Source organism: Hyperoodon ampullatus, assembly GCF_949752795.1.
Source record: "Hyperoodon ampullatus genome assembly, chromosome: 9".
In the NCBI taxonomy this organism is placed as follows: domain Eukaryota; kingdom Metazoa; phylum Chordata; class Mammalia; order Artiodactyla; family Ziphiidae; genus Hyperoodon; species Hyperoodon ampullatus.
Window position 1 is genome coordinate 48289158 of NC_136922.1, and position 144179 is coordinate 48433336.

At 38.2% G+C, this 144179-nt stretch overlaps 1 protein-coding gene across 1 annotated transcript; it reads right to left on the reverse strand.

Moving 5' to 3' along the window:
* Positions 1-20369: 20369 nt before the first annotated feature.
* SDHAF3 (succinate dehydrogenase complex assembly factor 3) lies at positions 20370-119663 on the reverse strand (the record flags this gene model as incomplete). The annotated part of the gene is made up of 2 exons (XM_079712006.1): positions 119454-119663; positions 20370-20573 (listed from the first exon to the last, which is right to left on the reverse strand). Exons 1-2 carry the CDS (start codon positions 119625-119627, stop codon positions 20370-20372), a joined length of 378 nt encoding a protein of 125 aa, XP_079568132.1. The 5' UTR covers positions 119628-119663.
* Between the last annotated feature and the right edge of the window lie 24516 nt (positions 119664-144179).

A 144179-nucleotide genomic window follows, 5' to 3' on the forward strand; every position in this document is an offset into this window, starting at 1 on the left:
CTTTATGACTCCAGCCAGGTAGGATACCCGCGACAGAGGAGGACGGGACACTTCAGGATTGCAGGAGACCTAGCATGTTCCCAGGGCACCCAATTCTGGCCTCTTGCCCCGTTCCAGATGCTGCTACCCTCTGCTCCCCGCCGAAAATGGTCCCACAATGTCAGTTTCCTCCCTCTCGGTGCATTCTCACGTCCATGCTCTCCTAGGGACTGTCTGGGGTTCCTTTGCAATGAAAGGATGCCCAGTTAAATTTGAATTGAGTATATTCATTGGACTAATCATTTAGTGTGTCCATTGGGACTGACAAAAAATACTACACACACACGGAATTTTTTTTCTCTGAAATTCATATTTAACTGAGTGTCCTGTTTTTGTTTCATTTTGTATGTGTTTCATTTTGTATGTGTTGTCATGTGTACGTGTTTGTTTCATTTTGCTATTGAATCTGGCAGTGCTACCTCTAAGCTATCTTCCCACCTGCTCAAGTCTCCTCCCAGAGACTGTGTTTCATCTTTCGCTCCCAAATGAACCCACTCTCTTGAGGTACCGTCCCTATTTTCACTGTAACTTCAGAGCTGAAAAATGAAATGTCCTGTCACATCTTTCGGACATAATGGTAAGAGTAGACCTCTCTAACAATTTTCAGTCCTCTCTGTCTTTCCCCTGTCACCAAGGCAAACATGAGGACAATCCAGAAACAGAAATAAATTGGTAAAGGAACGTTCTTCCTATGAATTCTTCCTTGGCAACACCATCTTCCCAGGAACAACCTCATATTTTCAGGCTGCACTTTAAAGTCTTTTCCCAACTTTATTTATCTGGCATGTTTATGTGCTGCTGCTCACCCCCCTCTTTTTATTTGATCCAATTTTGAAATGCCCCCTTTCAGTTCTTTAATTCAGGAGGGACAAGACACTCTGCGATGACAAACTTGCCATCTTTTGTGTATCAGGATTATTTTGTGATAACGACATTTTTAGAGACAAAGATATAAAATATGAAATATTTGCTCAACTCTAGATTTAATGAAGCCATCACAGTTGGATCTCTTAGCATTTTCTGAGTGTAAAAGGGATAGATGTGTGGACCTCAGGAAGGTCTGGTGATTTGTTTTTATGTCACAGAGGTAGACAAATGAAGGGACTTGTTTTGTAGTTATTTCCCTCAGAGGTTGCTAAGCTTTCCAGTTGCTCTCCTGGGCTGCTCACACTGTCTCCATTCCCCAGTCACTAAAGGCTTTCAGACCTTTTCAGGTAAAAGCACATTCTGGTCTCATCCATCATAGCCTTGCTCTAAAACTAAGAGGAAAAAGCCAAAAGAGCTGGAGGTCATTTTGAGAACTAAATAATTCAAGACCTATAACCTAGTCTATTAGTTTAAAAACTGAGAGGGTTGGGAATTAGGGAGGCACGTGAAGAACTGTGAAAGCAAATGTCAGAACACAAAATCCTCCATGTATGAGCTTTATCAGCTGTGTGTCCAACTCCTCAACAGAACTGGTTTTCACCTGCACAGGAAATCAGCCTATCTATCATAACATTTCGTATGATAAGCCTTGTGTACTGTCAGATGAATCATCCACTGTATTTACTACACTTGACTATTTCCCAAAATCAATCGCACCCACAAAGGCAGAAGACAAACTGCCCCTGAGAAATACTCAAAAGAATTTGACGAGATATGTTAATGTTTTTAATCTCTTCTTAGTATCCCTATCATCTGGACTAAATAACTTGACACAATTAGGTTTCAGTCCATTAAACTTGTAAAAATAACCAACTTGAAGAGCGGGGTGGTTCGGTGACCATTGCTGTCAGGTGAATATCACTTTCAGTGAGAGGATTTTTCATTTCTAAATTAATTTATTCATAGCATCTCTCTCAGTTCTGCCTCTGTAATCATTATGCCCTTTCAATGTCTTTCTGAAGTTTATATCACTCTAAAAAGATAATGAGATAAATAGAGCTTGACCATCCCTATGGCAAGGACTTAAGAAGCAAATTTGTGAGGAAAGCTAAGCCAGAGAGAAAGATCCCAGGGTAGTAAAGAAATGGTTACGTGTAGACATCATCAGTATTCAACCATTGATTGTTTTGTTTTGTGTTTGTATACAGAAGTGCCTGTAGGGATTTCAGCTTAGAAGGTAACTATCTGACACTTCTCTTTGCTATGAATTTAGGTTCCATTGAGGTAGTTTTACTTTTGCCGCAAGAGTTGATGCCACCTGACAATATTTTTATGTGGTGCTATTTTGTTTATTAAAAAATGATTACTTTTCCAAGAGCTAGAAAATGCCCACCTGCCACAGAGCCTGTAAGTAACCCTTGCTCCAAACCTACCTGGCAAATACAGCCATTGACCCACCCCAGCCCCTGCATGGTGGTGGTCCTGCACAGAAAAGATGCCAGTTCAACAAAAAAATGTCATTTTGACAGAGATGGAAACTGGATTACCCACCTGGACTCTCCCGGGGCCACACAGCCATTCAATCTGTGATATAGTCAACAAATGGGCATTAAAGTTACAGTGTGTCTCCCTATGTGCTGGGGACATGGTGGAGAACAAAAGACTCTCCTGGGTCTCCAGGAGCCCACTAATCTAGAGCCGAGACAGACGAGTCACGGGCAAGTTCAACGCGGTGTGATAAGCCCCACGGGGTGGGGGTGGGGGGCGGGGTAAGGAGCAGCCTCCTGCGGCACCTGGAAGGCGCATCTAACTGGGTCTTGAGGGGTCAGGGAAGGCTGTGCAGGGAAACTATCCCTCTCTGAGCCTACAGTGCTTCCCGTACCAATGCGGAAGTACATGTAAAGGCGACCTTCCCCAGCAGTCAGCAAGAAGATGCTCCAGTTCTGCCATCCTCCAAGAATAGCAACAAAAAGGCCTGAAGAGCATGCTGCAAGTTAAAAATAATAATAATTATTATTATATATATATATATATATATATATAGTACTTTCCAGAAATTAAATGTCCAAAATAATTTAAAATATTCTTAGAGATTTTAAGCTTGTAAAATGGAATATTATGGACATGAATTAAAGCCAACTGAGTTTTATACAAGTCCCACTACACAAGAGCAAGAAAATTATTTCACATATCTGAAAATAGCAGGACAATACATAAGAGCTAAAGTTCTGATATGGGATGGATTTTTGATTTAAAGGCATCAATTACACACAGCCTGCCTATTTATGTGTCCTCTGTGGGGCTGAAGCTCAGTGAATTTGCAATAGAGTTGCCCCAAATTATGGAATTATACAGTGTTACAGCTAGCCTAATCGCTAAAGCGGTACAGTCCAAATCTCTCTTGTGGCAAATGAGGAAGTTGAAAACCAGAGTATGTGATTTGTCCAAAGTTACAACTTAGGGTAAATGGTTTCAGAGGCCTGTTGCCAGACTCCTGGACTAGGGATTTTTAGCCTTTAGCCAATTAGAAGGTGTGGTACTTCTGTGTTCTGGTCCACACAACATCTGTTCCAACTTTCTTCTTGTTTGGCTTCCTGGACCATAGATGCTGGAAAAGCTGCAAACTGCATTACCCAGACTTTCAGCCAGGATTATACAAGTGACCTGCTAAAAAGAAAGAATTAATAGCTGGACTGTAAATCTTACTGATGCTTGAGCACAGTTTAATCTTTGGTCAAACTTCTTGAAGTATCCACTGTGGTTAATTGAGGAATCCAAAGATGTTGCTAAGTACGCTGTACCTAGTTGCCAGGATTGTTTATTGTATAACCTGTGATGTATGGACTGTGGCTGCAATAAAGAGTGGGAGCTCATCACAGTGACTTTGGGAAGCTAACATGATTAGGAAAGTGTTTAAGCTCAGGGATCCTAAACTCTGCGGTATCCCTTTGCTGATATGATCCACACTCACTTCAGTTTCTTTTCATTTCCTGTGACCAAAACATACCCAGTGCATGAGACTGGGGACATCAAAAGCTGCATCCAGGGACTCTGTGACGCTGTTGCTCTGGATGCTCTCTCTCCTGGATCCTTTCTTAAAGCTAAGTAACCATTGTGTTGCGCAAGGCTATTGTGCCTTGACGGTCTGAATAACCATCCAAACGGGAAATTCACTCTGGTGACCTGGCATTGAGGTTCTGTCAAGCGGATCCACCTGAGTGTGACTTGGAGGCAGAAGGGAGCACCAGGTGATGTGGCAAAGCCATCAAAGCTTTGAGCAGGTGCAAGGACAGAGTATCTTTTTTCTGGGGCATGCCAGTGTCTTTCCACTGTCCATACTCTAGCATCATAGGTGCAAGTAGCAGGGATTTTTCCCTTATAACTAATTCAGTTTTGGTGGGATGGATCTCCCGACTCTTTGCTCTTGGCTGTGTAGATGCCATGGGCCAACCAAACCCTTTCAATATGCATCTTTCCACCAGGTGGAGGGGATTCATTTTCTGCCACAAAGAACCCTGATCATTAGAGTTAGGGTTTTCTTTTCTCCTTTGCATTGAAAGGATTGTTCTGAGCATTTTTACTCTAGTTTGGCTATAACGTCTGTTTAAAACCCTGATCTGAGTTAAGCCATCCCACCTGCAGACCCTAAGGGGCAAGATCAGTTTCTGCTGGATTCTGCCTAAAGTTCAGAAGCGCCACACAGCTGCCTATGACTTGTTTTTGAACCGCTGACCCACCACTTAGCTTTTCTGGTCAGTCAGTCAAACAGACAGAAAACCACTTGAAGAGGAAGGGGAACTGGACCCGTGGTTAACTCTGCTTGGGTCTCCACGGCCAGGAGAGTTTGGGATAACTTGGGAGGCCTCTACGGCCTCGTGAACATTAAGACAAACAGCCAAGGAAAAGGAAGTTTGGGAACAAGATGCTTCACCAAGAGCCTGCTTTGCTCACACAACAGAGAAGGCAGGAAAACCAGTGCAGTGGGGTGGCCCCCACCCACCTTGCCAAGGCAGCAATACTTCACTTCAACTCTTGTCAACCACCCATCACAGCAGCGAGGCCCGGGCTTCAATTGCCAGTGGAACAATTAGCCAAAATATATGCATGGGGACTTCCTGGTGGTCCAGTGGCTAAGACTCCATGATCCCAATGCAGGGGGCCTGGGTTCAATCCCTGGTCAGGGAACTAGATCCCACATGCTGCAACCAAGAGTCTGCATGCCACAACTAAATATCCCACATGCCACAACTATGACCTGGCATAGCCAAATAAATACATAAATATTTTTTTAAAAATAGGTAGGTATTGAGACATTGTGAAAGCTGCAAAGAGAAAAAAAAATGAGAAAAACACAATTCTCTCTCACAGGGAGCTTATGTATTAGAAGAAATATCAGTCTCTTTTGATGCATTTAAACCATGTTGGAGGAATTCTGGGGAAGGAGAGAGAGACCAGTGTGGAACCAGAAAGAAGGGAGTAGGTTGGTCCAGGGAAGTTAGGGACCCTGAAGCTGGAGGTCTGTAAAAATGAAGAGGCAGCATTTGAGGGGAGAGGTGGAAGACAGAAGACTTTCTAAGCAGGAAAGAAATGGGTAGAACAAAGTAGAGAGGAGATAGGAGCAAAGAACTGCCAGTGAGTAGACTTACTTGCTTAAAGGGAGATGATTACATGGACAAAGCAAAAAGAGTATGTTCCTTTAGGACATAAAGAAAAGGGGCTTGAACAGTCTTGAATCTGAAGTTCCGCTATTGCCCCGCCTGTCCTCAAAAAGGAGAAAGGCAGTAAACCAGCAAGCTTAGGCTTCAGTCTGTTGTGCAGCTGCCTCCTGAATGTCTCAGAACTAGGACACACATTGTATGGCTACAGAAATATAAGCAGAAAGAAAACATGCCACGTTAATGGAACTGCATGAGGTTCATGAACTTCACCAGAAGGCTCAAGTTTGAAAGAGGAAAGTGTAAGATGAGGTTTTTACTCTTACCCCTTTATCTAGTAACTCATGTGACTGCCTTTTCTGAGTGGGATCCAAAGAAATAGAAGGCTCTACAGCAAGTCAAGAATACAGTGCAACTGCTCTTCCACTTGGGCCTTATGACAGGGGTTCCAATGAGACCCAAAATGTCTATAACAAATGGGGCTGATGTATGAGCCTCTGGTGAGCGACATAAGGAGAATCACAGCCTAGAGCTAAAGGGTTTCAAAGCAAACTCACACCCTCTTCTGCAGAAAACTGTCCTTTTGAGAAACAGCTTTTGGCTTGCTATGAGGTACTGATAAAGATTAAATGCCTAACCAAGAGATGTCAAGTGACTATGTGACCTGAGCTGCCTATAACAAACTGGGTGCTGACTCACTAAACCGTAAATTGTGTTTACAGCAGCAATCCATCCGCAAGTTCTATGATGAGATGGCTCAGACTTCTTGGACACCTACTTTGCTTGCTTTACCTCTTTTCCCTCAGTCCACATTTATGCCCCTGTGAGTTCCTTTGACCAATTGATTGAGAAGGAAAAAACTCAGTCCTGGTTTACAGATGTTTCTGCACAACGTGCTAGCACCAACCAGAATGGCTGCAGCATTGCAATCCTGCACAGAACTTCAAGCAGTTTATTTGATTGTTCACTTTGCACCAGAAGATGGACAAAAGTATGTTACCTACGTTGATTTAGGGGGAGTCGTTAACAGTTGAGCCAGATGATCAGGGACTTGGGAAAAACAATATTGGGAGACACCAGACAGGGAGGTCTGGGAAAGAAGTATGAAGATGAATCTCTCAGAAAGGGCACGGAGTGTGAAGATATTCGTATCCCATGTGACTGGTCATCAAAAAACATCCATTGCAGAGGAGGGTCTCAGTAATCAGAAGAACAAATTAACATGGTGTGTGGATGTCATTCGATCTCTCCCCAACTACCCCAGTGCTTACTCAGTGGGTCCATGTACAAAGTGGCCATGGTGGCCGGAATGGAAGACTTCCCTTCACCAAGGCTGACCTGGCTTCCACTCTTGTTGAGTGCCTGATCTGCCAACATCAGAGATTAATGCTGAGCCCCCTGATGAGCCAGTATTCCCCAGAGGGACCAGACAGTTACCTGGTACAGATTGATTACATTGGTCTCTTCCCTACATGGAGGAGGCATGGACTTATTCTCATGGAAATAAACTGTATCTGGACATGAATTGGCCTTTCCTATTTATAGTTCCCTGCCAGCACCCCAGTTTGTGAACCTCTGGAATGCTTTATTCATCATCATGGTATTACATAAATATTTCTCCTCATCAGGGACCTCATCTCAGAGCAAAAGTGCACAATGGCTCATCCCAGTGGACTTCATCAGTCTTCCACTACCCATCACCTAGAAGCAGCTGACCTAGTAAAGTGGTGGAACAGCCTACTGAAGACGAGTTATGATGCCAGTCGGGAGATAATATCCTGAATGGATGGGGTTCTATTTTACAGGATGCAGTTGACATTTTTTAATCAGTGACCAATATATGGTACTGTTTCTCCCATAGTCGGAATACATGGGTCTGTTATTGAATGGGAGCCCCACTGCTCACCACTTACAAAATCAGTTACGTACTCACAAATGTCGTTAGAATTAATCAGAATGTCAGCAACCTGGGGAGACGGTGGACTCAACATCCCCCAAAAATCACCTCCCCAGTTTCTGCTCGGCCATGAAACTTTTAAAGGGAAGGAGGGAAGTCATCTCAGTCGATCATTGAGATGGGGGTCAGAGTTCTCACCATCCCCCCCACTGCCTGCAGACTCATCAACTTCTTGTGATCTTCCTCTAGATGTTATCTTGTTCATACAGTTTGGTCACTGTTTGGGAGGTTACTGAATGGGAAGCTAAGGAAGAGATCTAGTCATCTGTTAATTACTTCTTCATTTCTACTTCTTTGATCTACGGAAAGAACTGACAAGTTAAGCAAGGTATTGTGTGATTAAAAGATTTGAAAGGTATGCTTGGGCTGGAGATGAGTAGAGCATGGGGGTGTCTGGTTTAAAAGTCAGTTTCAATAAAACTTTGCCAAAGTGACAAGAAAAGGGGCTTCTTGCTGAGGGCGATTTCTTGCAAAGAGCTGCTTACAGGTCCAGGAACCGACATATGGAATTCCAAGCGGTTCCCCTCACTATTAATAATCCAAGTGCAGAATTTTTGATTTCTGTTCCCACAACCTTGGACTTTGCCAGTTTAGAAAGGAGCAATGTTTCCATCACTGCACACAATGGTGGTTCTATTGAATTAGAAATTAAGACTGACACCTTGGTCCTCATGCTACTGATCTTATAGGTAAAGATGGGCTTAATCTACTGCTGAGATGACTGATCCTGATGACTAAAAGGAACTTGGATTGCTGTGCTACATTAGAGCAGGGAGGATTATGTGGAATGCAGGAATTTCTCCGCCCCCCCCCAAAAAAAAGCAGGTCCACTGAAGATTCTGACGCTTCAGGAATGAAGGTTTAGAACATCCCACCAGGCACAAAACCTTGACCTTCTGAAGTTATGGCTGAGAGGCAAGGAAACATGAGATGGGTAGTGGAAGAAGGAAGTTATAAACATATCCCTGTGACTAGTTGTAGAAACAATGACTAAATGGCTATATATTATTTCTTCTTTGCATTTTGTATGAATGGGTATATTTGTGTGTATTTGTAAATACAAATTTATTTTTCTTTCACATCCTTCCACGTACTATTTTATATATGTTTACCGTTTAGTCTCTAGGTGACCAAATATTCAGATAGAACTGTGACTGAATTGGGGGAATTATTATGGCCCAGAGGTACATAGCGTGACTGCTAATGAAGGTGGGTTCATTTACAGTTGAGACTTTGGGCCCCTCATTTTGAGAAAAGGGTGAGAGTATCTTTATTTGAACAAAGGATAGCTGCATTTCTGCATAAAAACAGAGTTGTTTTTGTCATTGTTTGGAAGACAAATAGGCATAGAAGTGATGTGTATGTGTGCTGAGCAGCCAAAGGGAGGAGTTTGTCAGTGATTAGGTTATGATCTCTCAGCTTCAAACCCACCCGTCTGCTTTGTGAGGTTGGGGCTGCCACTCTGCAAATCACATTTCTGCTCTGCCGCAAGGCTTTGTTAGGCTCTGCCAATAGGGGGCGCTAGAGAAAAACTACTGGACAGGCCGGGGAGGAAGAGGCTTGCTCCTTCCTGTTACTTACTGTGTGCTGCTTATTTGCTCTTCATTTCTATCAGGGTCAGCCCAGCCTCACTTCCCTTTAGAAGTGGCAGCTTATTCTCTGCCATTTGCAAACTGGCCTCATCAGACCGTCTCAGAGACGCGACCACTAGCTGTCCCCTGCGCTCTCCTCAGAGGTCTGAGCTTCAGCTGCTCAAATCACCATCTCGAAGCTTCTGAAGCTTAATAATTTCAACCTCTCCCTTTATTCTCCCAGCCCTAGAATTTATAGCTGCTTTCTGGAATCTCTCTCTTTGATATCTTAGTGTTCTCTCTTTATCAGTTCTTCAATAACTAGTTAACAATTCTTTATATTAAATTATCTCAGTGGAAGTGCCTGGTATGGTTTTTTTTTTTTTTTTTTTTTTTTTTTTTTTTTTTTTTTAGTTTCTGCTTTATAACAAAGTGAATCAGTCATACATATACATCTGTTCCCACATCCCTTCCCTCATGCATCTCCCTCCCTCCCACCCTCCCCATCCCACCCCTCCAGGCGGCCACAAAGCACCGAGCTGATCTCCCTGTGCTCTGCGGCTGCTTCCCACTATCTATCTACCTTACGTTTGGTAGTGTATATATGTCCATGCCTCTCTTTCGCTTTGTCACAGCTTACCCTTCCCCCTCCCCATATCCTCAAGTCCATTCTCAAGTAGGTCTGTGTCTTTATTCCCATTTTACCCCTAGGTTCTTCTTTTTAATTCCATACATATGTGTTAGCATACGGTATTTGTCTTTCTCTTTCTGACTTACTTCACTCTGTATGACAGACTCTAGGTCTATCCACCTCATTATAAATAGCTCAATTTCATTTCTTTTTATGGCTGAGTAATATTCCATTGTATATATGTGCCACATTTTCTTTATCCATTCATCCGATGATGGACACTTAGGTTGTAGCAAACACTTTATAGTGTTTATTTTCCAGGAACTGTTCTGAGCAGTTCATTTTCCAGGAACTGTTCTGAGCATTAACTCATTTAATCCTCACAAGGGCAAAAATTGATTCCTGGAGGCAGGGTAGGAGGACAAAATCTCACTCTTTTTATGTATAAAGTCATATGCTCGAGATCACAGAACTAGAAAGATGGGCTTCAAATCCATATAGTTGGCAGCAGAGTCTGTACTTAACTACCATATCATAATGTAATAGTATGTATAGGCTATAAACATCTTCAAATTTGTAAGAGAATGTTAAAATGTTTTCCAAAGAGGTTATACTAATTTATACTCCCACAAGTAGGATAAGAGAGTTTCCATTATTTCCTATCTTTTACAACACTTGTTATTCGTCATATTTTAATCTGGAGGTTGTGTAATACAATATCATTGTGATTTACATTTGCATTCCTCTATTACAGATGAGGCAAAGGGTATTTTTTATGTTTACTGATCATGTGGGTTTCCTAGTTGTGAATTTCTTGTTTTTTTGCCTATTTTCTATTGGATTTTACATCTTTCTCATTGATATGTAGGAATTCTTTAGATGTTCTGAATACTATTTATTTGGCCACTATACACGGTGCAACCATTTCTTCACACTCTGAGGCTTGCATTTGCACGCTTTACTCCTTTTAATGAAAAAAAGTAACATGTTAATATATTCAGATTTATTTACATTTTTCCTTTACAGTTAGAACTGGTTGTGTCTTATTTTAAAAATCCTCTACCACTCCAACATTTTGAAGATATGCTCTGTATTATATTCTTACAGTGTTGTAATTTTGCCTTTAATTAAGAACCTATAGTCAATTCTAGGCACCAAAAATTTTTTTTCCCCCCACAAAAATACTCAATTGTCCCAGAACCATTTATTGAAAGGGAGTCCTTTCTCCACCACCATTATGGCAATGGCAGTACCACCATCGCCATAAACCAAACCTCCATATAATTAAATGCTACACTGTCTTAATGACTATAGTTATGTTACTGACCAGAGTTCTTCGAATCTTTAATCAATAGAAATTAGTAAGAGGCCAGACAAATTTGGGCAAGGCTTTATTGGGACTCGTGCTGCAGCACAAGGGAGCGAAAGCAAGCAACAGTTTCCCTTGATAGCTCTCTGGGGTGTGGGTGAGCTGTCCCTTAAATGGGGTGAGGGTAGGGGCAGGCCCGGGGGTCGGACAGGAGGGGCGGCTTGGGTGGCCTGCCCACCCCTTTGGTGGTGCTGGGATCATGTGCAGTAGGCTGCTTTTGCTCCCAGCACCTCAGAAGTGGCTGTTGGGTTTTGGTCTTTTTTGTTTCTTGTTTTTCATAATTTGCCCCAAATGTAAATGCACGCAGTTACTTTTCAGTCCCTTGTAGTTTCTTTGTATTCTGCTGCTTGAGGAGACGTTTGTCCAGGTGCAAGCACTGCAGCGAAGGGTCCCAGGTCCCAGCCTGTCTCAGTTATGTTTGGATATCTCACAGGCAGGGTAAATCCTATTACATTGTTCTTCTTAGAGTGTGCCTTGGCTATTCTTGGTCTTTGCATATCCATATAAATTCTAAAATGTGCTTGTCAATTAGAAAAAGATCATCTGGAATTTTGATGAAAATCGCAATGAAACTACAAACCATTTGGCGATACTTAAGATACTTACAATATTCAATCTTTAAATCTTTGAGCATGGAGTACAACTTCATTTAAGTCTTCTTTTAGTGTCTTTAAGTGAAATTTCACAATTTTCTCCAGAGAGTTTTGAATATCTTTTGTGAAACTGCTAAGTATTTAATACTTGATATTATTTTAAGGATACTTTCATAAATTTTCATGTTGTTTGTTGCTATATAGGAATGCAATTGACTTTCATATAGAAATTTTTGCATCTAACAAACTTGCTAAATTCTCTTATTCATTCTAATGATTTATAGATTCCTTTAGATTTTCTACATATATGATATTATGAGACTAACAGTTTTGACTTGAAGAGCAGTGATGACAGACATTCTTGTCTTTTAAGCTCGGAATTATTTATTGAATACTTGGCAGTACTCATGAAAGAAGTTATTTAGGCCTAGAGTTTTCTTTCTAGGAATATTTATTAATTTAATAACTGTAAAACCATTCTTCTATTTTGGTAAGCTATATATTTCTAAAAATGTGTCCATTTCTTCTACATGATACAAATTTATTGGTTTTTAGTTGCTCATCTCATATTTTAAAATCACATAAATAGTTATGTCCTCTTATTCACTCCTGATATTATTTGTGCCTGCTTTTTTTCTTAACTTCACCAGAGACTTATCACTGTTGTCTTTTTTCAAAGAATGAACTAATGCTTTTTTAAAAAAATTTTCTGCCCTTATCTTGATTTTCTTCTTTACTTTGAGATTATTTTATGCTGTTTTTCTAATTTATTAAGTTAGATGCTTCTCTCATTAATATTCAGCCTTTTTCTTTTCTTTTCTTTCTTTCTGCTAGACACATTTAAGGCTATTAATTTCCTTCAACTACTACTTTAGCTACAACCCACATATTTTATTAAGTATTCCACTAGTGCTCAGTTTCACTTATATTCTAGGATCCATTAGGATTTCTTGATTAATTCATGGGTTATTTGGAACTGTTAGCTTCCTAGAATATGTGGTTGTTTAATCACTTACTTCCCAGGTAAATAACAATTTAAAATGATCCTCCTAGTAAACTGAACCTTTCATTTTATGAAGTTACTTTCTTTAGCAATCTCTCTGCCTTAATCAATTTTTTTTCAAATATGTATATAACTACATCAGCTTATTTCCGGTTGGTATAACTTTTACCATCATTTTACTTTCAAACGTTCTGTACTTTATGCTTTAGGTGTGGTCTCTTACCGTAGCATATAATGGTTTCATTTTTTAACCAGTTTAACAATCTGCCCTTAACTGGATAACATAGTCCATTTACATTTAAGATAATTACTGACATTTTGAGTTATATCTCTCAATTTTTATCTCTCTACTTATCTCCTCTTCTATGTTTTTTCTCTTTCCTTATTTTATAATTATTATTTTTTCCTATTTCATTTTTCCCCTCTACTAGCTTGGAAGTTATATTCTCATTTCTATGTAACAACCACTAACATGTTATACAGAAATGAGTTACACACTAGAAATCACATTTCCACTTAGTTAATCAGTACTTTTATTCTCTTCTCAGTCCATCCAAACTTAAGAGTACTTATTCCAATCACTACCATACCAACTTACATATTGTTTTCTAAATTCCTCATTTCTTAACCCCAGGAAACATCATTATTATTCCATATGGTAATGTTCCTTTAGATTAATCTATATTTACAACCATCTTGGTCCCTTATTCCTCTTTCCTCACCTTTCTACTATACAAAGCACATCCTTTAGAATTTCCTTTAGTAAGAACCTGCAGGTGGCAACTGTGCTCATGCTTCGTTGTCTGAAACTGTCTTTATTCCACCGTCATTCTTGAAATATATTTGCTAAGTATAGAATTTTAAGTTGAAAGTTATTTTTTGCTCACGCATTAGTTATCCAACTGGGTTCTGGCTTCCAAATCAGCTAAAGAAACGTCTAGCTGACGTAGCTCTGAAGGTTATCCGTGACTTCTGTTTTAGCTGCTTTTACAAGTTTTTGTCTTCAGCATTCCACTGTTTCACTGCAGTTTATCTAAGTGAGGATTTCATATTTATCCCACTTGGGATAAATCTGTGGACTGGTATTTTTCACTGATTTAAAAATTCTCAGCAATGATTTCTTCAAATATTGCTTGTTCCCCATCATCTATTTGAGACTATTATTAGCTATACATTAGACCCTGTTTTAGAACCTAGATAACTTGAATTTGGGGTGACTTCACTTTGCACAAACACTGGAGCAGGTTTGCTTCTGGCTCACTCTTACCCTGATGGTGTAGTCCTTAGTGGCTGGCTTTCTCCACCTCTGGAGGGCTGTATGCTTTGTCCTCTGCCTACTGTTCCAAAGGACTATCAAAACCAAAGCTGAAATTCACCCTCAGAGCCAAAGGGGCTTCAGCAGTTTCACTTAGATATTGGCCTTGTATTTACTTAATCTCTTAGAATACTGCCAACTCTAAATGCTTCTCAAAAATGCTTTTATATTCTACCTAAAAGTTTTCATTTTCACGAGGAGAAATGCTCAGATTAACAAAGTCTGCCACATTACTGAAAAGGAAATCTAACGTCTTTGTGAAATGTTGTCTATTTTGTAGCATCCTTTTTGTGCTGATCAGTGCCAAGTAATTTCCCATGTCGTTAAAAACCCTTTGTAAATCTAAATTTAAATTGTTTGACTATACATGTTATCACAACTCACTTAAACTTTCTGATGTTTGGGGAATTTCTGTTCTCAAATTTTGATGCTTTTAAACACCAATTCTAATAATACGTTTATATCGAAAACTTTGTCCACATTTCTAATTTTTCCCCCCTTAGGACAGAATTCTAGAAATAGAGTTAATGGGTCCAAGAGGTATGATAATTTTTAAAGTTCTCAATACACGTTGCCAATTTCTATAAACTGTACTAGATTCCCCTCAACCACCACCACCACCAATGCTAAGTTGATAACTGAACAATCTCTAGATCAGATTTGCATGTCAATAAGGCAATGTTTACAGCCAAATGGAGAATAATATATTAAGGAGTATGCCAAAGACAAGGAAGCCATATATAACTTACTACAGAAAAGGAAAAATAGTCTGTCTGAAATATCAGACTAGGTAGAGAAAAGGTAGTGATTCTGAAATAGTAAAGCAGTAGAGTGTATCCGTTTTAACTATATAACAAACCACCACAAAACATATAGTGACTTAAAAGGACTACCATTTATTTAACTTACAATTGGCAATTTGGGCTGGGATCAGCCGGGCAGTCCTTCTGGGCTTGGCTGAGCTTATTCACGTAACTGCAGTTGGCTGAGAGCTGGCTGGTCTAGGATGGCTTCATCTCTGCTCCACATTCTCCACAAGACCAAGTTTGTTCACATGGTAGCCGGGTAGGTTTCCAGTAGTGCAGGTAGAAGTGTACAAGGCTCTGAGGCCTAGAGCCTGAGTTGGCATACTGTCATTACCCACATTCTTTTTAGCAAATCAAGAAACAAGGCCAGTTCCAGGTTTGGGGAATTCTAAAACACATGGAATTCCTGACGGGAGGAACTGCAAAGTCACACTGCAATGGGCATGGGTACTAGGAGTGATAGAGAACTATGGCTATTCTGCAGCCACCACATGGAGTTGTCAGAATTGAATAATGAGGGGGAGGCCTCCTGGAAAATTGTGAAAATCTAGGCTAAATTACAGAATTCTGGACTGAGTATATGTTAATATCATTCATTCCCTGAGGAGGGAAGAAAAGTAATTTTAAATATGAGTTGGAAAATGCCAAACAGAATTTTAAACACAGATCTGAAGGTAAGAAATGAGATTTAGGTTGGTCTTATAGATTTAAGAGTATAGCTAATATCTGAAGCAATGGATTTGTAAAGTAGGAGTCCTAAAGACGAAATCCCAGAGAACATCACTTTTTTAAAAATGAGAAAAATTATAACCTAATGGAGAGTTAGGCAGTATACAAACCAAGCAGGAGTGAGTTAAAAGCAGGAGAGAGTAAATAATACTATCAAGCCTCACAGGATAACATATCAATCTTTTTTTTTTTTTAATTTTTAAATTTTTGGCTGCATTGGGTCTTCGTTGCTGCGTGCAGGCTTTCTCTAGTTGTGGCGAGTGGGAGCTACTCTTCATTGCAGTGCGCAGGCTTCTCACCACAGTGGCTTCTCTTGTCGCGGAGCTTCAGTAGTTGTGGGTGCAGGCTCAGTAGTTGTGGCTTGTGGGCTCTGGAGCGCAGGCTCAGTATTTGTGACACACGGGCTTAGTTGCTCTGCAGCATGTGGGATCTTCCTGGACCAGGGCTTGAACCCGTGTCCCCTGCATTGGCAGGTGGATTCTTAACCACTGCGCCACCAGGGAAGTCCCTAACATATCAATCTTATACTGATTAATACCCTATTAATTTTGGCAAGTGAGTGGTTACCTTGGTGAGAGCAGCAGATGAGGTAAAAGGAAAAGGAGACAGTGACATTGAGGGTATTGCTAAATGGCTGGATGAAGTGAAAGATCACAGAAACTAGGGGAGATTGGGATGGAAATGAAGGCAGTAAAGGAATGATACTGAACATACTGAGTGGTCAAAAGACTAATGAGTTCACAGTTACAGACCACTCTCTGACATGCTGCTGATTTCATCAGCTCCCACACTCTTAGTGTCTCAGTATTTACATAGCACACCTACAGCAAACAAAACAAAACCCCACAACAGTTTCACTACATACTTCAAACAACTCAGTAGGCATGTAAGTACTAACAAACAATTTAGCACCTACTGGACACTACACAGCTTCTCAAACACTGTAATCATACTGGACATTTTCTGTGTGGTATTTGCTTTTCTCACAGCAATTGCTAAAGCACAGATTTACAAAGATACATCATTCAAAAGAATGTTGAAATACAACAGTAAAACTGAAATACCTCAAGCTAGTAACTGTGTGGTATCCAATAAATATGGCTGTGATTTCCTGAAAATTTAAAAATATCCTGCAGCGCCGCTGTGGTTCTCTGTGGTGCCCTGGGGCATCTCAGTTCATATTTTGGGAACCACAGCTCTATCCTCTGTCCTTGCTTTATTTCTTCATAGTTCTAACCACCCTATCTATTTTATTTATGTATTTTGTTTCCCTCCTTTCGAATGTAAATTCCATAGGGATAGACATTTTGTCTTTGATAACTGCTGTATCCCAGTCTCTAAAATGATGCCTGGCATATGAAGGTTCTTTAGTATTTGTTGAAAGGATGCCCTGGTGCAGGAGTAGAAAACTAATCACATTAAGATGCAATGACAAAAGCACGGAATGTAGTAATACATAATTTCAGAATTGGAGCTTTATTCAGTTTTGAATAAAGCAGGTTTAAGTGTAGCCAAGAAAATGGGTGGTTGGATTAGTGAAAGTGAATAACGAACCATCAAAGAACCATCTGGCTACTAGGTAAGTCAACCACATAGATTAGTACTAATGTCACCAAAATGATGGCAAGACATGAGATGAAGAGGTACGAGCCAGGTACCAAAGAACAAGAAAACGTATAACCAAAAAGAAAATACTACAAATGAAAGAATTCTTAAGTAAGGGTGACACAGTGATGGGTTGAAAGGGACAACAGGAGGGGGTTCTATGTTACAGTGAGTTCTAAAGGATCCCCACCTCCCACATCACAAGACACAAAGAAGCAGTGTCGGGCTTCCCTGGTGGCGCAGTGGTTGAGAGTCCACCTGCCGATGCAGGGGACATGGGTTCGTGCCCTGGTCCAGGAGGATTCCACATGCCGCAGAGCAGCTAGGCCCGTGAGCCATGGCCACTGAGCCTGTGCGTCCAGAGCCTGTTGCTCTGCGACGGGAGAGGCCACAACAGTGAGAGGCCCGCGTACTGCAAAAAAAAAAAAAAAAAGCAGTGTCCTCACAGGTGTTAGGTTTCTATTAACCAAGAAGATGAAAAAGATAGTACTATAAAGAGTTTGAGGATGTAACATATTCGTTCATGATGAAACAGGGTTCCTGAATGCACAGTTAAGACTAACTTCAGGGCAAGAGCTTTATCTTATTCATTGTTTTATTCCTGGAGCCTGTTATAATGTAAAGACTAATTACTGATTGACTTATGAGAAAAGACTCACTGATCAGTCTATAGACTGATCAGAAAGGACTGAGGGACCCAGCAGCTATACACATAGAGAAAGCACAAGACAGAAGAACAGAGCAAATATGAATTAATTTTTTAAAAAGCTGACATAAACACAATTGCATCTGAAAAATGATCACTTAAGAATCTCAGAGTACAGGTCATGAAGAACCTAGGGGTAAGATGGGAATAAAGACACAGACCTACTAGAGAATGGACTTGAGGATATGGGGAGGGGGAAGGGTAAGCTGTGACAAAGTGAGAGAGTGGCATGGACATATATACCCTACCAAACGTAAAATAGATAGCTAGTGGAAAGCAGCCGCATAGCACAGGGAGATCAGCTCGGTGCTTTGTGACCACCTAGAGGGGTGGGATAGGGAGGGAGAAGCAAGAGGGAAGAGATAAGGGAACATATGTATATATATAACTGATTCACTTTGTTATAAAGCAGAAACTAACACACCATTGTAAAGCAATTATACTCCAATAAAAGTGTTAAAAAAAAGAATCTCAGAGTACACATACATAATTATATATGCAAGTTGTTTTAGTGTACAATATTTTTTTAAATTCATAATCCCAGTCACATTCTAAAATGCTTATTTTTTTTTCAGTGTATAAATCGACTTAAGTGTAAGTAAAAAATGAAAGTGTTTTTATCTCCCCATGAATTAGGCCATAAATGAGATTCTCAAGGTAACTACAAATTAATTTAAGGGGTCATCTGTTATTAACAAACACCAGAGAAATGTATTAATAAACATTGTAAAATCTAGTAGACAAATGGTAATATGTATAATACTGAATCCTAAAGCTTCTTTTTAACCTTTCATTGTAAATAAACAATGACTCAGGGAGAAGGGACATTTAAAAGAATAATCATAAGTATTATTAAAGCAGAAGTGATGAAATTTTCAGGATAACAAGGTATTTAAATACTAACCTTGCTGGACTTGAGCTCACCTCCTCTCACAAAAACTCCAAAATCACAATCAACTGATTTTTCAGCAGAAACTCTGCAGGCCAGAGGGAGTGGCACAATATAATTAAAGTGATGAAAGGAAAAAACCTACAATCAAGAATACCCAGCAAAACTCTCATTCAAAGTTGATGGAGAAAGCAAAAGCTTTACAGACAAGCAAAAGCTAAGAGAATTCAGCACCACCAAACTAGCTTCACAACAAATGCTAAAGGAACTTCTCTAGATGGAAAAGAAAAGGCTGCAACTAGAAACAAGAAAATTATGAATGGGAAAGCTTACCAGTAAAGGCAAACATACAGTAAAGGCAGGAAATCATCCACACACAAATATATCAAAACCAGCAATCATGAAGAGAGTTACTAATGCAGGATATTGGAAATGCATTTGAAATAGAGACCAGCAACTTAAAACAATCTTGTATATATATAGACTACTAAATCAAAACCTCCTGGTAACCTCTTTACCATGGTAAACCAAAACTATGATGCACACACAAAAAAGAAAAAGCAATCCAAACACAACCCTAAAGATAGTCATCAAATCACAAGAGAAGAGCACAACAGAGGAAGGGGAAAAAAAAGGGCCTTCCCTGGTGGCAAAGTGGTTAAGAATCTGCCTGCCAAAGCAGGGGACACAGGTTTGATCCCTAGTCTGGGATATGCTGCAGAGCAACTGAGCCCATGTGCCACAACTACTGAGCCTGTGCTGTAGAGCCTGCAAGCCACAACTACTGAAGCCTAGAGCCCGTGCTCCGCAACAAGTCACTGCAATGAGAAGCCCACACACTGCAACAAAGGGTAGCTCCCAGTCACTGCAACTAGAGAAAGCCCACACACAGCAACAAAGACCCAACACAGCCAATCAATCAATCAATAATAAATAAATAAATAAATAAATAAATAAATGAAAAAGAAAAAAAAATTTTAAAAGAAGAGGAAAAAAGACCTACAAAAACAAATCCAAAACAATTAACAAAATGGCAGTAAGAACATGCATATCGATAATTTCCTTAAATGTAAATAGATTAAATGCTCCAACCAAAAGACAGACTGGCTGAATGGATATGAAAACAAGACCCCTATATATGCTGTCTACAAGAGACCCACTTCAGATCCAGGGACACATACAGACTGAAAGGGGATGGAAAAAGATATTCCATGCAAATGGAAATTAAATAATAACCTCAGAATTCTACATCTATCAATCATTATCATAATAAATATACTTATAAAGCTAAAGCCATGAAGCTAATGCTTAAACAAGAATAGCATTAAAACGAATTTATACATAAAAAAATTTTTGGCAAAATTTCACAAGCTTGTCCATTTTAGAGCCATTCTTTCTTGTTCAATCCAAAAAACAAATCCTATCCTTCAAATGCTGTTACTTCAATAATGTAAAGTTTCATCCACTTATGATCCTGATCTGTATATTACAAAGAGCATTCATCCCCAGATAAAAGAATATTTCATTAACACCAGGCATTCTCAAAGCCTAAAAGCTTAAGAAATAAATTTTAAAAACCAATGATAGTTAAAATAAGGGGCTCTGAAATGCTTTGTTTAACTTTATTGTATAGACTAAAATTTTGGTTTCCTGGACTCAGTAATACTAAACTGCCTATTGGGTTTAGTGGCTTCTTGCATCAGCTCCTGCAACTGTCCGATTTGTTCATCACGAAAGTCATTAAGTCTTTCTTCTGGTAGGGAGATTCCAAAACATGCTTTTTCAGTTGAATTGTGTCTGTTTTCATTAGCTTGTTGCCATAGCACTGCTGCATATGCCTAGTAAAAAGAAAAAAATTGAAGGTCATAGATATTAAAATGAGATCTGTATTCATTCATTTAATGTTGAAGAACTCTATCACTGAGTCTTGTGCATTTGGCAAATAAGACGCGAACAATATAGAGCTGTGTCTTTACTACTCAGTGATAATTTCAAATACATAATCTTATTTTTAGCATTTTAAGAGTTTTATTACCAAAGTCCTGAATCTGGAAATCTAGAAGGTTCAAGGCAGGTAGAAGTGGTCCATGAATGGGCTTCAGGAGCATGCATAAACCACCCAAAAATCATACACAAAATTGTATGTACACAAACATGCACATAGTTCTGGGGCCATAACTTTCATCAGATTTTCAAAGGGGGAGCCATGGGTCTTATAAAGTAGGTCTCAAAATTCTTTAGGTTCATTCCCCTGTCTTCAGTTTAAAAACTAATTTAAATCACACTTAGAAAAAATTTTCAAACCTTTAAGCTTTCAATATTTAACAACCATCTTTGCCAGAAAAAAATTCTACATTTTTCACACTGTAATTTTTCTCTCATTCCGTCTTCACTTTCAACTTAATATTCCAACTACCATTATCTAGCACAGATTAATTAAAAGCAGATTCTCACTCTAAAATCAGTATTTTAATCAAGCAGGAAGTACCACTGTATTTCAGTTCATGAAGTTAAATTATGTGCACCCTCTGGGTAAGTAAACAAATTAGTTAACTCTGGATAATGCTGCTATTGTATCTGGTTTAAGATAATTAAATTGCTTATCACTGTTAGATACCAGCATCACCAAAGAAACTTTAATTTCAGATATTCCAAACCTTTATTTGAATTGGAAATAATATCTTTGTCACATTTTACAGAAACCCATTTCATATAATACCAAAAAATTGCACACACCCTAGGACTTTATAAATTCCACTTCTAAGCATATGCCCCAGAGCATAGTTTGTCAACCTCAGTACTATTAACAAATTGTATAATTTGGATAATACTTTGTAATGGAGTGGGTGGGAATCTGTTTTTGCATTGTAGGATGTTTAATAGTGTCCCTGGTCTCTACCCACTAGATGCCTGCAGCACCCCTCCTCTTAGTCTTGATAATCAAAAATGTCTCCAAAGACTGCCAAATGTTTCCTTGCAAGCTAAACTGCCCAGGTTGAGAACTACTGTCCTAAAGACACTTTCCAACATGTGGACAAGAGGCATTCAAAGAACGTTCATTGTGGCATTCCTTATAAAAGCAAAACATTGTTTACTAATAAAGTGTTTATTTAGACACTTCTTTATAACCCATTAAGTGAATTAAATGTCTATATTAACATGAATAAATCTCTAAAATAATCAGAATCCAAAAAGCAAGTTAAAATATTTATTCATTTGTAGAAATAGAAAAACCAATACTCAAATTCATATGAAAATGAGAGGCCTTGAAGAGCCAAAACAATCTTGAAAAAGAAAAAAACAAAGTTGGAGCATACACAGTTCCCAATTTCAAAACTTACTGGCTTTAGGGTAGATATATATAGACCAATGGAATAGAACTGAGCAGCCAGAAATAAACCCTTACATATATGGCCAACTCACTTCTGACAATGGTGTCAAGTCCATCAATGGGGGAAAGAATATCTCTTCAACAGATGCTGGGAAAATTGGATTTCCACATGCAAAAGAGTAAAGCTGCATCCCTACCTCCCACCATATACAGAAATTAACACAAAATGGATGAAAAACAAACATAAGAGCTAAAGCCATAAAACTCCTGGAAGAAAACAGAGGTAAATTTTCATGACCTTGGATTTGGCAACAAGTCTAAGATATGACACCAAAAGCATAAACAACAAAAGAAAAACTAGATAAATTGGATTTCATCAAAATTAAAAACTTTTGTGCATCAGAAGACACTCAGTGAAAAGAAACTGCAGAATGGGAAAAAATATTTGCAAACTATATGTCTGATAAGCATTTAATAACCAGAATATGTCAAGAATTCCTACAACTCAACAATAAAAAGACAACTCAAAAAATGGGCAAAAGACTTGAGTAGACATTTCTCCAAAGATATATAAACCATCAACAAGGACATGAAAAGAGACTCAACATAATTAGTCATTAGAGAAATGAAAATCCAAATCACGAGATACCACTTAATACCCACTAGGATGACTATAATAATAGACAATAAATAAAAGGAAAATAACACATATGGGTGAGAATTTGAAGAAACTGGAAACTTGTACATTGCTAGTGGGAATATAAAATGGTATAGCCACTGTGGAAAACAGTTTGGCAGTTCCTCATGAAGTTAAAGAATTACTGTATGATCCAGCAACTCCACTTACAGGTATATACCCCAAATAAATGAAAGCAGGAACTCAAACAGATACTTGTACATCCATGTTCATAACAGCATTCATTATTCACAACAGCAAATATGTGGAAACATATCCATCAACAGATGAATAAATAAAATGTGGTATGAACATACAATGGAATATTATTCACACTTTAAAAGAATTTGATACATTCTACAACACAGATGAAACTTGAAAACATTATGCTAAAACTGAAATAAGCCATACACAAAAAAACAAATATTGCAGGAGGATTCGACTCATGTGAAATATGTAGAACAGGCAAATTTATAGAGACAAAAGTGTAATAGAGGACACCTGGGGCTGGGGGAGAGGGAGTGGGGATGTACTGCTTTTGGGGCACAGAGTTTGGGTAAGAAAAAGTTTTGGGTATAGACAGTGGTAACCGATGAACAAGACTGTAAATGCAATTAATGCCCCTGAGTGGTACACTTAAAAATGGCTAAAGTGGTAAATTTTACGTTATATGTATTTTTACCACATTAAAAAAAAAGCTATGCAAGGAGTTCTACTCCCATTAATAGTGGAGTACCTTCTATCAGACCAACCCTCCTGCAGATAACATAAAGTCTACACAAAATATAATCAAACAACAATCCCAAGACACTGGAGAGCAACCAAATCAGAAAGTAGAAAGGAGTTGACAGAATGGAGAATGGCAGGGAACACAGGGTTAGATTGCCACTTTTACGGCATTTTTTCTGAGGGAAGATGCCAGTTGGTGCTGCAAGGTTACTGAGGACTCAGAGCACAATGTGGGAGAACAGCAGCAGTTGGAAAGTAAGAAAGGGAAATCTCAGAAAAAGAACTACAAAAGGGGAACCCCAAATTCTGCAAATAAACTCTGCCAAAATCTCTGGCTAACCCCTTAACTAAGCATGCTCACGACAGACTAAAGCCCAGCTAAGGCAAAAAGAACTAAATAGACACTTCTTGTCAAGGGGGACACAGAGTTTGGAATCTGAGTTCTGCCAAGTTAACTGCTTGATAAAACAAAAATCAATACACTTTGGAAGAACATAGTGGAATAATGTCTCTACAATGTATCTATCATTCACAGTGTCCAGAAAAAAATCCAAAATTACAAGAAACATGAAGAAACAGAAAACGTGACCCATAATCAAGAGAAAAGGTAATGCCTGAAATGGCTCAGACATTAAAACTAGCAGCAAAGGATTTTGAAGCAGTTATTATTTATGTTCAAATACATAAAAGAAAATGTCATAATAAATGCATAGATGAGAAATCTCAGCAGAAAATGAGAAACGGTAAGAACCAAATGAAAACTCTAGAACTCTAAAATGCAGTTATCTGAAATTTTAAAATCCTCACTGAATGGGCTTAACAGCATACTAGAGATGAGAAAAGAAAGATTCAAACAATTTGAAAGTATGTCAGTAGAAATTATCCAACCTGAAAGTAAAAAATATTTTTAAAATGAACTTAATCTATATTTCTGTTTTTGTGCCAGTACCATACTGTCTTAATTACTGTCGCTGTGTAGTATAGTCTGAAGTCAGGGAGCCTGACTCCTCCAGCTCCGTTTTTCTTACTCAAGATTGCTTTGGCTATTCGGGGTCTTTTGTGTTTACATACAAATTTGTGATTTTTTGGTTCTAGTTCTGTGAAAAATGCCAGTGGTAGTTTGATACAGATTGCATTGAATCTGTAGATTGCTTTAGGTAGTATAGGCATTTTCACAATGTTGATTCTTCAAGAACATGGTATATCTCTCCATCTATTTATATCATCTTTAATTTCTTTCACCAGTGTCTTAAAATTTTCTGCATACAGGTCTTTTGTCTCCTTAGGTAGGTTTATTCCTAGATATTTTATTCTTTTTGTTGCAGTGGTAAATGGGAGTGTTTCCTTAATTTCTCTTTCAGATTTTTCATCATTAGTGTATAGGGATGCAAGAGATTTCTGTGCATTAATTTTGTATCCTGCTACATTATCAAATTCATTGATTAGCTCTAGTAGTTTTCTGGTAGTATCTTTAGGATTCTCTATGTAGAGTATCATGTCATCTGCAAACAATGACAGTTTTACTTCTTTTCTGATTTGGATTCCTTTTATTTCTTTTTCTTCTCCAACTGCTATAGCTAAAAGCTCCAAAACTATGTTGAATAATAGTAGTCTCTGTTGAATAATAGTGGTGAGAGTGGGCAACCTTGTCTTCTTCTTGATCTTAGTGGAAATGGTTTCAGTTTTTCACCATTGAGGATGATGTTGGCTGTGGGTTTGTCATATATGGCCTTTAGTATGTTGAGGAAAGTTCCCTCTATGCCTACTTTCTGGAGGGTTTTTATCATAAATCGGTGTTGAATTTTGTCAAAAGCTTTCTCTGCATCTATTGGGATGATCATATGGTTTTTCTCCTTCAATTTGTTAAGATGGCGTATCATGTTGATTGATTTGCATATATGGAAGAATCCTTGCATTCCTCGGATAAACCCCACTTGATCATGGTGTATGATCCTTTTAATGTGCTGTTGGATTCTGTTTGCTAGTATTTTGTTGAGGATTTTTGCATCTATGTTCATCAGTGATATAGTAATCAAGACAGTATGGTACTGGCACAAAAACAGAAATATACAGATCAATGGAATAGGATAGAAAGCCCAGAGATAAACCCACACACATATGGTCACCTTATTTTTGATAAAGGAGGCAAGAATATACAATGGAGAAAAGACAGCCTCTTCAATAAGTGGTGCTGGGAAAACTGGACAGCTACATGTAAAAGAAGGAAATTAGAACACTCCCTAAAACCATACACAAAAATAAACTCAAAATGGATTAAACGAAAATGTAAGGCCAGACACCCTCAAACTCTTAGAGGAAAACATAGGCAGAACACTCTATGACATAAATCACAGCAAGATCCTTTTTGACCCACCTCCTAGAGAAATGGAAATAAAAACAAAAATAAACAAATGGGACCTAATGAAACTTAAAAGCTTTTGCACAGCAAAGGAAAACAAGACCAAAAGACAACCCTCAGAATGGGAGAAAATATTTGCAAATGAAGCAACTAACAAAGGATTAACCTCCAAAACATACAAGCAACTCATGCAGCTCAATATCAAAAAAACAACCCAATCCAAAAATGGGCAGAAGACCTAAATAGACATTTCTCCAAAGAAGATATACAAATTGCCAACAAACACATGGAAGGATACTCAACATCACTAATCATTAGAGAAATGCAAATCAAAACTACAATGAGATATCATCTCACACCAGTCAGAATGGCCATCACCAAAAAATCTACAAACAATAAATGCTGGAGAGGGTGTGGAGAAAAGGGAACCCTCTTGCACTGTTGGTGGGAATGTAAGTAAGTTGATACAGCCACTGTGGAGAACAGTATGGAGATTCCTTAAAAAACTAAAAATAGAACTACCATACGACCCAGCAATCCCACTACTGGGAATATACCCTGAGAAAACCATAATTCAAAAAGAGTCATGTTCCACAATGTTCACTGCAGCTCTATTTACAATAGCCAGGACATGGAAGCAACCTAAGTGTCCATCAACAGATGAACGGATAAACAAGATGTGGCACATACATACAATGGAATATTACTCAGCCATAAAAAGAAACGAAATTGAGTTATTTGTAGTGAGGTGGATGGACCTAGAGTCTGTCATACAGAGTGAAGTAAGTCAGAAAGAGAAAAACAAATACCATATGCTAACACATATATATGAAATCTAAAAAAAGAAAAAAACAATTGGTCAGAAGAACCTAGGGCTAACACAGGAATAAAGATGCAGACCTACTAGAGAATGGACTTGAGGATATGGGGAGGGGGAAGGGTAAGTTGTGGCAAAGTGAGAGAGTGGCATGGACATATATACACTACCAAACGTAAAATAGATAGCTAGTGGAAAGCAGCCACATAGCACAGGGAGATCAGCTCGGTGCTTTGTGACCACCTAGAGGGGTGGGATAGGGAGGGTGGGAAGGAGGGAGATGCAAGAGGGAAGAGATATGTGGACATATGTATATGTATAACTGATTCACTCTGTTATAAAGCAGAAACTAACACACCATTGTTAAGCAATTATACTCCAATAAAGATGTTAAAAAAAATGAACTTAAGATCAATTATCTGTGGGACAATGTCAAAACTGTGTTTTAATGGAATCCCAGAAGAAAATGAGGCAAAAAATTTTTTGAAAAATAAATGTACAGGTTCAAAAAGCTTAGCAAGCCCCAAGCAAGATAAATACAAAATGAAGCCACACCTAGGCATACAGTAGTCAGATTGTTGAAAAGGACCCATAAAGTAAAAATCCTAAAAGAAACTTATATAGTATGACCATATGTATAGAAAATATATATTCTTTAGAGTTATATACATATGTTCAAAATGTATGAAAACAAGCATGGAAACAACAGACACCAATGTCAGGATACTGATTTCCCCCTTCCTGTTTTTCAAGGCAAAGACTGGGGTAAAGTTTTAGCTGTACTTTTAGTATTCTATTTGCTTTTTAAAAGACTGACTTAAGCAAATACTGTAAAATGTTAGTATTTGTTAAATCTGGGTGGTGGATACATGAATGTATTTTATACAATTTTCTTCTTCCTATATTTTGGAAATTTTCATAATTTTACACTTATAAATTTAAGTATACAAAATTCTAGAACATTTCACTGGGGTATAATTTATAATAATTAAGGTAACAATCTAATGCTTATCTTAAATTCTTATGTTTCCTGAGAAAACTAGAAATGCATTTCACACAGAAGTGTGAGGAGGAGGTCCCAGTTCAAGATGACAACAAAGAAGGCTCCTGAACTCTTCTCTTCCCACAAACACACCAAATCTACAGCTATACATAGAACAACTTCCTGTGAAAAAAATCCAGAAACTAGCTGCATGACTCTTACATATTGGGTAAATAAGAAAGAATCCGCACTGAAAAAGGTAACAGAGGCTGAGACACAATCTCCCCATAAACCCCAACCCAGCACTGAGGATCTGCAAATAGGTGGGCACCATCCTGGCATGCTCCCATTGCCCTGCCACAGGTTGTCAGTATCTCTATGAAAGAAGCTTGTAAGGCTGGTCTAATAGTGATGAACTCTTTCAGCTTTTGCTTCTCTGTCAAGAGTAAGTCCATATCTATCAATAGTTATTTTAAATGTCATGAACTAAATTATTCAATCAAAAAACACAGAGTAGCTGAATGGATTAAAAAAAACAGACATAACTATATGCTGCCTACAAGAGACTCAATTCAGCTTTAAGGACACAAACAGACACGTGGAAAAAGATATTCCATGCAAGTGGAAACCAAAAGAAAGCTGGGGTAGCTATAGTTACATCAGATAAAACAGACTAAGACAAAGACTAAAAGAGAGACAAGGAAGGTCACTGTATAATGAAAAGGGGGTCCATCCAAAAAAGAATGGCATTTTTAATATGTATGCAGCAAATATTAACAGATCTAATGAGAAAAACAGGAAATACAATAATAGTAGGGGGCTTTAATACCATACTTTCATCAATGTACAAATAATCCAGACAGAAAATCAGTAAGAAAACATTCAAGTCCATCTGGTGTAACATGCACTTTAACAAACATTTACAGAACATTTCATTCAAAAGCAGCATAGTACACATTCTTCTTAAGCCCACATGACACATTTTGCAGGATAGATCTTATGTTAGGACACAGATTAAGAAGACTGAAATCATATCAAGCATCTCTTCCAACCAAAATGGTATTATTACGCTAGAAATCAATTCCAAAAAGAAAACTGGAAAATTCATAAATATGTGGTGATTAAATACCATGAAATTGAACAACCAATGGGTCAAAGAAGAAATCAAAAAATATCTTGAGACAAACAAAAATGGAAATACAACACACCGAAACGTAGAGGATGCAGCAAAAGCAGTTCTAAGAAGGAAGTTCATAGTGATAAATGACTACATTAAGAAAAAAGAAACACCTCAATAAAAAAAACCTAACTATATAGCTGAAGGAACGAGAAAAAGAAAAACCTAAGCCTAAAGTTAGTAGAAGGAAGAAAATAACAAAGATCAGAGCAGAAATAAATAAAATAAAGACAAGAAAGGACAATACAAAAGTTCAATGAAACTAAGCTGATTTTTTGAAAAGATAAACCAAGTACACATACCTTTAGCTAGATTCACTAAGGAAAGAAGAAGACTCAAATGATATTAGACATGAAAGAGGACAATACAACTGTTGCCACAGAAGTGCAAAGGATCATCAGAGACTACAATGAACAATTATCCGTTAACAATTTAGACAACCTACAAGAAATGGATAAATTGCTAGAAACATAAAACCTACTAAATAAGACTGAATCATGAACAAATAGAAAATCTGAACAGACCAATTAGAAATAAGGTGATTGAATCAGTAATCAGAAACCTCCCAAAAAACATAAGTCCAAATGGATTTACTGGTAAATTCAACCAAACATTTAAAGAATTAATACCAATCCTTTTCAAACCCTTCCAAAAGACAGAAGAGAAGAGAACACTTCCAAACTCATTTTACAAGACCAGCACTATTACTCTGATACTGAAACTAGACAAAACAAACAAGAAAAGAAAATTACAGGCCAATATTCCTCATAAACATAAATGCAAAAATTCTCAACAAAACATTAGCAAGCCCAATATAACAATACACTAAAAGGATCATAAACCATGATCAAATGTGATTTATCCCTGGGATGAGATGGTTCAACATCAGCAAAACAATCAATGTGATACACCACATTAACAAAACTAAGGATAAAAATCATGTGACCCTTTGGTTTCAAGCTTGTCATGCTAGCCTCTAAGAATAAAGCTATCCCAGAATTTTCCTAAAGTTAGAAGACTCCTATGATTTGATCTCTTGAACCAAAATGAATGCACAGTGCTTCCTCAGGTAGCAGAAAGCTATCAAAGGAAGACTCTTTGAGTATGGTGAGAGAAGGTGTAGTGGGTTGAATGGTGTCCTCCAAAGATAACAAGTCCTGATTCCTGAAAACTGTATTACCTTATATGGTAAAGGGTTTGCAGATGTATTTAAATTACGAATTTTTGAGCTGAGGAGATTATCCTGGTACCTAAATACCATCACAAATGTTCATAAAGGAGAGAGACTGAGAGAAATCAGACACACCAGAGGAGAAGGTACTGTGAAGATGGAGACAGTTTGGAATGACATGCAACACATCAAGGAATGCCTTCACCCACCAGAAGCTAGGAGAAGCAAAGCACGGTTTCTCCCTGAGAACCTCCAACATCTTGATTAGGACACAGAGCCTCCAGAACAGTATGAGAATAAAATTCTGTTGTTTTAAGTCACCAAGTTGTGCTAATTTGTTACAGCAGCTCCAGGAAACTAAGACAGCAGTAAACTACAGAAATATGATGTTAGAAAAGGCTTGTAACAGGAAAAACTACCCTTCATGCTATGGTAACAACTTGAAGTGTGGCTTGCTAATTCTCTTTCTCACTAGAGTTTTTAAAAAGGCAGAGAACCTAGAGTACCAGAGTACCTAGTCTTATCAGTGACAATAATTAGAAATATTTTAAGAGACTAGTTATGCCGTCACTGTACTTTCTTATTCTTTATGCATTAAACTTGTCTATAGTCTGAATCCAATTGATTACCATTAAATTACTGGTAACAAAGTAGATAGAATCTTTTATAACATGACTTTAACTTAAAAGATAAAAATAAACTGTCCATCTAATAAAATTACCTCTAAAGCAAAGTATCAGCAAAATGCAGGCAAAGACTTTTTTTTTTTTTCCGGTACACGGGCCTCTCACTGCTGCAGCCTCTCCCGTTGTGGAGCACAGGCTCCGGACGCGCAGGCTCAGCGGCCATGGCTCATGGGCCCAGCCGCTCCGCGGCAGGTGGGATCCTCCCGGACTGGGGCATGAACCCACGTCCCCTGCATCAGCAGGCGGACTCTCAACCACTGCGCCACCAGGGAAGCCCAAGACTTTTTTAAGAATAAAAATGAACTGTATTAGGTTTTTTTTTTTAACCAGCTTCGGGACTTAAAAAACTAAAGGAATAACTCAACAAGAGAAACAACCAGATATTATGGGCCTCCTGATGGAAGCACCTAACACAAAAATCTATCTACACTGAATATCCTCTACATTTAACCCAATTTACAGAATATGTTAAATATCACTATGGAAATTCAATCAGCAGAATCCAGACTATGAAGAGCTACAAAAACAAACAACCCCAGTCTTAGAGCTAATAAAGAAAAAATAACTTTACAGTGGAGAAACCTAGAAGACACCACATTAACCAAATGATCAAGATTAACATTACCAGTAATAAGTGATACTGAAAACATCATGGTGGAGTAAGGTGCTCCCTTTGTCTCTCCTCTTCAATCTGCAAACTCTAAAACATATGCCCTCAACAAAGGTACCTCTGCCCTCAACAAAGGTACCTCTGCCCAACACATCAGGATTCCAGAGATCCACATATCTGTACATCTAAAGGTGGGTAGACTGGAACACATAGAGAAGACAGAACCAGAAAAAGAGCAAAGGCAGTGCCTGCAATCCCAGCTACCTGGTTGTGGCAGCAGAGCCCACAGCCCCAGGGAGCCCAGTAACAGCAGAGGAGGTAGCACACATGACTCCAGATACCTGGCCACGTTGGCACTCCTGGCCATGGTAATTGGGCAGCAGCAGCAGAGGGGCCTACGACCACATTCCTCCAGCCACAGAGACACCCACCACTCTGACCCCTTACTCAGAGCAGTGGTGCCTGCAAACACGACAACCCCAGACACAGCAGAGGCAACCTTGCCCCAGCTCCTCCCCATTCCCCTCCCCCCACAGCAGCAGAGCCTGTGGCTTGGGAGATCCTGGACACAGCAGAAGCACTCACCATCCCAGTGCCCCTGGTGGCAATGCCAGCAATAGCACAGCAGCAAGGCACCAACAACCCTCGAGGCACAAGCAGCAACAAGGTCAACTGGCAACACCTATGACAGGTGGTAAAGGGTGGAAAGTGCCAACTCTCAAATATAACCAGAGGCAGCTAAGGTAAGAAAAACAAAAAACTTGTGTCATAGTGTCACCCACTGGAAAACAAAAGAAAGGACTCTAATTTCTAACCTGTTGAATCCTTAGGATTAAATTTAAAAACCAAAACTAAAACCAGTAACTTTAAAGAAGAAAGATGTTTGCTATTTCAAATGCACCAGCAGAGGAACAAGTCATCAAGTACCATGAAGAACCACAGTAACACTATATCAGCAGTCCCCAACCTTTTTGGCATCAGGGACCAGTTTTGTGGAAGACAATTTTTCCATGGACCAGGGCTGGGTGGGAATGGGAATGGTTTCAGGATGATTCAAGCACATTACATTTATTGTGCACTTTGTTTCTACTATTATTACATTGTAATATATAAAGAAATAATTTTACAACTCACCATAATGCAGAATCAGTGGGCGCCCTAAGCTTGTTTTCCTGCAACTAGAGGTCTTGCCTGGGGGTGATGGGAGACAGTGACACCTGAAGTGTGTTGCTTATTTCCAGTCTCGTCCATAAGATGCAGCTTAATTGTCACTTGCCACTCACTGATAGGGTTTTGATATGAGTCTGCAAGCAACTGATTTATTATGGTCCCTGTGCAGTCAAACCTCGCTGCTAATGATAATCGGTATTTACCCTAAGCATCACCGCCTCTGCTCAGATCATCAGGCATTAGATTCTCATAAGGAGCACGCAACCTAGATCCCTCACATGCACAGTTCACAGTAGGGTTCATGCTCGTATGAGAATCTAATGCTGCTGCTGACCTGACAGGAGGCAGAGCTCAGGCAGTAATGCCAGCAATGGGGAGCAGCTGTAAATACAGATGAAGCTTTGCTCCCCTGACCAGCACTCACCTCCTGCTGTGCAGCCCGGTTCCTAACAGTCCACAGACTGGTACCAGTCTGTGGCCTAGGGGTTGGGGACCCCTGCAATATATCACAAAATGAGAATGACAATTCTCCAGAAACCAAACTTAAAGGCATGTAATATTGTGATCTAACTGATAGAAAAGTCAAAATAGCTGTCACAAAGAAACTAACAAACTTCACGAAAACTCTGAAATGAGCTCAGGAATAAAATTAATGACAAGAAGGAATACTTTACCAAAAAGATGGAAAGGTAAAAGAACCAAACAAATTCTGGAGATGAGGAACTCAATAATCAAAATGAAGACTGCATTAGAAAGCACTAAAAACAGAGCAGACCCCATGGAACAGAGGATTAGTAAGCCTGTAGATAGAAATCTATTAAATAATATACGTAGAAGAAGAAAAAGAATGAAGATCCAAAAAAACTGAAAAATAAAAAAGAAAGAATGCCATTTGCAGTGACATGGATGGACCCAGAGATTGTCATACTAAGTGAAGTCAGAGAAAGACAAATATCATATGATATCACATATGTGGAATCTAAAAAAATGGTACAAATGAACTTACTTACAGAACAGAAATAGAATCACAGATGTAGAAAACAAACTTATGGTTACCAAGGGGGAAAGGGAGAAGGGACAGATAAATTGGGAGATAGGGATTGACATAAACACACTACTATATATAAAACAGATAACTAATAAGAACCTACTGTACAGCACAGGGAACTCTACTCAATACTCTGTAATAACCTATATGGGAAAAGAATCTAAACAAGAGTGGATGTATGTATATGTATAACTGATTCACTTTGCTGTACAGCAGAAACTAACACAACATTGTAAATCAAATATTCAATAAAAATAATAAATAAATATTTTTTAAAAAGAGGAAATTCTCTAAGAACTATCCAACTCTTTTAGGAAAGGCAACATTAGGATAATGAGCATTCCAGAAGGAGAAGGGAGGGAGAAGGAAACAGAGAGTTTATCTAAAGAAATAATAGCTGAGAACTTCCCAATCCTGGGGAAGGAACTGGATATACAAGTCCATGAAGCTAAGAGAACACCTAATTACCTCAATTCAAAAAGACTTTCTCCAAGACATTCTACATTTAAACTGTCAAAAGTCAATGGCAGGGCTTCCCTGGTGGCGCAGTGGTTGGGGGTCCGCCTGCCGATGCAGGGGACACGGGTTCGTGCCCCAGTCCGGGAGGATCCCGCATGCCGCGGAGCGGCTGGGCCCGTGGGCCATGGCCACTGGGACTGCGCATCCGGAGCCTGTGCTCTGCAACAGCAGAAGCCACAGCAGTGAGAGGCCCACGTACCACACACACACACACACACACACACACACACACAAAAGTCAATGACAAAGAATTTTAGAGGCAGCTGGGGGAAAATGTATGATAACTGACAAAGTAACCACCACTAGGAAATGAGCAGATTTCTCACCAGAGATTCTACAGCCCAGGAGAGTATGAAATGACCACCTCAAAATTCTCAATGATAAACACTGTCAGCCAAGGACACTCTATCCAGCAAAGTTATTCAGATATGAAGGAGAAATAAAGACTTTCCCATCTCTGAGGGAGCTCATCAACACTAGACCTGCCTTACAAGAAATGTTGAAAGGAGCTCTTCTACCAGAAAGAAAAGGCCAGAGTACACAAAACTTGTGCAGATTCAATGTTCTTGTTACAGATTGAATAAATTTTTATTTTGAAAAAAAAAAACAAAAAACTTTGCATAAAGTGATAAATCTGAACATTTCAACTCTACATCAGAATAGGTTTTTTAACACATTATAGAATAAAGGTTAAAGAGGAAAAAAAGCAGCAAAAATAACTATAGCTACTTCAATTTGGCAACAAACTCACAATATAGAAAAGGATAATTTGAGACAACAAAAACAAAGGCAGCAGGGGAGAGGAAAAGGACAGAACCCATATAGGCAAATGAAGGCAAGATGCTGTCATCACAAAAAGGACTATTTTACCTATGAGACATTTTATACAAACTTCATGTTAACCACAAAATACAAATCCAGAACACAGACACAAAATATAGAAAAAGAGGAAACTGAGAAAACATAGAAGACCACCAAAGGAAACATAAGGAAAAAGAAACAATGGAGATAGACAGCAACCAGAAAACACAGCATAAAATGGCAATACTAAGTTCCCATTTATTAATAATCATCCTAAATATAAATGGAATGAATTCACCAATTCAGACACAGAGTGCACAGATGCATTATAAACACGACCCAACTATATGCTATCTCCAAGAGACTCATCTCAGCTCTAAAGACAAACTTGGGCTCAAAAGTGAAGGGATAGAAGATGATACTACAAGCAAATGGCAGCCAAAAGAAAGCATGCATAGCCATAATCACATTAGACAAAATAGATTTCAAGCCAAAAAAGGTAACAAGAGACAAAGACGGACATTAATAATGATAAAGGAGATATTTCATCAAGAAGACATAACAGTTATTAATGTAAATGCACCTAACATAGGAGCACAAAATATATACAGCAATTATTAACAGACCTAACAGGAGAAATTGACAGGAACACAATAATAGTAAGGGACTTTAACACCCCACTTACATCAACAGATAAATCATCCAGACAGAAAGTCAAAAAGGAAACAGTGGCCTTAAGTGAAGCACTAGACCAGATTGATTTGATATGTTTTTATAGAACATTCGATCCAAATGCAGCAGAATACACATTCCTCTCAAGTGGACATGCAACATTCTTAAGGACAGACCATATGTTGGGATGCAAAACAAGATCAATAAATTTAAGACCAAAATCATATCAAGCATCTTTACTGATCACAGTTGTATGAAATTAGAAATCAACTCTAAGAAGAAAACTGGTAAAAATCAGAAATATGTGGAGACTGAACAACAGGCTACTGAACAACTACTGGATCAATTAAAAAGTCAAAGAAGAAACTTAAAAATACCTGAATAGAAATGAAAATGAAAATACAACATACCAAAATCTACGGGATACAGCAAAAGCAGTGCTTAGAGGAACATTTATAGGAATATAGGCCTACCTCAAGTAACAAGAAAAAATCTCAAATAAATAAACTTACACCTAAAGGAATGAGAAAAAGAACAAACAAATCTCAAAGTCAGTAGAAAGAAGAAAATAAAAGAGATCGGGGAGAAATAAATGAAATAGAAACTAAAAGGACAAAAGAAAAGATCAATGAAACTAAGAGCTGGTTCTTTAAAATGATAAAATCAACAAACCTTTAGCTAGACTCACTAAGAAAAAAGAGAAGGCTCTGATAAATCAGAGATGAAAGATAAGAAATAACAATGGATAGCACAGAAATACAAAGGATTATAAGAGAATATTATGAACAGCAGTATGCCAACAAATTGGACAACCTAGAAGAAATGGACAAATTCTTAGAATCATACAACCTTCCAAGACTAAATACTGAATAAAACAAATCTGAATAGGCTAATTGCTAATTAAGAGATTGAAACACTAATCAAAATCTCCCAGCAAACAAAAGTCCAGGACCAGACAGCTTCACTGGTGAATTCTACCAAACACTCAAAGAAAATTTGATACCTATCCTTTTCAAACTCTTCCAAAAAACTGAAGAGGGAGGAATGCTTCCTAACTCACTTTACGAGGCCAACATTGCTCTAATACCAAAACCAGACAAGGACAACACAAAAGAAAATTACAGGCCAATATCTCTGATGAACACAGATGTAAAAATTCTCATCAAAATTATTAGCAAGCCCAATACAACAAAAGGATAATACACCATGATCAAGTGGGATTTATTCCAGGTATGAAGGATGGTTCAACATCATCAAACCAATCAACCTGATACACCACACTAACAAAATGAAGGATAAAAACCATATGATCATCTCAACAGATGCATAAAAATGATCTGAAAAGATTCAACACCCATTTATCATAAAGTCTCTCAATAAAATGGGTACAGAAGGAATATAGCTCAACATAACAAAGGCAAACCCACAGCTAACATCATACTCAATGATAAAAAACTGAAAGCGATCCTTCTAAAATCATGAACAAGACAAGGATGCCCACTCCCAGCACTCTTATTCAACACAGTATTGGAAGTCCTAGCAAGAACAACTAGGCAAGAAAAATAAATAAATAAAAGGCCTCCAAACTGCAAAGAATGAAGCAAAACTGTCACTATTTGCAGATGACATTTTATTTAGAAAACCCGCAAGACTCCACCAAAGAACTATTATAAATAATAAACAAATAACGTAAAATTGCAGGATACAAAATCAACAAAAAAAAATCTGTTATGTTTCTAACACTGAGTTAGCAGAGAGAGAAATTAAGAAAACAATCCCATAAAAATGTTATAGACAACAGTTACATGTGCTTTTTCTTTACATTGTTAATTCATGGATTTATCATTTCATACTCTGCTCTTTATTAAATATTTCATCATAAAATTAACCCATATCATTAAAATTCATCACAAACTTAAAGAAAAAAGAAAATCCCACTTACAATCGCAATAAAAAGAATAAAATACCTAGAAATAAATTTAACCAAAGAGGTGAGAAACCTATACACTGAAAACTATAAGACACTGTTGAAAGAAATTGGTGAAGACACAAGTAAATGGAAAGATAGTCAATGTTCATGGATTGAAAGAACTAACACTATTAAAATGTCCACATTACCTAAAGCAATCTATGGGTTCAATGCAATATCTATCAAAATCCCAAGGACACTGTTCATAGAAATAAGACAAAAAATTCTAAAATACATATGGAACCACAAAAGACCCCAAATAGTCAAAGCAATTCTGAGAAAAAAGAACAAAGCTGGAGGTATCACACTCCCTGATCTCAAACTATATTACAAAGCTATAGTAATCAAAATAGCATGTTAGCAGAAAAACAGATACGCAGATCAATGGAACAGAATTCAGAGCCCAGAAATAAACCCCTTATATGTGGCCAACTAATTTATGACAAAGGAGGCAAAACTATACAATGCGGAAAGGACAGTCTCTTGGGAAAACTGGACAGTCACATGCAAAAGAATCCCTATCTTATACCATACACAAAATTAACTCAAGATGTATTAAAGACTTGAATATCAGACCTGAAACCATAAAACTCCTAAACAAAAACTATAGGCAGTACACTCTTTGACATCAGTCTTAGTAATATCTTTCTGGATATGTCTCCTCAGGCAAGGGAAACAAAAGCAAAAGTAAACAAATGGGATATCAAACTAAAAAGCTTCTGCACAGCAAAGGAGACCATCAACAAAATGAAAAGACAATCTATCAAATGGAAGAAGATATTTTCAAATCACATATTTGATAAGGAGTTAATATTCAAAATACATAAAGAAGGCATACAACTCAACAAACAACCTGATTAAAAAATGAGAGGAGAGGGCTTTCCTGGTGGCGCAGTGGTTGGGAATCTGCCTGCATGCAGGGGACACGGGTTCATGCCCCGGTCCGGGAAGATCCCACATGCCGCGGAGCAGCTGGACCCGTGAGCTATGGCTGCTGAGCCTGTGCGTCTGGAGCCTGTGCTCCGCAACGGGAGAGGCCACAACAGTGAGAGGCCCGCGTACCGCAAAAAAAAAAAAAAAAAAAATGGGAGGAGAAACTGAATAGACATTTTCCAAAGATGGCCAACAGACACATGAAAAGATGTTCAGCATCACTAATAATTAGAGATACGCAAATCAAACCCACAATGAAATATCACCTCTTGACTGTTAGAATGGCTATTGTCAAAAACAAGTGTTAGCAAGGATCTGGAGAAAAGGGAACCCTCATACTGTACTGGCAGGAATGTAAATTGGTGCAGTCACTATGGAAAACAGTATGGAGATTCCTCAAAAAACAGAACTACCATATGATCCAGCTATTCTACTTCTGGTATTTATCCAAACAATATGAAAACACTAATTCAAAAAGAAATAAGCACCCCTAATATTAATGGCAGCATTATTTACAACAGCCAAATATTGGAATAACCTAAGTGTCCATTAACAGATGAATGGATAAAGAAGAAATGGTGTGTGTGTGTGTGTGTGTGTGTATAACCATTCAGACATAAAAGAGATGAAATCTTGCCTTGTGACAACATGGATGGACCTTGAGGGTATTATGCTAGGTGAAATAAGTCAGAAAGAGAAAGACAAATACATGACTTCACTCATATATGGAATATAAAAAACAAAATAAACGAACAAGCCAAACCAAACAAAAAACAGAAACAAACACATAGGTCAGAGAACAGATCAGTGGTTACCAGAGGGGAAAGGGTTGGCAGGGCAGGGTGAAATGGGTAAAGAGGATCAACTGTATGGTTACAGGTGGAAACTAAATTTTTCGTGGTGAGCACAATGTAGTGTATAGAGAAGTAGAAATATAATGTACACATGTTAAAACATATATGAACTTATAATCCAATGTTACTTCAATAAAGAAAAATAAAAAATAATACATGATGTTAATATCATGACCCTCAGATAATTACACACTGAGATGGGGATATAAGCTCTGTAATATCCGTCTCAGTAATATACAGCCTCAATCTAATCATAAGAAAATATCAGACAAACCTCAATTAAGAGACACTCTAGAGGGACTTACCTGGTGGCGCAGTGGTTAAGAATCCGGCTGCCAATGCAGGGGACACCACTTTGACCTCTGATCCAGGAAGATCCCACATGCCACAGAGCAACTAAACCCATGTGCCACAACTACTGAGCCTGCACTCCAAAGCTACGAGCCACAACTACTGAAGCCCACGTGCCTAGAGCCCATGCTCCGCAATAAAGAGAAGCCACCGCACCGCAACGAAGAGTAGCCCTCACTCGCCGCAACTAGAGAAAGCCTGTGCGCAGCAACAAAGGCCCAATGCAGCCATAAATTAATTAATTAATTAACTAAAAAAAAAAGACACTCTAGAAAATAACAGACCAGGAATCTTCAAAAGCTTTAATGTCACAAAAGGAAAAACTAAGGAACTATCACACATTAGAGGAAACTAAGGCTGCATAACAACCAAATCCAACGTGTAATACTAGATTAGGCCCTAGAACAGAAGAAGAATATTAGTGTAAAAACTGGTGAAACTGAATACACGTAGTAACTAATATTGCACCAATGTTAATTGCTTACTTCTGATAACTGTACTATAACTCTGTAAGAAGCTAAAAAAATAAGGAAAAAATATCTAAAAGAGATTTAATGGACATATCAACTAATCACAGTGCATCAGTTTATTTGGATTCTTATTCAAACGAAAGTGCTATTAACAAATAGACAACTAGGAAATTTAAAAAATTGATTAGATGTTTGATGATACATGAATTAGGAATTATTTCTAATTTGGGAGGTATTTCTAATTTGGGAGGTATTATGGTCATTATTTTAAAGTCTCTTAAATATTGAAATATTTGTGAATAAAATTATATGCTTGTGATTTGCTTTAAAATAACCTAGGGGTGAGAGGAAAAGTAGGTGGGAGTACGGATGAAGCAAGACTGGCCTTAAACTGATGCTAAAATGTTGGAAGCCAAGTGATAGGTACATGGTGGTTCCTTATATTCTCTCTATATTTGTATACGTTTGAATTTTTTTCCATTAACTAAAAAAAATGTACATATATATACACATATGCATATATAACATATAACTTAAACAGAATTAACTGTGTACAAATAGCATTAAACTAAAACTATTCCCATCACTTATAAATTTCAACTATGAGTATGAAATTTAACTTACCTCCAAAGCTTCCCAGACACTGAAACGCTACCATTGGTCTAATCTAACCCCAAGCCTGCAACTCCAGAGAGTGCTCTCATGTTGCTTTAACTTCTCAAACCAAAAATCATAGCTCTCAATTCTTTTTGTTTCAATGAGTGAGAGATATTAGGTGTCTTCAATGCTAAATTTAAATTATTTATGAATCAGCACAGAAAAAAGCAAACTTTCATTCAGATTCGAGTATTATTTGTTCTTTGCCGTCTCAACTTCTAAAATACCCTTTGGGGTTTTTGTTTGTTTTTGTGGATTCAGCAGGGTTCATATAAGAAAACTAGTTAGCTTTGAGGGTATCTTTTCTCAGTCCTGAGAACTTCGTTTCCAATGAGGTCATAATGATTACCTGGGTAACAAAGTTTCATCCCTTTTAGTTCTTGTTAATTAATCTTATTTGAGCCTCAGTCTCTCCTGCACCAATTAACCATTTCCTTAGGTTTCTCCTTCTTCTCTATCAAGTGTGCATTAGAGAGCACACTAAGGTTCTTTAATTTTAAAAAACCCTACATTCATCATCCATTTTTCTTTTTTCTGTTTCTGACAATATTCTTAAACACCTTAGAATTACTGTAATTTTTAAGACAGACACATTTTTAAAATCTAAGTAAAACATACCAAAATCATTTTAAAATAGGCTTCACAACAATTTCCTCACCAAAAGAATAGAATTTTGAATTCATACTTTAACACATGCTTGTGACTGTTGATTAAATTTACTTTGTGCACCACTTAATTACCATTTGTATTTATAATTAATGTGAATCACTGAATTTGTGCTACCTGCCCCACAGGCTAGCATCAAAGTAGAATAAAATTCCTTATACACCTGACATACAAAACTTGAGACTCATTGGTTCTTATAAACAAAGCTGGGCCACAATTTTTTAAGATGCCAATGAGAAACACAGTTGGTAAGAAGAGAATGGGATTGAATATGAGATGGTGATAGAATCTCAGAAAGCTCAGAAGCTATAGATTTCAGAGAATTGAGACTTTAAGTGCAAGTAACAGGAACATGTGGGCAGAAAAGATACTGGACATATTCATATCTTTAAAAAATCCATGTATATAGAAAAAAATATAAGGATTGGTCAAATTAACTATGGTACATCTATTCTATAGAATAGTATGCAGCAGTTAAAAGGAATAAAGTAAAAAATGTACTGACATAAGGAGCTCCCCAAGACAAGTAAAAAAAGCAACTTGCAGAATATTATGTAAATACAATTCCATTTGCATATGTTTTTAAAATATGTACAAATTTATATATGTAATAGAATTTTTATATATTTATGTAAACACAGAAGCTGAAAGAATGTCCACAAAAGTTTGGGGGGATGTCTTTCATATTTTGTTCTGAACATCTCACCTCTGTACTGTTTTGATCTTTTATAATGAACATTATTTTAATAGTTAATATTATTTAAGTAGTTAAATGGGAGGGAAAGAAAGCAAAGAGAAGCTTATATGAGAAATTTTGGAATGGAGGAAGTTACAACTCTGCTTTTTCATGATTTATCCTAACAGCAGAGACCAAATCAATTTGCCTATTGTGCTTAATGAACTTGGCCATAAAGATTAACAAAAGAAAACTCAAATTCCATTATTTTGTTTAATCACATACCTACTACTTGTCCTTCTTTGTTCTTTAGAACAAAATTACAACTAAATATCCCAAAAGCACAGTCAGAAATACTTGTTCTTTCTTTTTTCAGGAACACTTTTGATTCTGTAAGAAACCATGATATATGACAATCCAAACCATCAAACTCTGTAAATAAAAGGATTGCGTCCCAAGAGGATATTCAAACTTAGAAAAGCATTTATCATAGACCCCCTTTAATGAAACCAAATGGTTTAAGATATCTTTCTTTTGAACTATATAAATCATATTATTAATTCCATTACAAGATAGGCATATATGGTGCTGCCATGCCCACAATTTCCTGGAAAGCTAAAATGACAATAATTTTTCAGAGTTTTGGCAAACTACTTATACTCCTTCAGTGTAAACTCACAAAGAGAAGGACAACTACTAGATCTAAAAGGAAAAAATTACCTTTCTGCCCAAATTACTGGATTATTTAAAAATTTTATTTAGCAACATTGAACCAATAAACTTAAGTTTGGAGCATTTAGTCAAGCTTTCCCCAGAGAACTGATTAAAAATGCCATGCCGCCTCCTCCTCCTCAAGGAACAAAAACAACTAAAACAGCCGCTCTGTAAGAAACCTGAAAGTTACTTGAATTACAATGACTAAATTCAAAGACACCTTGGGGATTTGAAGCACAACTGCCTAAGTCATTAATACAGAATACTTTATATTACAGGAAAAAAAGGCATCCATGTTGTCAATAATAATAAATTTGATTTCTTGGCTCTCTTTAATCAGGTTTTATGATTTTCAAGTCACTGATGACAGATTATCCCTTTTTATAGCACAAAAAATATCAAATAACCACCTATGCTATTTCTTAGCCCCTAAACACTTTTATTACATCACACTGACTCACAGAATACAAACAAACAAGAATAGAAAGCACCAGGCCTTCACTGGTGGCGCAGTGGTTGAGAGTCCGCCTACTGATGCAGGGGACATGGGTTTGTGCCCCGGTCCGGGCAGATCCCATATGCCGCGGAGCGGCTGGGCCCGTGAGCCATGGCCGCTAAGCCTGCGCGTCTGGAACCTGTGCTCCGCAATGGGAGAGGCCACAACAGTGAGAGGCCCGCGTACCGCAAAAAAAAAAAAAGAAAAGAAAAGAAAAGAAAGTAGCACCAGTGTCACCAATCAGTGTATTTCTCAGGTGGCCATGAAGCTGGGCCTCCCTGGAATCAAGGTCCCCAGGTTCCTCTGCCCAGTGCAGTAAAGCAAACTCAGGTCTCACCTATGACTCCAGGGATGAACAAAAAAGGTATTAATTACTACCTAAAGCAGGAAAAAAAGACCGGAACAAGAACATGGAAGATTCTTTGTTAGGAAAATAGTAAGGAAATGTAGACGATCTGGTTCACAAATGCTCCTTACACTTGTTTACTATGAATTCTGTAGACACATACAAATCAAATATGTCATGATGGCAGAAATGAGACATCAGTGCAAATAAATAAGCACATTCCTATTTATGAAATTCATTCAAAAGTTCCTAGAAGCCTAATAATAACAGATTGTACTTAAGGTAAATATTACATAACATTTTACTTAAAGGCAACTCTTCACCACCTAAAAATAGACTCACAAAAGTAATTTTAAATATACATTTTCCTGACCATTTAGAGAACTATGGAAGTAAACGGATATGTACATTTTATGCTTTATATAGTAACTTTATTCTTTTGTGATATAATTTGCCTAAGTCTTACAATACTTATGTTATAGATAATAGAATTAAATCTATAATACTGTGGCTCATTAACATGAGACACTGAAAAATGATTTAAACAATGTTATCAAACATTCCAATTAACTGGACATCATTATTAGACCTACCAAATGTGTACCGTACAAGATTATTGTGAGAATTAAATGACAAACAGTATTTTTAAAAGGTATATGTACCCAGGCTGTAAAATACTGTAGAATTCTCTTGGGGGTTATGTATCTTTGGGAGTACTCTTGCCTGAAATGCTCTTCTTGTGGCTGGCTGCTGCTTCTCCCTCAGGTCACAGGCTTAAATGTCACTTCCTTAGAAAGGGCTTCCTTACTCACCTATATAAACCTGTTATTCTCCTTCTCAGTACCCTAAATTTCCTGCTTGGCACTTACCCTACTACTCTAATATTATTTTACGTCACCCCTGGAATGAAAAATCCACAAAAAAAAATAGGGACACATCTATCTTTTTCACTCCTGAATTCCCTTGATCTAGCATGGTGCCTAGATCAAAAAAAGTGCTCAGTAATGATCATCTTAATGATGAATAAATGAATGTTGTCCAAACATCTAACAGAAACCACTTTTCCAAGCACAATGTCAAATGCCTAATCTTCAAATACACCTATTTTTTAATCTAGTTTTTTTTAAAGAATTCATAACATAAGATTTTGATATTTTCACTTTATGGAAACAACCATACTCCCCTCAGTAATCTATTTCTTACTGATGACATTTTCAAAGATTATCTTCTCTGCTCAGTGGTTCTCAAACATTTTGGTCTCAGAATACCTTTGTACTCTTTTAAAAAAACAAAGAATTTTTGTTATGTGGATTTTATCTATCAATATTTACCATATTAGAAATTAAAAGACTTTAAATTAATTAAAAATAATACAGGCATTAGCCATGAACTCATAAATTTGACAAATAAACTCATAAAACAGCACATTTTTATAAAAAACTTTTCCAAAAACAAAAAACCTCTTAGAAAAGTGGCACTGTTTTCTGGTTCTGCAAATCTAATGTCCGACTTACTAAAAGACAGATGGGTTCTCATATCTGCTGTGATATATAATTGTGGTTGATATATGAAGAAAATCTACCCTCACACCGACATAACAGTTGGAAAAGGAAGTATAGTATTTTAATACTTTTTCTGATAACTATAGATATTATTCCTTGACACTACACCAAAACTGGACAAGTGGTAGTTTCTGAAATGTTAGTTGCAATATACCGTATCAATGAACTTTTTTTACTCTATTACATAAAAATTCATTGCTGTATTTCACCTTTTGAATGAATTTTTTAATCCATACATAATTCTGTAATATCATGCATTGGTCATTTGGAAAACATTGGCTTATGCTGATCTCCCAAATGCTGACATTTAATTATAGTATATAATATATATATATATATTTGTTAATATCACCACTGATAAAATGAGGGAAATCTTTAAGTGTTGGGAACTGTCAAGCTTACAGTGGTAGATATAACCTTTCCAAATCCTAATTTTTACTTGAAAGCTCAAATTTTATCTTTGGCAATAAATGTCAGTTATTTTCCATGAAGTGACTGGCTCATTCCAGTCATTTTTGAGAAAATGCAAATACCCAAGTCCGAATAATGATTGTCACGTTGTTTTTTTAGATAAAAATGGTGCACAATTTAAAAAGTGACTAACATACAATTCAAATATATGCATAAATGCTTTTACTCATGACAATCATGATATGTCATGAGTAAAAAACCATGAAACCAAAGTGCTTCATGAGTGCTTCCCATTCTTTGGTATGAAACCAAAGTGCTTCATGAGTGCTTCCCATTCTTCTTTATTAAAAAGACATGCACTCAAAGATCAAAATTTAATAAAATTAATAATCTTTACTGTTTCATTAAGACCAGTATTAAAATCAGCATTGAAAAGCACAAGTGCAAGGCAGATGAACAGAATATTACCTGTGTCCTGATGCAATTGTACTCAGGTGCCAGCAGTTTTACCCATCATTGGTTTTGCACCACCAGTTTCACTGTTAAGAGACTTTCCCAAAGTATCTTTCATGGATCTCTAATCCCACTATATGCTCTTCCTTAGAAAAGAGAATTCTCTGTTTAGGGGTATTTGGAATATGCTGCACACTATGTGCCATCTTAGAGATTATTCATTAGTACATTAAGGGTTTGAAAAGTACCAAAAATTTTTTTTTAAAAAGGAAAACTATAAACCTGTTTAATATAATGTTCCAAAAACATGTCTATAGAACCTCTTCAATGAAGAGATTAAAAAGATCTCAAAGCACACACATGAAAAAAACATTACTATGATCAGCAACTTTAAAGTGACGATTCCAACTTGCCTCAGAGAAGAGCCACTAGCCTTTCCAATTTTGCATTTTTCTTTCATTAAATGCTTACTTTAGTTGTCAATTATCTGCTATAAGGATTTAACAAAAATAAAATCTAGGAGAGCACCTTCAAGATGGCAGAGTAGTAAGATGTGGAGATCACCTTCCTCCCCACAAATATATCAAAAATACATCTACATATGGAACAACTCCTACAGAACACCTACTGAACGCTGGCAGAAGACCTCAGACTTCCCAAAAGGCAAGAAACTCCCCACATACCTGGGTAGGGCAAAAGAAAAAAGAAAAAACAGACAAAAAAATAGGGATGGGACCTGCACCACCAGGAGGGAGCTGTGAAGGAGGAAAGGTTTCCACACACTAGAAGCCCCTTCACTGGTGGAGACAGAGGGTGGCGGAGGGGGTAAGCTTCAGAGGCACGGAGGAGAGCGCAGCAACAGGGGTGCGGAGGGCAAAGCGGAGAGATTCCCGCACAGAGGATGGGTGCCAACCAGCACTCATCAGCCGGAGAGGCTTGTCTGCTCACCCGCAGGGGCGGGCGGGGGCTGGGAGCTGAGGCTTGGACTTCGGAGGTCGGATCCCAGGGAGAGGAATGGGGTTGGCTGCATGAAGACAGCCTGAATGGGGTTAGTGTACCACGCTAGCAGGGAGGGAGTCTGGGAGAAGTCTGGAGCTGCCGAAGAGACAAGAGACCATTGTTTCGGGGTGCACGAGGAGAGGGGATTCAGAGCACCGCCTAAACGAGCTCCAGAGACGGGGGCGAGCCGCGGCAATCAGCGCAGACCCCAGAGACGGGCATGAGACGCTAAGTCTGCTGCTGCAGCCACCAAAAAGCCTGTATGCGAGCACAGGTCACTCTCCACACCTCCCCTCCCGGGAGCCTGTGCAGCCCACCACTGCCAGGGTCCCATGATCCAGGGACAACTTCCCCGGGAGAACACACGGCCCACCTCAGGCTGGTGCAACAGTCATGCTGGCCTCTGCCGCCACAGACTCACACCGCATTCCCTACCCCGCCCCACCTGAGTGAGCCAGAGGCCCAGAGTCAGCTGCTCCTTTAACCCCTCCTGTCTGGGTGAAGACCAGATGCCAGAGGGCGACCTACATGCAGAGGTCGGGCCAAATCCAAAGCTGAACCCAGGAGCTGTATGAACAAAGAAGAGAAAGGGAAATGTCTCCATGCAGCCTCAGGAGCAGTGGATTAATTCCCCACAATCAACTTGATGTACCCTGCATCTGAGGAATACCTGAATAGACAACGAAGTATCCAAAAATTGAAGCGGACTTTGGGAGCAACTGTACACTAGGGGCGTGCCTTCTGTGTATAATTTGTTTCTAGCTTTATGTTTATCTTAGTTTATGATCTAGAGCTTATTATCATTGGTAGATTTGTTTATTGATTTGGTGCCTCTCTCCCTTTTTTTAATATACATATTAGATTTATATATATTACATTTAAATATTTATATATTTTTTCTTTTTGTGACTGTGTACTGTATGCTTCTTTGTGTGATTTTGTCTGTATAGGTTTGCTTTTACCATTTGCCCTAAGGTTCTGTCTGTCCATGATTTTTTAGTACAGTTTTTAGTGCTTGTTATCATTGGTGGATTTGTTTATTGGTTTGGCTGCTCTCTTCCTTCTTTTTAAATTACTTTTTTATTTTAATAAGTTCATTTTATTTTTCCTTTTTTTTTTTTCTTTTCTCCCTTTTCTTCTGAGCCATGTGGCCGGGTGTCTGGCCTGAGCCTCTGAGGTTGGAGAGCCGAGTTCAGGACATTGGACCACCAGAGACCTCCTGGCCCCTCGTAATATCAATCAGTGAGAGCTCTCCCAGAGATCTCTGTCTCAATGCAAAGACCCAGCTCCACTCAACAACCAGCAAGCTCCAGTGCTGGACACCTCATGCCAAACAACTAGCAAGACAGGAACACAACCCCACCCACTAGCAGAGAGGCTGCCTAAAATCATAGTAAGTTTACAGACGCCCCAAAACACACCACTGGATGCAGTCCTTCCCACCAGAAAGACAAGATCCAGTCTCATCCACCAAACACAGGCACCAGTCCCCTCCACCAGGAAGCCTACACAACCCACTGAAACAACCTTACCAACTAGGGGCAAACACCAAAAACAATGGGAACTACGAACCTGCAGCCTGCAAAAAGGAGACCCCAAACACAGTAAGTTAAGTAAAATGAGAAGACAGAGAAACACAGCAGATGAAGGAGCAAGGTAAAAACCCACCAGACCAAACAAATAAAGAGGAAATAGGCAGTCTACCTGAAGAAGAATTCACAGTAATGATAGTCAACATGATCCAAAATCTTGGAAATAGAATGGAGAAAATACAAGAAACGTTTTAGCAGGACCTAGAAGAACTAAAGAGCAAAGAAACAATGATGAAAAACACAACAAATGAAATTAAAAATTCTCTAGAAGGAATCAATAGCAGAATAACTGAGGCAGAAGAACAGATAAGTGACCTGGAAGATAAAAGAGTGGAAATTACTATAGCAGAGCACAATACAGAAGAAAGGATGAAAAGAATTGAGGAGAGTCTCAGAGACCTCTGGGACAACATTAAATGCACCAACATTCGAATTATAGGGGTCCCAGCAGAAGAACAGAAAAATAAAGGGACTGAGAAAATATTTGAAGAGATTACACTTGAAAACTTCACTAACATGGAAAGGAAATAGTCAATCAAGTCCAGGAAGTGCAGAGAGTCCCATACAGGATAAATCCAAGGAGAAACATAACAAAACACATACTAATCAAACTGTCAAAAATTAAATACAAAGAAAAAATATTAAAAGCAGCGAGGGAAAAGCAACAAATAACATACAAGGGAATCCCCATAAGGTTAACAGATGATCTTTCAGCAGAAACTCTGCAAGACAGAAGGGTGTGGCAGGACATATTTAAAGTGATGAAAGGGAAAAACCTACAAGCAAGATTACTCTACCCAGCAAGGATCTCATTTAGATTTGACAGAGAAATTAAAACCTTTACAGACAAGCAAAAGTCAACAGAAGGGCTTCCCTGGTGGCGCAGTGGTTGAGAGTCTGCCTGCCGATGCAGGGGACACGGGTTCGTGCCCCGGTCTGGGAGGATCCCACATGCCGTGGAGCGGCTGGGCCCGTGGGCCATGGCCGCTGGGCCTGTGCGTCCGGAGCCTGTGCTCCGCAACGGGAGAGGCCACAGCAGTGAGAGGCCCACATACCGCAAAAAAAAAAAAAAAAAAAAAAAAAAAAAAAAAAAGTCAACAGAATTCAGCACCACTAAACCAGCTTTACAACAAATGCTGAAGGAACTTCTCCAGGCAGGAAACACAAGAGAAGGAAAAGACCTACAATAACAAACCCAAAATAATTAAGAAAATGGTAATAAGAACATACATATCAATAATTACCTTAAACGTAAGTGGATTAAATGCTCCAACCAAAAGACACAGACTAGCTTAATGGATACAAAAACAAGACCCATCTATATGCTGTCTACAAGAGACCCACTTCAGACCACTTCAGACCTAGGGACACATACAGACTGAAAGTGAGGGGATGGAAAAAGATATTCCATGCAAATGGAAATCAAAAGAAAGCTGGAGTAGCTATTCTCATCAGACAAAATAGACTCTACAATAAAGACTATTACAAGAGACAAAGAAGGACACTACATAATGATCAAGGGATCAATCCAAGAAGAAATCACAATTGTAAATATTTATGCACCCAACGTAGGAGCACCTCAATACATACGGCAAATGCTAACAGCCATAAAAGAGGAAATCGACAGTAACACAATAAGAGCAGGGGACATTAACACCCTACTTTCACCAATGGACAGATCATCCAAAATGAAAATAAATAAGGAAACAAGAGCTTTAAAATGATATATTAAACAAGAGGGACTTAATATTTATAGGACATTCCACCCAAAAACAACAGAATACACTTTCTTCTCAAGTGCTCATGGAACATTCTCCAGGATAGATCATATCTTGGGTCACAAATCAAGCCTTGGGAAACTTAAGAAAACTGAAATCGTATCAAGTGTCGTTTCCAACCACAATGCTATGAGACTGGATATCAAATACAGGAAAAAATCTGTAAAAAATACAAACACATGGAGACTAAACAATGCGCTACTAAATAACCAAGAGATCACTGAAGAAATCGAAGAGGAAATCAAAAAATACCTAGAAACAAAAGACAATGAAAACACGAAGACCCAAAGCCTATGGGATGCAGCAAAAGCAGTTCTAAGAGGAAAGTTTATATTAACACAATCCTACCTCAAGAAATATCTCAAATAAACAACCTAACCTTACACCTAAAGCAATTAGAAAAAGAAGAAGAACAACAACAAAAAAACCCAAAGTTAGCAGAAGGAAAGAAATCATAAAGATCAGATCAGAAATACATGAAAAAGACATAAAGGAAACAATAGCAAAGATCAAAAAACTAAAAGCTGGTTCTTTGAGAAGATAAACAAAATTGATAAACCATTAGCCAAACTCATCAAGAAAAAAGGGAAAAGACTCAAATCAACAGAATTAGAAATAAAAAAGAAGTAACAACTGACACTGCAGATATACAAAGGATCATGAGAGAGTCCTACAGCAACTATAGGCCAATAAAATGGACAACTTGGAAGAAAGGGACAAATTCTTCGGAAAGCACAAACTTCCAAGACTGAACCAGGAGGAAATAGAAAATATACACAGACCAATCACAACCACTGAAATTGAAACTGTGATTAAAAATCTTCCAACAAACAAAAGCACAGGACCAGATGGCTTCACAGGTGAATTCTATTAAACATTTAGAGAAAAGCTAATACCTATCCTTCTCAAACTCTTCCAAAATATAGCAGAGGGAGGAACACTCTCCAACTCATTCTACAAGGCCACTATCACACTGATACCAAAACCAGACAAAGATGTCACAAAAAAAGAATACTACGGGCCAATATCACTGATGAACATAGGTGCAGAAATCCTCAACAAAATACTAGCAAACAGAATCCAGCAGCACATTAAAAGGATCATGCACCATGATCAAGTGGGGTTTATCCCAGGAATGCAAGGATTCTTCAATATACACAAATCAATGTGATAGAGCATATTAAAAAATTGAAGGATAAAAACCATACGATCATATCAATAGATGCAGGAAAAGTTTTCAAAAAAATTCAACACCCATTTATGTTAAAAAAAAAAAAAAAACCCTGCAGAAAGTAGGCATAGAGGGAACTTACCTCAACATAATAAAGGCCATATATGCAAACCCACAGCCAACATTGTTCTCAATGGTGAAAACTGAAACCAATTCCACTAAGATCAGGAACAAGACAAGGTTGCCCACTCTCACCACTACTATTCAACATAGTTTTGGAAGTTTTAGCCACAGCAATCAGAGAAGAAAAAGAAATAAAAGGAATCCAAATTGGAAAAGAAGTAAAGCTGTCACTGTTTGCAGATCACATGATACTATACATAGAGAATCCTAAAGATGGTACCAGAAAACTACAAGAGCTAATCAATGAATACGGTAAAGTAGCAGGATACAAAATTAATGTACAGAAATCTCTTGCATTCCTATACACTAATCATGAAAAACCTGAAAGAGAAATTAAGGAAACACTCCCATTTACCACTGCAACAAAAAGACTAAAATACCTAGGAATAAACCTACCTAAGGAGACAAAAGACCTGTATGCAGAAAACTATAAGACACTGATGAAAGAAATTAAAGATGATACAAACAGATGGAGAGATGTTCTTAGATTGGAAGGATCAATATTGTGAAAATGATTATACTACCCAAAGCAATCTACAGATTCAATGCAATCCCTATCAAACTACCAATGGCATTTTTCACAGCACTACCACAAAAAATTTCATAGTTTGTATGGAAACAGAAAAGACCCCAAAGCGCCAAAGCAATCTTGAGAAAGAAAAATGGAGCTGGAGGAATCAGGCTCCCTGACTTCAGACTATACTACAAAGCTAAAGTAATCAAGATAGTGTGGTACTGGCACAAAAACAGAAATATAGATCAATGGAACAGGACAGAAAGCTCAGAAATAAACCCATGCACATATGGTCACTTTATCTATGATAAAGGATACAAGAATATACAATGGAGAAAAGACAGTCTCTTCAATAAGTGGTGCTGGGAAAACTGGACAGCTACATATAAAAGAATGAAATTAGAACACTCCCTAACACCAACACAAAAAGAAACTCAAAATAGATCAAAGACCTAAATATAAGGCCAGATAGTATAAAACTCTTAGAAGAAAACATAGGCACAACACTATGACGTAAATCACAGCAAGATCCTTTTTCACCCACCTCCTAGAGAAATGGAAATAAATACAAAAATAAACAAATGGGACCTCATGAAACTTAAAAGGTTTTGCACAGCAAAGGAAACCATACAGATGAAAAGAGAACACTCAGAATGGTAGAAAATATTTGCAAAGAAAGCAACTGACAAAGGATTAATCTCCAAAATATACAAGCAGCTCATGCAGCTCAATATCAAAAAAACAAACTACTCAATCGAAAAATGGGCAGAAGACCTAAATGGACATTTCTCCAAAGGAGATATACAGATTGCCAACAAACACATGAAAGGATGCTCAACATCACTAATCATTAGAGAAATGCATATCAAAACCTCAATGATGTATCACCACGCACTGGTCAGAATAGCCATCATCAAAAAGTCTACACACAATAAATGCTGGAGAGTGTAGAGAAAAGGGAACACTCTTGCACTGTTGGTGGGAATGTAAATTGATACAGCCACTATGGGGAACAGTATGGAGGTTCCTTAAAAAACTAAAAATATAACTACCATATGACCCAGCAATCCCACTACTCTTTTTGAATTATTGTACCCTGAAAGAACCATAATTCAAAAAGAGTCATGTACCACAATGTTCATTGCAGCACTATTTACAACAGCCAGGACATGGAAGCATCCTAAGTGTCCATCAACAGATGAATGGATAAAGATGTGGCACATATATACAATGGAATATTCTTCAGCCATAAAAAGAAACGAATTTGAGTTATTTGTAGGTGAGGTGGATTGACACAGTCTGTCATACAGAGTGAAGTAAGTCAGAAAGAGAAAAACAAAAACAAATACCATATGCTAACACATATATATGGAATCTAAAAAACAAAAAGGTTCTGATGAACCTAGGGGCAGGACAGGAATATACAAGCAGACGTAGAGAATGGACTTGCAGACACGGGGAGGGGGAAGGGTAAGCTGGGACAAAGTGAGAGAGTAACAGTGACATATATACACTACCAAATGTAAAATAGATAGGTAGTGGGAAGCAGCTGCATAGCACAAGGAGCTCAGCTGGGTGCTTTGTGACCACCTACAGGGGTGAGATAGGAAAAGTGGCAGGGAGACACAAGAGGGAGGGGATATGGGGATATATGTATATGTATAGTTGATTTACTTTGTTATACAGCAGAAACTAACACACCATTGTAAAGCAATTATACTCCAATAAAGATGTTAAAAAAATAAATAAAAAGAAATAAAATCTATAAAAACAAAACAACTGAAGTCTTTTTGATTTCTATTTGGGAGGAAACATATCAAAATGAGATGTATGGGCAACTCAGTAAGATATAAAATAAATGAGATAAAACTATTAGAAAAGAGGAAAAGTGATTTGTATATAATATAGTTATCAAGAAAACTTTAAAAAACTGACTAAAACTATTAGGATTAATACAGGCACTCAGGAAAAAGGAGTTAGTACCAAAATGAACAGCACCACACACACACACACAAAAAATCAAACACATACCTGTGTTAATTCTCCCCAAACTGATTCACAGATTCAATGTAATCCCAATCAAAATTACAGCAGGGTGTTTGTAGGAATTGACATGTTGATTCTAAAACACATTTGGAAAGTCAAAGGAACTAGAAAAGTTCAGTTTTGAGAAAGAACAACAAAGTTGAACGACTTGCTTACTTGATTTCAAGACTTCACTATGAAAGTACAATAATCCAGACAGTGTGGTACTGGCAAAAAAGACAGACACAAAGAACAACAGAATGAAATAGAGAACCCAGAAGTAGCCCCAACAGCCAAATGATTTTTTACATGGCACAAAGGAATTCAATGGAAAAAGGATCATCTTTTCAATAAAATATACTAGAACTGAACATTTATACGCAAAAAAGTGAAAACTCAATCCTTCCATCACACCATGAGCAAAAATTAAGTCAAAATTACTCATATACCCCAAAGTTAAAACCTCTAGAAGAAAAACCAAGGAAACATTTTTGTGACCTTGGGGTCACAAAACTTTCTTATATACAACACTAAAAACAATCCATATAAAAAAAATTGATAAACTGGGCTTGCTTTTCTAAAGGCACGGTTAGAAAAATGAAAAGGCAAGCCACAGATTGATGAATATGTTCATCAAAACATATCTGACAAAGGACTTGTATTTAGGACATTTAAAGAATTCTCATAATTCAGTAATAAAGAGACAACTCAAGGGCTTCCCTGGTGGCGCAGTGGTTGAGAGTCCGCCTGCTGATGCAGGGGATGCGGGTTCGTGCCCCGGTCTGGGAAGATCCCACATGCCGCGGAGCGGCTAGGCCCGTGAGCCATGGCCGCTGAGCCTGCGCGTCCGGAGCCTGTGCTCCGCAATGGGAGAGGCCACAACAGTGAGAGGCCCGCATACCGCCAAAAAAAAAAAAAAAAAAAAAAGAGACAACTCAATTTAAAAAGGAGGGTGTGGCCGAGAAAGGGTTAATTTCCAAAATATACAAACAGCTCATACAACTCAGTATCAAAAAAATAAACTCAATCAAAAAATGGGCAGAAGACCTAAACAGACACTTCTCCAAAAAAGACATACAGATGTCCAACAGGCACATGAAAAGATGCTCAACATGCCTAATTATTAGAGAAATGCAAATCAAAACCACAATGAGCAATCACCTCACACCGGTGAGAATGGCCATCATTGAAAAGTCTACAAATAATAAATGCTGGAGAGGGTGTAAAGAAAAGGGAACCCTCCTACACTGTTGATGGGAATGTAAACTGGTGCAACCACTATGGAAAACAGTATGGAGATTCCTTAAAAAACTAAAAAAAACCATGATCCAGCAATCCCACTCCTGGGCATACATCCAGAAGAGACAAAAACTCTAATTTGAAAAGATACATACACCCCAGTGTTCACAGCAGCAGTATTTACAACAGCCAAGACATGGAAGCAACCTAAGTGTCCATCAACAGATGAATGGATAAAGAAGATGTGGTATACATATACAATGGAATACTACTCATCCATAAAAAAGAATAAAATATCGCTATTTTCAGCAACATGGATGGACCCAGAGTATATCCTAAGTGAAGTAAGTCAGAGAAAGTCAAGTATTATATGATATTACTTACATGTGAAATCTAAAAAATCATACAAATGAATCTATTTACGAAACAGAAACAGACTCACAGACATAGAAAATAAACTTATGGTTACCAACAGGATGGCAGGGAGGAATAAATTAGAAGTATGGGATTAACAGATACACACTACTACTATATACAAAATAGATAAGCAACAAGGATTTACTGTATACCACAGGGAATGAAGTTCAATATCTTGTAATAAACTATAATGGAAAATAATATGAAAAAGAATATATATAACTGAATCACCGTGCTATACACCTGAAACTAACACGATATGGTAAATCTACTATACTTCAATTTGAAAAGAGGAGAGGGGAAGGAGGCAAAAGATATGAACAGATACTTCACTGAAAATATAGGGATCGCAATAAGCACATGGAAAGATGCTCAAAATCATTAGTTATCAAGGAAATGCAAATTAAAACCACACTGAGCTATAACTACACACACATCAGAATGGCTAAAATTAAAAGGACTAACCATACCAAGTGTTAGCAAGGATGTAGAACTTGAACTCTCAAACACTGCTGGGGATGATGTAAAATGGTACAACCACTTTGGAAAAGAGTAGGGTAGTTCCTTAAAATGTGAAAAAAATGACCCAGCGATTTCAATCTTAGATATTTACCCAAGAGAAATAAAAGCATATGCCCACACAAAGACCTGTACACATATACTCACAGCAGCTTTGTTTATAATAACCAAAGTTGGAAACAACCCAAATTGTTCAACAAGGGGTGAATGAATAAACAAATTCTGTTATGGCCAATGTATTATTACTCAGCTACAACACTGATAAATCCCCAAAATAATTATGCTGAGTGAAAGCCAGACAAAAACAAGTACTTACTGTATGATACCATTTATATAAAATTTTAGAAAATATAAACTGATCTGTACTGACAAAAAACAAACAAACCCAGTGCTGTCCTGGGCCCAAGAGGGAAGGTGGAGTGCAATAAAGAAAACAGAATAAAGTAAGGCACAAGGAATCTTTTTGGAGTTATTTTCTACATTTAAATATTATTTGAATGAACCAAATGAGGGAGTGTAGAATTATCATTATGACAATTATGTTACATGAGTTACCCAGAATCTACATATCTATAACTAAAACAAAAAACAAAAATAACTCAATCACTAAAGGAGACTACATGATTAAGCATACAAAAAATGAACTTAGGATATTTATTCATAGGTTTAAAAAGACATAACAGGAAGAGGGAACAAAAATTAGTAATCTTTTGTTACTTTAGTAGTGGTGATGGCTTCATGGGTATATACATAGGCCAAAATTCATCCAATTATACACTTTTAATATGCGCAGCTCACTGTACATCAATGGTACCACAGTAAAGCTGTTAAGAAAAAGGAACTAGCCAACCCATCCTTACCTACTCCCTATTCGCAACCTGATGCCATTGGAGGGGGGAGGGTTCAGAAAATTAGCACGGAAATAAAATTAACTATAATAAAGATAGCAAGAATACAGTGAAATAAGAATGCATATACCCAATTGATGTAATAAATCATAGGGAACAGAAACAGCTTACATCACTGATACACTGATCAAAGAAAATAGAAAAAAAGGAAGATAATAATATACAGAATTCAACATTATACTTTGGTTTTTCTTCTTAAATTGATACATTCCCCCCCCCCAGTTATCTCATTTATACAAGGTAAAAAAAAAAATCACGAAAACATACAAGAACTAAAATGATAAATTTTTATAATTCATTTCTTTTTCACTCTACAGACACGTATTTTGTAAATAAAAGCTGTATAAATTCTATATATTTTTCTAAAACTCTATTTTCTGCATTTACCAATAGAGGATTTTTTTTTACTATCCGTTTATCTACAATGCAGGCTAATTCCATATTTTTTTTAAAAAGAGAATAAACAATTATATAAACTAAGAAAAATGATGCATTCAAATTATACTTTCGTGTAAACTTTTTAGAAAATCTTCAAGATTTTATCAAGAAAATAAAATGAGCAGTATGTTTTCTAACTAATTACTGCTTAATATTCTGGGTTGCATGAAAAAATCCATAGCAACCTACAAAATTCTCAGACACTCTCCAAAGCAATCTATTAAAAGATCAAGTGAGTTAGTCTATCAAATTAAACAGTGTATTTTAAAAATCACAGATGAAATTGACAGTAATTCCACACTTCAAATTGGGGTTGTGTGCCATGATCCAAAGCAGGCTATTATTACATTAAATACTACTTATTTCTGAAAGATAAATTTTAACAGAAAATTAAAATACACTATGTCTTAACAGTTATTTTCTACATTTAAATATTATTTGAATGAACCAAATGAATGAGTGTAGCATTATCATTATGACAATTATATTACATGAGTTACCCAGAATCTACATGTCTATAACTAAACCAAAAAACAAAACAAACAAAAATAACTCAATCACTAAAGGAGACTACATGATTAAGCATACAAAAAATGAACTTAGGATATTTATACATAGGTTTAAAAAGAAAAATAACAGGAAGAGGGAACAAAAATTAGTTTATAGGGCTATGATTTTTAAAAAAGTAATAAAAGGCATGAGGAAAACACAAAGCCAAAGTGTAAATCCGTCTGAACACATCCCTCTTTAACTGCTCTGGCATGAAAAAAGGCACTGAATATTGTAAAATGTTACCAAGTATTTTCAAGTGAGAGGGTGCCTAGATCAGCCAAATGAGTATTTTTATCCTCGAACACGACCTTCGAGTGGAAGAAGGTTTATCACTGTAAAAGCTTAATTGTAAAAGCTCTTTTACATTGCTCTGAGTATGCTTAATGAATAACTTTCAGACATGCATTTGATTCCTCAAATTGCAAGAATGGTAACTATTATTTCTACTAATCTATAAGATCCTTCATCATCTGGCCCCTGCTGATGTCACCAGCCTCATTAAAAACTGCCTATAGTTCCCAAATATATTCCTGCTCATTCATGCATCAACATCCATATATTCCCTCTATGTGGACTGTCCTTATTTATTTCATGGCATACAACTTCAAGACTCAGCTCATCACCTTCTTCTCCATGATGTCTGTACCCTCACTCTAGGTTTGCCTTTAGTGCTCTGCTGGCACTCTGTACACATTTCCTATAACACACATCTTAAGGAAGTTCATATATATGTTATGTTGTTTGTGTTAGACTTTGAAGGTTTCACAAAAGAAACTGCCAATTTAACACCACAGTCTAAATTACCACAAAAACACAGAGAACTTGACAAATCTGAATGAACTTGCAAATTTAAACATCAGATTTCAGACCCTGATTTATCCCAATAAAATGAGGCTATTCAGTGAGGATTAATATAAACATGATTATTTGAGAGTGGTTTTAATTTCTCCTTTATACTGTTTTATAAAATCTCCCCTAATATCACTTTATTTTTTAATCAAAAAATATTATTAAAGAGGCAGAAAGTTCTCTTTAATCCCACATGTGAAAGTCAAATGTTATTTTTCAAATAAATAAAATACTTAAAAAACTGCCTAACAGAATACTAAACAGTAACCAAAATGAAAGTGAAACAGGCAACAAAACAAACAGGAAAAAAGTTTCAGATACTCTAATTTGAAATCAAGAAATTTATTTTGCCTGTTTATAAATACAAGTGTATGTAGTCTGATCTCTTAAAAATTCAACCTCAAAGCAGTTCTAAGGATGTCCATGCCTTCCTCTTCTCTTTCTCTCTATACATGTAAAACCTGCATCACTAAAAATAAGTCTCTGTAGTAAATAATTTATCACATCAGTTTCCTTTAGCTTTTATTTAAAGGATAGTATCAATGTAGCCACTCTGTATATGTGTAAACTTCTTCAAATGATGATAAATCTAAAAGACTGCTTAACAAAAAACCATTGTTTTCAGAGGATGATTCTCATGGAGACACTGTCTCTTTGCATTTCAGCCAGCTACAGTTTAATCTTTTAAAAAGTGAGTTATTCCAATTGTAAATATTTATGCACCCAACATAGGAGCACCTCAATACATAAGGCAAATACTAACAGCCATAAAAGGGGAAATCGACAGTAACACAATCATAGTAGGGGACTTTAACACCCCACTTTCACCAATGGACAGATCATCCAAAATGAAAATAAATAAGGAAACACAAGCTTTAAATGATACATTAAACAAGATGGACTTAATTGATATTTATAGGACATTCCATCCAAAAACAACAGAATACACATTTTTCTCAAGTGCTCATGGAACATTCTCCAGGATAGATCATATCTTGGGTCACAAATCAAGCCTTGGTAAATTTAAGAAAATTGAAAGTGTATCAAGTATCTTTTCCGACCACAATGCTATGAGACTAGACATCAATTACAGGAAAAGATCTGTAAAAAATACAAACACATGGAGGCTAAACAATACACTACTCAATAACGAAGTGATCACTGAAGAAATCAAAGAGGAAATTAAAAAATACCTAGAAACAAATGACAATGGAGACACACCGACCCAAAACCTATGGGATGCAGCAAAAGCAGGTCTAAGGGGGAAGTTTATAGTAATACAATCCCACCTTAAGAAACAGGAAACATTTCGAGTAAACAACCTGATGCTGCACCTAAAGCAATTAGAGAAAGAAGAACAAAAAACCCCCAAAGCTAGCAGAAGGAAAGAAATCATAAAGATCAGATCAGAAATAAATGAAAAAGAAATGAAGGAAACGATAGCAAAGATCAATAAAACTAAAAGCTGGTTCTTTGAGAAGATAAACAAAATTGACAAACCATTAGCCAGACTCATCAAGAAAAAAAGGGAGAAGACTCAAATCAATAGAATTAGAAATGAAAAAGGAGAAGTAACAACTGACACTGCAGAAATACAAAAGATCATGAGAGACTACTACAAGAAACTCTATGCCAATAAAATGGACAACCTGGAAGAAATGCACAAATTCTTAGAAATGCACAACCTGCCAAGACTGAATCAGGAAGAAATAGAAAATATGAATAGACCAATCACAAGCACTGAAATTGAAACTGTGATTAAAAATCTTCCAACAAACAAAAGCCCAGGACCAGATGGCTTCACAGGCGAATTCTATCAAACATTTAGAGAAGAGCTAACACCCATCCTTCTCAAACTCTTCCAAACAATTTCAGAGGAAGGAACACTCCCAAACTCATTCTACGAGGCCACCATCACCTTGATACCAAAACCAAGCAAGGATGTCACAAAGAAAGAAAACTACAGGCCAATATCACTGATGAACATAGATGCAAAAATCCTCAACAAAATACTAGCAAACAGAATCCAACAGCACATTAAAAGGATCATACACCATGATCAAGTGGGGTTTATTCCAGGAATGCAAGGATTCTTCAATATACGCAAATCAATCAATGTGATACACCATATTAACAAGTTGAAGGAGAAAAACCATATGATCATCTCAATAGATGCAGAGAAAGCTTTCGACAAAATTCAACACCCATTTATGATAAAAACCCTGCAGAAAGTAGGCATAGAGGGAACTTTCCTCAACATAATAAAGGCCATATATGACAAACCCACAGCCAACATTGTCCTCAGTGGTGAAAAACTGAAACCATTTCCACTAAGATCAGGAACAAGACAAGGCTGCCCACTCTCACCACTCTTATTCAACCTAGTTTTGGAAGTTTTATCCACAGCAATCAGAGAAGAAAAGGAAATAAAAGGAATCCAAATTGGAAAAGAAGAAGTAAAGCTGTCACTGTTTGCAGATGACATGATACCATACATAGAGAATCCTAAAGATGCTACCAGAAAACTACTAGAGCTAATCAATGAATTTGGTAAAGTAGCAGGATACAAAATTAATGCACAGAAATCTCTGGCATTCCTGTACACTAATGATGAAAAATCTGAAAATGAAATCAAGAAAACACTCCCATTTACCATTGCAACAAAAAGAATAAAATATCTAGGAATAAACCTACCTAAGGAGACAAAAGACCTGTATGCAGAAAATTATAAGACACTGATGAAAGAAATTAAAGATGATACAAATAGATGGAGAGATATACCATGCTCCTGGATTGGAAGAATCAACATTGTGAAAATGACTCTACTACCCAAAGCAATCTACAGATTCAATGCAATCCCTATCAAACTACCACTGGCATTTTTCACAGAACTAGAACAAAAAAATTTCAAAATTTGTTTGGAAAAACAAAAGACCCCGAATAGCCAAAGCAATCTTGAGAACGAAAAACGGAGCTGGAGGAATCAGGCTCCCTGACTTCAGACTATACTACAAAGCTACAGTAATCAAGACAGTGTGGTACTGGCACAAAAACAGAAAGATCGATCAATGGAACAGGATAGAAAGCCCAGAGATAAACCCACGCACATATGGTCACCTTATCTTTGATAAAGGAGGCAGGAATGTACAGTGGAGAAAGGACAGCCTCTTCAATAAGCGGTGCTGGGAAAACTGGACAGCTACATGTAAAAGTATGAGATTAGATCATTCCCTAACACCATACACAAAAATAAGCTCAAAATGGATTAAAGACCTAAATGTAAGGCCAGAAACTTTCAAACTCTTAGAGGAAAACATAGGCAGAACACTCTATGACATAAATCACAGCAAGATCCTTTTGGACCCACCTCCTAGAGAAATGGAACTAAAAACAAAGATAAACAAATGGGACCTAATGAAACTTCAAAGCTTTTGCACAGCAAAGGAAACCATAAACAAGACCAAAAGACAACCCTCAGAATGGGAGAAAATATTTGCAAATGAAGCAACTGACAAAGGATTAATCTCCAAAATTTATAAACAGCTCATGCAGCTCAACAGCAAAAAAACAAACAACCCAATCCAAAAATGGGCAGAAGACTTAAATAGGCATTTCTCCAAAGAAGATATACAGACTGCCAACAAACACATGAAAGAATGCTCAACATCATTAATCATTAGAGAAATGCAAATCAAAACTACAATGAGATATCATCTCACACCAGTCAGAATGGCCATCATCAAGAAATCTAGAAACAATAAATGCTGGAGAGGGTGTGGAGAAAAGGGAACACTCTTGCACTGCTGGTGGGAATGTGAATTGGTACAGCCACTATGGAGAACAGTATGGAGGTTCCTTAAAAAACTAAAAATAGAACTACCATATGACCCAGCAATCCCACTACTAGGCATATACCCTGAGAAAACCATAATTCAAAAAGAGACATGTACCAAAATGTTCATTGCACCTCTATTCACAATAGCCCGGAGCTGGAAACAACCTAAGTGTCCATCATCGGATGAATGGATAAAGAAGATGTGGCACATATATGCAATGCAATATTACTCAGCCATAAAAAGAAACGAAACTGAGCTATTTGTAATGAGGTGGATAGACCTAGAGTCTGTCATACAAAGTGAAGTAAGTCAGAAAGACAAATACCGTATGCTAACACATATATATGGAATTAAAAAAAAAAATGTCATGAAGAACCTAGGGGTAAAACGGGAATAAAGACACAGACCTACTTGAGAATGGACTTGAGGATATGGGGAAGGGGAAGGGTAAGCTGTGACAAAGGGAAAGAGAGGCATGGACATATATACACTACCAAACGTAAGGTAGATAGATAGTGGGAAGCAGCCGCAGAGCACAGGGAGATCAGCTCGGTGCTTTGTGACCGCCTGGAGGGGTGGGATGGGGAGGGTGGGAGGGAGGGAGATGCATGAGGGAGGGGATGTGGGAACAGATGTATATGGATGACTGATTCACTTTGTTATAAAGCAGAAACTAAAAAAAAAAAAAAAAAAGACTTGAAGAAGAAACACAGCGAAGGAAAAAAAAAAGATTTGAAAGGTGTACTTGGGCCGGAGATTGTAGAGAATTGGGGTGCCTGATTTAAAATTAGTTAAATGGTGCAAACGAACTTATTTACAAAAGTGATATAGAGTCACAGATGTAGAAGACAAACTTATGGTTACCAGCAGCGAAAGGGTTGGGGAGGGATAAATTGGGAGATTGGGATTGACATATACACACTACTATATATAAAATAGATAACTAATAAGGACATACTGTATAGCACAGGGAACTCAATAATCTGTAATGACCTATATGGGAAAAGAATCTAAAAAAGTGTGGATATATGTATATGTATAACTGATTCACTTTGCTGTACACCTGAAACTAACAACATTGTAAATCAACTATATTCCAATAAAAATACAAAAAAAAAAAAGTTATTCGACTGATCAAAGAGCTCCAAGCTATTGCTTTCCATTAAAATTTCCTCAGAGCCATGATACATCATTTTAAACTATGTTCCCTAATATATTTATTTTGCCATCTTTCCTGTAGTTTAAGTTCACCATATAGTTATTTACACGATAATAATATATTGCTTCAGTAGGCAGCAAATTGTAAGAAATTATGTTAGTCTGTCCTCCCTCCTTTCCCGAACTGGTAGACTAGTTTCACTCTAAAACTTCACCCCCAGTTATTCACTGTGAACGACTCAAAACAATTCATCAAGATGGCTGGTGGCCTAACTGTCAGAGCTATATAAAAGAACCATGAATCGCCCTGTGTTTAGTTTGGAGGTAATTATTACCTTTCCACTATACATTTAGAAACAATGACATTAACACAGTCATTCTCTTATGTTAGAAACCACAATGGTGTCCTAGTTCGAACTGGATCGAATTTAAATTCTATCAACCAACCCCAGTTAACCAGTTCAAAATTACTTTCAACTTAAATTTAATTGGTATTCCTTACTCCCACAGTAATTTATTTATTTATTTATTTATTTATTTATTTATTTATCTCCAACTCTACTCCGGCATTTATCAGTTTTATTAATTTTTTATTTATATACCTATCACAGATACTGGACCTAAAGCTCCTCCTTGGAAGGGAAGATGTTTTATTCACATAATAGACAATGAACAATCAATGAATGAACTAATAAGCAAGCAAATACCAAATCACCTTTCTCATTAGATCCATCTCTATATCTGCTTTATCCTGCTTCTACACTTTTACTCCAGCTATTCTCTCCACCTGAAATGCCATCTCTTTTCTTGTTTATTAATCTAAAACCTTACAGGATGATAGGGAGACCAAGCCTGAAACTGCAGCTATAAAAGCCCTTTGTGTTTTGGGATTCATATTTTAAAAAGAACAACAATACTAGACAGCTAATTAAATAAGGTATCAATGATATATATATTAAATCAAAATTATTTATTCAATCTATTTATTTGCATATTAGAAATTTTTATGCTTTCCCCTTTCCCTTTTCTGTACTTCAACCAGATGCTTACCAATTTTTCTTCGTTATAGGTAATATGCATACAGTAAAAAGGCATTTTTGTGTTTATATGTAAGATCTATCAGCTGAACGTCTAATTATGTGACTTAAAACTTAATAAAAATTGATTGTCTTGGGCTTCCCTGGTGGCGCAGTGGTTGAGAATCTGCCTGCCAATGCAGGGGACATGGGTTTGAGCCCTGGTCTGGGAAGATCCCACATGCTGCGGAGCAACTGGGCCTGTGAGCCACAATTACTGAGCCTGCACGTCTGGAGCCTGCGCTCCGCAACAAGAGAGGCCGCGATAGTGAGAGGCCCACGCACCGCGATGAAGAGTGGCCCCCGCTTGCCACAACCACAGAAAGCCCTCACACAGAAATGAAGACCCAACATAGCCATAAATAAATAAATTTAAAGTAAAAAAAAAAAAAAAAAAGTGATTGCCTCTGGGAAGCAAAAATGCAGGAATGGAGAAGGATAAGATAGGGTAATGATTTTTTTTTAATTATAAATGTTTTGGTACTACTTGACTTTTGAAACTATGTAAACTTAAAACTGAAAAAAAATTTTAAAAGAACATGTGATGATATTGCCTCTCTGGCAGGTAGGGTAGGTGTTTGTGAACTAGAACCAATTTTTCCATAACCCTATATCTAATTGCCTCTTAGATTTCCAATCTGCCTTCATTTTTAAAGTGTCGTCTTCCTTCTGATTTTCCTGTCAGCCTTATCTGTCTTAAGTCTATGAAACAGGAAACAGTCAGCGCCAGCATCACCTGGGAACTTGTTAAATACGCAAATAATGTCTCATCCCAGATCTTCAGAGCAGACACTTCAATTGGGATCCAGCAATCTGTGTTTAAGAAGCCCTCCACATGATTCTTATGTACACTAAAGTTTGAGAATGACTACTATAATGGTTCAACATTCTCTTTCCTGACTCCTTCCTTCACAAAGGCTGCAATCTGTCAATTTCCACACAACCATGTATGTAAGTGCACAGCCCACACAGAAGATCAGTTCTGCTTAACATAAATACCTGAGGAGAAGCCACCAATTATGATAAACACTGCTCTTTATTCTGCCCTCTAATATCCAGGAACTGATAGGTGTTTAATGATAAATTTGAAATGTCGTGTTTAATGAAAAGAAATAGTACGAAAAGGATGCCCTGGAGAACTTGTCACCAAATAAAAGTATCCTTTTTAACTGTAAGGTACAACAAAGACAACTACTCTAACAGTAAAAAACTGGGTGTACATAAAATATCACATTTCTGACCACTTTTACTTACCTTCTCTTAATTCTTACAATCAAATAAAACCACAGAACATATTCTATAGCATATATTCATAAATGTTAATAAACCAAAACATAGCTTCTAAGGATTATTTTTAAATTAAAATTTTAAAACTTTATAATAGCAAAGAAAGACAGCTTAAGTTTAATAAAGGATTCAAATAAAAATACTATTTTTTTAAATGTCACATCATAAAGTGTGTTCAATACTTCACAACAATAAATATTTGGAAAAGTCAACTCCCATTCTAAAGATAAAAAGCTAATATGGACCCTGGCATATTACTGAAATCAACTGAATGTCTGTTGGAAAAGAAAGTAATATAGTTAAACGGAGCTTAACTTAGTACCAACGTAAATTTCAACAGAGGTACTGTGATCATAATGTTGGTAGTTTTAGTTTCTAAAAAACTATCAGTATAAAATTAAAGTGACTCTAAAGGCCAGAGTCTTACTTAGCAAGATTTTTTTGTAATTTTATTCTACTTTGGTATATCTTAAATTTCAAAAAATTTTAAACAAACACAAAAATATTAACATTCAGATACTATCAAGGGCTTGGAGAAGGGTTACTTTCTTCAATAAAGTCTTTATTCAATATGTTAAAATGGCAATTTAACATATTCAATATGATCTCAGAATGAAAATAACAGACGTATAATTCATTATTAATGTAAGAACAACATTCTACAATATACACATTTCTATATATCATATTTAGCACAGGAAAATTTCTGGGATATTCATGGACATAAACACGTTAGCCTAGATTTACTAGAAACTAAGAGGTGCATGTTACGTTACATGTATCAAATAATCCCACCATTATTAAGTAAAAATTCTACACTTTAATCACAATAAAGAAAAACTGGACACATTTGCATGATGGTCAATCACTAAAATGACTCAAGATGAAAACCATGAAAAAATTTCTGATTATTTATAATGCATGCACCTACTCAAGCTCAACTGTAAGTTCTGATTTACTCCTCATAAATGTTATACCATACTGTAGTAAAATCAGCTTAAGAAAAATAATTCTCTTTTACAAAACAAAAGTGCCATTTTGGGCCTTCCCTGGTGGCACGGTGGTTGACAGTCTGCCTGCCGATGCAGGGGACACCGGTTCGTGCCCCGGTCCGGGGGAATCCCACGTGCCGCGGAGTGGCTGGGACCGTGAGCCATGGCCGCTGAGCCTGCGCGTCTGCAGCCTGTGCTCCGCAACAGGAGAGGCCACAACAGTGAGAGGCCCGCGTACCGCAAAAAAAAAAAAAAAAAAAAGAAAAGAAAGTGCCATTTCATATAGTCTTATCCATTCTTTTTAAAGAAAATAACTTCTCAAACAGAATTAGGAACCTATCTTTAAAAGCCTCTTAAATACAACTTAACTATAAAATTTCAAAGTGTAAAAATTATTAATTTCCATAACAGCAATTCTTAATCATCAGAATAATGAAGAGACATACAGGTCACACAGGGTTAAATTTGATGTACACTCCTCCTAGGTGAACTGGACCTTAGGATCTTTTTCCAAAGGCAGCCTGCCCTGCTAGACCACAATTTTAAACAAGTTGAGATCAGAACCACTACAGCTACTAAAAATCTTAGTCCCTACAGGTTCCAAGAAGAATGAGACAATGACTGAGTAAGTAGGCTGGACCCGTCTCCCATGCTGCCAAGTGAGTAAAGGGGAACCCTGCCAGCATGCTGTAATTGTCACCTTCCTTATTTCCCAGTTAAGCTCATATTAAGACAGTAAGAAAATGCAGAGAACTGGAGATGCTGCACTCCACAGGATTCCTGCCCCCATGTCCCTTAACAAGTTTCCCCATTTCACTGAGTTAAGCCCTGGGCTTATAATGAAACCAGCCTTCAAGGCGTGCACATATTCTCCAGTGCATACAGATTAATGTAAGTTTTTATACTACTCCTCATACAATAGAGTAAGAATACTTTAAAGAATACATATTCACAAAATTGGATATTCAACTCTAAACAAAATTTCCTTAAAACCTCTATACTTCATTAGTCGATATGCAAATTAACATGTTCTAAACCAATATGCTAGGGGAAAGGCTTTTGGTGTTTCTCCTTTAAACAACACAGTCTAGAGTATACTGTCCTATTCCAGTTTTTTTTAATGTTATTACTTTGGTAAAATACACATAGGGAGCAATTAAAACTTTCATGATCATATTCTTTCTTTTACAGTCTAATTATGGATTGATTTTTAAAAGACAACTTACGAGTCACTAGAGAGAAATTATTTTGCAATTCCCAAGAGGTTATGATTCAGTCTATATTTATGAACTACAATTTTGAAACTTAATGGGATTTTTGGCAGTTGCAAATAATTAAAGCCTCTGGTATTTCACCCTGGAAATTAGTGACGTATATTGGAATTTTTAATAAATTTCATCTCATTGCCTTTTCATAAATGCCTATAACCTGTAATAAACGGCGTTAACTATGAGAGAAGTAAAAACTGGAAGGGAAAGGAGAATGAGAAGAAGTGGAAAATGGGGTAAGATTGGTTTGAATACTTGAAGGACTGGCTAGATAACAAAGTTAGTTTTGCTAAATTGGTTGTTCAAGATGATTCAGCAGAGATTTAAAAACTCTGGTATTAATAGTAACTACAAATAATCTACCTGAGTTTGAGGAGGGCTAAGAAATTGGGAAAGTAAAAGTAAGGTAACAAATCAGTGATTCTCTGATAAAAACTAAGCAGAGAAACACTACTATTGATATCATTCCTTCTTCCAATCCCAACCAATGGCAGCTAATTGTGAAGTAGAGTCCCAAAGACTCTATACACTAAATATCTTTTTCAGAAATGACAAACTGGCACAAGGAGAAATTAATGTGTTAGTTTACACCAAATTCCAAAAATAATTTTCCCATTTGAAAAAGTTCTACTGCACCGCACCAATTTCAGTTTCATTTTACACAACTATAGTCTGTTCTCCAAACCTAAGGCCTATTCTTTCTACAAATTCGCTTCTGAGTTCCAGAGGTTCAACATTACCAAATCCAAACTCTAATCTCAAACCCTGACACCTCTGCCTTTCACTACAGTTCCACATTTACAACTGCCTACGGTGCATCTCCATTTGGGTACTTTTCCATTAGTATCAAATGGGTAACATCTCCTTGTCATTATCACCTCTTCTTTCCCAATGTCCTCAGGATAGAACCATTCTTAAACATTAAAAATCATAGAACCAGATGTCAGCAAAAATGGTGGAGTAGGGAACCCCCCAATAGTTAACTCCTCCACAAAAGCAACAAATACACTGGCAAAAATTGTCAAAACCAACTTTTCCAGAATTCTGGAAACGAATGGAAAGCTTGCAGTAACCAGGTAAATGTTTAGTCAAGGAAAAATAGCTGAATCTCAGTCAGAGAGCCTTGGGGTGGTCTTGAAGACAACAGCTCACGGTCCCAGAACGGGTACCCAGTATCAGAGGGAACAGAACAGACCTTATTCTCAAACAATTGGGATTATTTTGTGACCTGTTTGGTGACTCCCTGGAGGAGCAGCGTTCCTTTATCTTGTCCGACTCGGAAATCACCCAGTGCTGGGGGACCACCAAGGCACGTTTGTCAAAAACACGTAAGGCAAATGTACACTGATACCTGGGGCAAGGGATAACAGTTGAGGCAAGCAACAGACTAACCAAAAACCCTAGGAGGAAAGGCTGAGGAATGAGATGCCTTTGGGGAGTAAGGGTTTTGAAAAACATCCACATATTTCTGAGAATTTAAAAGGTCATGCAAATGGCCACATGTCTAAAATGTTGACGGAGTTAAGATTCCAGAGTCACTGCTTAGAGGAGATCCTTCTGGGAAAGCTATCTGAATAGGAACATCTACACAAACTTCTCAGGAGCAAGACATAAATTTTTATATTAAGCCACCGAGATTTGGGGATTATTTGTTACAGGAGTTGGTGTTAATTCTATGGGTAATTCAGACCTAGAATCTAAAAAACCTAGAAGATATGCATGATATTTTGCTGTAAAATAAAGAACTTGTTTAAAGAAAAATGAGTGACTTCTTTATACTATGTTCTTGTTTAATTAGGCTCTTAGCAAATATATTTTATTTATATTGTTGACTAACAAAAACATTAAAAGGAAAAAAATACCAAAAAATAGGCTGTTTAAATGTGTTTACAGATAGATATACTTTCCAATAAGTTACTTAGAGCAGTGTATGTTGGCCAGCCCAACCAAATCTTGTATTTCATAATATAAGTCATTAGGTAAATGGATTATATATGCTCAAATGTAACTTTGCTAGAATCTATCTTACAAGGTGAGTTTCATCTGAATCAGAGTTTTAGTATTAACATCTGGCAGAAGTAATTGTGAAAATAATAACTATGACTAGTTTCAAGCTAAAATTGTAGAGTAACATAGTCAATACAAATCTATTCAAATCCATTCAATTACTCTTCTGAAAATGCTTTAGATGAGGAATATATGACAAGAGAATAGCTCTGAATAATAAAAAGAGAATCATTTGAAACAATGGGAAGGCAAAGTAACGAATGGAAAAACATGCAATTGTTAACAGTTTACCTGGAATGACCAAAACCTGCATTCATCTTGAATAAACTTTTTTTTTTTTTTGTGGTACACGGGCCTCTCACTGTTGTGGCTTCTCCCGTTGCGGAGCACAGGCTCCAGACGCGCAGGCTCAGCGGCCATGGCTCACGGGCCCAGCCGCTCCGCGGCATGTGGGATCTTCCCAGACCGGGGCACAAACCCACGTCCCCTGCATCGGCAGGCGGACTCCCAACCACTGCGCCACCAGGGAAGCCCCTTGAATAAATATTTTTAAACAAAAAAATTAACAAGTTTCACAAAATTCACTAAAACATATACATAAAAAAAAATTCAGGAAACAGTATCTCAAAAATGTCAAACAGACATAAAATACTAATAACTTCCTTGAGCATGCTGCCATATGTCACACTTGAAAGTATCATGAGGGCTTCCCTGGTGGCGCAGTGGTTGAGAGTCCGCCTGCCGATGCAGGGGACACGGGTTTGTGCCCCGGTCCGGGAAGATCCCACATGCCGTGGAGCAGCTAGGCCCGTGAGCCATGGCCGTTGAGCCTGCGCACCCGGAGCGCTCCGCAACGGGAGAGGCCACAACAGTGAGAGGCCCGCGTACCGGGGAAAAAAAAAAAAAGTATCATGAATTTCTTCTCCTTACAGCAGCATCAAAATGCCAGTTACTGAATTTTGCAATTTACCTTTCATATTTAGAGACTTAGCATTTAGTATTATATAGTTAATGTTAGGTTGGAATTTTCAGACTATTACATAGACCATAAATGGTGAAATAAGTAAAAGTCACATAGAAATATTATATAATGCTTGTAATACTGTATAAAATGGAATATATTATACTTATTTTCCTTAAAAAGATTATGGATACCCCCCAAGATCCCCCCCCAACAAAACATGTATCGTTAACTATTACATTTGTGAAGTATAATAATATATAGTAGCATAGCTTGCCCAAATATTGCTTTATATAGAATCCATTAACTGGAATCCCTTAACAACAGGAATCAGTCATAAATGCCTAGAGATATATGCCTCACTTTATAGTGGAAAATTCTGAAAAAGTTTCATGAGTCAAATTTTGATAAGTTGAAATATATTAAATGAACTACAGAATGAAAGGGTTTCTTCCTAAATACTTTGTTAATGTTTAAAAATCCCTTCGGAGATAAAATAGTCCTAATTAATCATGATTTAGCTTTATATGCTATACACTGGATTTCCTTAAAATGATCTTGGTCTATATTATTTTCTAATTTTTTTTCCAGTGTTACAGCACATGCATCTTCCCATTTCAAAGAATTACTCATAAACATTGGGAAAATAGGAGAGTGTTTATAAGATGAAAAGAAATGAAGACTTGTTTTGAAAAAAAGGCAAAAGAGCGAAAGCATTCATCTATATTCCTGGAGAATATACATGTCAGCCTCCTCCTACAAGTACCCTCCTAATTAACCCACTCCCCAAAAGAAAATTTTTAAGGCAAGTAATCTAGCAATGGCTGGGATTTCTATATGGATTCCCAGGTTCTAACTAACTGGAATGTAGTAATGTACATCCAGTCTTGTTATCAGAAAACAGAAGGAAATGTCATAACAAGGAAACTGTGCACAAAGGAATAATAATGTGAGAAAGTCTGGAGAATATAGAAAAGAATCAATTTAGGGAGGCAGTAAAATGATCTCTGAAATTCTTCCAGTAGATCATTCGTCTCCAGAGCAGATGTGAGCACCTCAGGGATACAGGGATTACAGCAAGGCAATCCACTGGGGTAAAGGAAGAAAATATCAGAATTTCTATTTAAGTTTTTCATTCAAATATAAGAGAAATTTTATTTTATTGCTATTTAAATTACAGGCTGTCACTGGCATCCTCATAACTGTGTAATACAGTCAAGGTCATGCAGGATTCAGGCAAAATATAATATGAGGTTAGTTCTCCAGTTCCCCCATGTCACCAAACTGACAGAGACCTCTCCCTATAACCCGTGCATCTGCTTCTGGTATACAGTATTTGGATGTGCTCCAGTGTGATGGGTCAGTTAAGTAGATTTATCATTTATATTATCTAGTTTAATTAACTCATAAAATGAACAATGGCTTTAAGAGATGCCTATAGAGAAACTTCTGGTTGAAGACAATATTAATAATGCAAGCACAAGCAAAGAAGATAATGGAGAATGGACACTTTTCCAATGACGAGTACAAGCTCATCAGCCACATTAACAAGGTAAAAACAATGGCAATAATGTACCTTGATATGATGTGATGAGAATGGCATTTACTTCTTCTGTGGTCTTCCCCCCCAAAACCTGTAATTTCAAGTCTATTCATGAGGAAAATATTAGATGAATCCCATTTGGAGGACATTCCACAAAACACTTGACTTATACTCCTCAAAACTGTTAAGGTCATCAAAAACAGGAAGAGCCTGAGAAACTGTCACAGTCTTGAAGAGGCTAAGGAGACATGTAATATGGTCTCCTGGATGGGATCCTAAATCAGAAAAAGGTCCTTAGGTAAAATCTAAGCAAATATGAATAAAGAATGGACTTAGTAAGCAACAGTGTACCAAGACTTGTTCATTAGTTGTGACAGAGGTACCATACTTTTTTAAAAAATGGAAATATAATCAGACCTAAAAAAAAATCAGCCACAAATTTTCAGAAGTATCAAGACTATTTGAAATTCAAATTGACATCCACTGTTGTTAATGATGAATGCTCTACCCTAAGTTATAATTTGCTGCAGATATTAGCTAACCATAAGACATGTTCAGATTTTATAATAAATATATATACACATATGTAATACATGCTCCAAAAGCTGAGACCACAATTCTAGAAAATAAGTAAATTAACTAGATGTGATACTACTATTCATATCTCACCAATTATTTACTGAGCACACACTTAATGTGAAGTACTAGAGATACAAGGATAATAACACAATTTGATTCAAGGCAGCTTATAATTTAGTGATGAAGCAGACAAGTAAGAAAGGTAATTAGCATACAACATAATAATGAAGAGCAATGAGTACATAATAATCGCCATAAATAGAAATGAACAGAGTTCAATGGGAGAACTTGGGCTGAGAAACGAGACATGGGGCAGAGAAGGTGTCTAGGACAGGGTGCCATCTAAGCTGAGTCTACAAGAATAAGAAGTTGATTAAAGCTAAATAGGAAGAAGGGTTCCAGAAACAAGGAACAGTAGGTACAGGAGTCTAGAGCTACGTTGTCCAACAGAGTAGCACAAACCAAAATGACTACTGAGTACTTGAAATATGATTACTGAGAATCTGAATTCTTAATTTTATTTCATTAAAATTTAAATTTAAAAACGGAAGCAGTTCAGCTTAGTAAAGATGTCAATGCTCCCTAAGTTGATCTCCCCAAGTTTTAACACGATTCCTATCAAAATCCCAGAAATTTTTTTTTTTTTTTACACATAGACAAACTTATCCTAAAATGTATATGGAAAAGGAAGGGCCCTAGAATGGCCAAAACAGTTTTGAAAAAGAAAAATAAAGTGACAGGAATCACACTTCCTGACGTTAGGGCTCACTATATCGCCATAGCAAACAAGACAGTGTGGTGAAGCATAGACACAAAGACCAATGGAAAACAGAGAACCCAGAAACAGACTCACAGGAACATACCTAATTGAGTTTTTAGGTACAAAAGCAATTCAATGGAAGAGAAACAGTCTTTTCAAGAAACGGTGCTGAAGCAACTTGACATCCATAGGCCAAAAAATGAAGCTTGAGTTAAACCTCACACCATATGCAAAAGTTAATTCAAACGAATCACTGCCTTAAATGTTAAATGTAAAACTATAAAACTTTCATTAAAAAAAAAACTGGAGCAAATCTTCAGGACCTGGGAGTAAATGAGGAGTTCTTAAACTTGACACCAAAAATATGACCCATAAAAGGAAAAAAAACAGTAAGTTGGACTTCATCAAAATTTAAAACTTTTTCTCTGAAAAAGATCTTGTTAAGAGAATGAAAAACAAACTATAGAAAAAATATGTACAAACCATGTATCTGACAAAAGACTAGTATCAGAATATATAAAGAATTCTCAAAACTCAAGAGAAAGAAAATCTAATTAGAAAATGCGCAGGGCCTCCCTGGTGGCGCAGTGGTTGAGAGTCCGCCTGCCGATGCGGGGGATACGGGTTCGTGTCCCGGTCTGGGAGGATCCCATATGCCGCGGAGCGGCTGGGCCCGTGAGCCATGGCCGCTGGGCCTGCGCGTCCGGAGCCTGTGCTCCGCAACGGGAGAGGCCACAGCAGTGAGAGGCCCGCGTACCGCAAAAAAAAAAAAAAAAAAAAAAAAGAAAATGCGCAAAAAGGCATGTACAGACATTTCACCAAAGACAACATACAGATGACAAATAAGCACATGAAAAAATGTTCACCATCTTAGTCTTTAGGAAAATGCAAATTAAAACACAATGAGATATCACTACACACATATCAAAATGGCTAAAATTAAGAACAGTGACAATAAACACTAATAAGGATGTAGAGAAACTGGTCAATTATACATTACAGATAGGTATATAAAATGGCAGTCACTCTAGCATATAGCTTGGAAATTCCTTTCAAATGGACTTACCATATACCCCAGCAATTGTACTCTTGGGAATTAACCCAGAAAAATGAGGACATTTTATATAGGAGTTTATATACAAATGTTCATAACAGTTTTATTCATAATAGTCAAAAACTGAAAACTACCTAAATGTCCTTCAGTGGACAGTGGTTTAACAATGGTTAAACCAACTGTGGTACAACTACACCATGGAATATTACTCAGCAATAAAAAAGGAACTGTTGCTACACAAAGTGGTTTTGAATTCCCTCAAGGGAATTGTGCTAAGGGAAAAGGCAAACCTCAAAAAGTTACATGATACCATTTATATAACATTTCTGAATAACAAAATTATTAAAATAGAGACCAGATTAGTGGCCAGGGATTAGGAATGGGGTAAATGTGCCTACAAAGGGGTAGCACAAAAAAGCCTTCTAGTGATGGTACATATCTATCTTCATTGTGGTAGTACTTACCTATCCATATGAAATTGCACAGATCTATAACACACACGCACACACACACACACACACACACACAAAGTGCATTTGTAACTAGAGGAATATGAATAAGTTCTCTGGACTGTAAATAATGCCAATTGCTTGGTTTTGATATTGTACTATAGTTATACACGATGTTAACACTGGGCAAAGATGGGTCAAGATCCTTGTACATTTCTTTGCAACCTCCTATGAATCTATAATGAATTCAAAATAAACTTTAAAAAAAACAACTAGCATAAAATATCTTCCCAGTAAACACAACTTTCTTGTTTTGATTTCGGTTTAACAGTTGCTTTGTGTAAGATATCATTATTGTACTATACTAAGGGAAGGGGAGTGCAAGCATTATTTCTAGTATTACACACAAGCATATTAACCAATCCAGTTAGTGTGAATGGATTGGTTCAGCTCAAGTGATGTTTTTATAGGCACCAAGGTAACGTGTATTAGAATACTTTACGCAAGACAGAATGACTTACAGTGATACCTATTAATTGGTAATTAAATCAAAATACTTTTAAAGTTAAAATATAATTAAATTTGTTTTTTAAGCTTAAAAAATTTAGTATGGACAACTTTTAAAATTTAATAGAAACGCATATTATTGATGCAGAATCGAGTAGATGCAAAAGCTAGTACGATAACCAAAACATTAAAAAAGAAAAAAAAAAAAGGACTGGAAGAAGGTACTACAAATTTCATGATGAATGGCAACTGCAATTTACTAGAGCACAGCAAAATGAGAAGGCTGTTTGTTTTTGTGCTGCTTATTAACTTACAGCCACAGCTCCCAATTCGCTCAAAGCCTGCTCTGTGAAATGCATCTGGGCCCTTTAACTATTCTTCCTTTGCCAGCAGGCTGGATGTTAAGCTGTGTCAGGAGAGGGCATGGGAGAGAGTGCAGGAGGAAGGTTTTGCCTCCTTATTCTGGAGTGCTTAAGCGTGCACAGCTTTCTCTAGATCTGCTCCTGTAGCACTTGCATCTCCTGCAGTGCCTGGTAGCCAGCAACAACCAGCAGCCCACAGCTCCTCTAGTCACCCCCCTCAGAGGCCCCCAGTGAGACACCTCCCTGTAAACAGCTTTCCTCAGCACCCTTAGGTGCTCATTTCTGGCAAGTTCTGCCAACAGCACACCACAGCAACTTCTCTGCCATCCAGACAGCTATTGCTGTGCCCTCTCCAACAAGGTCTGGCTCTCAGCTGGAGTGGGAGGACATGGCTTTGTGCACTCTCCCTCAGCCCTGAGGGGAGCAGTTGCTCCTTTTATGTTATTCCTATTCTCTTCACTTCTTCCTAGCCAATCTCTTGTTATTCCAATCTCCTGTTATAATTACTAATGCTTTATATTACACTTTCCTATTCAAATTACTGTGTGGTTTCCCCTGCTGATTGGTCCCAGTCATGTAAAAAAAAAAAAAGTATTTTTAAGATAAGAGACAATCTAAAGAGACATTTTTAGTAAACAGTGATTTTGATAAGTTTCCTTTGAAAAGTTAAAAAAGAACTGATAAAATTAGTTACCTAAAATCAGAATTACATGTCAAGTAAAGAAATTTTAAACAATTTTTAATAGGATCTGAGCCTGTAGCTTTGGCCAGCTATGAAACAAATAAAATCAAGTGCACTGAGGCACAGAGGGTCCAGAGATATAACTCCTTCTGGTTGGGAGTAGAACAGTCAAATAAGTTTTTGACTCTACTTCCCTTACCAGATACTTAGTCTACCAGGCAGTTGTGCTCTGGTCTGTGCTTCACCCAAATACAAAGCTGCCATTCTGTATGCTCAGCAGGAAACATGGGAAATTATAGGTTAGGTACGTGTGAAATATGTAAGGGAAATAGAGTATATAAGGAAAAAACATAGAGTTCGAACCTACCAGAGTAGTTTCGTCATTTAACATACAGCACAAATCTACAACTATTTATGTATATTGTCTGGCAACGCTTTTTTATTTTGTCATCAACTCTCTTGGCACCAGTGTTAAAAAAAAATGCATCTTGAATAAAAAATTAAGTACAGAATTTCCATTTCTTAAAAAAATTTGATAATAAATGTGCAACATGGACACTACTGCAGGCAGTATCATTGACCACATGAAAAGCAGCAGATACAAATTCACTGAGTCAGCACTGGTATCTACTTTAAAGTTATAATGAAGTATTTTAAGAAGACTGTGCATGGAGACAACCTAACGTGTAGCTAGAGATACTATGTTTACACATTACACTAGAAGCATTTTTTAAAATTAGATCAAATCCCTAATCGTCTAAATTAATTTTACTCATTTCTACTCTAGATTATCATATGCTTAAATAAAAAGCAATCACTGTTAAACTGTTTGCCAAAGAGTAACTTTGCAAAAAGTTAAATGATGTTAGCTTGGTATCAGTGATACCAGATGCTTCAAATAGAAAACCAATTAAATAATAGCTTGATTTCTTTATCCAATTCATGGAATCAAAGTAAAGCTATTAGAAATTCATTCTTAAAGGTGAAATATCTGACACTATTGAGCTACTATAAATTCTGTTTAAAAGTTCAACACGAGGGCTTCCCTGGTGGCGCAGTGGTTGAGAGTCCGCCTGCCGATGCAGGGGACACGGGTTTGTGCCCCAGTCCAGGAAGATCCCACATGCCGCGGAGCAGCTGGGCCCGTGAGCCATGGCCACTGAGCCTGCGCGTCCAGAGCCTGTGCTCCGCAACGGGAGAGGCCACAACAGTGAGAGGCCCGCGTACCGCCAAAAATAAATAAATAAATAAATAAAAATAAAAATGTCAACAGGAAAGATAAAATTACTTGTTTTTACAGTGATAACATGAATATAAATTTTGGTAGAGCAAAATGCCAAGAAAAAATGTTATTATTAAATTTAGAGACCCTTAGAGAAGCAACGTACTTGGCATTGGTTGTGGTATATACATAATTTATAACTATGCCCAAACTGTGATATTCTACTAGTCAAAGCAGAATCTGTTGTCAAAACTGATACATTTTTTTAAAACTCTGTAGTTTATACAGAAAGAATAATCTACAAAATCTTTATAACAAGCCTGACATTGAATGCAACAATTCAGCACTGCTGTACGAACTTTCTCTTTGTGCTATCACATACAAATTTTAGAAATACTGGACCTTTTAAAAACCTAATTTATAAATCAACTTAAGTGTCCTACAAAGATACTGAACTTTTTTGTAAAGGAGTTCCTTACATTTTGGTTGCATTTTGTTCAAATCAGTAGGAATTCTTCAAATATGAGACAAAGCAAAAAGCTTAACCTTTTAACTCTTAACAAATGGCATTTTTTGAAAATAAAGCTTATAAACAGAAAGACTGAGATTTACTACTGCAAAAACAAGAAAGAAACAATAAATTAAAATTAAATTTTAAGAACACAAATGGTATACAAGACTTAACTATGAAATTCTATCATTGCATATTTATCTCAACTTCTGGGAACAATCTTTTTTTTTTTTTTTTTTTAAGCAAGGTAACTTCGCCTTTTTTAAAAATTTATTTTATTTATTTATTTTTGGCTGTGTTGGGTCTTAGTTGCTGCGTGCGGGCTTTTTCTAGTTACGACAAGCAGGGGCTACTCTTTGTTGTGGTGCATGGGTTTCTCATTGCGGTGGCTTCTCTTGTTGCAGAGCACGGGCTCTAGGGCTCAGTAGTTGTGGCTCGTGGGCTCTAGAGCGCAGGCTCAGTAGTTGTGGTGCACGGGCTTAGCTGCTCCACGGCATGTGGGATCTTCCTGGACCAGGACTCGAACCCATGTCCCCTGAATTGGCAGGCGGATTCTTAACCACTACACCACCAGGGAAGCCTCCTGGGAACAATCTTTTGAAGGATCTCCAATATTTATAGTTGTATGTATTTATATTCATACCAAAATGGATGAAAATTTAAAAGGCCTGTGATTTTGGACCAGCTGAATCTGACAAAACATTCAAAATAATCAATAAATAAAGACAATTTATCTAACAAGTTTTGTCTTATAAAAATATTGGTTGGGAGCCGGAGGAAGATGGCGGAAGAGTAAGACGCGGAGATCACCTTCCTCCCCACAGATACATCAGAAATTCATCTACACGTGGAACAACTCCAACAGAACACCTACTGAACGCTGACAGAAGACCTCAGACCCCCCGAAAGGCAAGAAACTCCCCACATACCTGGGTAGGTCAAAAGAAAAAAAGAATAAACAGAGACAATAGGATATGGACGGGACCTACACCAGTGGGAGGGAGCCGTGAAGGAGGGAAGGTTTCTACACACTACAAGCCCTTTCGTGGGCGGAGACTGCAGGTGGCGGAGGGGGAAAGCTTCGGAGTAGCGGAGGAGAGCACAGCAACAGGGGTGCGGAGGGCAAAGTGGAGACATTTTGGCACAGAGGATCGGTGCCCTCAGGCACACACCAGCCCAAGAGGCTTGTCTGCTCGGCCACCGGGGCGGGCGGGGCTGGGAGCTGAGGCTCGGGTATCGGCTTTCAGTCGGAGCGCAGGGAGAGGACTGGGGCTGGCGGCAGGAAGAGAGCCTGAAGGGGTTAGTGCTAGCCCGGAGGGAGTCCGGGGAAAGGGTCTGGAGCTACCGGAGAGGCAAGAGACTTTTTTCCCTTTTGTTGCCTGGTGCGCGAGGAGAGGGCATTCCCCTCCCTCCCCTCTGCCTGAGTGAGCCAGAGCCCCCGAATCAGCGGCTCCTTTAAACCCGTCCTGTCTGAGCGAAGAACGGACGCCCTCCGGCGACCTACGCGCAGAGGCGGGGCCAGGTCCAAGGCTGAGACCCGGGAGTTGTGAGAGCAGAGACAGGGAAATCTCTCTGTGCAGCCTCGGAGGCAGTGGATTAAAGCTTCACGGTCCATTTGATGTGCCCTGCGTCTGTGGAGTGTATGAATGGACAGCGAATCATCCCAAATTGAGGAAGTGGACTTTGAGGACAAGATTTAAGACTTTCCCCCCTTTTTACAACGAATTATCCCAAATTAAGGAGGTGGACTTAGCAAGATTTCAGACTTCTCGCCCTTTTCCTCTTTTTACAACGAATTATCCCAAATCGAGGAGGTGGACTTGGAGAGCAAGATTTTTGATTTTTCCCCCTGCTCTCTTTTTGTGAATGTGTGTGTGTAATCTTCTGTGTAAGATTCTCTCTGTATAGCTTTGCTTCCACCATATGTCCCAGGGTTCTATCGGTCCGTGTTTTTTCTTTCAATAATTACTTTTTAATTTTAATAACGCTACTATATTTCATACTTTATTCTATTTTACTTTACCTGCTCTTTCTTTTTTTCCTACCTTCCCTTCCTCCCTCCCTCCCTCCCTCCGCTCCTCCTTTCCTTCTTTCTTTTTCTTTCCTCCCTCCCTCCCTCCCACCCTTCTTCTTTCCACTTTCTTTTTATTTCCTTCCTCCCTCCCTCCCTCCTGTCTTTCTTTCTTTCTTTCCTTCCTCCCTCCCTCCCTTCTTCCATTCACTCTTCCTTTTGCTTTCATTCCTCCTCCCTCCCTCCTTTCTTTCCTTCTTTCTTTCCATCCTCCCTCCCTCCCTCCCTCCTTTCTTTCTTTCTTCCTTCCTTCCTTCCTTTCTTCCCTTCTTCCTTTCTTTCCCTCTCTCTTTCTTTCTTCTACTAATTCTTTCTTTCTACTTTTTCTCACTGTTATTCTGAGCCGGGTGGATGAAAGGCTCGTGGTGCTGCAGCCAGGAGTCAGTGCTGTGCCTCTGAAGTGGGAGAGCCAACCTCAGGACACGGGTCCACAAGAGACCTCCCAGCTCCACATAATATCAAGCAGCGAAAATCTCCTAGGGGTCTCCATCTCAACACCAGCACCCAGCTTCACTCAACGACCAGCAAGCTACAGTGCTGGTCACCCTATGCCAAGCAACTAGCAAGGCAGGAACACAACCCCACCCATTAGCAGAGAGGCTACCTAAAAACATAATAAGGCCACAGGCACCCCAAAACACACCACCAGACGTGGACCTGTCCACCAGAAAGACAAGATCGAGCCTCAACCACCAGAGCACAGGCATTAGTCCCCCCCACCAGGAAGCCTACACAACCTACTGAAACAACCTTAGCCACGGGGGACAGACACCAAAAACAACGGGAACTACGAATCTGCAGCCTGCAAAAAGGAGACCCCAAACACAGTAACATAAGCAAAATGAGAAAGCAGAAAAACACACAGCAGGTGAAGGAGCAAGATAAAAACCTACCAGACCTAACAAATGAAGAGGTAATAGGCAGTCTACCTGAAAAAGAATTCAGAATAATGATAGTAAAGATGATCCAAAATCTTGGAAATAGGATAGACAAAATGCAAGAAACAGTTAACAAGGACCTAGAAGAACTAAAGATGAATCAAGCATCGATTAAAAACACAATAAATGAAATGAAAAATACTCTAGATGGGATCAATAGCAGAATAACTGAGGCAGAAGAACGGATAAGTGACCTGGAAGATAAAATAGTGGAAATAACTGATGCAGAGCAAAATAAAGAAAAAAGAATGAAAAGAATAGAGGACAGTCTCAGAGACCTCTGGGACAACATTAAACGCACCAACATTCGAATTATAGGGGTTCCAGAAGAAGAAGAGAAAAAGAAAGGGACTGAGAAAATATTTGAAGAGATTATAGTTGAAAACTTCCCTAATATGGGAAAGGAAATAGTTAATCAAGTCCAGGAGGCACAGAGAGTCCCATACAGAATCAATCCAAGGAGAAATACGCCAAGACACATATTAATCAAACTGTCAAAAATTAAACACAAAGAAATCATATTAAAAGCAGCAAGGGAAAAACAACAAATAACACACAAGGGAATCCCCATCAGGTTAACAGCTGATCTCTCAGCAGAAACTCTACAAGCCAGAAGGGAGTGGCAGGACATAATTAAAGTGATGAAGGAGAGAAACCTGCAACCAAGATTACTCTACCCAGCAAGGATCTCATTCAGATTTGATGGAGAAATTAAAACGTTTACAGACAAGCAAAAGCTGAGAGAGTTCAGCACCACCAAACCAGCTTTACAACAAATGCTAAAGGAACTTCTCTAGGCAAGAAACACAACAGAAGGAATATACCTACAATAACGAACCCAAAGCAATTAAGGAAATGGGAATAGAAACATACATATCAATAATTACCTTGAATGTAAATGGACTAAATGCTCCCACCAAAAGACACAGAGTGGCTGAATGGATACAAAAACAAGACCCATATATATGCTGTCTACAAGAGACCCACTTCAGACCTAGAGACACATACAGATTGAAAGTAAGGGGATGGAAAAAGATATTCCATGCAAATGGAAATCAAAAGAAAGCTGGAGTAGCAATTCTTATATCAGACAAAATAGACTTTAAAATAAAGACTATTAGAAGAGACAAAGAAGGACACTACATAACGATAAAGGGATCGATCCAAGAAGAAGATATAACAATTGTAAATATTTATGCACCCAACATAGGAGCACCTCAATACATAAGGCAAATACTAACAGCCATAAAAGGGGAAATCGACAGTAACACAATCATAGTAGGGGACTTTAACACCCCACTTTCACCTATGGACAGATCATCCAAAATGAAAATAAATAAGGAAACACAAGCTTTAAATGATACATTAAACAAGATGGACTTAGTTGATATTTATAGGACATTCCATCCAAAAACAACAGAATACACATTTTTCTCAAGTGCTCATGGAACATTCTCCAGGATAGATCATATCTTGGGTCACAAATCAAGCCTTGGTAAATTTAAGAAAATTGAAATTGTATCAAGTATCTTTTCCGACCACAATGCTATGAGACTAGACATCAATTACAGGAAAAGATCTGTAAAAAATACAAACACATGGAGGCTAAACAATACACTACTCAATAACGAAGTGATCACTGAAGAAATCAAAGAGGAAATTAAAAAATACCTAGAAACAAATGACAATGGAGACACGACGACCCAAAACCTATGGGACGCAGCAAAAGCTGTTCTAAGGGGGAAGTTTATAGCAATACAATCCCACCTTAAGAAACAGGAAACATTTCGAGTAAACAACCTGATGCTGCACCTAAAGCAATTAGAGAAAGAAGAACAAAAAACCCCCAAAGTTAGCAGAAGGAAAGAAATCATAAAGATCAGATCAGAAATAAATGAAAAAGAAATGAAGGAAACAATAGCAAAGATCAATAAAACTAAAAGCTGGTACTTTGAGAAGATAAACAAAATTGACAAACCATTAGCCAGACTCATCAAGAAAAGAAGGGAGAAGACTCAAATCAATAGAATTAGAAATGAAAAAGGAGAAGTAACAACTGACACTGCAGAAATACAAAAGATCATGAGAGATTACTATAAGCAACTCTATGCCAATAAAATGGACAACCTGGAAGAAATGGACAAATTCTTAGAAATGCACAACCTACCAAGACTGACTCAGGAAGAAATAGAAAATATGAACAGACCAATCACAAGCACTGAAATTGAAACTGTGATTAAAAATCTTCCATCAAACAAAAGCCCAGGACCAGATGGCTTCACAGGCGAATTCTATCAAACATTTAGAGAAGAGCTAACACCCATCCTTCTCAAACTCTTCCAAACAATATCAGAGGAAGGAACACTCCCAAACTCATTTTACGAGGCCACCATCACCTTGATACCAAAAGCAGGCAAGGATGTCACAAAGAAAGAAAACTACAGGCCAATATCACTGATGAACATAGATGCAAAAATCCTCAACAAAATACTAGCAAACAGAATCCAACAGCACATTAAAAGGATCATACACCATGATCAAGTGGGGTTTATTCCAGGAATGCAAGGATTCTTCAATATACGCAAATCAATCAATGTGATACACCATATTAACAAGTTGAAGGAGAAAAACCATATGATCATCTCAATAGATGCAGAGAAAGCTTTCGACAAAATTCAACACCCATTTATGATAAAAACCCTGCAGAAAGTAGGCATAGAGGGAACTTTCCTCAACATAATAAAGGCCATATATGACAAACCCACAGCCAACATTGTTCTCAATGGTGAAAAACTGAAACCATTTCCACTAAGATCAGGAACAAGACAAGGCTGCCCACTCTCACCACTCTTATTCAACCTAGTTTTGGAAGTTTTAGCCACAGCAATGAGAGAAGAAAAGGAAATAAAAGGAATCCAAATTGGAAAAGAAGAAGTAAAGCTGTCACTGTTTGCAGATGACATGATACTATACATAGAGAATCCTAAAGATGCTACCGAAAAACTACTAGAGCTAATCAATGAATTTGGTAAAGTAGCAGGATACAAAATTAATGCACAGAAATCTCTGGCATTCCTGTACACTAATGATGAAAAATCTGAAAATGAAATCAAGAAAACACTCCCATTTACCATTGCAACAAAAAGAATAAAATATCTAGGAATAAACCTACCTAAGGAGACAAAAGACCTGTATGCAGAAAATTATAAGACACTGATGAAAGAAATTAAAGAGGATACAAATAGATGGAGAGATATACCATGCTCCTGGATTGGAAGAATCAATATTGTGAAAATGACTCTACTACCCAAAGCAATCTACAGATTCAATGCAATCCCTATCAAACTACCACTGGCATTTTTCACAGAACTAGAACAAAAAATTTCAAAATTTGTTTGGAAAAACAAAAGACCCCGAATAGCCAAAGCAATCTTGAGAACGAAAAACGGAGCTGGAGGAATCAGGCTCCCTGACTTCAGACTATACTACAAAGCTACAGTAATTAAGACAGTGTGGTACTGGCATAAAAACAGAAAGATAGATCAGTGGATCAGGATAGAAAGCCCAGAGATAAACCCACGCACATATGGCCAACTTATCTTTGATAAAGGAGGCAGGAATGTACAGTGGAGAAAGGACAGCCTCTTCAATAAGTGGTGCTGGGAAAACTGGACAGGGACATGTAAAAGTATGAGATTAGATCATTCCCTAACACCATACACAAAAATAAGCTCAAAATGGATTAAAGACCTAAATGTAAGGCCAGAAACTATCAAACTCTTAGAGGAAAACATAGGTAGAACACTCTATGACATAAATCACAGCAAGATCCTTTTGGACCCACCTCCTAGAGAAATGGAACTAAAAACAAAGATAAACAAATGGGACCTAATGAAACTTCAAAGCTTTTGCACAGCAAAGGAAACCATAAACAAGACCAAAAGACAACCCTCAGAATGGGAGAAAATATTTGCAAATGAAGCAACTGACAAAGGATTAATCTCCAAAATTTATAAACAGCTCAGGCAGCTCAATAGCAAAAAAACAAACAACCCAATCCAAAAATGGGCAGAAGACTTAAATAGGCATTTCTCCAAAGAAGATATACAGACTGCCAACAAACACATGAAAGAATGCTCAACATCATTAATCATTAGAGAAATGCAAATCAAAACTACAATGAGATATCATCTCACACCAGTCAGAATGGCCATCATCAAGAAATCTAGAAACAATAAATGCTGGAGAGGGTGTGGAGAAAAGGGAACACTCTTGCACTGCTGGTGGGAATGTGAATTGGTACAGCCACTATGGAGAACAGTATGGAGGTTCCTTAAAAAACTAAAAATAGAACTACCATATGACCCAGCAATCCCACTACTAGGCATATACCCTGAGAAAACCATAATTCAAAAAGAGGCATGTACCAAAATGTTCATTGCAGCTCTATTCACAATAGCCCGGAGCTGGAAACAACCTAAGTGTCCATCATCGGATGAATGGATAAAGAAGATGTGGCACATATATACAATGGAATATTACTCAGCCATAAAAAGGAACGAAACTGAGCTATTTGTAATGAGGTGGATAGACCTAGAGTCTGTCATACAGAGTGAAGTAAGTCAGAAAGAGAAAGACAAATACCGTATGCTAACACATATATATGGAATTAAAAAAAAAAAAATGTCATGAAGAACCTAGGGGTAAAACTGGAATAAAGACACAGACCTACTTGAGAACGGACTTGAGGATATGGGGAGGGTGAAGGGTAGGCTGTGACAAAGCGAAAGAGAGGCATGGACATATGTGCACTACCAAACGTAAGGTGGATAGATAGTGGGAAGCAGCCGCAGAGCACAGGGAGATCAGCTCGGTGCTTTGTGACCGCCTGGAGGGGTGGGATGGGGAGGGTGGGAGGGAGGGAGACGCAATAGGGAGGGGATGTGGGAACAGATGTGTATGTATGACTGATTCACTTTGTTATAAAGCAGAAACTAATAAAAAATAAAAAAATAAAAAATAAATAAATAAATAAAAATTGATTGTTGCACAAAAAAAAAAAAAAAAAAAAATATTGGTTGGGACTTCCCCGGTGTCCAGTAGATAACACTGTGCACTTGGGGTGAGGGAGAAGTCAAGATGGCAGAACAGGAAGACGCGGAGTTCACATTTCCTCACAACTAGGGCACGTACCAGGTGGGGGCTCGGACACCTAGAGGGACGGGAGAAATCCCCACCCAACTGGGTAGGACACGGGAGGTGAAGGATGGGGAAAGTTAAAGTAGAGGTGGGTCATGACCAGCACCCCTGAGGGGTGGCTGGGGGAGGGGGTGGGTTCCCAAGATCAAAGAGGCCCAGCCACGGAGCAGGGATCAGTGAGGACAGGGAGAGACCTTGAGGGAATCAGGGGATTGGAGGGGAACATGACTAGTGACTCCCCCAACCACTTGGGCCCCGGCGAGCCAGCTGGGGTCCTGGGCCTAAACCTCAGCCCTCCAGGGCCCCCCTCCAGCTGAGTGGGTCCTGGGGGCATGGGAGTGAGGGAGAGGGGGAGGAAAAGTGGAGGTGTGAGGGGACCGGCACCCATGAGGGGTGGTGGGGAGGGGTGGGGGGGGGAGGAGTTCCCACACTGAGGGGCCCACCCACAGAGCGGGGATTCACAGGAATGATGAGAGACCATCCGGGGATCAGAGGGGAATGCAACCAGCGTTTCCCCTGTCCACTCAGGCCCCCACGAGCCTGCTGGGGTCCCAGGACTGAACCTCCGCCCTTCAGGGCCCCCTCCATCTGCGTTAAGCCTAGGCCCCTCCCCCCACCTAAGCCCCACCCCGCCTGAGCCCCACCCCCCCACCCCCCACCAAGGCCTTTTCTGGTCTTTTTGTCTCTTGTTTCATTTATATTTTTATTTCTTCTAATATATTTTTTGTTTTTCTAATTTTATTTTATATTTTATTCTTTGTCATTTTTTTTTCCACACAGCTTACAGGATCATAGTTCTCAGGCCAGGGGTCAAGCCTGAGCTCCTGTGGTGGGAGCGCTGAATCCGAATTGCTGGACTAACATAGAACCTCAGACACCAGGGAATGTTAATCAGTGTGAGGTGTCCTGGAGGTATTCATCTCAGCACCAAAACCCAGCTCTACCCAAATGCCTGCAAACTCCAGTACTGGACACCTCAGGCCAAACAACCAGTAAGACAGCAACACAGCCCTACCCATCAAAAAAAAAAAAAAAAAAAAGAGATGACAAAAAAATGTTACAGACAAAGGAGCAAGGAAAAAACTTACAAGATCAAATAAATGAATACAAAACAGTCAACCTACCTGAAAAAGAAGTCAAAGTAATGACAGTAAAGATAATCCAAAATCTCAGCAATAGAATGGAGGCATGGATTGAGAAAATACAAGAAATGTTTAACAAGGATCTAGAAGAACTAAAGAACAAACAGTGATGAACAACACAATAAATGAAATGAAAAATACACTAGGAGGAATCAATAGCAGAATAACTGAAGCAGAAGAATGAATAAGGGGGCTGGAAGATAGAATGGTGGAAATAACTGCTGAGGAACAGAATAAAGAAAATAAACAAAAAGAAAAGAGAACAAACTCAGAGACCTCTGGGACAACATTAAACACTAAAACATTTGAATGATAGGGGTCCCAGAAGAAGAGAAAGAGAAAGGGTCTGAGAAAATATTTGAAGAGATTAGAGTTGAAAACTTCCCTAACATGGGAAAGGAAATAGCCACCCAAGTCCAGGAAGTGCAGAGAGTACCATACAGGATAAACCCAAGGAGAAACACACCAAGACACATACTAATCAAACTAACAAAAATTAAATTCAAAGAAAAAATATTAAAAGCAGGAAGGGAAAAGCAACAAGTAACATACAAGGGAATCCCCATAAGGTTATCAGCTGATTTTTTCAGCAGAAACTCTGCAGGCCAGAAAGCAGTGGCAGGATATATTTAAAGTGATGAAAGGGAAAAACCTACAACCAAGATTACTCTACCCAGCAAGGACATCAGATTCCACGGAGAAATCAAAAGCTTTACAGACAGGAAAAAGCTAAGAGAATTCAGTACCACCAAACCAGCTTTACAACAAATGCTAAAGGAACTTCTCTAGGCAGGAAACAAGAAAAAGACCCAGAAAAACAAACCCAAAACAATTAACAACATACATATCAATAATTACCTTGAATGTAAATAGATTAAATGCTCCAACCAAAAGACACAGAGTGGCTGAATGGATACAAAAATAAGGCCCATATATATGCTTGTCTACAAGAGACCCACTTCAGACCTAGGGACACATACAGACTGAAAGTGAGCAGACGGAAAAAGATGTACCATGCAAATAGAAATCACAAGAAAGCTGGAGTAGCAATACTCATATCAGATAAAATGACTTTAAAATAGAGACTGTTATAAGAGATAAGGAAGGACACTACATAATGATCAAGGAATCAATCCAAGAAGAAGATATAACAATTACAAATATTTACGCAACCAACACAGGAGCATCTCAATACATAAGGCAACTGCTGCCAGCCATAAAAGGGGAAATCAACAGTAACAAAATAATAGTAGGGGACTTTAACACACCATTTACACCAATGGACAGATCATCCAGACAGAAAATAAATAAGGAAACACAAGCTTTAAATGACACAATAGACAAAATAGATTAACTTGATATTTATAGGACATTCCACCCGAAAGCAGCAGAATACACTTACTTCTCTAGGGCACACAAAACATTCATCAGGATAAATCACATCTTGGGTCACAAAACAAGCCTTGGTAAATTTAAGAAAACTGAAATCGCATCAAGCATAATTTTCGACCACAATGTTATGAGATTAGAAATCAATTACGGGAAAAAAACTATAAAAAACACAAACACATGGAGGCTAAACAATAAGCTACTAAATAACCAAGAGATCACTGAAGAAATCAAAGAGGAAATCAAAAAACACCTAAAAACAAATGACAGTGAAAACACAATGACTCAAAACCTATGGGACACAACAAAAGCAGTTCTCAGAGGGAAGTTTATAGCAATTCAATCTCACCTCAAGAAACAAGAAAAATCTCAAACAACCTAAGCTTACACCTAAAGCAAACTAGAGAAAGAATAACAAAGAAAACCCAAAGTTAGTAGAAGGAAAGAAATCATAATGATCAGAGTAGAAATAAATGAAATAGAAATGAAGAAAACAATAGCAGAGATCAAAAAAACTAAAAGTTGGTTCTTTGAGAAGAGAAAGAAAATTGATAAACCTTTAGCCAGACTCATCAAGAAAAAAAGGGAGAGGATTCAAATCAATAAAATTAAAAATGAAAAAGAAGTTACAACAGACACTGCAGAAATACAAAGCATCATAATAGACTACTACAAGCAACTCTGTGCCAACAAAATGGACAACCACAAAGAAATGGACAAATTCTTAGAAAGGTACAACTTTCCAAGACTGAACCAGGAAGAATTAGAAAATATAAAAAGACCAATCACAAGTAATGAAATTGAACTGTAATCTAAACTCTTCCAGCAAATAACAGTACAGGACCAGATGGCTTCACAGGCGAATTCTATCAAACATTTAGAGAATAGTTAACACCTATCCTTCTCAAACTCTTCCAAAAAACTGCAGAGGGAAGAACACTGCCAAACTCATTCTATGAGGCAACCATCACCCTGATACCAAAACCAAAGATATCACTGAAAAAGAAAGTTACATACCAATATCACTGATGAACACAGACACAAAAATCCTCAACAAATTTCTAGCAAACAGAATCCAACAACACATTAAAAGGATCATACACCATGATCAAGTGGGATTTATCCCAGGGACACAAGGATTCTTCAATATGTGCAAATCAATCAATGTGATACACCATATTAACAAACTGAAAGAAAACCACACGATCATCTAATAGATGGAGAAAAAGCTTTTGACAAAATTCAACACCCATTTATGATAAAAAATGGGTTTCTCCAGAAAGTGGGCATAGAGGGAATCTACCTCAACATAATAAAGGCCATAAACGACAAACCCAAAGCAAACATCGTTCTCAATGGTGAAAAACTGAAAGCATTTCCTCTAAAATTAGGAACAAGACAAGGATGTCCACTCTCGCCACTATTATTCAATAAAGTTTTGAAAGTCCTAGCCATGGCAATCAGAGAAGAAAAAGAAATAAAAAGAATACAAATTGGAAAAGAAGATGTAAGACAGTCACTGTTTGCGAATGACATGATACTATACATAGAGAATTCTAAAGATGCCACCAGAAAACTACTAGAGCTAATCAATGACTTTGGTAAAGCTGCAAGATACAAAATTAATGCACAGAAATCTCTTGCATTCCTATACACGAACAATGAAAGATCAGAAAGAGAAATTAAGGAAACAATCCCATTCACCACTGCCACAAAAAGAATAAAATACCTACAAGTAAACCTACCTAAGGAGGCAAAAGACCTGTAACTCAGAAAACTCCAAGATACTGATGAAAGAAATCAAAGATGAAAGAGACAAATGGAGAGATATACCATGTTCTTGGATTGGAAGAATCAATATTGTGAAAATGACTATACTACCCAAAACAATCTACAGATTCAATGCAATCCCTATCAAATTACCAATGGCATTTTTTACAGAACTACAACAAAAAATCTTAAAATCTGTATGGAGACACAAAAGACCCCGAATACCAAGAGCAATCTTGAGGGAAAAAAACGGAGCTGGAGAAATCAGACTCCTTGACTTCACACTATACTACAAAGTTACAGTAATGAAGACAATATGGTACTGGCACAAAAACAGAAATACAGATCTATGGAACAGGATAGAAAGCCCAGAGATACACCCATGCACCTATGGCCAACTAATCCATGACAAAGGAGACAATGATATACAATGGAGAAAAGACAGCCTCTTCAATAAGTGGTGCTGGGAAAACTGGACAGCTACATGTAAAAGATGAAATTAAAACACTCCCTAACACCACGCACAAAAATAAACTCAAAATGGATTAAAGAGCTAAATGTAAGACTGGACACTATAAAATTCTTAGAAGAAAACATAGGAAGAACACTCTTTGACATAAATCACAGCAAGATCTTTTTTGACCCACCTCCTAGAGTAATGGAAATAAAAACAAAAATAAACAAATGGGACCTCATGAAACTTAAAAGCTTTTGCACAGCAAAGGAAACCTGAAACAAGATGAAAAGACAACCCTCAGAATGGTAGAAAATATTTGCAAACGAATCAATGGACAAAGGATTAATCTCCAAAACAAACAACCTAATCAAAAAATGGGAAAACCTAAATAGACATTTCTCCAAAGAAGACATACAGATGGCCAAGAGACACATGAAAAGATGCTTAACATCACTAATTATTAGAGAAATGCAAATCAAAACTACAATGAGATATCACCTCACACTGGTCAGAATGGCCATCATTAAAAAAATCTACAAACAATAAATGCTGGAGAGGGCATGGAGAAAAGGGAACCCTCTTGCACTGTTGGTGGGAATGTAAATTGATACAGCCACTATGGAGAACAGTATGGATGTTCATTAAAAAACTAAAAATAGGGCTTCCCTGGTGGCGCAGTGGTTCAGAGTCCGCCTGCTGATGCAGGGGACACGGGTTCATACCCCAGTCCGGGAAGATCCCACATGCCGTGGAGCAGCTGGGCCCGTGAGCCATGGCTGCTGAGCCTGCGCATCCGGAGCCTGTGCTCCGCAACGGGAGAGGCCCGCGTACCGCAGAAAAAAAAAAAACCTAAAAATAGAACTGCCATATGACCCAGCAATCCCACTACTGGGCATATACCCTGAGAAAACCATAATTCAAAAAGACACATGCACCCCAACATTCACTGCACCACTATTTCCAAGAGCCAGGACCTGGAAACAACCTAAATGTCCAAAAACAGATACCGGATAAAGATGTGGTACATATATACAATGAAATATTACTCAACCATAAAAAGGATGAAATTGAGTCATTTGTAGAGAGGTGGATGGACATAGAGTCTGTCATACAGAGTGAAGTAAGTCAGAAAGAGAAAAACAAATATTGTATATTAACACATATATGTGGAATCTAGAAAAATGGTACAGAGGAACCTATCTTCAGGGCAGGAATAGAGACGCAGACATAGAAAATGGACATGTGGACACAGCGGGGGAAGAGGAGGGTGGGACGAATTGGGAGATTAGGATTGACATATATACACTACCATGTGTAAAACAGATAGCTAGTGGGAACCTGCTGTATAGCACAGGGAGCTCAGTTTGGTGCTCTGTGATGACCTAGATGGGTGGGATAGGGTGTGGGGTGGGAGGGAGGTCCAAGAGGGAGAGGATATATGTATACATATAGCCGATTCACTTCGTTGTACAGCTGAAACTTACACAACATTGTAAAGCAACTATACTCCAAAAAGAAAAAAAGTTAAAAAAAAAAAAAAAGACCTCACACTTCCACTGCAGGGGGCACAGGCTAGATCCCTGGTTGGGGAACCAAGATCCTGCATGCCGAGCGCCACGGCCAGAAAAAAAAAAAACATTTATCAAAAAGAGCTACTAGAAATGGAGATAAAAAGACAGTACCTGTTAAAATATTGTGGCTTAAATATTTATACAATTCCAATACAAAATATATTGACTTGAAAATATCCTCCATCGAGCAGAATTTGCCCTGAGCTCCTTTGATATCTCAACATTTATAGAAAGTTTTCTCAATTAAAGAAGTCAACAATTCAAATGCATTAATCATAAAATGTAACCTTTTTTTTTTTTTTTTGCGGTATGTGGGCCTCTCACTGCTGTGGCCTCTCCCGTTGCGGAGCATAGGCTCCGGACACGCAGGCCCAGTGGCCATGGCTTATGGGCCCAGCCGCTCTGCGGCATGTGGGATCTTCCCGGACTGGGGCACAAACCCACGTCCCCTGCATCGGCAGGCGGACTCTCAACCACTGCGCCACCAGGGAAGCCCCATAAAATGTAACTTTGATAAAGCTTGTTGCAAGCAATTTTAAGAAAAAAATTTTAATAACAAAACCATATTGCAAAACCTATATTCTTCAGAAAAAATGACACGTTACAGACAACAACATCTAAAAAGAAAGTACTTTAATATATCCCAAGAGTAATTATTCTGTTTATGTTCTTTTTGTAATGGTCATATAATCATTATAAAGGCGATTTTCTTGGCCTTAAACAGATATATATAATTTTCACATTTTAAAAACTTATTTTTGAGAACAGTTTTCATAAAGAACTATTTTATAACTCTATCAATATAATAAACCAAATCTATAAGTCAATATACATTTCAGATGTGTGTGTCTTATGATTTTATTTTAGTACTTCTAAACTTCCAAGTGTCCCAATTTTAACAAATTATACAATCAAATTCAGACATAAGATAAAACTGCATATTGAAAAAGACCAGATCAACTATACTTCAATAAAAATTTTTAAAAAGCTTAATGAACACAATATGTAAAAATAGGAGGAACGGGGAAGATGGTGGAAGAGTAGGACGTGGAGATCACCTTCCTCCCCACAGATACATCAGAAGTACATCTACACGTGGAACTGCACCTATAGAACACCTACTGAACGCTGGCAGAAGACCTCAGACTTCCCAAAAGGCAAGAAACTCCCCAGGTACCTGGGTAAGGTAAAAGAAAAAAGGAAAAAGAAAGACAAAAGAATAGGGACAGGACCTGCACCAGTGGGTGGGAGCTGTGAAGGAGGAAGGTTTCCACACAACACGAAGCCCCTTCGCGGGCGGAGACTGAGGGTGGTGGAGTGGGGAAGCTTCGAAGCCGCGGAGGAGAGTGCAGCGATAGGGGTGCGGAGGGCAAAGCAGAGAGATTCCCGCACAGAGGATAGGTGCCGACCGGCACTCACCAGCCCCAGAGGCTTGTCTTCTCACCCGCCGGTGTGGGCGGGGGCTGGGAGCTGAGGCTCGGGCTTCGGTTGGATCCCAGGGAGAGGACTGGGGTTGGCAGCGTGAACATAGCCTGAAGGAGTTAGTGCACCACGGCTAGCAGGGAGGGAGTCCGGGAAAAAGTCTGGAGCTGCCTAAGAGGCAAGAGACTTTTTCTTCCCTCTTTGTTTCCTGGTGCGCGAGGAGAGGGGATTAAGAGGGCTGCGTAAAGGAGCTCCAGGGCTTCCCTGTTGGCGCAGTGTTTGAGAGTCCACCTGCCGATTCAGGGGACACGGGTTCGTGCCCCGGTCTGGGAAGATCCTACATGCCACAGAGCGGCTAGGCCCATGAGCCATGGCTGCTGAGCCTGCGTGTCCGGAGCCTGTGCTCCACAACAAGAGGGGCCACAACAGTGAGAGGCCCGCGTACCGCAAAAAAAAAAAAAAAGAAAAAGGAGCTCCAGAGACGGGCGCAAGCCGCAGCTATCAGCGTGGACCCAGAGCCGGGCATGAGACACGAAGGCTGCTGCTGCAGCCACCAAGAAGCCTGTGTGTGAGCACAGGTCACTATACACACCGCCCCTCCTGGAAGCCTGTGCAGCCCGCCACCGCCAGGGTCCCGTGATCCAGGGCAACTTCCCCGGGAGAACGCACGGCACACATCAGGCTTGTGCAACGTCACGCCGGCCTCTGCCGCCGCAGGCTCGCCCTGCATCCGTACCCCTCCCTCCCCCGGCCTGAGTCAGCCAGAGCCCCGAATCAGTGGCTCCTTTAACTCCGTCCTGTCTGAGCGAAGAACAGACGCCCTCAGGCGACCTACACGTAGAGGCGGGGCCAAATCCAAAGCTGAACCCCAGGAGCTGTGCGAACAAAAAAAAGAAAGGGAAATCTCTCCCAGCAGCCTCAGAAGCAGCAGATTAAAGCTCCACAATCAACTGGATGTACCCTACATCTGTGGAATACGTGAATAGACAACAAATCATCCCAAATTGAGCAGGTGGACTTAGAGAGCAAGAAATATTTTTTTCCCCTTTTCCTTTTTTTGTGAGTGTGTATGTGTATGCTTCTCTGTGAGATTTTGTCTGTATACCTTTGCTTTCACCGTTTGTCCTAGGGTTCTGTCCGTCCTTTTATTACTTAAAAAAAATCTTTTTTTCTTAATAATTATTTTTTATTTTTTAATAACTTTATTTTTTATCTTACTTTCTTTTACTTTATTGTATGCTCTTTCTTTCTTACTTTCTATTTTTTCTCCCTTTTATTCTGAGCCGTGTGGATGAAAGGTTCTTGGTGCTCCAGCCAGGAGTCACTGCTGGGCCTCTGAGGTGGGAGAGCCAACTTCAGGACACTGGTCCACAAGAGACCTCCGAGCTCCACGTAATATCAAATGGCGAAAATCTCCCAGAGATCTCCATTTCAACGCCAAGACCCAGCTTCACTCAACGACCAGCAAGCTACAGTGCTAGATACCTTATGCCAAACAACTAGCAAGACAGGAACACAGCCCCATCCATTAGCAAAGAGGCTGCCTAAAAGCATAATAAGGCCACAGACACCCCAAAACACACCACCAGACGTCGACCTGCCCACCAGAAAGACAAGATCCAGCCTCATCCACCAGAACACAGGCACTAGTCTCCTCCACCAGAAAGCCTACACAACCCACTGAAACAACCTTAGCCACTGGGGACAGACACCAAAAACAACAGGAACTACGAACCTGCAGCCTGCAAAAAGGAGACCCCAAACACAGTAAGATAAGCAAAATGAGAAGACAGAAAAACACACAGCAGGTGAAGGAGCAAGATAAAAACCCACCATACCTAACAAATGAAGAGGAAATGGGCAGTCTGCCTGAAAAAGAATTCAGAATAATGATAGTAAAGATGATTCAAAATCTTGGAAATAGAATAGAGAAAATGTGATAAACATTTAACAAGGACCTAGAAGAACTAATGAGGAAACAAGCAACAATGAACAACACAATAAATGAAATTAAAAACACTCTAGAAGGGATCAATAGCAGAATAACTGAGGCAGAAGAACGGATAAGTGACCTGGAAGATAAAATAGTGGAAATAACTACTGCAGAGCAGAATAAAGAAAAAAGAATGAAAAGAACTGAGGACAGTCTCAGAGACCTCTCGGACAACATTAAACGCACCAACATTCGAATTATAGGGGTCCCGGAAGAAGAAGAGAAAAAGAAAGGGACTGAGAAAATATTAGAAGAGATTATAGTTGAAAATTTCCCTAATATGGGAAAGGAAATAATTAATCAAGTCCAGGAAGCACAGAGAGTCCCATACAGGATAAATCCAAGGAGAAACACGCCAAGGCACATATTAATCAAACTATCAAAAATTAAATACAAAGAAAAAATATTAAAAGCAGCAAGGGAAAAACAACAAATAACACACAAGGGAATCCCCATAAGGTTAACAGCTGATCTTTCAGCAGAAACTCTGCAAGCCAGAAGGGAGTGGCAGGACATATTTAAAGTGATAAAGGAGAAAAACCTACAACCAAGATTACTCTACCCAGCAAGGATCTCATTCAGATTTGATGGAGAAATTGAAACCTTTACAGACAAGCAAAAGCTGAGAGAGTTCAGCACCACCAAACCAGCTTTACAACAAATGCTAAAGGAACTTCTCTAGGCAAGAAACACAAGAGAAGGAAAAGACCTAGAATTAACAAATGCAAAACAATTAAGAAAATGGGAAAAGGAACATACATACCAATAATTACCTTAAATGTAAATGGATTAAATGCTCCCACCAAAAGACACAGACTGGCTCAATGGATACAAAAACAAGACCCATATATATGCTGTCTACAAGAGACCCAGATCAATAAAACTAAAAGCTGGTTCTTTGAGAAGATACACAAAATTGATAAACCATTAGCCAGACTCATCAAGAAAAAAAGGGAGAAGACTCAAATCAATAGAATTAGAAATGAAAAAGGAGAAGTAACAACTGACACTGCAGAAATACAAAAGATCATGAGAGATTACTACAGGCAACACTATGCCAATAAAATGGACAACCTGCAAGAAATGGACAAATTCTTAGAAACGCTGCAACCTGCCAAGACTGAATCAGGAAGAAATAGAAAACATGAACACACCAATCACAAGCACTGAAATTGAAACTGTGATTAAAAATCTTCCAACAGGGGCTTCCCTGGTGGTGCAGTGGTTGAGGATCTGCCTGCCGATGCAGGGGACACGGGTTCGTGCCCCGGTCCGGGAGGATCCCATATGCCGCAGAGTGGCTAGGCCTGTGAGCCGTGGCCGCTGAGCCTGCGCGTCCGGAGCCTGTTGCTCCGCAATGGGAGAGGCCACAACAGTGAGAGGCCTGCGTACTGCAAAAAAAAAAAAAAAAAAAAAAATCTTCCAACAAACAAAAGCCCATAACCAGATGGCTTCACAGGCAAATTCTATCAAACATTTAGGGAAGAGTTAACACCTGTCCTTCTCAAACTCTTACAAAATATAGCAGAGGGAGGAACACTCCCAAACTCATTCTACAGGGCCAACATCACCTTGATACCAAAACCAGACAAAGATGTCACAAAGAAAGAAAACTACAGGCCAATATCACTGATGAACATAGATGCAAAAATCCTCAACAAAATACTAGCAAACAGAATCCAACAGCACATTAAAAGGATCATACACCATGATCAAGTGGGGTTTATTCCAGGAATGCAAGGATTCTTCAATATACGCAAATCAATCAACGTGATACACCATATTAACAAATTGAAGGAAAAAACCATATGATCATCTCAATAGATGCAGAGAAAGCTTTCAACAAAATTCAACACCCATTTATGATAAAAACCCTGCAGAAAGTAGGCATAGAGGGAACTTTCCTCAACATAATAAAGGCCATATATGACAAACCCACAGCCAACATCATCCTTAATGGTGAAAAACAAACCATTTCCATAAGATCAAGAACAAGACAAGGTTGCCCACACTCACCACTATTATTCAACACAGTTTTGGAAGTTTTAGCCACAGCAATCAGAGAAGAAAAGGAAATAAAAGGAATCCAAATCATAAAAGAAGAAGTAAAGCTGTCACTGTTTGCAGATCACATGATACTATACATAGAGAATCCTAAAGATGGTACCAGAAAACTACTAGAGCTAATCGATTAATTTGGTAAAGTAGCAGGATACAAAATTATTGCACAGAAATCTCTGGCATTCCTATACACTAATGATGAAAAATCTGAAAGTGAAATTAAGAAAACACTCCCATTTACCACTGCAACAAAAAGAATAAAATATCTAGGAATAAACCTACCTAAGGAGACAAAAGACCTGTATGCAGAAACTTATAAGACACTGATGAAAGAAAGTAAAAATGATACAAACAGATGGCAAGATACACCATGTTCTTGGATTGGAAGAATCAACATTGTGAAAATGACTCTACTACCCAAAGCAATCTACAGATTCAATGCAATCCCTATCAAACTACCACTGGCATTTTTCACAGAACGAGAACAAAAAATTTCACAATTTGTATGGAAACACAAAAGACCCCGAATAGCCAAAGCAATCTTGAGAATGAAAAACGGAGCCTGAGGAATCAGGCTCCCTGACTTCAGACGATACTACAAAGCTACTGTAATCAAGACAGTATGGTACTGGCACAAAAACAGAAATATAGATCAATGGAACAGGATAGAAAGCCCAGAGATAAACCCATGCACATACAGTCACCTTATTTTTGATAAAGGAGGCAAGAATACACAGTGGAGAAAAGACAGCCTCTTTAAAAAGTGGTGCTGGGAAAACTGGACAGGTACATGTAAAAGTATGAGACCATACACAAAACACCATACACAAAAATAAGCTCAAAATGGATTAAAGACCTAAATGTAAGGCCAGAAACTATCAAACTCTTAGAAGAAAACATAGGCAGAACACTCTATGACATAAATCATAGGCAAGATCCGTTTTGACCCATGTCCTAGAGAAATGGAAATAAAAATAAACAAATGGGGGCTTCCCTGGTGGCGCAGTGGTTGAGAGTCTGAATGCCAATGCAGGGGACACGGGTTCGTGCCCTGGTCCGGTAGGATCCCCCATGCTGCGGAGCAGCTGGCCCCGTGAGCCATGGCCACTGAGCCTGTGCGTCCGGAGCCTTGCTCCGCAACGGGAGAGGCCACAACAGTGAGTCCCGCATACCGCAAAAAAATAAATAAATAAATATAATAATAAAAAAAAATAAACAAATGGGACCTAATGAAACTTAAAAGCTTTTGCACAGCAAAGGAAACCATAAACAAGACCAAAAGACAACCCTCAGAATGGGAGAAAATATTTGCAAATGAAGCAACTGACAAAGGATTAATCTCCAAAATTTACAAGCAGCTCATGCAGCTCAATAACAAAAAAACAAACAACGCAATCCAAAAACGGGCAGAAGACCTAAATAGACATTTCTCCAAAGAAGATATACAGATTGCCAACAAACACATGAAAGAATGCTCAACATCATTAATCATTAGAGAAATGCAAATCAAAACTAAAATGAGATATCATCTCAAACCAGTCAGAATGGCCATCATCAAAAAAATCTAGAAACAATAAATGCTGGAGAGGGTGTGGAGAAAAGGGAACCCTCTTGCACTGCTGGTGGGAATGTGAATTGGTACAGCCACTATGGAGAACAGTATGGAGGTTCCTTAAAAAACTAAAAATAGAACTACCATATGACCCAGCAATCCCACTACTGGGCACATACCCTGAGAAAACCATAATTCAAAAAGAGACATGTACCAAAATGTTCATTGCAGCCCTATCCACAATAGCCCGGAGATGGAAACAACCTAAGTGTCCATCATCGGATGAATGGATAAAGAGGATGTGGCACATATATACAATGGAATATTACTCAGCCATAAAAAGAAACGAAACTGAGCTATTTGTAATGAGGTGGATAGACCTAGAGTCTGTCATACAGAGTGAAGTAACTCAGAAAGAGAAAGACAAATACCGTATGCTAACACATATATATGGAATTTAAGAAGGAAAAAAAATGTCATGAAGAACCTAGGGGTAAGACAGGAATAAAGACACAGACCTACTAGAGAATGGACTTGAGGATATGGGGAGGGGCAAGGGTAAGCTGTGACAAAGCAAAAGAGAGGCATGGACATATGTACACTACCAAACGTAAGGTAGATAGCTAGTGGGAAGCAGCTGCATAGCACAGGGAGATCAGCTCGGTGCTTTGTGACCGCCTGGAGGGGTGGGATAGGGAGGGTGGGAGGGAGACGCAAGAGGGAGGGGATATGGGAACATATGTATATGTATAACTGATTCATTTCGTTATAAAGCAGAAACTAACACACCATTGTTAAGCAATTATACCCAAATAAATATGTTTTAAAAAATCTAGAAACAATAAATGCTGGAGAGGGTGTGGAGAAAAGGGAACACTCTTGCACTGTTGGTGGGAGTGTGAATTGATACAGCCACTATGGAGAACAGTATGGAGGTTCCTTAAAAAACTACAAATAGAACTACCATATGACCCAGCAATCCCACTACTGGGCACATACCCTGAGAAAACCATAATTCAAAAAGAGACATGTACCAAAATGTTCATTGCAGCCCTATCCACAATAGCCCGGAGATGGAAACAACCTAAGTGTCCATCATCGGATGAATGGATAAAGAAGATGTGGCACATATATACAATGGAATATTACTCAGCCATAAAAAGAAACGAAACTGAGCTATTTGTAATGAGGTGGATAGACCTAGAGTCTGTCATACAGAGTGAAGTAACTCAGAAAGAGAAAGACAAATACCGTATGCTAACACATATATATGGAATTTAAGAAAAAAAAATGTCATGAAGAACCTAGGGGTAAAACGGGAATAAAGACACAGACCTACTTGAGAATGGACTTGAGGATATGGGGAGGGGGAAGTGTAAGCTGTGACAAAGCGAAAGAGAGGCATGGACATATATACAGTACCAAACGTAAGGTAGGTAGAAAGTGGGAAGCAGCCGCATAGCACAGGGAGATCAGCTCGGTGCTTTGTGACCGCCTGGAGGGGTGGGATAGGGAGGGTGGGAGGGAGGGAGACGCAAGAGGGAAGGGATGGGGGAACAGATGTATATGTATGACTGATTCACTTTGTTATAAAGCAGAAACTAATAAAATAAATAAATAAATAAAAAGAACTACCATATGACCCAGCAATCCCACTACTGGGCATATACCCTGAGAAAACCATAATTCAAAAAGAGTCATGTACCAAAATGTTCATTGCAGCTCTATTTACAATAGCCTGGAGATGGAAGCAACCTAAGTGTCCATCATCGGATGAATGGACAAAGAAGATGTGGCACATATATACAATGGAATATCACTCAGCCATAAAAAAGAAACGAAATTGAGTTATTTGTAGTGAGGTGGATGGACCTAGAGTCTGTCATACAGAGTGAAGTAAGTCAGAAAGAGAAAGACAAATACCGTATGCTAACACATATATATGGAATCTAAGGGGGAAAAAATGTCATGAAGAACCTAGGGGTAAGATGGGAATAAAGACACCAATCTACTAGAGAATGTACTTGAGTACGGGGAGGGGCAAGGGTAAGCTGTGACAAAGTGAGACAGTGGCATGGACATATATACACTACCAAACGTAAAATAGCTAGTGGGAAGCAGCCACATAGCACAGGGAGAGCAGCTCAGTGCTTTGTGACCACCTAGAGGGGTGGGATAGGGAGGGTGGGAGGGAGGGAGATGCAAGATGGAATAGATATGGGAACATATGTGTATGTATAACTGATTCACTTTGTTATAAAGCAGAAACTAACACACCATTGTAAAGCAATTATACTCCAATAAAGATGTTTAAAAAAATATGTAAAAATAATATAGCTTCTTGATACACATCATTTAAAAAAAAAACAGAGGGCCTCCCTGGTGGCGCAGTGGTTGAGAGTCCGCCTGCCGATGCAGGGGACACGGGTTCGTGCCCCGGTCCGGGAAGATCCCACATGCCGTGGAGCGGCTGGGCCCGTGAGCCATGGCCGCTGAGCCTGCGCGTCCGGAGCCTGTGCTCCACAACGGGAGAGGCCACAACAGGGAGAGGCCCACGTACCGCAAAAAAATTTAAAATATAAATAAATAAATAAATAACAGAATGTTATTAGCCAAAATAAAAATTGCCATGTTATTCCCCCCTGTCTTTTTTAACTAGATCATCTATCACCTAGTGTTCAAAAAACAAACAAACAAAATACCTTGGTCTATTTACATTTTCACAAAATTTCCATATCTTTATTTTGATGTTTTTCAGGTCACTGTTCATCTAATTCATGCTTTCAGAAGTAATCTACCATAACTATGTAAAAGCTGCATACTCTTTATAATTTTATGCAAAGTATACTGCTTTATAAGAACCACAAACATCAACTCAAACACAGTAATGTATTTGGTAGCTATCTGCCTTGTAAGACTGTGAACTCCAGCAAACGAAAATTACATCTGGTGAAATTTTTTTTTTTAACACTATGAATTATCAATGTTGAGGGCAGTATATGAAGCATGATAAATATTTAACAAACATATACAGAATGAATGAATTTCTCTCTTTTTTTTTTTTGCCACACTGTGCAGCATGAGAGATATTAGTTCCCCAACCAGGGATTGAACCCTAGCCCCCTACATTGGGAGTGTGGAGTCTTAACCACTGGACCGCCAGGGAAGGCCCCAGAATGAATGCATTTCTTAAATTAAGACAGGGAAGATTTCAGAGAAGACCTGACAGTGATAGAGAAGGGAGGCAAAAAACAAAACAGTCAAGAGAGCATGAGGTGCATTCACACAAAAGAATGTACGTTGTATCAGTTCCTTAATTTCTAAAATAAAGTTGAATAAAAGTCCACATATTTGGTTTCACACATTTATCTATAAATAGTAAATAACTGAACTCAATCTCCGCTAAACCGGCTTACTAAGAAAAAAGACATTTACCAAAACAAGTATTTAAAACACTATTCAGGGGAAACCCATGAAACCTTCAAAAATGAATTTAAATTATATAAAGAAATTGGGAAAAAAAATTATTCTTTTTAAAATTTTAAAATTAGTGAAAACATTTAAAATGTTCTAAATAGCAATAACCATCTCTATCAGACAATACAAGCATGAAAATTACTAGTAGAAATATGAAAAGACACTATTTCAGATAAAATTGAAATACAAAGTTTTCTGAATTTCATTCAATAACATGTTTCCAGATATCTTCTGCCATCATGTGGAAATTTTTTAAATTACACTTAAACACAAAAAAATCCTGTATCTGACTGGAGTATTCCAGTCAATACTAGAAGGAATGAATGAATCCGGTTGTAAACAAGGTAAATATTCTTAGAAGAATTTAGTGAAAATGACCATGCACAGTTGCTCCTAGTTTCTCTCTTCTTCCGGAGAGAAGATGGTGTTCATTGTAGCTTAAGGAAACTGCATGACAGACACTCAACTTCTTTTTCTGTTTCCAAGATTCCTAGCAATTATGCCTGTCCTAGGACTCTCCCAGTTCATGATCTTAAATTTCCTAAATACTCTTTAATTATCTCTCTCCATTCTTAGGCACTTAAAACACTATATTAAATGGAAAAATAAACAGATATTAAGCTACTTTAAATTGTCTTGAATCATTAGGAACCACAGACGCTTGATACAAGTTTTACACATAGCAAAAAAATATATATATATATAGATAGATAGATAGATATAGATATAGATATATATATAAACTGAACCAGGACATCCCTGGTGGTGCAGTGGTTAAGAATCCGCCTGCCAATTCAGGGGACACGGGTTAGAGCCCTGGTCCAGGAAGATCCCACATGCCACAGAGCAGCTAAGTCCGTGTGCCACAACTAAGCCTGTGCTCTAGAGCCCGCGAGCCACAACTACTGAGCCCGTGTGCCACAACTACTGAAGCCCACATGCTTAGAGCCCGTGCACCGCAACAAGAGAAGCCACCACAATGAGAAGCCCACTCACCGCAACATAGAGTAGCCCCCACTTGCTGCAACTAGAGAAAACCTGCGTGAAGCAACGAAGACCCAACGCAGCCAAAAATTAATTAATTAATTAATTAATTTTAAAAAAAACTGAACCAGCTATTCATGCATTCATATGCCTAGTGACTTGACAGCATATCTAGATAAAAACATGGATTAAAGTGCTTGGAATAAGCCTAGTACACTATGAAATATAACACTGAATTCTCATTTATTTATGAAATACAATTTAAGAATTCCCATAATCAGGCTAAAAGTCTTTGCTTAAACTATTAATCTTTATAAACTATAATTCACATATTTGGTTAACTTTTTATCCAACATGTTTGGTCTTCATCTGAAAAATCATACATTTTTCTTTTGGAGGAAAAAACCAAGATTTACTGAGCATCTATCATAAGCAAAATACTGTCCTAGGAGCTTTAAGGTACACAAAGATATGTAAAACATAGTTTTCATCCTCAAGGAATTTACCCTCCACTAGCACCAAAAAGGATGTACACAAATAATTATAATACACTGTAGAAAGCATGAAGAAAACAAAAATACAAAATAATGTTTTAGGAAATTAGAAGACAGAGTTTTGCTTTTTACTGGGAGAATTAATCAAGAAACGGTTGATAGCAAAAGATTGGAGCTGTTATGAAAGACATTTTAGGATTTGGCTATACAGAAAAAGACAGGAAAACATTTAGGGCAAATGAATAGTGAGGCCAAGACAACTTAAGGCCACATTCAGAGAACAATGCTCAGTTGAGTATGACTGGAACTTAGGAAACTTGACGAAGAATACTGAGATGTAAGGTAGGAAAAACATATTCAAGTCAGATTTTGCATAGTTTTGAACTTGGGTTCAAGAGAGGTCAGTGGGAAAACAGTGATGGCTTTTTACGAGGGCAATAATATGATCAAAGTTGTGTTTTATAAGCTGACATTTAAAAGGGACTAAAGGCAAGATTATTTATGAAATTACTACAAACATCCAGAGGCAAAGAGAATGGAGACAACAGCTCAGAGTTCTGATATGGTAAAAGGAATCAACCAGATTTGACAACTAATTGGATATGGAAGATAGGAAAGAAGGAAGAATTAAGAATAATGAAATTACAAAATTTGTTTTCAGTACCTTCAAAACTCCTTCCTATCAAATCTCCTTCCTACCACACGCTACAGCTAAAATAGTTAACACTTATTGAGAACTTACCATGTACAAGGCAACTATTGTGCATATATTATCTTATTTAATCCTTAACCTTTGAAGTAAGTGCTGCTGGTATTCCCATTTCACTGATGAGGAAACTGAGGCTTGGAGTGGTTAATCAAAGTATCCAAGTTCACACAGTAAGTAGCTGGATGTTAATCAATGTCATTGTTAATCATTAAAGTGTTAGCTGCCAATAATTTAAAATGGAATCTCTCATAGGGTAATTATATTTTAAAAAGAAACTCAAAGATAAAAAGATCTTCAAAATCCAACAGAACAGAGTCAGATTAAGGAACAGCAAGTGACAGGGTAGATATACTGGTTAGAGAACTGCCTAACAATCATAAATTGAATGGCTAAGGGAAAGAGAAGTTTCCTCCTGTAATCACACCACTCTTTGTTTGCTCTGCTGCCAGAAGACCAACATTCTCATCTACTACTCTTTAGAGTACAATGAGTCTTCTTATATCTTATACAGACTTGTACCACACTTATGAACTCCTTACGGATACTGACCATTACTCTCCGTATCCCCTGAAAAATAGTAGGCATTGAATGAACCAGTGAACAAATAAACTCAGTTGGGCTCCTCCTGTCTAGCCCTCCCAGCCTCACACAATTCAAGACCTACATTTGGAACAATTTCTCCATGTCTCACCTTGAACTTGTTGCTGAAACCTCTCCTCCTGATTCTTTGCTTTCTTTCCAGTTTTTGTCCTTAATAATGTCTTCTAGATCATCCCTGACACTCAACTTGGTAAGGCCATGAACAAACAAATGGCTGGCCTTATTTATATTACAAGACGTGTCTCTACTAGATCCCAGGACATTTCCAAAGGTTCTCTAACTCACTGACTTCTTTCTCAGTTATCGAGGAAAGGCTTTATTTTCCATGGAATCAAATAGTACCCATGTTAAATCATCAGAGGCTTCTCCTTCGACTGACTATCCAATAGGTTGTGCAGCTGGTCTAAGAGATGGGGCCAAGTTCCCAATGCTCTAGACTTTAATTTGTATATACTTTCCCAGAGAAACAGTATAACAAATAGTAGTAAGGCTCCCAGACAGCCCTGCAGAAAATGTCTATTTAACCACAGTACAGTTAATATATTACACAATGGCAATTACATTTTTATTTTTTCATCATAAATATACCATATTTATGCTATACTGTGGACTAAATAGCTGTTTATGGTTAATACTGGTTAACAAGATTTCAGTATCCAAACTAAAAGAAGGATGAGTTATCTATCATCCAAGTATCAAGGAGAGGAGTAAACTGCTGGGTATCACGAAACTACAGTTAAGCAGAAAGCTAACAAACATAATTAAAAGCAACATATACATCTACCTCTATAAGTACAGACTAAGATAAAGCAAAATTTTTAAAGAAAAAAATCATTAAGATTTGAGATTCCAGTTATGCTTTTAAGAAAGAAAAGATAAAACTACTAAATAACTTTTTAAACTTTATATAACTTCACACTAGCTCTATTACTATTTAAGAAAATATAGTTTAAAAATATACTACAGTTCAATCTTAACATATGAACTTCTTGTCACCCCTTAAAGGTGTAGAGCATATTTTGATAGCAAAATGCTATCTAAAATATGCTTTAGTTGAAAAGAATAGAACTAAAATAATCTGGTATGTCTTACTTATCAAAAGTGCCACATCTGAATTTGTTCTTCACAAACAGAAATTAAATTTTCTTCTTTTTAGACACATGCATCGACATTTGTAGACAAACCCTATTTAAAACAAATTTCATGTATGCAAATGCAGGTTTACACAAAGAAGGAAATTATCGGCTGATTATTCATTTTACAAAATGATTAACAAAAGAATTTCTTTAAATAGTTAATCTGCCAGTATACTTAAAATACAGTTAAAAATTTTAAAAATCAACTTATAAACAATTTTTCAGAAATGCACTCATAGCATAAAAGTAGTTACAAAAGTATCAAGCTTCCAAAATGTTATTATTACAATCTTTGTCCCAATCGCTTGACTAACCTAGCACATGACACAAAAAGATTAAATACAATAGCTGAAAATGGCACAGAAAAGCAAATTTTATATAGTTCTTAACTATATACATGTATGTCTATCATAATCATTAATACTGGTTTCTTGTTAACTGTTTCTTTACTGTGTGCAGTAGAACTGCACACAGAGGCTAGCAAACAATGAATCAATATGGCTGAAGGTGACCTAAGAAACGACAGAGCAAAGGGTCTTCTCTGCCTTCATTGTGCAGGCAAGCCAGAGGTACAAAAGAAGAAAAATCCAAGAGATCCCATCAGCGTTGCAGCTTGTTTTTGATTTTTCCTTTGCAGTTTTCTAAGAAGTGCTCTGAGATATAGAAGACAATGTCTGGGAAAAGGAAATCCAAATCTGATGATCCAGAAATGGAGCATTTTGGAACAACTAAGAGAAGCAGGAAGGATCCTAATGCTCCCGAGTAGCCTCTACTGGGAGTGTTCTGTTCAGAGTTCCACCCTGAGATCAAATCCACAAACCCTGGCACCTCCACTGAAGACCAAACAGATGTGGAGTAATCTGAGAGCAAAAAAAGCAGCCTTACAATAATAAGGTAGTGAGGCTGAAGGAGAAATAGGAAAAAGGTTTAGCCAACTCAGGAAAATCTGACGGTGCAAAGGAGACAGATGTTGCCTAAAAAAAGGAAGATGAAGAGGATGACAGGAGGAGGGAAAGAAGAAGGGGGTTGTGAAAGAGGAGGATAGAGAAATAAACTTGAGTATCTAACTCCACATGAATTCCAGAGTAGGGAAAAACACAATAAACTTCTTTGAGATGGCTCTGCCTTTATTACATTTAATTACAAAATTCAAATATAATCATATTGCAGTTTCTAGAAGTGTACTAGAAATTTTAAATAGTTTACATGAAGTAGCCAAGGGTGTTATTAGTACCCTGAAACTATATCAAAGTTGTATATATTTCCAAATATTTTAAAATAAGACGTTTTTCTCACTCTGTGCATCTTGCTTAGCCTAGTAAAGACATTTAAATATGTTCATGGTGTTTTTTAAGTGGTGTTAACTATGGTTATTGGCTAGAAATCCTGCATTATCAACTGTACATATTTATACCTTATAGAATAAGTAGGCAGCCAGGCTGGGAAGTGTGAGGCAGTGAACAAGCTACCTTTTGGAGGGGTTAGAGCTTTGGGTCTGTGCTGTGAGGCTAGACCCATTGATGCTGCATGCTGATGTTATTATAGCTGTTTGTCTGTTTGTTTATAAATTTATTTATTTATTTATTTATTTTGGCTGCATCGGGTCTTCGTTGCTGCGTGTGGGCTTTCTTTTTAGTTGCAGCGATCCAGGTCTACTCTTCGTTGCGGTGTGCTGGCCTCTCATTAAGGTGGCTTCTCTTGTTGCGGAGCATGGGCTCTAGGTGCGTGGGCTTCAGCTTTTGTGGCACATGGGCTCAGCAGTTGTGGCTCACGGGCTCTAGAGCACAGACTTAGTAGTTGTGGCACACGGGCTTAGCTGCTCCGTGGCATGTGGGGTCTTCCCCAGACTGGGGCTTGAACCCATGTCCCCTGCATTGGCACCACTGCACCACCGGGGAAGCCCTATAGTTGTTTTTATATATACGTATTTGCCATGCCATCAGCTGCCATTCTTAGTGTGGAAAGGGGAAAGTTCCTATGAGAAGTGTGTGATTTTTTTTTATTCAATGGGATAGTTTTAAACAAACTAGACAACTTCATCTTCAGCAAAGTGAAGAGTCACTGCAGCAAAGTCCAGAAAGCTTTGCTACTTAAACATACAATATATACAACATTCTGCTATTTTTTATGTTTATAATGATGAAATGTTTTTTGAAATAAAAATAGACCATGTATATGTTTAAAATCTATTCAAATAAAGCATAAGTATTTTAGTGTTTGAAAGCTTAGGAGTCAAAATTCAATTTATTTTAGAAATGCTTCAAGTTCTACTAATTTAGGATTAGGGAAGACCAAAAACTTCTAAATAAGATAAATATGATCCTCCCTTGGGAACTGAGCTAAAAAAAATCAACACACAATGAGAAACATCTGAATTCTCTCAGGCCCAGAAGACCAATTAGGTAGCTTAATCTGTCAACACACTGATAATAATAATAATGCTTTGGCAGGAAAAAATGTGCTTAAAATAAAAATAAAGTATCAAGAGGGGGCAAACTTCCTAATGTGTGTTCAGCACTGTCCAGGAAAAAAGGGCAGTGAAGCATGAGGACCCACAATGTTTTCTACTGTAAACTAAACGGATGTTTTCTACTACAAGGCCTGATGAAAAATCTCTCATGCCTACCCAGTTCCCATTATTTTAATTCCGTGTTTACCAGGCAACCTTCTAAACATTAATTCAGTTTCCTAGAAAGCTTAATAGAGGTCCACAATCCCTTACTTGCAATTCTGAAGTCAAAGAAGTTTCAAAAAACAATAGCTCTTTCAGAGCTCATCTGGTAGCAAATCCGGACCTAAATGGAATTATGTGAAGCGTTTATTTACTCTGCTTAATATGAACAGTCAAATGCTTTACTGCAGAAATATTAATGTACTTGATTACAGGGTACCACTCCAGATCCCACAGGGGTGTGTCTTAAAATTCAGTCATACTCCTTCTCACCTTTCTAAAATCTAAAAAATTCTAAGTTCTGAGACACCTCTGAAAGAAGTGTCCCTGGATCTAAATATGAATATTCTGACTCCTGGAAAAGGAGAGCCCTCTTCATCAGCCCCCACTCCCCAACCCACAGAAATCAGCATTCTAGCTTATACTTCAGTATTACATAAATTTAGTTAGTGTGAATCTGAAGTCAATATTCGATCATCTCTGGGTATGTTGATAAAGTCCAATTCCAAATGTACAAGATCAATTACCAGGACTTACAATGACAATCTTGGGTGGCACAAACCTACCTAGAATTTCCTTCCTAAGCCTACTGGTTTCCAAGCCACCTTCCATCCTCTCTGTCTCACTTGCCAGAAGACAAACCAACAGTTAACCAATTTCCTCTACCAGTCCTAATACACTGTCAGCCTTCATGCAACCTTCTACAATACTTAGACAAAGAAAAAGTAAAAAATTAAATAGATTTCTAACAGTTATTAAGTAGCAACTTAATTTTCATTAAATTAAGTTATTGGAGAATTATGACTATTTAAGTATGATCTCTAAGAAATTAACATGAGAAGATTCTTCACGTTGCTTAAAAAGACTTAAAACTATACCAGATAGATGGCCCTGATGACTCTTTTCTGATCTCAGTTTAAAGCCCTAAAGATTCTAAATTCTAAATATGTCTTCTAGTGGTTAAGGAAAAAACAGTAACTAGATAAAGTTTAATTTTTAATCTATACATGTTTATTCTTTCTCAGCAATGCTTTGTAGTTTTCAGTGTAGAGGTCTGAACATCCTTTGTCTGAATTTTCCCTAATCGTTTCATATTTTTTGATGGTAAGTGATATTTAAAAAGTTTAATTTCCAAGTTTTCACTGCTAGTATATAAAAGTACAGTTAATTTTTATATACTGATCATGTATCATACAACCTTGCTAAACTGACTTAAATTCCAGAAGTTTTTTAGTAGATTACATCAAATTGTCTACATAATCATATCTCCTGTGAATAAAGGCAGTTTTATTTCTTTCTTTTCAATCTGGATGCCTTTTATTTCTTCTCTTATTTCAGTGGCCATTTACAATACTGAATAAAAAAGTCTACACATTTAGATTGTTTTAATTCTACAAAACTCAGCAAGAAATAATTAAAATATATAGCTGACGTTATTTATTAAACATGAAGAAGTCTAAGTTTAACCTACAAAATTTAAAGGGCAAAATTAGGAACTATATTTATAAGGTGCTAGTTGACTCATGTATGTGTTTTCCTGTGCTTTGTGACACAAGACTGGTAACAAAAATGCTGAGTATATCCAACTGCATTGTTTAAAATCACATTTATTGGCTTTCTTATAATTACTAAAGTAGCACATGATCTGGAATTCTGAGGTACAAGGAAGAAAATTATAATCATCCTTAATCCCAGCACCCAAAGATAAACACTGTTTACTTTTAATTGTATCATGAGCAGTTTTCTATACCATTAATTCTTCTGAAACACCATTACTAAGAGCTGCATACTAACCCATCCATCATATGGCTAAATTAAAATTTCATTCTTCTGCCATCACTGGACATCTATACTGATTTAAATTTTTCACTATTACCATATACATTCAACACAGCAGTTAAATTCATATATAAATCAGAGAATGACCTCTTATTAGAGTCCCTTTTGCCCATTCCTGTATTAAAGCTGTTAAGTGTTTTCCCAGTCCAAGCTAAGTTCTTTTTATACTAATGCTATCAATCATCTATCACATTAATCCCAAATACATTCCATTTGCCTTTTATTTTAACTATTTTTTAATTCAGGAATTATTAATTTTATGTTAATGGTAAGTATTACAAAGAGAAATAAAATGTACTGCATTTTTATTGTCCGTGGTATTACTATGGTAACACATAACCCTAAAACGAAAAGATTAAAGAGAAAAATCAGTGGTGCCAATGAAAAGTGTAAAGTGGGTTAAGCCGTTTGATATAGTTTTAACTCATCTCCTAAAATAATCATATCTTAGACGTAAAAGAGAACTTTTTGGTCCATCTGTAATTTCAAGGGTAAAATATTACTTCCCCTACTAAGACAACTGAAGCCAAAAATCACACAGGAAATGTATGTGCCTGACTAGCACAACAGTTTAACAGTTACATTGCAGCAACTTCTATTCTCATGTCATTAATGAAAAAAATCTTTGAGAAAGAAATGTGTCGCAATTAGCACCTTGAGCTAATAAACATACAAATAAATCATTACCTAAACAATACCTAAACATTTCCTAATTATGCTAGAGGTGTAGTAGATAGAAACATGATTTAAAAAAATCTTCCCTGTCCCTTAGGAAAAATATCAAAAATGGAAAACAAACCAAATATACAAGTAAACTGTAGTAAGTAAACAAGCAAAATTCGAAGAAAAAATATATAATCATTTTACATTAAAAGTTGAACAGTCTTTTGGAAACATTAATTTCCAAAATCTTAACTGATTTTCATGAGGTGAGAGCACAAGATTTTCATCATACCTAGTTGTGTGGCATCAAACAAGTCATTTTATTTCTACAGGCCTTAGTTTCTTCATCTTTAAAATGAAAAAACTGAGAATCCCCAGTTTGAGATGGCAGATTGGAGAAATCACAGAAGCTTAATTCTTATTTATTCTCCCTTCCAAAACTCCACTGAACTGATAATAGAAAAACTTTTAAAGAAGCGATCCATAATGACTAAGAAAGGAGCCATTAGAAGCCAAGAGATTTCAATAAGGTTCTCAAAATGGAAATCAGGTGGAGAAGTTTAACTAATAAAACAGCCTCAGTAGAAGCAGCCACAGCTTAGAAATCAAAACAGAGAATAACAGCTGAAGATAAAGCCAAACTGCCAGAACCAACTGAACACAAACACCAGGGAGGTAAAGAAAATGAGGAGCAAGAAGCAAATCGAAGGGAGATTTACTGAAACTCTGTAGTCCTGAAAGTAATTTTCTAATCAACAAGCCTACCTATATGCAGAGTTCTCAGTTTCTTATTGCTTTACTTGTAAATTTGGACAGATAACCAAATTCACAAGATACTTGAAACCTGAAAGACACCAAAATAAAATGAAAAATGTCCCCAGAACAGATAAATTAAGGAATAGAAAAGAATATATTGCTCTTTATTATAAGCCCTCCCACACTAATTTTTTTAACCACATACATACATTACTTTGGTTTTTCAAAAAAGCTTAAGAGCATTAACCTAAAAAACAAGTTTACTGAAGCAATGTGAAGCCCCTTTCAATCAATTCTAATACTCCCTATGTAAAATTTCAGACATCTGTTCTTATTAAGTAACCGTAAAATAATTTATCTCATAAAATAATAAGTAAACCAGTAAAATCAATATTATGCATATACATATAATCCTTTTATTAAATTCTATGGAAAAACTTACTTCAAATTCTTAAGTCTGTGTGGTATATTGACATACACACAGCCCTACACACACACAGCTCTGTTTTAGAACCATAACTACTAGCATATTAATACTATCATTCTATTACCATTATTTTAAATCTATAAATTCCAATAACTTTAAAATCACTTAAATAAAAGGACGTACCTCTGTGTTCCAGTAATATAGTATAAAGTCAATAATATATGCAATGTTGATCAAACTATGATTTTTAAAAACGTCTTAAGTTACTTTATAACATAAGCACTGTTATAACACATCTGACACCAATAAAAGTTAAGTATTTCTAATCAAAAAATATTGTAAAAGCTTCCAAATACTTCAGAAATGAAAAAAAGAAAAAAAAAGAAACATTTTATGTTCCAAGGATATACTGTTTCAAATCCTCACCTTCACCCCTTTTTCAACCATTAGTTAAGGACCACAGTATGGCTAAAATTTTTTAAATGGTAAAGCTTAATGTAGAAAACACACATGTGTGACATATCACCATTCAATAAACCATCACCATCCAATAAACCATCACAAAAACACCACACTGAGTAACATGCAGAATAAACAGTACAACTAAGAGGTTCCCAGATGACTCCCTCATACTTGGTAGATGATCCCCCACACATACAATCCATCTATTGAACAGAGAGGTAATTCATTCCTTTTCTCCCACAAACTAAAATACAAAGTTCAAATCAGGATGTTCAAAAGCAACAAAATGAGGTCCTCAAATTAGGTAAGAGAGACATACAATTATAAAAACTGCAAAATACCCATCCAACCTTAATTATATTAAGTTAAGGAAACTCTAAATATAGATGGCATGCAACGTAATCATACATTTTTTAATCTGATGATCCACTTCAAACTCATAAGATATCCCACATGAGTTACAAATGGGCAGTTACATGAAATCTGAAGCATTTCCTCCTCTCTAAAATGAATACAACAAAATAAAACAAAAAAGCAAATATTATGATAAAGACTATCATACAAATCTAAAGACTTAAACATAATCAGGAAGGGAAAAAGTATGTTCCCTTGCAGAAGTAGCTTAGCAACAACTGAGTACAGAAAAAGAAAAGAACAGAACAGTTCCAGCACTACACTACTACCTTCATTCTCTTTAACTCCTAAATGTTAGTGGTCTATCTTTGACCACTATCTATCTAGCTTCCCCCGTTATACCCAGCCTGGGCACTTTAATTCACACCTTTGGACCATCAAGTACAAATAATGAATTCCAAATCTCTATCTCCAGCCACAATCTGCCTCCTGAGTATCAGAGTAAATATATCTCAGAACATCTCCACTTGACTGTCCCACCACAATTTTTAACACAAAAATGTACCATACTGAACTCATCCCTCACCTCCTCCTCCTAGATTCTTATTCTGGTTATTGGTATTGTATTCCAAAACTTGAGAGTTATCCATTCTATGGCCTCCCCTCTAATTAATCCTGTATCAGTCACCAAGTCAAACCCCATTCTACCTTTAAAAGGGTAACACAAAAACCCATACTCTCCATCCTCAACACCTCTGTCTTGGTTCAGGCACATACATATTTGGGATTACTACATCTCTCCTAACAGTTCTCCCTACCTTCAATCTGTCTCATTCTTCAATCATTCCTTTCTATTGCTGTTTAAGTGATCTTTCTAGAATATAATTTGAATCATTTTCACCACTGCTTAAAATCTTTCAATGATTCAAAATAAAGACCTAACATCCTTAGCAGAATATCCTGTCTCTTGTCACCTCTTTAGCTTTATCTCTTCCTTATCTCCCAAGTAATACACTAAATTCTAAACACATCATTGCAGATCCTGGAAAAAGTCATACTGTTTCTTACCTCAATACCTCTGCATAGGTTATTCCCTCTTTCTAGAGAGTCTTTTTCTTGACAAGGTAACTCTGACCTGCTCAAACCTCAGCTCAGACATTACATGTGCCCTCAGCTTCCTCCATTCCCTCCTTGCCCCTATAGCACTTCAGAGACACTCTTTCATACTATAATCGTCTATTATACTCTAAACTTGGACACCATAAAAGTAAAATACATATATTATTCACTGTTGTGTCCTACAATGCCTAGCACTTTGCCTGGCAATAAGTGATCAATAACTATTTAAAGAATGTTTAAGCATTTTGCTTTTTCCAGAAACTTCCACTATAAACCTCCCTCAAGAGACACAGAGCAAAGCAGCTACTTAAGGAAAACAATGGAAACCAGGCAAGAAAGCAACAGACATAAATAAATGGGGCAAAAAAATGAAAAATTAAACACACGGATTCTTTTCAAAGTGGCTCCTAAGGAGCTGTGTTTTGTCTCACATTCTAACACGAACGTCTTTTACTTGCTATTTAATTTTCAACGTTTATTCTAATTTCCCAGAAAATAGTGGTAAGAAGTTCTTCTCTCCACAACTGGGTCGGCACAGAAAGAAAAACGGAAAGCATTACCTAAAACAGCTATTCTTCAAAACTGAGCATAGTCAGAACTTTAAAAATGCCATAATAAGTAAGACCCCCTGATCTACCCAGCCCCAATTCCACTTTTAACAGTTGTCCCCTAAAAGGCTTGGGAATAAGATTACAAGGGGTATTTTACTAACCGGTTATCAAACATCCCTCCCTGAACTTAAAACATTTTTTCTCTATGGTAAGGAATTATATAAATTCACTATTTACTCTGTAAATATGCATTTACATTTTTATCCTTAAAATAGAATGAAATACTTTCCTCTTACCTTCCCCCAAAGGTCCTTGAACAGAAATTTCCCCCGATGAATTTGCTCTAATATTTGCCACAGTTTTCTGTGATCAGAAGGGAATAGATGAAAGGGAATAGAGAACTCTCCTCCCAATACTGAGTCCTCTCATATTCCTGATCCTTCCCTTCTCTTCTCCAGTGGTATCCATACCCAACTTTGCCTTTTAAAGTAAAGCAAATTCAAGTTCATAAGTAATTTTAGAAGTGTGTGAAAGAATCCCAGAGACCAAATGCCACATAGCACTAGGATAGTTTTTTGTTTTTTTGTGGGGTTTTTTTTTTTTTTTAAGCTGAACTCCTGACACCAAGTCTCCTCGGTTGATCAACACATTTTTTTTAAACCAGTTTTTTATAAATGTCTCTTTCCTCTAGCCTATTATCAACTTATTCTGGGTTCCTACTCTTTCCCTAAAAAGCTTCCCAGTTCTTAGGACCTCCCAAAGTGCCCTTATTTCTTCCCAACATAGAGCTAGACTTCTTCCTGTCCTGCCACAAACTGAGTTGGCTTAAAAGATGTCACTTACATTTACATACACTAATTTAGAGGTGCATATTGTAAATACTGTTATGATTTTACAGATAAGAAAATAAGACTAGGAAAAGTCATCTGACATTTAATAAATGCCAGTACCTGAATTTGAATCCAGTTCTTCTGGCTTCAAGACCAAGTTACCATATTAAAAGAAAGCAGTCTGCAGCAGTCTGCATTTTAAGATTCAACTTCCCTGGCTCTAGGCAGCCTCACTACATCTAATACACATGATTTTTAGGCAAGTTCTAAACTTCACCGTTGTCCTAAATGTCCCTCTTGCAAGCGTCAATGAGTCTACAATAAAAAATTCTGCAATTCACTGAAAAAGTTCGGTGTTCACCCTAATGTTCACCCTGTGTTCACCCTTTATGATTTTTTTTAAAAAAGACTTCAATAATCTCTACAGCCATCAACTTTTTAGGCTGAAGAATTACTTACCTCAGTTCTTAAACCAACACCGCTTCATGCTTTCAAATACCGGTCGCTCTAATTGCCAATTTCATTCATTTCTTGATATTTGCAAATAACTAGGGGCAGTGCTGCATGGCTCCCAACCCCACGAAATACTCTAAATGAAATACTCTGAATATCATTTGACTTCACTCAAAAAAGGGAGGGAAGGTCAAAGGGTTAATCCCTAATGCATGTGTCTGATTAAGATTTAGTGCAATGATGCAGAGCAATTCAACAGAATAACGTGATTTGAGACTACGAAGAAACCAACTTTCACCTGACTTACCTCTGACCAGCATTTTTGCCCACCGCTTGTAATTACCCCCAGTCTTATCCGATTTCTGTATCAGTCAACTGAGAATATTAAGACCCAACAAAGAGCACTGGGATTTTAAAAATAGTAATTATAGAAACAAGCCTCTAAAACTCTGAAAACTAGTAACGAGAAAACCATTAATTTATCAACAGGCCTTTGCTACGTGCAAGGCATTGGAGAAGACAAAAAAGCTGCCAAACGGTAAGCTCTTTAAGCACTTGACGGTGACTTACTCAATTTTGTAACCTCCATCCTCACCCCTCCAGAGCCTGGCAAAACTTGAACTGAATTGGACACGCTGTTGTAACGGGATGTGCTCCAGCGAGGAACCCGTGGGATAAAATAGACCAGCTTGGGACGTAACTTTGTGAAGTGTTGTTTGAACGGCTTTGCGCTGTTTAACTCAAACGGAACAGGCTGCCGCTGTGTTCGAGCTCGTGCGGCCCGGGGAAACCAGCCGGGTCAGGCGGTCTCTCCCAGAGACAAACCGGGACACCGCTGAGGGACCTCAAAGATCTGGGGCGAAGAAAAGGGGGCAGTTACTTGCCTCCCATTCCTGCAAGAATCGCTCGGCCTCGTCAGAACCAACGGTCTTATGTCTCCTAAATTCGTCCTTCACGTACTGGTCACCAAGGGCTTTGAGGTCTGGGGGCAGAACCCGGTGCAGCAGCAAAATGCGCCGATACAAGGCCCGGACACGCGAGACGTGCCGAACAGGCATAACTCCGCGCGTGGACCACAGGCCCGCCTGCGCAGAGAGACCGCGCGCGCCTGCCTCTCCTTACAAGCCGGGTATAAGCAACCCAAATACAAGCGGAAGAGGGCGCGCAACTTTCATCCGGTTGGGTCCGGTCGAATATCAGGACCTCCCGGAAACGCGAGCGGCAGCGGCGGGCAGAAATGGGCCGGTCCTTCTCTGAAAGGGGCGTAGCTTTCGTGGAGCGCCAGCGCAGCGACTACTTAGGGGCTGCGTCTGGGGCGGAGGGGTCGTCCACCAGGAGTCTGGCTTGGGTGCTTGTCACCCCTCAGTTACACCCCATCTTCTTTTCCATTCATCTTACCCCTTTCCCTCCTGATAAAGGCTCAAGAAAGGCTTCGTCAAAATCGGGCTCCTCCAGGAAGCCTTCCATGGTTGGCTACACACTTCAGTTGTCTTTGCAGTGTTCCTGCGTTCTGCGAGAGGGATCGGAATGGGATTAATCTCTCCATTCACGAGCCCACCCACCCACGTACCTTGCACAGAGCTGTGCTCCTAATTTGTACCCTGAAGGCGTGGCCTGTTTCATGTAACTCAAGTGAGACCTGAGCCAGCAGGTTTCAATCCTTAGCTCATGTCAAGTTGGCTTTAGAAGAATAATTAGAGAACATTTTAAATGTATTGTGTCCAAGGCCACGATCCAGGAGATTCTGATTAAATAGTCTGAGATGAAAACGTAGAATCAAAACGTTCACAAATCTTCACCTTTTACATCGGCGATACTGAGTGTGACAAATCAAAGCTGGCAGCAGTTTAGCCTCGTTCTTTCTGTCCCATCACACCTTTGGACCTTCAACAAATCCTGATGGCTCCACCAACAAAATGTATGCGGAACTCGATCATTTCTCACTACTCTCTATTCCACAATCGTCTCTCTTTACCGGATGCTGTAGTCACCTTTTGTGTTTCTGCTTCTGCCATGATCAACTTTGATCATGATCCACCTAAACTGTAAAAGCCTCTGCTACTAGTAGTATCTGGCTGCCTTAGAAATCCTTACTGGTTCCCATCACTCTGACCACACCTTTTTACATAGCTTTTTATTAAATTATTAATAGGCTTAAAAAAAAATGTCACTACTCTGCTCGCCAAAATCCTCCAGTGGCTTCTCATTAGAGTAAAACGCAAAGCCTCTCCACGTCTTAGCTCTCTAAATTTTCTCCTACTGCTCTTTCCCTGGTTGGCCGATTCCAGCCACACTGGTCTTCAAAGCCCCTAATTCATCTTTGAACAGGCCAGGCACTCTCCCAACTGAGGGCCTTGGTATTTGCTCTTCCATCTGCTTGGAATGTTCTGCTTCAGGTATCTTTCTTGGCTAACACCTTTATTTCACTGAGCTCATTACTTCAGGTCTCTTTCTGATTAAGATCCTCCCTGGCAGGCATATTTGATATTGCTACAACATCATGCTAAGAACTCCCTAAGCCCCCTCTCTGCTTTATTTTTCTCTGTAACACTTACATATTTTACTTGTTTGCTTATTGCCTGCCCCCGCCTTGCCCCCACTAGATTACAAATTCCCGGAGGGCAGGGATTTTGTGATTTTAAGGGTGTCAAGTGATTTATATGACCTGCTGGTGATGAAAGGGCAAGAATGTGGGAAAATTTATGTGATTCCCTCCGAGGCCCCAGATTTTTGTTTATGCAAAGACTTCTTGAAAGACAAAAAGATACACACCCCTCTACCAAGGGCAGGGACTTAACTCATTTTAGTATTCTTTTCAGGGTCCACCGCAGTGCCTTACAAATAGTAAGCACTCTAATATTTATTACCTTGAATGGACTCTTTTCCTTTTGCTTAAATTGTAGAAAAATATTTGTTTAAAAGAACACAGAACATTTTTTAAATGGATTTAATTTGGTTTTTTGACAAACCACATTCATGGCAAGGATTGAATGGCAGCATGGTTATTTTACTTCAGGAAATTTTTTTTCTAACCATACTTCATCTTTTAATATCCCTGTAAATTAAAAATTAATTTCTTGTTCCAGTTTACTTTTTTCTGGTTTCCTTTGGGGTTAAAGTACATGTATAATAAATGCTTCTTTTAGAGCCAAAGCTCTTATAAAAATGTGGGGAAAAATTCTGCCAGTAAATTAATAAAACATAACAATAAAAGAATTAATTCAGCATAAAGGGAGCAAAAAAGGTCCATAAAGCTTTCGGTAATCAATGCTCAAAAATGACAAATGATGGGTAAGAGAAAAGCCAAGACATAATGGTGTGGTTAGGCCTTGCGGAGAGGAATCAAGAGTAACAGTGAGAATAATGGTAGATGACCTTTATTTTTTTACAGTGGGCTGGACAATGAGTTATGTTTTGAGGACAAAATTTTCTGTTTCTTTGACCTTCCAATTTAGGCTGACCAGTTTTCCTCTTGTGGTCAAAATAGCCATGAATTGAAAATAAGATCTGAGTTCTATTCCTGGCCGCTAATCCAGATCAGTACACTTCATGCAGGCCTTTTCTTTATCCTTCCTGCATGTAATTCGTTTTCCTGTGTGTTATTCAGCAAGTCACTCAACCAATCTGCACCTCGATTTTCTCACGTGTCAAATAAATTGGGTTAGGTAATTCTCAGTACCTTTCAACTCTGCTATTCATGATTTGTCCCCAGTCCCCTCCAAAATTTTGTGTAAAAGGAGCAGCAGATATGTACCCACTCTGAAATAACTGCTTTGAAAAGATTTTTGTTTAAGAAGGGGAAACTCCTCAAAATTTGAATCAAAGAGGCTTCCATGTTTTCCTTTATGGAAGTGCAATTGACAAAGAAAAATCAGGAGGGAAAATTACTTTTGGAACTGCATTTTACTTTAGTCATATTGAGTTTGCAGGGACAGCCTATGTTAAATGATGCATTGAACAAGTTGCCTAATAGTAAAAGTGCTGTTGGTCTAAGTCAGTGGTTTTCAACTTTGGCTGTATATTAAAATCACCTGGGAAACTGGTTTAAAAAAACTGGTAAGGCCCACGCCAAACCACTTGAATCAGCATCTTTGCGAGTGGGGTGAGGCATGCCTATTGCTTAGAAACCCCTCCAAGTGATTCTAATGTGCAGCCAAGATTGATAACCAATGGTCTAAGTTTCCAACTTGGAAACACCTGGGTTCCAGGAATAGTACCCAAGTTACTGACACTGTTAAAAACTGATGACTAAATACCAGTCCTTCAATATTAAAGTGTTCCTGCAACAATGAGGATAAAGATTTTGATATAGCTAAAAATATTTTAAACATAAAAGTAAAATGGGGGGGGGTGAATTGGGAGATTGGGATTGAAATATACACACTACTATACATAAAATAAGTAACTAATAAGGACCTACTGTATAGCACAGGGAGCTCTACTCAGTACTCTGCAATGACCTATATGGGAAAAGAATCTAAAAAAAGAGTGGATATATGTATATGTATAACTGATTCACTTTGCTGTACACCTGAAACTAACACAGCATTGTAAATTAACTACACTGCAATAAAAATTTTTAAAAACATAATCAAAAAGAAAGAAAAAAAGTAAAACATCTCTGAGAAAGAGAATGTAAGAGTGAAAAATAAGTTATATAACTCCGGGCTATATGCACATTTATCAACAGGAGGTGATTAATAACTTAAGGGCTATCTGAAGAGCTCACTCCAGAATCATCCCACTTCCCACATGCCACATCCACAGCACCACAGTGTCTCCCAGAGGACATGGTTTAAGCTTTCCAAATAAGTAATGAACATTCAGAACACAGCTTACTTATGCAAACTTGGCACTCAATAAAAATACACAAGATCTCTATCATCTGTACTCTCCTCCAACCCAAGCCTTCCACTAGACCTCTTGATTGTATCCCAACTCTTCTAAGAGGTAGTTTCATAATTATCCCCTCATTCTTTCTCTCACTGGCATCTTCAATTATTCTCTTCATAAGACTAGTCCATTCAGCTCATAAACATTCACAAGAACACTTCACATTAAAAAAAAAAAGTTCCCTCCATCTATTCTACCTCCCCCTCAAACTACCATCCTATCACCCTGCTTCTTTCGTTGGCAAACTTGAAACAAATATTTCTCCATTTCCATTCTCATTCCCTGCTTAATCCCTTTTAATCTATTGTCCCCACTACTCCTCTAAAATCACTTTCTTCAAATTCCCTAGTTACTTGCTTCTGTTCACACATCTACTCTCCCCTGACCTTCTAGAAATCTTTCCATCTTTCGGCTTCCATATGTTTGTACTGTCCAGGTGATCCACCTCTAGGGCCCCACTGTCTCTGGGTCCTTAGCTAGCTGCAGTTCTTCCTGCCTCCAAATGAGAATGCATCAGTCCAAACATCAGTGTCAGTGCCCTTGTCCCGGCCAGCTGTCCTCAGCAATTGGTGATGCTCTGCTGCCCCCACCTGGCCAACCCCATTCTAACCATTTTGGAGGCCCTCGCTGGACCCTTACCTGGAAAGGGTAAGGACATCTTAACCAACTCTCACACCCACCCTGGCCTCTCTACAGTTTCAACCTTCCTTGCTAAGCACTGGATAAATTTAAATTGGATATCCTGTCATTCCTTCAGAGTCTATGTCCCAAATTAAACTCATCATTTTTCTCCAAAGACCTTTCTCTCGCCACCGTTCTTAAATTTACCAAGACTTAGGGTTCTGTAACATCTTTCATCCTCTTCATGTATCTTGTTATTGAGGAGCCCTTGTTGAGACTTCTTTTGTAAATCAGTCACTTTTTTCCCATGTCATTGACCCACCTGCCTTGACTCCATATCCCTCGTTTAAATGACAACAAGTCTTCTGATTGGATTCCGTTTCTTCAAAATTCGAAAGATTTTCCATTGTCTTCAGTGTGAAGTATGTGCCCCCAGAATATAAAATTGTAGTTAAAAAATCACATTGCAACCAAAGGCAAGACTTGCAGCTGAGCTATTATTGATCTACTTTTTCATTATATTATACATGTATAAAATTATATTTTCATTATAATATACAACTATACATTATACAATTTTCTTAAAATTGAAGGAAAAATTCTAAATGATAACTTCAGACAGATTTCAATTTTATAATGCCATTACACTTTTAACCTGCAGAAAGCAAAAGTAAGTAAATAGATAAACAAATGCAAAAAGTAATTGTCTTACAAGAGAAGGCATTCCTCTCCCCACCCCCCAAATTAGAATAAGTTCACAGTATGTGTTCTTCATGCTCACAAATTTGAAGTGACTAAATTATATTCATATACCATTAGGTTCCAGCTTTACCTTTTCTTAACTATGTGATATTGGACTAGTTGTTTAAGCTTTCTGAGTCGCAAGTTTCCTTCTCTTAAAATGAGAATAATATTATGTACCTAAAAAGCTTCCTGTGTGCTTTAATGGTTTGATATGTAAAAGGAATTTAGACTAGTTTGTCTGCAGCATATAGAAAGTGAGCATAGTGTTAGCAATGATGATGATGACATAAAATGATAGCCAGGGGACTTCCCTAGTGGTCCAGTGGTAAAGAATCCACCTTACAATACAGGAAACACGGGTTCGACCCCTGGTCAGGGAACGAAGATCCCACATGCCACGGGGCAACTAAGCCCACGCACAACAACTACTGAGCTCACGAGCCTCAACTAGAACCCGCGTGCTGCAAACTACAGAGCCCAGGTGCTCTGGAACCCGTGAGCCACAACTACAGAGCCCACGTGCCCTGGAGCCTGTGCACCACAACTAGAGAGAGAAAACCCGCACACCACAACTAGACAGAAGCCCACGCACCACAACGAAGAGCCCGCATGCCACAACTGAGACCCGACGCAGCCAAAAATAAATAAATAATAAATAAATCTTTTTTTTAATTAAAAAAAATAAACTGATAGCCAGTAAAAACTGTGAATCTTAGTTTAAGGTTTTTTAAAACTATTTCCCGCTTCAGAATACAACAATCTTAGAGGTATGAAACTTAAACTAACTGAAATGATATAATGCAATTACACTGTGACACCTAAAATTATAAACCAGCATTTGTGCCTGAGCCCCTACTATACACAAGCATGATGGCTTTCCTTTGAGCAACAAGAACAGTTGCTCTTGAGGTGAGAATCTCCTGTAAATATGGACTGTGTTTATTGATTCAAGATAAATCCCGCAGTATCTAGCAGACCCTCAGCATCAACAATGGGAACGGAACTTTTCAGTCTTGGGCTTGTGTTGTGAAATCACTTGAATTGCTATTACTCATGATGGCTGGGAATGACTAACAAATTAAAGGAAAATTAGTGTTTAGTCTCTGTCTACGATACTGTAGCCATGAGGATGAGGAAGGAGGATCATTTATCTACAGAATAAAGAGTGGGGGTTGGATAATTCTTGAAACTATATAATTCTGAACCAATAACTTATTAAAAATTAATTTCAAGATTGCATTGAGTGGTTAAACAAAGAAGCATTTGTTCTTCCTTCATTAGACAAGACTTTGGCAACAAAAGATTACAGTATTTCTTTAAAAATATAACAGCAAATATCATATACATCTTAAATTCAGCTCAAGTTTTAGAACAAATCATAAATTTATTTTAATTACTTTGTTTAATCGAACCCCAAATGGCCTTTCAGATAGTACACTAGTGTTCTTAAGCAGATGAGATTATTTTTAAATTGTTACATTCTTTCTCAAGAATGTGACAACACATGCAGCCAGTGATGAAATATCCATTTCAGTTAGATCAAATAGGGTCTATATTAACGAAAAATTTAAAAAGAAGAACATAACTCTAGTGTTCCTTTATGGATATATGATGTGATTATAGCCTTTTTCAAAATCTGTGGCAGAATAAACATTCTATAGAGAAGCTACTTTGCCACATATAGGTATATAATATTAAAGAAAATTTTTTGTTCACAAGTACCCAATTTAAATGTATTCATAAATGAATAGTAAATCAATTTTTAATGTACTAATTATAGTCCAGAACCATTATAAATTAAATTCAGACATAATTAAAGGGGAGACAAAACCTTGTGCAGTGATTCTTCATTTTTATTCTATGTAGCAGACTTCTAATGAGTCCATAAAAAGGCCATTCAAGATGCCTAAGGAAGAATCTAACCTGAGCATACAGAATGTTTTCCACAGTCTTCCTACTGGAGAACCTACATAATGTCTCAAGGAGATGAGTCTGAGGGAATTGGTGCTTCTCCAACTGTAATGTACTCACTAATCATCTGGGTATCTTATTAAAATGCAGATTCCAGTTCAGTTGGCCTGGGGATGGCCCTGAGAGTCTGTAGCTCCAACAAGCTCCCAAGTGATGCTAATGCTGCTGGACCACTCGCTTTAAGAAGTGAGGTCCTAAAACATAATACATATCAGAAGCAAACAGAGAATGACATTTTAGTTCCCCAAACTTCATCTTCTTATTTAGATATATATCGAATGTGGATATTTTGGCTGACTTGTAAAAATTTCTCCAAATTGAAGTCCTATTTAAAATATTTGCATTGCCCTCAAAAAGAAGTGGTATGAGAAGCAAAGAGAAAGGAGAGTTCTTCTTTGTTAAATAAATATATCATCTGAAAGGATAACATAAATTATTGAGAGCAGAGAAGAACAAAAATAAGGCTCAAGTATGATAACCTTGAGTTAAAGAACCAAGGCAGGAGAGAAAGGAGACTACAAAGGGAAGATGAATCAGTCCAGCCTCAGACGTATTGCCTTCAGGGGTGGGGCTCGCCCAGCCTCAGTGGATAACCTTGGTATGGGGTATGGAGGAGATTAAGTCTTAAGTACTTAAGGCTCAAAGTATTCACGAAGACCTACAGTTGCCTAATCAAACTGCTTTTATGCCTTTGGATCAGCGTTACATTACCCCACAGGGAACTTAAACACAACATAAACATGTATTTAAATGAACTTAAAAGAAAGCTTGTTGTCCCGTCTCCTGTTTTAATTAGATATGTCTTATATAAATGCAGACTCTGTGGTTTCCCTGGCAAGGCTACAGCACTAAGTAAATCCACAATAGCATTATTTTGTTTGCTTTTTTCCCCTTAATTAAGTTTTTAAAGTTTCCTTAGCTCTCTGTGTGGCTGCTTCAGTTTAGGCAGCCGGGTTTGTGGTGAAGGGTTGGGAGTGCACATACCAGCCACCTCATACCCCTCCTGGGCGCCTTATCCTACCTCCTGTGCAGCTAGATAGAAAAGCAGGAGGAAAAGGAGGGCAAAACATCCCAACTGCACAAGTAAATGCCCTTCATGGAAACCCCCTTATATCATACCTAAGAAAAGCCCATTATCTTCCTAGCATATTGACAGAGTGGGGATACTCAAAACCCTTAACATCAAGTACGTGGACAGCCTTCCAAGGCTTATGGAAAACAAGGATACTGTCCAATTTTATAGTGCCAATGTATTAAAATATTTTTCTGGCTCCTGTGCTATCTTCACCGTAGATCTCTGGCCTGGAGGCTCCCTCTACAAGCCAATTTCAGAGGCTGTAATCATGTCTTAGAAAATAACCAACAAGGGGGCAATCAATACACAGGCCTCTAACATCTTTTGTGCAAGCCTTAGTGAGGAAGGCAAGGTCTGACTAATGGTCACACGCTGAACAGCTGCCTAATTAGAACACTGAATGGCCCCAAAACGTTGTGAGTTTTTGTCTGCCTTTTTGTTTTGGGTTTTTTTTGTCTTTTATTTTTTGCGGTACGCGGGCCTCTCACTGTTGTGGCCTCTTCCGTTGTGGAGCACAGGCTCTGGACGTGCAGGCTCAGCGGCCATGGCTCACGGGCCCAGCCGCTCCGCGGCACATGGGATCCTCCCGGACCGGGGCACGAATCCATGTCCCCTGCATCGGCAGGCGGACTCTCAACCACTGCGCCACCAGGGAAGCCCCGGATTTTGTTTTTAGTTTAATATTAATTCGACTTTAAATGAATGCTGCTAAAATCGAGAGCAAAAAGGAGCACATGTATAATATGACATGTGTGTTGATACAGCAGGCTCCAAATGTGTGATTAAGCTAATGGTGACTCACATAAAATATAGGTATATATTTACATATCTGTTTTATGTTTTCAGACTATAGCAGAGAAGACAATATATCCATATAGTATTCTTTAATTTATGCTTCTGTTCTTCAGCTTATATACTTGGTTTAAATAAATTACAATTTACATATGAACAAAGATATACATAGGAAAAAGACTGGAAGAAATATACCTACATGTTGAAAGTGATTACCTTTGAAAAGTGAAATGAGAGGTGATTCTTTTTATTTTTTATGTGTTTCTTCTCCCCTCACCCCCCAAATTTCTGAGCTGTTTAAAACAAAAACAAACAAACAAAGAAGACTATACTACAAGCAGAAACATAATTAACAATTCTTCTTATTGATACTTGTTTCCACAGCTATTTTACATAGGTTACTTAATTCAGTCATTCAACGCAATTTATTAAGAATCTCCTATGTCCCAGACATAGGAGATTGTGCTTGGCACTGCAATGCACTAATATACATACATTACATGTGTTTATCAAACAAACATTAGCCAAATCCTCTTCATTGACCTATGGAAGGGTGCTAGAAATGCAGGCTCCAAGTTACACCTGATCCTTACTCGCCACCTTTTCTTAACGTCACTGAGAGTAGACTTACTCTGACTAAGCAAACGTTTTTTAATCACTTTGTTTTGATCTTTAGTGAAAGTAATGTCACTTGATGTTAGCAGCGGAACCACCTTCAGCCCTGAAGGCACAAGTGCGCAGGCCTCACGTCTGTCTTTTTGTGGCTCTGTGCTAAGAACAGCAATGGCACAGCAGCTCCCACACACCCTTGAGGCAGAGGCAGGCTTGGGGAGATGTCTGTGAACCCCAGCTCCTCTCCCTTCTGAAGACACTCATACTTAGGAAGCCCCAAAGAAAGCTCTGTGAGAGCAGGCTCATCAAACAGAATAAACAAAAACTGATTAAACACTCAAAGACCAAAGTCTGGAAAAGATGCTTAGCTAGTTAAATATAGATCTCTTCAAAATGGAACTTTTGTGTATGCCCCCAGGTTCCAGAAGAAACCGCTGTGATTAACAACTTCCAGCTAACATTTAAATTCCAATGTAGCTAAGTGGTGTGCCTGCACTGTCTAGGTGTAGCGTGTTATTTAAAAACATCTGTTGCCAAGCCCAGCCTGCTGCTTTCCACAACAGACAGCATATTAGAAAGATTTCTTGTCTGGGCATTCACGGTCCTTCATACACTGATCCCAGCCCTTGGTCCTCACATTCTGTGTCTGCATGACCTTTCTCTCTAGTCAACTGTCATAACTAGCTAGTCCTAGAACATGCCTCTCATTTTCCCTTTTTTGTCTCTTAATCTCAAAAGACTTCCTTTCTTTTCTCTATTTTATCCATTCTCCAGGTGACATTTACTTCTTCAGGAAACTTCTTAAGAGGACTTCAACCTCCAGAAGGCCCTCTATCCTTGGACTCCATTGTGCTTCTCTCTATAGAACTCATTAGGCCATGAGTGGGACTAAGGGTGTAGATGGTTGCGATTGGGTGAGGCTGTCGATCCCCAGTCTACACACTCTTAGAGCATCTTCTCTCTCCAGCTCCTTACTGTTGTTTTGGCTTTGTCTTTGGCCTGCATAAGACAGCCCATCTAATAGCGAGCTTAGATGGATCTTCAATGGGCCATAGGGTTCTTTTGTGTTACAGAGCACACAAAGAGTAACCAAAGAAATGTTAAATCATCATTCTATAACCTCGTGGCTCTTTAACTTTTCAAGATTGAGTCTATGCAAGTAGACTTCGTGTTCTTTGGAGACAAGTATCATCTCATACTCCTTTTATCTCTCAGGTTCCCAAGGCAATGCTCTGCATTATCTTTGGTGCTCAACAGATTAGTGTTTCTTTATGTTTTTATTCAATACTATCAATGACAAAGTGGTCCCCTAGAAATACCACAAAGCAAAATACCCATGACATTTTTCACAGAACTAGAACAAATAACCGTAAAATTTATATGGAACCATAAGAGACACAGAAATGCTAAAGCAATCCTGAGGAAAAAGAACAAAGCTGGAGTCATAACCCTCCCAGACTTCAGCCAATACTACAAAGCTACAGTAATGAAAACAGTGTGGTACTGGCACAAAAATAGATATATGGACCAATGGAACAGAACAGAGAGACCAGAAATAAACACACCTATGGACAATTAATTTTCAACAAAGGAGGCAAGAATATACAATGGGGAAAAGAGAGTCTCTCCAGCAAGTGGTGTTGGGAAAGTTGGACAGCTGCATGTAAATCAAGGAAGCTATAACACACCCTCATACCATACCCAAAAATAAACTCAAAATGGCTCAAAGACTTAAATATAAGACAAGACACCATAAAACTCCTAGAAGAGAACATAGGCAAAACGTTCTCTGACGTAAATCATAGCAATATTTTCTTAGGTCAGTCTCCCAAGGCAAAAATAAACAAACGTGACTCAATCAAACTTATAAGCTTTTTCACAGCAAAGGAAACCTGAAACAAAACGAAAAGGCAACCTACAGACTGGGAGAAAAAATTTGCAAATGATGTGACCAACAAGGGCTTAATTTCCAAAATATACAAACAGCTCCTACAAGTCAATAACCAGAAAAAAACCAAACAACCCAATCAAAAAATGGGCAGAAGACCTAAATAGACATTTCTCCAAAGAAGACATACAGATGGCCAATAGGCACATGAAAAGATGCTCATCATCACTAATTATTAGAGAAATGCAAATCAAAACTACAATGAGGTACTACTTCACACCAGTCAGAATGTCCATCATTAAAACATCTACAAATAATAAATGTTGCAGAGGGTGTGGAGAAAAGGGAGCCCTCTCACACTGTTGGTGGGAATGTAAACTGGTACAGCCACTATGGAGAACAGTATGGAGGTTCCTAAAAAAAACTAAAAATAGAGTTGCCATATGATCCAGTAATCCTACTCCTGGGCATATATCCAGACAAAACTGTAATTCTAAAAGATACATTACCCCAATGTTTATAGCAGCACTATTTACAATAGCCAAGACATGGAAACAACCTAAATGTCCATTGACAGATGAATGGGTAAAGAAGATGTGGTACATATATACAATGGACTATTACCCAGCCATTAAAAAGAATAAAATAATGCCATTTGCAACAACATGGATGGACCTAGAGATTACCATACTAAGCGAAGTAAGTCAGAAAAGAGAAAGACAAATACCATATGATATCACTTATATGTAGAATCTAAAACATCTACAAAACAAAAACAGACTCAAAGATATGGAGAACAGACTTGTGGTTGCCAAGGGAGGGGAAGGGAGGGCAAGGGAAGCATTAGGAGTTTGGGATTAGCAGATGCAAACTATTATACATAGAATGGATAAACAACAAGGTCCTACTGTACAGCACAGGGAACTATATTCAATATCCTGTGAAAAACTGTAATGGAAAAGAATATTTAAAAGAATACATATATGTTTAACTGAGTCACTTTGCTGTACAGCAGAAATTAACACAACCTTGTATATCAACTATACTTCAATAAAATTTAAAAAAAGAAATACCACAAAGTAAAAAATGTCCCTTGTAAATCTGGAGCTGATCAGCTATCTGGCTCCATTCTTTTTGGACCCTCAGTCAGACCGCTTTTATAATCTGGATATTCTGCAAATATACTCGGACTAGATATGGTTGCAGTGGCTCAGACAAGAGTGAAGAGGGCACAATATCATCATTGTAATCATATCTTCTACCAGCATTTCTATGTGGACTCTGTAACTCCATGATAATTTTGTGGCAGAGACTATTTATTGTCCCTGATACTATCCTCACATCTCCCTTTTAGAAATAGAAATCTCACATTTTAACTGAACCCATGGCTGCCAAGCTGGCATCATACTGTCTAGTTCTCCTTGTACCTAGGGAGAGGCATATGACTAAATTCCAGCCAGCATACAATCTCAGATATAGCTCCCACCCAGTTTGCTGAAACACTTGTGTTGAAGCCCTGAGATGCCATGTTAAGAAGTTCTACCTTTCAGCTGCCATGCGGTGAGGAAGCCCATACTAAACCTACACAAAGAGTCCACAGGGAAAGGCCTCTAGGGCTATAGGAAGAGAGAGATAACTGGCCAGCTTCCAGATGTTCTAGTCATCTACTATTCCAGCTCCAACCACTGTCTAACTATAATTAGATGGGAGATTCTGAGACAGAACTACCTAGCTGAGCCCTTCTTGAATTTTTGTCCCATAAAAACCACAAAACATTATAAAATATGCTGTTATTTTAAGCCACCAAGTTTTGGGGTAGTTTGTTACATGGCACAGATAACTAGAACAGTCACCAAAAGTACAGAGCTCACTACCCAGTTTTGCTGGGGCCATGAGGGAAAAGGAGTTTTTCTGGCCAGAGGCCTTGCTGCCTGAGAATTTTAGCATACAGACCACAGGATTTGGAGTTAAGAGTCTTAGTCTTTCCCCTTTGCCCCAACTTGCCTGAAAAGGATGAGTTTAAGCAATTCACCTGAGTTTTTGGATTCCACAGACTCTTCTACAAAGAGCCTATGTGGCTTTTAGGAAGGCTATGAGGGTCAACAGGACACAGGAGGAACAATCCTCCCAAGGCAAGTGTTCAATAACTGTCACCTGTGGCTTGATAGCCTCATGCCCACTCATCTTCATGAAAATCTATGAAGAAGCTGAAGCTGCATGACGTAGATAACAATTTGATGAGCAGACTTCCTCTAGTGCATCTCCACAGAGTCAGTAGAGCCAATGGACTCCAGGTCAATGTCAGTTACCTCTGACTTGTTAAATTACAGATGAAAGGCACTAGCCCTTCCATGATTTGCAGAGGGGAATGCTGCTTCCCATCCTAAATCTCTCTTCCGTAACTCCACAGGGGCAGGCCCCATTGCTTTTCAATGGGAGGAACAGTAGAAAAAGTCTTCTCTAAATGGCCTCTTTTTCTGGGCTTTGCTCTCTGTGAGATCTCAGAGAACACATGTGGTCAGGATCATTTCTTCCAGCACCACAGCTCTTTTCAAAATTTCTTCTTGGGCAGCCAGCACGTCTCTTATAATCCCCCTGGAAATAGCTTTTCCCTGAGAATAATCGCCCTGGCAATGAGGCAGGGAAGAACACATTACAGTGTCCCAGGAAAGCCCTAAGGCCATCATTTAATGGCAATCCTAGCATGGTATGGTGACCACTAAAGGAAAATAATGCTTTACTACAGAAATCAGGGTCTGTGGCTTCTCAGCATGGGTGGCCAGCCAACCAGGTGGGCAGCAACTGCGGGGACAGTCCTTAACCTAGGATATTTCTAATGTTCAATGGTTAAAGGAAAATACTGAAAATTAATTATTTTTACTATATATTTCAGTATTTATCCTGCCTGCAACCAGACAGAAGCAGAACCAGAAATAGCTGCTACCCTAAAAGCTAAAATTGAGACTATTTTCTGAAAAATGTATGTCTATACTTCTACACATATGCAAAATGAATTGTTTAATCATTGTAATTTTTGAGTGAAACTCTTGAGCAAGCTACTTATTAATAGTAAGGTGAGCCAAGCTCAGTATTTTTGAAAAAAGAAAGATGGGCACAGATCATTGATATTGCACTACTTAGGATTCTGGAAATGTAACTAAATACTTATGTTGAAATCGATTTTGATTGCATCAGTATAACTGATAACATCCCATAGAAAGGTATAAATTTAGAAGAACAGGCTGTATTTCATAGGCTATGTTTCAGGTAATATTCTTCTCATCTTTCGATCTGTTCCCACAACCCCATTTTTGCCAGAGCAGGAACACAAAGAAATTCTGTTTCTGGCTTCAATTTTTAAAAATCTAAAGTCAAGCAAAAGTCAGTTCTGAGGGCTACTTTGCCTCTCACTTTTAAAAATGTTAAAAATACTAATTATTGGACATATGAAAAGATATATGCTTTTGAAAAGAATAGATTCAAAGCAATTTTTAAATCAGCCTTTTTCCTACTATTATAATTTTTAAGTGTTTCAGGCTTTTTAATGGAAGCTTTCAGAGCTGTATCCTGAGTCATTTAATTTCTGTTAACAGATCTGTCCTGGCTTCTCATTGGCATTTATTCCTGTGCCACCCACGTAGAACTCCAAATGTGGATCCAACGACTGCTGAGCTGTGAACACTCTATTTGTGTAATTCTGCCAATGACCACCCTTAAACCTCAGAAGAATCAAAGGAAAGCAAAGATATGCTGAAATGTTAAAAAAAAAAAAAAAACACACACCAATTTTGAGGACACAAGCAAGAATGTGAGTTCTTCTATACTGCACCCTGTCAAATAGGTCTCCTAAGGGTCAGGACCACCAATGTACAGTTTTTAGCTGTGAAGGGCATGATCTGTGGCAAAGCTGTATATGCATCTGTACCAGCCTGCCCAGTGCTCCACACAGAAACCAAGACTAACCACAGCTGAAAGAGGAAACCTTCATTTGGTGCAAAGAATAGGTGAATTGTGAGCCCTGGGTCAAAATACCTTCTTTTACCTTCCTCTGTCCTTAAATAGGATTTGTGTCTGTGTGTGCGTGTGCACGTGTGTGTGCGCACGCACATGCTTTTTACCTTAAATCACAATAAAAAGACATCAGATAGTAAGGCTCAGCAACTATGGATTGGGCAAAAGCTAAACAAAAAGAATCTATAGTAGTCATTTGAACCTTAACTACCAACTTTCTTGCCAGCATCACTAACACTACAACCTTTGTTTCATTTTGATTTCAATTTGTAATTTCAGTTTTATTCAGTGCTCTAAATTAAAGTGAAGGTAACATCAGTTAATTATAAGTTAATTTTGGCATAATCTGGAATAAATTAGAAGATTGCTTAGTTCCCATAAATATATTGTAATCATAAATTGAGACTTTAGACTCTGAAGGGCGCTTTGAAATTATTTCCTGTCTAAACCTCTCATTTTAGAGATTAAAAAATATATATATATGGAGATCCATTGTGATTAAGTGACGTGCCCAAGGTCATACAGCTAGTTAAAAGTTGAGAGAACTAGGTTCCATGTCTCCAGCTTCCCCATCTGCTGTTAGTTTTTTCTATTACACCTCAACTTTTGATTCGTCATAGTAAGAGGTAGCAATGAGCTGGATTAAACAAAATAGCAAATAAACTCGGTGCCCCCTTTCCTTGTTCCTGGGCTCCTTGAAAATGGGGTTTTTTAGATTTGTTTGTTTATTTAATTATTTTTATATCCTCCATAGTATCTAACACAGTAGAGGTTTTCAGCAAAAACGTGTTGAGTTAAATAAGCACTGAATAATTGGGGGAAATCAACTGAGATATCTTTCGAGAAGCAGCAAATTAAGGTTAACATTAGCATTATAGATGGTGAAGGAAGTCTGCCAGAGAGATGGAGAATGATGGGGGAAGCTGGTCTGGAATTTACATTTTTCCATTTCTATACCACAAAGAATACACTTCATGGAGGTAGCAGAGATTTAACAGGAAAATACAAATAGCAGTATTATTTATATTATGTGAATAAGCCATTCCTTTTTCTCATTATCCTCCTCAAGTTGCTAATGAATCGTATTCTAACACGCATAACTCTGTTTGTTCTTATTTCTCAGATATAACTTGTCATCTCCCCACTGTGTATAGTACAACTAGCTCTGAGCTTATGAAGATTCAAAGTAGGTTGCTAATTTAACTTGTAGCAGAAGGGGTATCATACATTATAAAGAGCATTTGAGCTGGAATTTGGAGACGTGGTTTCTAGTCCTGAACCTGTCAATAATAAGCTGTGTTACTCTAGACCAGTAGTGCAAACCCACTTCTCCCATCTTCCTTCCAGCTTTAAAATCATAGGACTCAATATCCTTTCTTAATGAATCATAAATATTAATCTAAGACTAGGTATGTGTTTATTGCTCTAAATAAGGTAACTACACCTCATTTGGAGAGAGCAAACTTTACCATCGCACACAGAAGACTCAAGTCACATGTTAGGCAATGACGAGGTGATGATGAGGGGCAAGGGGACTGAAGAAGTATAAAACAGGGTCTCTATCTTCCAAGGCATTAACAAGGCAGCTGGGGAGACAGACTTTCACGTAAGAAAATAAATAGATAATGTTCACATTGGTCTTCTCCACGCTACGGGTCTAATTGGTGTCCAGGTAGTTTTACTGGGGCAATGTTTTTTAATAAGTACTAAATTAGGTTATATAATCTTAAATGCCATATGCATACAGAGACACAGAAACGTGACCTAGACTGGAACCCCATACCCTGAAACTGGAAGACTGCGGCAAGATTAACTAGCCCAGGTGCCTCCCACAAAAAGACAGGGCCGCGAAAGCAGCGCAGTCACACACGGCCAGGTGCTGGAAGGGTCCCACAATTGGGGTTTAATGCTCTGTGGTTGCTGTCTTGAAATTCTTAATAATGTTACCTTTGGATCTGGATTTTGTGAGTCAAGTCCAACGAGGCAATGGAGCATGCTCCAGGATCTTAGCGCCTCCGCTCCAGCGTGATCCCGCCTACCTCCATCTTCCCGGGACTGGCTCTCAACGGCCTTCTCCCCACACACGCCCACGCCCCACACACTAGGCAGTCCGACCTCCCCCTTCCCGCCCCAGGACTGCTAACGCCCTCTCCGCTGGCAGGAGCCCGGGCGCAGTGTGGGGACGGAAGGGATGAGTGGTGGCCATTGCTCGCCCTCGGCAGACAGCAGCATCTGCTGGGCAACCGGCCAGAGGCTGCGTCTGGGCGTGGGCGAGCCTCTTCCCCACCCTCATCCAGATCCGGAGCACCTGCAGGCCCTGAGGTTTAAAGATCTCAGGGGTCATCCATCTTGCTGTGGCCTCAATTTCCCTAGACCCCGCCCCCAGCCGAGGCACCTTGCCTGGGTTGACAGCTGCCAGAAGCAGAAGCTGGTAACTGTCAAGCCCAAGCACACACGACCTTGGGCAGCTGTGAGGGGCTGCACTCACCCCACAAGTACCCCCAGCTCCTGGCTGGGGGGGCCCTCTCTTCCTCCTTCCTCCTATCTGAGTACCGCTGGTATTTGCTCTTCTGGTCCCCGAGAGCCAGGAAATATTTCCACTTCATTTTTATACTGTGCTCTGATATTTATTAAAATTGACATTGCACAATATAAAGATAAGTGGGAATACTCATTTAATATCTTATTTTTATTTAATATCTAATTTTTTCTTTACTTAGAATGACATTAAATAGCAAATTAAAAAAAAACACACACCATGGCAATGTCAAGAGAGAGAGGATGGTAAAAAGGAAAAAGCTTCTCATATACCTTCTTTTTTAAAAATAAATTTATTTATTTATTTTTGGCTGTGTTGGGTCTTCGTTGCTGTGCACGGGCTTTCTCTAGTTGTGGCGAGCAGGGGCTACTCTTTGTTGCAGTGCGCCAACTTCTCATTGCGGTGCTTTCTCTTATTGCAGAGCACGGGCTCTAGGCACGCAGCCTTCAGTAGTTGTGGCACACAGGCTCAGTAGCTGTGGCGCACGGGCTTAGTTGCTCTGCAGCAGGTGGGATCTTCCTGGACCAGGGCTTGATTCTGTGTCCCCTGCATTAGCAGGCAGATTCTTAACCACTGTGCCACCAGGGAAGTGCTTCATATACCTTTACTTTTCCACCTGCTTTCTAAACAAGGGCTCCACATTTTACTTTTTATCTTGCAAATTATGTAGTCAGAAAGAGTTTTTATTATGTAGTGTATTATGTATGTATTATGTAGAGATTTTTTTTGTTTTTATTATGTATTACAAATTACATAGCCAGAAAGAGTTATTTTCTCACAGAGGAATTCTGTCCTAAAAATGTTTACTCACTTGTAGTGATGTGTATACTTTCGAAAGGTTGAAGGATTTCCACCAACCCCTAATTTCCTGATCCTCTTTATTTTATTTTATTTTTATTTATTTATTATTGCCTCTGCCATTTCCTTGAAGACTCCTCAATCTTCCAGAAAACTTGAGTTTTAACATCTGATGCTTGGAAACAGTTGCTCCACTCCTAGTTGCACACATCTTGTCAACCATTTTGAGATAAAACTATTCCCTAAGTACAAACTAAATGGCAGGAAGAGAGACCCTGGAAGAATAAAGAGCATCCACTGCACAATATACTGAATGTGGGCGAGCTGAAGCTAAAGGTCTTATAAACTCCACTAGGTACCACTGGCTGAGACAGCACATTAGCACTCGGAATGTGGGGGAAAAGATACTTAAAGTGACAATAGTGAGTGTTTAATATATATTATAAAGGAAAATATCATAGAGACAAATCATATTTATAACAAATCAATTATAATTATAATATAAATGGCATTTAGGGACTATGAGTTTACAATTTTTTATTCTTTCTTCACTTGACTTCAAAATGTCAAATGTGGGCTTCCCTGGTGGCGCAGTGGTTGAGAGTCCGCCTGCCGATGCAGGGGACGTGGGTTCGTGCCCCGGTCTGGGAAGATCCCACATGTCGCGGAGCGGCTGGTCCCGTGAGCCATGGCCACTGAGCCTGCGCGTCCGGAGCCTGTGCTCTGCAACGGAAGAGGCCACAACAGTGAGAGGCCCACATACCACACACACACACAAAAAAAATGTCAAATGTATCTGCTATAATTTATTTAATATTTTCTTGTCTTTGGACATTAGTTGTTTCTGGTTTTGTGTCCCAAACTCTTCTGTATTTAGAGTTATTTCTTTAGAATAGTTTCCCAGTTATTGGGACAAAGAATACGATATTGACAAAGAATATTGATAAGTATTTTCAATTGCTTTCAAAAAACATTACAGACAGCCACTATGGAAAAGAGTATATGTTTCAGCAATTGCACTCCTGGGTATTTAACCAAAGAAAATGAAAATGAAAACACTAATCTGAAAAGATATATGCACCCTATGTTCATTGCAGCACTATTTACAATGGCCAGGATATGGAAGCAACATAAGGTTTCATCAACAGATGAATGGATAAAGAAGATGCTTTATATATGTGTGTGTGTGCGTATATATATATATATGTATATATATGCACACACACAATGGAATATGACTCAACCATAAAAAAGAATGGAATCCTGCCATTTGTGACAACACAGATGGACCTAGAGGGTGAAATAAGTCATAGAAAGATGTACTGTATGATTTCACTTATATGTGGAATCTAAAAAACAAAACAAATGAACAGACATAACTAAACCGAAACAGAGTCATAGGTATGGAGAACCAACAGTTGGTTGTCAGAGGGGAGGGCGCTGGGGAGGGGAACGAAAGAGGTACAAACTTTCAGTTACAAAATAAATTAGTCCTGGGTATGAAAAAAATTACAGAAATTTCCACCCTACAAACTTATGTCTTTTTACAAAAATGAATTTAAAAAATGAATAGACTATGATGGCAAAGATGGGCAATATTAGCTTTAGGCTTACATCCTACTAGCACAGCAGTGCCAGCAAAAAGAGCCTCTCTTTCCCAAACTGACTGTCACTGCCTGGATAGGATAACACACACACACACACACACACACACACACACACACACACACACCACTGAACCAGTCACCACGGGTAAGGGATAGAGTGGCACCTTCATCAGTGAGGCCTGGGCCATGTGCCAACCATAATGCCAGGGGATAGAGTCAACCCAGTTGAACTGGGAGCAACAAACATCACAGCCCTGAGCTAGACTAAGGAAAACTACACAGTCCCCAACTTTAGACATCATGGCATATGGCTTAAATGTATTTCCATGCCTTCAACTGGGGTAAATGCTCCCAGGCTAAAGGGAATTGAGGAACAAATGATCACAAAGTGATCATTTGTAAAAGGCAAAATATACTTGCAGATGATCAATTACCAAGTACTTTACTGCCCACAGACAAAAACTAACGCTCTCTTTTAGACCTAGGCATCTGCTAAAAGCAAGCACTGGACTAGATCTATCGTGCACAGTATTTTATGAAAACATCAAGTTGTATCCTTAATGCACGCCCAAACAAACTTTCTTTGACACATCAGTCACTATTATCTTTTCCTCTGAATGAAATTTGTCAGGCATGAAATAGAACAATAAAAACCTTTGCAAAAAATAATAATGGAAAAGTATCTCTTGAAAAGAGAGACACTTTCAGCTTATGGGGTTCAGACAGATATAAACCAAGAGAAGCTGACTGAAATGAATTTTGAAACCTTGAAGTTCAACAATGCAGGGAAGTATATAATAAAAGAGTCCTCTGAAAGTGTAAATAAAAGGGCCATGTTACATAAGATGACTTCTTAATCACACTCTTTTCTTTTTGGATCACAAAGAGACAATGTATCACGAAGCATCAACTCAGAGTTACTTATGTTGGCCCTGAAATGTATGTTAGTATCATATTCTTCCCCTCTATTTTTCACTTCCCCTTTCATTGCTGGGGGAAAAGTGGGAGATGGGTACACAAAGAAGCTAAGTAACTTGTCTGAAGTCACACAGACATCACTAACAGAGCCAGAAACCAAAACCCCATTTCCTTTAGTCTAATCCACTAAATCCTTCCAACAAGCACCACAACCTCAGCAACTGGAGTTTTTGGGGTGTGTGTTCCAATGGCTAGAAATCAGGCAAACTGTAAATGCCACCAGCAAGTGCTAAATACGAACTTGTGAGCACCCAGAGCTGAACCCAAATCCCTACTCTAAACACTCCATAGTCAACCCATTTTTCACATATTTCCCTGAGTTCTCCTGGATATTATTACAGCTCTGTAAAGAAAGTTGGTTGGAAAACTTGGCATCAACTGTGCAAATAAAATGAATAAGTTTTTCTTTAAAGAGAGTTTGTTTCTTCAAAACATCAGCTCAGAAGCTGTGGAAGCAGCCGTATTTAATTAAACAAATGCTAAGAAACCTCATGCTTTCAGTAGAGCAGACATGGTTTTTGCCATCTGTCTTTTTGCAATTGTAGAGTCTCCACATAGTAGATGTGGTAAAAAGAAATCATGATGGGTTTCTTCCCTAACAAACATTTTTCATGAAAATTGTCATCATCTTAACTACTGTCAGAACGAACAAAATATGACAAAACAGATATAAAAGGAGTAGAATTTCCGAGCAGGTTTTTGAAAAGGTCCTGATTTCTGTGATATGCTTTCCGTTTCCTCATTGAAAATATATATACAGTTGTCTTCCATTCCAAAATGAACAACATTAAAAAAATGGGGGCTTTTAGACAGATGGATGAACACGTCGTGATTTTAAAGGTAGCAAGGTAACTGGAAGTGCCTTGAAAACCTAAAGTTAAGAAAAATGCAGAAAAATGAGATACCACATGTGCTGTAACACAATATAAAACAAGTTGACAACATAAAAGGAGGTGACAGGATTCCATTTTCATCTTGTATAAAGTTCTAAATATGTGCAGGTTTTCTTTTTGTATTTGCAGAGTTGTAGTAATAATAATGTTACTCATACTCAGAGGGACATTTTACAGTACCAGGTAAGAGGATTTTAAAAGCAAATACTTCATAGTATTATTACAGTCATTTCAGATTCTCACTTCGAAAATTATTTACAATGTAGAATCCTATAAATCCCACTTCCAATATATCTCTTGAATCTACATATTTGTCCTCATCTCCATCATCATAACCCTAATTTAAAATGACTTGGGGACTTCCCTGGTGGCATAGTGGTTAAGCATCCACCTGCCAATGCAGGGGACATGGGTTCGAGCCCTGGTCCAGGAAGATCCCACATGCCGCGGAGCAACTAAGCCCATGCGCCACAACTACTGAGCCTGCGCTCTAGAGCCCATGAGCCACAACTACTGAGGCCTCATGCCACAGCTACTGAAGCCCACGCACCTAGAGCCCATGCTCCACAACAAGACAAGCCACCGCAATGAGAAGCTCACGCAATGCAACAAAGAGGAGCCCCCGCTCACCGCAACTAGAGAAAGCTCGCACGCAGCAACAAAGACCCAATGCAGGTAAAAATAAATAAATAAATTTTTTTTTTTAAATGATGATCTCATATCAAGACTGCTTCAACACTCTCCCAACTCATATTTCTGCCTCCTTTCTTGCTAAGGGCTGACTCCAAGTCCTGAAAAGATTATGGTTCTCTCTCCCAACCCCATGTAATTTGACTAAAATTGTGATTTATCTTTGAAAAGACTTTAGCATGTGACTCTGGAAAACTGTTTACTTTTTTCTGGTTTTCAAGGTAGGCATGTGACTTGCATTTATATAAGAATAATGTTTGATACAGAAGTACCTCTGTGTTTGAGTGTCTGCATTCTGGACCATATTAATTAGAATCTAGAAGTAAGTACTGATGGGTAAAAAAAAAAAAAGCCATGACAATCATAGTTTCATAGGCATGAATCTTAATCAAAATTTCAAGCTCAAGAATCACTGTGCATAGTACAACGGAAATGCTACTTATGTGGCACTTTATATTTTTGCAAGTGAAGATGCTTTTGAGAAGCGCACATCTGCTGTTTTTGCCCACTCAGCATCTACTAACTGTTCCTCTTTGGGAGACCAAGTCTCATTCATTGGCTATGCCCTTGAGAGGACTGAAATCAAGGAAATGAGCATGTGATCAAGACTAGGCCAATGTGAGGCTCTCTTCCTAGAATCTGAATCTCGAGCAAGTAACAAGAACTAAGATAAATTCAAGTTCATTCATTCTGATGGCAGTGACCTTAAGAACTGTCCTCTGATTCCTGTTACCTCTACTCCTGGAGCTCTTCTAATTCCCATCCTCTTAGAGACCAGGCACTTTGAGTTCTGGCAACAATATCCTTCTACTAATTTCCTTTTTTGTTTAAATTAGCCAGAGTTGGTTTTCATTACTTGCAACCAAAGAACTGTACTAAGGACAGCTGTCACACCTTTTTAATTTAAATACTAAATTAATTTACCTAAATAATGCCTAAATAGTACTGTAAACTTAATTTCACAACAAAGAAAATTATAAAAATAATATGATTAGGAGAAAATCTGTATCACATGGTTCTGGTCACCCTTTTCTTCAGTATCTTTTTAAATAGAAGATGGTGCTAAGAATATTCAAAGTTTTTTTCACTAAACACACACACACAACATACACACATGCCCTTTGAGTAGCCATTGAACTTGCTATTAGTACAGAGTGAGGCAGCTCAAATACACATTTCTCACTTATGTTAAGAGCATCTACAACTGAGGATTCTTGGCTACTCCCCAGTAGCTCCAGTGTGCTAAGATTTCTTTTTACAACTCTTCCCATATCTGAGGGTCTGAATGCCTTCTGCCAGGTCACCAGAGGACCTTCAGATGAAGAGGAGCAGGAGAGACTGGGGTTAATAAAGCAGTGGCCATGTCCAGCTCAGCTGCTACCCAATCAACGCTCCTTTCATGATTTTCTTAGCGACAAAATTCCTCTAGCTTCACTGGAGTCTTTCAAGTAAGTACTTTATTTTCCAGCTTATGCGTTTTTTTTTTAATTTTTTTATT